The 144,179-nt window shown below is 43.9% G+C and overlaps 2 protein-coding genes across 2 annotated transcripts in view; both read right to left on the minus strand.

Moving 5' to 3' along the window:
• Adamts17 (ADAM metallopeptidase with thrombospondin type 1 motif 17) overlaps positions 1 to 33,865 on the minus strand; it is a 300,342-nt gene extending 266,477 nt beyond the window's left edge. The window contains exons 1-3 of the mRNA XM_057756616.1: positions 33,650 to 33,865; positions 32,921 to 33,291; positions 21,188 to 21,353 (exon numbers count right to left, since the gene is read on the minus strand). Of these exons, the coding sequence (XP_057612599.1) occupies positions 21,188 to 21,353; positions 32,921 to 33,291; positions 33,650 to 33,725 (613 nt within the window). The 5' untranslated portion in view covers positions 33,726 to 33,865. The remainder of the gene's footprint in view (positions 1 to 21,187; positions 21,354 to 32,920; positions 33,292 to 33,649) is intronic.
• An 18,034-nt stretch (positions 33,866 to 51,899) lies between these two features.
• Cers3 (ceramide synthase 3) lies at positions 51,900 to 114,166 on the minus strand. Its single transcript, XM_057756495.1, has 10 exons — positions 113,994 to 114,166; positions 107,636 to 107,750; positions 102,369 to 102,487; positions 100,122 to 100,179; positions 98,531 to 98,581; positions 97,041 to 97,133; positions 95,822 to 95,950; positions 92,589 to 92,695; positions 78,869 to 79,022; positions 51,900 to 52,393 (listed from the first exon to the last, which is right to left on the minus strand). Exons 1-10 carry the CDS (start codon positions 114,164 to 114,166, stop codon positions 52,235 to 52,237), a joined length of 1,158 nt encoding a protein of 385 aa, XP_057612478.1. The 3' UTR covers positions 51,900 to 52,234.
• Positions 114,167 to 144,179: the final 30,013 nt, after the last annotated feature.

Raw genomic sequence — 144,179 nt, forward strand, 5'->3', positions numbered from 1 at the left:
AGACCAGAACGACTTCCTAAATTATCAAGTGACAAGGGACCTTTGTGCACTGACCTGCCAAAGCTTGAAGGACACTGCTAGGAAAGCATCATAGAGCAAAGAAGCTTCCAGAAGCAATGCAGTGCTTAGGCAGCTCAGCTTTTACAGAAGAAGGAAAGTTACAAGGAAATCACAGCCACAGAGAGCACTACGTTGAGATGGTTCCAGAAGGGATGGTACCAAACCTTCACAGGCCAGACAGCCTGCATGATTCATAAACTGTTCCAGAGCACAGAAGAAAAGGCAACATTTTTATAGAGCCAGTGTCAGATTCATGTCCAAACTGAGAATGACACACAGACAAGCATATAGGCAGACACACACACACACACACTCACATACATACACACATACAGAGACAAACACACACACAGTCATAAAGACCATCACATATAAATTATGGATGCCAAAGTTTTAGGTAAAACTTTAGCAAGCAGAATGCACCATCAACTGAAGGAAATAATCAACCAAAACCAAGTGGGATCTTCTTTTCCAGGAATTTAAGGTTGTATAATATTAGGAAACCATTGACATAACATACCATATTAATACATCTAAGAAGGAAAATCATATGCATGTCTACAAAGGCTATAAAAGCCATGGGAAAATTCAATAGCCATGTCTAATTTTAACAATTACACGCTCACTGGCCAAGTCTGAGGTAGTGTGAGCATCACAGTAAATACATATAAATGAGTGTTCATCGACTAAATGGAGTCAATAAGCCCACACAGATATAAATACCTAAGTCAGGGAGAAGAGGAAGAAGCCCCCCCCCCCTTCCAGGAGGACGACAGCTGAAAGGGTGGAAGATATGAGGGGCATCAGGGTCAGCCTTTCAAGTGTTTCATGGTAACAGTGCGAAGAAGAGAGACAGAGTCAGGGAGGAAACGCTGATGCAGAGCAGGCTAGCTATATGATCTCTAAATTCCCCCAAGCTCCTTGCTAATTGCATATGGAAAGACAATCACGATCTTAACTTGACCTGTGTTAACCTCAAAACACAAACTTTACCCAGTTCTAAATGTGGCCAGACTGCTTATGTCTACAGTGAGATTCACCCAGGAGAACACAGAATCTTCTCTGTTATTCTTTCCAAAACAATTGTGATGAAACACCAGACAAAAGTAAACCTACAGACATCCTTGTGCTGGCTAGTCTTATGTCAGTTTGACACAGGCTAGGGTTATCTGAAAGAAGGGAACCTCGGTTGAGAAAATGCCTCCATTAAGATCAGGTAGGCAAGCCTGCGGAGTATTTTCTTAGTTAGTGATTGAAATGGGTGGGCCCAGCCCATTGTGGGTGACGCTGTGCCTGAGCTGGTGGTCACTGGTTCAATAAGACCACCATGGGTTCAATAAGAAAGCAGGCTGAGCAAGCCATGAGGAACAAGCCAGTAAGCAACATCCTTCCATGGCTTCTACATCAGCTTCTGCCCTGTTTGAGTTCCTGTTCTGACTGTCTTCGGTGATGAACAGTGATATGGAAGTGTAAGTCAAACAAACCCTTTCCTTACCAACTTGGTTTTGTTCATGGTGTTTCATCACAGCATTAGTAACCCTAACTAAGACAGTCCTATGAAACAGCAAGTCCATATTAGCATTTTTGAGGGAGATTATACACACACACACACGCACACGTGTGTGCGTGTGTGTGTGTGTGTGTTTTCCATATCTTCATGAAGATCAAATAAATACTAAGGAGCTGACCCACACTGAAGGGGACTGGGGAGACACGACAAGCAAATGCAGTGTGGGCTTCTAAGCTGCACAGTGGGACTGGCAAGCTGGCATGGTGATTAAAAGTTTCAGGCCTGAAGGCCTGATGACTTGTGTGAAACCTGCGGACTGCACTAACAAAAACTAACTCCTAAAAGCTACAGTAACGAATCTGCTAACAGAGGTGGAGCCTTTCTTGCAGTGCTGGCACCTTCCACCACTTCCCGAGACCCCTTATCCCATCCACTGATCCCCTCTGCGCCAGTCTCCATCTCAGGGTCAGCTTTAATGAACTCTGTCTTCCTCCCAGGAAGAAGCAACTATGTGTTTTTATTGTACTTTCTACTTCAATGAAGTACAACATCAAGTCTTGTAACATCCAGCAACTTTAGCCAAGTAAAAATGTTGAGGAAATCATCTCCTATGGCTGAGGTGCTTGCTGAGTAAGCATGACCACCTGAATTTGATACCCAGGACTCATGCTAAAAAGCCAGGCATGCTCATGTTTTATTGATACTCATAGGAGACCTGCCCTTTTCTGGACGGAGATGCAAGAGGAGGAGATTGGGTTGTAGAAGGGAGGAATGGGGGAGAGGGACTGGGAGGATGCAGGGTAAGCTGGCTGGGATGTAAATAAAAAAAATGTCAGACATAGTAGTGTGATCCCCAAGGCTCACTGGCCAACCAGCCTAGCCAAATCAGTGAGCCCCAAGTGCCAATGATAGACACTCCTTTTAAAAAAAAATCAAGGTAGATAGTCTCTGAGCAACAACACTTAGGGTCAACTTCTAACCTCCACAGACACATGTACACACATGTACATAGACACACACATACACATAGTATTTCCCATCTTCTATAGGTAAGGAAAATAGCAAGGAATAAAAGCAATCAGCCGACTTGACTCATGCTTCTTTATGCTGGAAGGGAGAGTCAGAGCACCCAAGGCTAGCCTAGCATTGCGTCCATTTCCAGGCTGTGCAGGCAGGTGGCAGGCAGCAAGCGGCAGGCGGCAGGGCGGTATCTACTTTACAATGGCCACCAGACTCTGAATCCAGTCATAAAGTCTTGGGGTTGGGTAATATCCAATAATAATCATTTTATACACGGATAAAATTAGGCTTTAATTTTACTCTTCCCAATGAGTTAGGAATAAGCATCTCCATCCACCCAAATACCACAAGAGAATAGAAGATTTCTTCGGTCATTCATCTGAAAGAGAGATTTACAATGAGATAGAGTGAACTATATGGACAGATGCTTCACGTAAACCAAACAGCAGGATCAGACTGTCTCAATGTTTGTGCGAATTAGGCTCAGGGGACAACAGCCCACGCACGACTGATGACCAAGCCCCTCGTCATATAAAACGTGCCACCTGACGCCCGAGTAGACATCCTTCTACAGCACCTTCTATCCCCAAGCAGGGCGCATTGTGGAGGCGCAATGGGATGCTGATATGGATTCCCAGTCGCGAGCCAGGACTATAGCATCCCACGGTTACCTATCTGCTCACTTCAGCTCCAGATCCCTCCAGATGGGCCACAGAACATCATAACAGCCCGTCATTGCAGATGATAAAGATGCTCAGGAGCCCTTTCACAGTGTCCTTGGAACCCAGACAGTGTGTTCTTCAGCACTGACCAGAAAGCTGGAAGGACTAAAGATCTTGAAACGAAGGGACTTCCAAGCCCTAGAGACGTCTACACAGCATGGAGGAGAAAGCCTCATTTACGCCTAAGATGAGCCATGATGCACAAAATCTGACTTTCAAATGAGCTCATATGACCTAATACCAAGGAGCTGCAATGCGATGAGAAGCAAGCTATTTATGAATTATTGCTTGACAATGGCAAAGATAAAAAAATATTTTTAAAGTTGTTTTAAATTTTAATTCCTTTTATGGCCTGAATATCTCTGTACCCCAACTCATTCAAGCAAAGTATTAGGAGGTAGGATAATGAGTGAAGGAGCCCTTACAAGAGAGATAAGTGCTCTGATAAGAAGGCTCCAGTGACTTCTCTTGTCCTGTCCCCAGTGTGAGGACATGGCCGCAGGGCCCCATCTCTGAGAAGATCCACCACCAGTCAGTCACAAGGCCCCATCTCCAAAACGGCCCATCACCCCGTCATTGAATCTGCCAGTGCCTTGATCTTTGACTTTCCAGACTTAAGAATTCCAAGAAATAAATGTCATTTCTATTGTTTATAAACCACGTAGATTATTGCATTTTTATAGCATTTAGAAAGGGCTAAAACAATACCAAATACCAAATGCAAAGCAAAGAAGGGGGGAATTTTCATATTCAAGCAATGTACACACCTGGGACAAGAAGTGAATGACGTGTGGTCTAAACAGTCCAGCAGCAGAAAGGCCTCAATAATGCCCAGACAGCGAGAAGCCACTGTTATCTTGTCCAATGGCGAGGACCAGATAAGAGGTTTGAAGGTGTTTATGTTATAAACAAAAGCTACTTGATGATCTGATACTCTTAGAAAATCAGTGTGTGTGTGCACGTGTGTGCACATGTGTGTAGTGTGCACGTGCGTGTGAGTGTGCATACATGTGTGCGTATGCATGTGATGTAAAAGTAACAACAAGTGGAAGGGAAAGGAGGAACAAAGTAAAACTGGTTAAACCAATGAAGGGGGCACGGGATGTGCCAGCACCTACAAGCAGGGGAACAGCATAGTATAAACAATAGAAAACAAAACACAAGGTGGCATAAAAAAATCCAATTGTATCACTAACACCACAAATACAAAAATAATTCCCCTGCCACTGAAGAAAATGAGTCCTAAGTTGGAATTTGTTCTCAATTCAGATATTTCTTTTTTTTTTTTTTTTTTTGGTTTTTTTCAAGACAGGGTTTCTCTGTGGTTTTGGAGCCTGTCCTGGAACTAGCTCTTGTAGACTAGGCTGGTCTCGAACTCACAAAGATCCGCCTGCCTCTGCTTCCTGAGTGGTGGGATTAAAGGCGTGCGCCACTGCCCAGCCAGATATTTCTTTAGGGTGTTGTTGAGACAGGCTCTCAGCTACTCTTTCGGGGAGCTGGGGCTGCACCAGAGCTCCTACCCCAGGTGAGCGCTCTCCCAACTGCACCACCTCCACAAGGAGATGCCTATTTCTCTTTGTTTTTCTCTTTTTAATTTTTTAAGGGTTTATTTATTTTATATGTGTGAGTGTTTTATCTGAATGTATGTCTGTGCACCACAGGTGTCCCTGGTGCCCACTGAGGTCATTAGAGGGCATCTGCCCTTCCGGAACTGCTGTGAGCCACCATGTGGGTGCTGTAATCTGACCTGGTCCCTCTGCAAGAGCAAAAAGTGTTCTTCACTGCTAAGCCATCTCCCCAGAATTGAGATATATATTACTTTTAAGAAACATGCAAAACTTCCTAACAGAGAAAGATTAAAAATAAAACAAAAGAAAGAGAAATAGCAAGCAATCATAAAATAAAATAAAAGTCAACAACATTAGATGCAAACACCAATAGAAAGTCAAAAGCCTCCAGCACTCGGGAGGCAGAGGCAGGCGGATCTCTGTGAGTTCGAGGCCAGCCTGGTCTACAAAAGGAGTTCCAGGACAGGCTCCAAAGCTACAGAGAAACACTGTCTCGAAAAACCAAAAAAAAAAAAAAAAAAAAAAAAAAGAAAGTCAAAAGCCTAACCTGGGATAAAATGGATTGTTAATGTGATAATGAAAGAATTGTTTTTTTTTTATCTCCAATTAATTGGTCAGGAATATAGCTTCAAAATTGGTGTGTATGAATAATACTATGTTGCAATGAATATTGTAAAAGTTGGTAAGATTAAAAGTGTAATTAATTGATCACAGTATATTGTGAGATTTTATATGTATCTCTAAAACAAATAAGCCACGCAGGCTTAAAAGAATGCAAACATGAATGATTCCACCATCATAACTTGAACTAATGAATGCTGTTTACAAAAGTGAGGAAATATACATTTTAACTTTTAATTTACACACACACACACACACGACAACCCACATTTATTAAAACCAAAATGCCAAGGCTGAAAAAATGGCTCAGATGGTAAAGATACAAGCTACCAAGCCTGAAAACCTGAGTTTGAACCGCAAGACCCACATGATGGAAGGAAAGAATCAATTCCCTTAGTTTGTTCTCTGACCTCTACACACATCATAGCACATGTACCTATACAAATGTTTTTTAAGCCTAATTTCTAAACTAAAATTCAAATCTCAACTATGGCCAAAGAACCCATGTTATATGAAATGTAGTATGGCCAAGAAGACCATAAAAAACCCAAACCTCCAGAAGACAATTGCAAACTTGAACAATATGTAAAGGCAAACCAAAGTAGAAAGTCTCAGAAAATGGGAACCTTAGAAAGACTCTGGGCAGTCAACACAGGAAAAGGAAGAACAGCAAAGGAAACAGAGAGAACTACTCCATGCTGAGTAGCCTGCAGTCCTGGAAACCTACAAGGCCAAAGGACAGAACGAGGGCAACAAACTGGCTGCTATTCATGGGGAAGACTGTAGGTAAATTCTGCCCAGTCTCCCTGTTGTCCCTACGCAGAACAGATTGTAGCAAAGCGTGGAAAGCCTAAAGGAAATGTGGATGAGAAGTCATGTTATTGGTCTATTATTTCACAGACCAATCAAAACTATAACTAGAAGGTCATGGAATAAATGTGATAGAAATGCGAAGAGGGTAATCAATTTAAGAAAGAAAGAGGGTGGGGTCAGTAGAGAGAAGGGGATTGGGTGGAGTTAACAATACTAAAGATGAACTGAGAGGTGGTGGCACACACTTTTAATCCCAGCACACAAAGGCAGGTGGATCTTTGTGAGTTCAAGACCAGCCTGGTCTACAGAATGAGTTCCAGGACTGGCTCCATAGCTACTAGAAAACCCTGTCTCGAAAAACAAAACAAAACAAACAAACAAAACAAAAACAAAACTAAAGATGTACTAAAAAGCCTATAGAAACCCACTAGTTAGTAAGCTAATTTCAAAATACAATTTTTAAGAAGGAATTTGAATGAAGGCACTCTTCATGGATACACAGTCTACTCCCAGAAGATATGGGTTATTAAATAAAAATTGAGATGCCAGGCATGATATGCCTCCCTATAAGTTACTGGTCAAAGAAAGTCCAGAGACCTTTGAAACAATACAGGCCATTGCTATTGCTCTTGGTCACCCACTGTAACTACCTGGTAAGATCCTACTGCTGAAAACACCACAAACGTTGGCTGTAGGACATAGAGAAATCAACCTCAAATCAGTCAGGAAACTTCCTCCCTGCTAGCCATCTCTCACAGTGCCAGAAGGTTCTATTCTGTGCAGGCTGCTGGAGAGGAAAGACATCAATGGTGTTACCCAGTGCTGGACCCTACATGCTACAATACTGACCTACCAAGTAAGACGTACCCATAGATACACCAGTGGCATGATTATTATGGGGTAACCAACTGCTTTCTGACTAGATCTGAGGCCTGCTCCATTGAAGGGAATTCATGCCTGATAACTGTAACCTGGACAGAAAAATATGTCTACAAAGATCAGAGGCCCTAGAGTGGAACCTACTATCATTATTTTGCTAAATGGTCGTTATAACAAATTGCCTTCAAATTACGTTTATATTCACAGACCCTGACTGATCTCAGGTAGAGAAGCTTCTTTCTGTAGTCAATGCAAATTTGAGTCGCTACACCGGCTTATGATTGATCAAAATACTGAGAATAAGTGACTCAGCACTAAATGGGACATCTTTATCACACTGTCACCAAGGCTCGGGGAGCATTGCGAAAAAGCAAGCAGAGAAAACATTAAGAGGCAAGGACTGGGGAGGGGTTCTTTCCTTTGGATATGACGTGGTGATTAAACTCATGAACTCAAAGGGCCTGTGGTTATCTATACCAGATCAAGCTGGCCAAACTTGTAACACAGGCTGGGGAGAAAGTCATGAGGCCCCGCCCCTTACTGAGGCACTACTGTTGGGAGCAGATGACTACTGGCAAAGGGAGACTCGTTCTTCTTTGGTAGCGGCAGGACTGTGGCAACTGGTGGATTATCCATGCTTCATTGGATAGCCCCACACCCATGTCCACATGGGCAGTACTTATTGGACTTAGTTGGTGCTGCACAGGACAAATGGAGAGATGGCTTGGCAATTAAAAGCACTGGCTGCTCTCCCAGGGGACCTTAGTTTAATTCCTAGCACCCACACGGCAGGGTCCATAACTCCAACGACTGTCTGTAACTCCGATTTCAAGAGATCTGATACTCTCTGCTGGCCCTTACAGGCACCAGGCATGTATGTGGTGCACAGACACACATGTAAGCAAAACACCCATGCACATAAAATACATTTTAAGTGGTGTTTAAGAAGGACTGTGGTTTGAGCCAAACTGTCATCATCCTCATGAATTCAGCTGTGCCTGCTGGCAAGCGATCATCACAACCAGGCTTTTCACTGCTGACTTTCTGTCATAGAAAGGGGCAGGGAGGGTCACTGGTACCTCCCTGAAGTATCCAGACACTTCTCCCAGCCAGATATATGTGATTCTGCTCTAATTGCATGTGGCCTGCAGGAGGCTGGGAAGGACTAGGCAGGGGGCTCCATCTATGAAGCTATAGGAAGGCCATTATCATACTGGTTGAAGAGCTTCCAGTAGCCCACTCTTCTGCTTACAACCCCCGCCCCAGCTCTGTAAGTAACCCTGATAAACACATTGATTCCCAAGGATGAAGTGAAATGAAATCAAACTTTGGTTCAAAATTGAGACTTTATAAGGCCAGGGTTGGGGTAGACATCACCTAGACACCCCTTTTACTAGAGAAAATTCTCTTGACAGTTGGTTATTTTAAAAACAAAGAAGGGGGGACATGAAGTTGGGGAGCGAGCATGTGCTGGGGAGAAACAGGGGGAGTCAGGAGAGGGAAGTGGGGTGGGTATGAACATATTTTATTGTATACATGTGTCACAATTACAAAGAATAAATTTTTAAAAATTGTTTAAAGAACTAACCGAGGTTTGAGCTGCCACCCAAGATACAAATGTTGTAATTTGACTCTAGTAAAACTGTTTCTAGTAAGACATTCTCCAGAGGAACAGAACTCGATGTCTCCACAATACCGTGTTTACAACATCCAGAGCACAATCCAAAATCAGTTGACATGCCAAGAATCAGGAGCATGTGACCTACTTTCAAGAGAAAAGACAAAGGAGACAAAACCAAATGTCCCAGATGTTAAAGTAGCTCATAGGAACATTAAAGTAACAATTATCACCATGCTCAAGGATTGGAAGGAAAATATGCTCATGACGGGTGAAAAGATTTTTAAAACCTCAGCAGAGACATTGGGACTATGAAAAATAACCCAATGAAATGATCACACGAGCATACTCTCCAGTCACTATGTGCAGAATTATAAATCATCTTCAAAAGTGGCCAAGACTGTATGGGTCATAAACTGGAAGGGTTATAAAAATGCCCTCTGGTCATTTGAGCTACTGTGTGATGATGCCAGTAGTTCAAGCTCAAAAGATCCATCCTAAATGCACAACCACTATATTGCACTGTTTCTCTAAGGAGTAAATAAATAAAAAAGAAACAAACCCTACAGAAACTGGGGAACATTTATCCCTGAACACTAAAAACAGTGCACATCAAAAGCTGTCTTCAACCAAAAATGTGTTGAACCGGAAAGGCATAGTCCTGAATATGTGAATTAAAATGACTCACGTATGAATCCTAGCATCCAGGAAAGAGATAGAGGCAGGGATCATAAATTCAAAGCCAGCCAGGGATACAGAGAAAGTTCCAGGTTGGCCTAGGCTGTATAATAAGACATATCCCAGGAGGGAAAACAAAGAGATTTAAAAATATAAAAATTTAGTGAGTAGGTATTCTACTCAAGAAAGGAGAGAGAAAGCAACAGGATTATAAAAATATTTTTAAAAAGAAAGAGGAGTAGTAAGAGGAGGAGGAGGAGAAGAGGAAGAGGAAGAGGAAGAGGAAGAGGAAGAAGAAGAAGAAGAAGAAGAAGAAGAAGAAGAAGAAGAAGAAGAAGAAGAAGAAGCTCACTCAAAAGGACTAGATGGCAGGAAATAATCAAATTGAGAGCTGAAATCAACAAAATAGAAACAAAGGAAACAATATAAAGAATCAATGAGACAAAAAGTTGGTTCTTCCAGAAAAATCAACAAAATAGACAAACCTTTATCTAAACTAACCAAAAGATAGAGAGAGAATATCCAAATTAACAAAATCAGAAACAAAAAGGGGACATAACAGACATGGAGGAAATCCAGAGAATCATTAGCTCATACTTTGAAAACTTGTACTCCACAAAATTGGAAAACTTAAGCCATCTGATGATAGCACATGCTTTTAATCCCAGCAGTCAGGAGGCAGAGACAGGTGGATCTCTGTGACTTTGAGGCCAGTCTGGTCTACAAAAGCTAGTTCCAGGACAGGCTCCAAAGCTACAGAGAAACCCTATCAAAAAAAAAAAAAAAAAAAAAAGAAAAAAAAAAGAAAGAAAACAAACAAAATAGAAAATTTTCTGGATAAATATCACTTAACAAAATTAAATCAAGACCAGATAAACAAATTAAACAAACCTATATCTGATGAAGAAATAGAAACAGTCATCAAAAAAATCTCTCTCAACAACAACAAAAAAAAAAAACAGCCAGGACCAGATGGTTTCAGTTCAGAATTCTACAAGATTTTCAGAGAATACCAATACTCCTTAAATTGTTCCACACAATAGAAACAGAAGGAACATTGCCAAACTCTTTTTTTTTTCTTTTTTTGGTTTTTCGAGACAGGGTTTCTCTGTGGCTTTGGAGCCTGTCCTGGAACTAGCTCTGTAGACCAGGCTGGTCTCGAACTCACAGAGATCTGCCTGCCTCTGCCTCCCGAGTGCTGAGATTAATGGTGTGCTCCACCATTGCCTGGCTGCCAAACTCTTTTTATGAAGCTACAATTACCCTGATACCCAAAGCACACTAAGACATTACTAAGGAAAGGAATTACAGGCCAATCTCACACATGAACATTGATACAAAAATACTCAATAAAATAGTGGCAAATCAGATCCAAGAATACATCAGAAAAATCATTCAACATAATCAAGTTGGCTTCATCCCAGAGATGTATGGGATGGTTCAACATGCGAAAATCTGTCAATGAAATTCACCATATGAACAAACTGAAAAAAAAAAAAAACACATGATCATCTCATTAGATGCCAAAAAAAAAAAAAAGCCTTTGAAAAAACACAAAGGTCTTCATGATAAAGGTCTTGGAGAGAGCAGGGACACAAGGAACATAACTAAACATAATAAAGGCAATAGACAGCAAGCCAACAGCCAATCAGACTAAATGGAGAGAAACTCACAGAGATCCCACTGAAATCAGGAACAAGACAAGGTTGTCCACTCTCTTCATATCTATTCAATACAGTTCTTAAGGTCCTAGCTAGAGCAATAAGACAACAAAAGAAAATCAATGGGCTAAAGAATGGAAAAGATGAAGTCAACCTCCCACTATTTGCTGATGATATGATAGTTTATATAAGGGACCCCAAAAATTCATAAACACCTTCAGTAATGTAGCAGCATACAAGATTAACTCAAAAAAATCAGCAGCCCTCTTTTACACAGATGATAAAGGGGCTGAGAAAGAAATCAGAGAAGCATCACCCTTCACAATAGCTACAAGTAGCATAAAATATCTTGGAGTAACTTTAACCAAACAAGTGGAAGACCTATATGACAAGAACTTTAAATCTTTGAAGAAAGAAATTGAAGAAGACACCAGAAAGTGGAAAGACCTCACATGCTCTTGGGTAGGAAGAATTAATATAGTAAAAATGGCAATCTTACCAAAAGCAATCTACAGATTTGATGCAATACTCATCAAAATCCCAGAAAAATTCTTCACAGACCTTGAAAGAATGGTACTCAACTTCATATGGAAAAGAAAAAACAAACAAACAAACAAAAAACAACCCAGGATAGCCAAAACAATCCTGTTCAATAAAGGAACTTCTGGAGGCATCACAATCCCTGACTTCAAACTCTATTACAGAGCTACAGTACTGAAAACAGCCTGGTATTGGCACAAAAACAGACAGGAGGACCAATGGAACCGAATCAAAGACCACCTGATTTTTGACAAAGAAGCAATAAATTTAATGGAAAAAAGAAAGCATATTCAACAAATGGTGCTGACATAACTGGATATCAACCTGTAGAAGAATGAAAATAGATCCATATCTATCACCACGCACAAAACTCAAGTCCAAATGGATCATAGACCTCAACATAAAGCCAACCACACTGAACCTCATAGAAGAAAGAGGGAAGTATACTTGAATACATTGGCACAGGAGAGCACTTCCTAAATATCACCCCAGTAGCACAGACACTGAGAGAAACAAACAATAAATGAAACCCCCGGAAACTGAAAAGCTTCTGTAAAGCAAAGGACACAGTCAACAAGGCAAAACGACAGCCTACAGAATGGGAAAAGATCTTCACTAACCCCATAACAGATAGAGGGCTGATCTCTAAAAAACTCAAGAAATTGGTCATCAAAAGAACACATAATCCAAAAAATAAATAAATAAATAAATAAAAAAAAAGTGGTGTACAGACCTAAACAGAGAACTCTCAACAGAGGAACCTAAAATGAATGAAAGACACTTAAGAAAATGCTCAACATCCTTAGTCATCAGAGAAATGCAAATCAAAACAACTCTGAGAGTCCATCTTACACCTGTAAGAATGGCCAAGATCAAAAACATTGATGACTACTTGTGTTGGAGAGGATGTGGGGTAAAGGGAACACTTCTCCATTGCTGGTGGGAGTGCAAACTGGTACAGACCCTTTGGATATCAATATGGCGATTTCTCAGAAAATTAGAAAACAACCTTCCTCAAGACCCAGCAATACCACTTTTGGGTATATACTCAAATGATGCTCAATTTGTACCACAAGGGCATGTGCTCAACTATGTTCATAGCAGCATTGCTTGCCATAGCCAGAACCTGGAAACAACCTAAGTTTCCCTCAACCAAAGAATGGATAAGGAAAATGTGGTACATTTACACAATGGAGTACTATCCAGCAGAAAAAATAATGACATCTTGAAATTTGCAGGCAAATGGATGGATCTAGAAAACATATTGAGTGAGCAACCCAGACCCAGAAAGACAAATATCATTATGTACTCACTCATGAGAGGTTTTTAAACATAAAGCTAGGAAAAACCAGACTACCAATCTAATCCCAGAGAAGCTAGACAACAATGAGGACCCTAAGAGAGACATATGTGGATCTAATTTACATGTGAAGTAGAAAAGAAAAGATCTCCCGAGTAAATTGAGATCATGGGGACCATGGGAGAAGGTAGAAGGTGAGGGGAGAGGAAAGGAGGGGAGTAGAGAAAAATATATAGCTGTGCAAAAACAATAAAAAAGAATGGAGGGAGGGAGGGAGGGAGGGAGGGAGGGAGGGAGGGAGGGAGGGAGGGAGGGAGGGAGAGAAAGATGGCTCAGTAGTGAGAACAATTATAAACACCAAAGTTGGGATGCTGCACCCACATGACATGTCAAACATCCTGCACACTCCAACAACCCCAAGTCCAGGGGTGAGGGAGACACAGGGCTTGCTGGCTTCCAGTCTGTCCAGGGCTTGCAAGCTCTAGACTCAGAGAAAGAGACCCTGCCTCTAAAGAATAGGTGGAAAGTGAAAGGGAAAGGCACCTTACGCGTTCCTATGGCCTCTACACACAAACACACACATACTTGCACACAGCCATACATATTCATGTATGTATACTAACATAGTCACGTACATTCATGCATAAATCTTTAATAATATAAACAAATCAAATAAGTATAAAGGGGGACAGTGGTGGTGCACACCTTTAATCCCAGCACTCAGAAGGCAGAGGCAGGCGGATCTCAGTGAGTTCGAGGCCAGCTTGGTCTACAAAGCAAGTTTCAGGACAGCTAGGACTGTTACACAGAGAAACCCTGTCTCGGAAAACCAACCAACCCACCAAACAAACAATAAATAAATAAAAATAGATAGAGCTAGGCATGATGTATGTGCCTATGGTGCCAACTACTCTGGAAACTGAGACAGGAGGATCATTTGAGCCCAGGAATGACATATTAGCTGGGGTAAAACACTGAGACTTCATTTGAATATAGAATAAATTGACAACAAATAGAAAATCAAATAATATATATAAGTATAATTTATAAATTAAAGAAGTAGAAAACAAAAAGCAGTTGGGAAGAAAAAGCTAACTCCCTGAAGAGTCTGGTAGGCAAACTTCTACAGTGACATGAATGGACTTGATTTGCATTCTTCAGCATAGATAAGGCTGGAAACCATCCCTGCAAATGGTAAGTGTAAGCCGAACAGTAGGAAACCATTTATGCAGACTCTAAAATAGGAAAGCCACAACAGGCAGCTTACCCCTCTATTCAGAGAGCAGGTTATGAAGCAATCACACCAGCATCAGCATGGTAATTTCTAGAGAATGCTTCAGAGGAAAGTATGAGGGCAGGAACGCTCATTTCTCTCTGAAACAACTACAGCCAGCTGTTAACGTGGCTTAAATCAGGGCATGGGGAGAGGGTCTTTCTATGTTTCTGCTGTGTGGTGTCTCTGCCTGATACTCTGTTACTAAAAATGTTACTAAAAATATTACTCTTTATTTTGTTAGTTTCCTCCCACCCTGCCCAAGGCTACGGAGAGGAAAACAGTAAGTTTGAGATCTGCAAAGGAACTTTCCAATCTTGACAACCAAAACCTTGGATTTTATTTGTTTTGTTTTGTGGATTTACTTATGAGGTGGATGACAGGGCCAAGGAGGGCCATGAGAACCTCTGGATCCCAGCTCAAATGCTCTGTGTGGGCCCTTCCTGTCTACTGAATCTAGGACTAGGACACTGGAGTGATGGTGTCTCAATGAAGAATGAGCATATGGATAATTTAACCATGGTAGACGTAATAATAGCCAATTGTTTACAGCGGCTAAGTAGTAAACAGTACACACTGATTCAGCCTTCCCAAGAAGACCTTGTACAGCTGTAGATGAGGGAAAGTAAGGTTGCCGTTCCAATCTTGCCTGAGACCTCCAAGCTCCTCTACTGTTTCCAAAGGAAACATGGAGGAAGCGAGCCAACCATGGTATGTATACTTACATGTCTTCTTTCTCGGCCAGGCATCGTGAGAGTGCCCTTAGTCACATCTCTCAGTAGTGACAGGGGTAGAGCCATCCTCACTTGCACTGTTGGCCAACAACGACTGGGAGAAGGCAAGACAGCTCTCATCATTTCTGTATAGAATGGTTAAGCTACATGCCGTGGTAAGTTCCATGTTCTAGATGAGAAGACAGAGGCTGGAGGGCCCGAATTGTTTCCTGTCCCCAACTCCTCAGGTCCCCAGAAAGTAGCTGCATTAGTAGATGACATTTTTCTGAAAGTAACTAAAATATGAAGTCATCAAAGTGGGTCCCGGAGAAGACACACAGAGGGAAGACGGGCATCTGTGAAGCGAGGAGAAGGCCTGGGAGAGAGGACCTCTCGCAGACTCAGAAAGACCAACCTGGCCAACCACTAGCCTCGGACTTCCAGCCCCCACAAGTGTGAAGAGGTTTGAGCCCCACTCAAGGACTGGCATTTTGTTACGGAAGCCCCAGCAGACTGAGGCAGATGTACAGCAATAAGTCTTACTAAAGGGGACTGGAATTGAAACTCTAACACAAGCCTTCCGTGTGTTTCTTGTGGCATAATAATTATTTAATATTAGCATCTCCTCTTAGTGTTCATAGAAAAACATTCTATAAATTATATATAAATAGGTATTAAAGTATTGAGTTGGAGAAACTCAAAGTAACAGTTTGATTCCATTTTTGTCATTTGTATATGGAATATATGCATATTTGCATGTATGTTGATATAGGTGGAGAGGTGTATATGCATGTGTATGCATGTGAGTGTGGAAGCCGGGAGTTGACATATGGTTTCTTCCTCAATCACTCTCCACCACATATAGTGAGGCAGGGTTTCTCACTCGAACCCCAAGATCACCAATACAGCTAGTCTCACATGCCACTATGCCTATCTGGCATTCATACGGGTACTGGGGACCTGGCCTCCAGCCCTCATGCTGGCATGGCAAAGCTTTTCTGTGGAGCTACCTTCCCTGCATCCACCCGTTTCTTCAAGTTTCTTATCGCAGATAAAATACAAAACATAAAAGGCCACTGTTCCCAACAATAAACACTGGGCACAATCATAAAAAATAATATATTATTGTCTATTATCATTTGTTGTTATTATTATTATTAATTATTAAGCTCTAACCAATGAGCTAACATCTCAAAGTCTAGAGCAGTGATTCTCAACCTTCCTAATGGTTGCGACCCTTTAATACAGTTCCCCATGGTGTGGTGACCCCCAACCATAAAATTATTTCATCGAGATACTTCCGAACTGTAATTTTACTACTGCTATGTATTATAATATAAATATCTGATATGCAAGATATCTGACATGAGACTCCTGTGACGAGGAAGTTTGACACCCCCAGGCTGGGAACCAAGGAAGCTACCACATCATCAACCGTGGGGTCAGCCCCAGGTGAGCATGCGTAAGCCTACATAGCACCACATTTAAGCCTAGAGCCTGGTAGCCTGCAGGAAGCCAGGGCAGGGGGAGCAGAAGGAACGTGCCACAGAGTCACCAGGGGACTGGGAACTGCACGCTTCCGGAAGCAGATATGATCCTGACTCCGCACATTAGAAAGCAGTAACCTGACAGTCACCCAAACCAGCCAACCTCATATCCCAGTTCAGTAGACCTTTCCCTCGTGGAGCTGCCTCTGTCAGTTGAGAGGTGAAAGCTGGGGACTAAGAGATTATATAAAAATAAGATAGATAGGGCTGGGCGGTGGTGGCGCACGCCTTTAATCCCAGCACTCGGGAGGCAGAGACAGGTGGATCTCTGAGTTCGAGACCAGCCTGGTCTACAAGAGCTAGTTCCAGGACAGGCTCCAAAGCTACAGAGAAACCCTGTCTCGAAAAACCAAAAATAAATAAATGAATAAATAAAAATAAGATAGGTCACACCTAACCTGAAGTCCAACCTCCTGCTTCCCCCATCAACCCTGTGAGGCCAGTGACTGCTTTCGTTTCTACTAATGAATCTTAGTTGAGATGAAGCCCAAGTCCTGGCCAGCTATGTATATAACATATACATATACATGATTAGACATGCAAATTTTATATCAATTAGCATATACAATTTCTAAAAAGCCACGGTACCTTTTAGACATTCATCAAAGATGACTTGATAGTACTATATATGCACCAGAAGACACTAGAAAACAACTAATAATTATGCAAAGCAGTTATAACGGAATTTTGTAAACATACCTCAGTGATCTGGGGCAGACTTATATTCTAATGAGCTCATCATCACTCAAAACCGTGATGAATTCCTGTTTTTAAAGTGACTCTTTGCAAACTTATCTTCTCTTTTACTGCTACCATATGCATGTGACACCAACCACAGTAAAGAAGTCAAATTGGTACTTGATGCCTTGAAGACAGCTGTGGAAGATTCTAGATTGACCATGGAGAAATTAAAACAAACATAAAAAAGACAGAGTTTTGAGGTCAAAATGACCACTTAATATTCAAGAAGCATTTCAACATATCTGAAGTGCCATTTTAGCTGTAAAAAAAAGAAAGAAAGAAAGAAAGAAAGAAAGAAAGAAAGAAAGAAAGAAAGAAAGGGGGCCTTCATGATTGTACCCAAAACAAAGAAGTCTGTAGACCCCATATTTCCTTGCCCTGTTGCAAACTAGAGTTTTATTTTGTGGATCAGATTATGGAGTTTAAAAAAGATATTCCTGGGAGGGAAAAGGATGAGCTTGTCCCTTCACCAGGAGCCCACGAAGTTTCCCAGAAATGGAAGCTCAGTAGCATCTCTGGTTCTTCCTCCCCCTGGGGGCCTTGACTGTGCTGGGCTATTCAGACACAATCTACTAGACAGTTACTGAAGTTCCTCTTTCAGATAGGTTCAGAGACTCAGGGAAGACCTGTTAGATTCCTCCTCACCTGAAGGAGCCACTCTGGGGTCAAGTCTAGGGACCAAATAACAAAGGGTCAATAACACGGCTCAGTTAACGTATAGTCACTTTATTCAGCTACCCTGGGATTAATCTGATAACCCTTTATAGAAAACTTCAAGAATGCACTTTGTTAGTGTGTCCCAGAGTCCTACAGCCCAGGGTTAGAAAGTTAATCCAAATGAGAAAAGTCTTAATAGGTAAGTCCAGTAAAAGTCCCAACATCTTTCTCAACATGGTAGAAGCATGGACTGAGGATGTCATGCAAAACAAAAAGACCAAATCAAGGTACATGTCTGTCTTCAGTGTCACGCCCTATCTCCAGAGGCGTGTATTCTATCTGAGCTACACACCCTTGCTCCCGCCACTTGGAGGAAGCTGCTATAAGATTTGGGAGAAAGAGAGGAAAACTTGTTTTTGAGGCAAATTCAGAGATTTCTCTGCAGCCTGCATAGCTGCTCATAGTTCCTACCACATCCACCCCACCCTGACCACTCATTTTATTTCTTCCATTAATGGCTAAGCAGGCCAAAGCGTGTTCCAAAACCAGCTGCCAGCACAAAAATGCAAACAAAAGCACCATTTGCTATTTGCTCAGCAATTCTAGTTGTCACTCCCTCAAAGAGGATGGAAGCAGGTCATCAGATAAACATCCCATTAGCTCACTGGCAGACATGTCAGGCTGCGGGTCACAGACTGGCAGCTGATGGGGTGCTGGCTTGAGTGAGGAGAAAAAACCCATCTGCCCTGCACGTACTGTGTGGCTCTATGTGAGGATTCTTATCTGAGAAAATTCCCTCTCAATGACTCACAGATGCTTCCCTCCTGCTGAGTATTCCCTGGAGGAGTGTCTAACCTGCACGCCACATGCTTCCCCGGATAACGATGGATATCCTCAATACACTTACAGATTAACAACCACATATCCCAACATCAAAGAGTTGAACACCTCTGCCAATGGGTGGTGTTCACCACCAGGCAAATGTTAGTACCACCTGATGTGGGATTCCTCTCTGTGTGCTGTGATTACTATTAATGAATAAAGAAACTGCTTTGGACCTATAGCAAGGCAGGACTTAGTTAGGCAGGGAAAACTAAGCTGAATGCTGGGAGAAAGAAGGTGGAGTCAGGAAGAAGCCATAGAGCCCCACTGGCTGGATGAAACTTTACCCTGTAAGTCACAGACATGTCATGATACACAGATTAATAGAAATGGGTTAAATTAAGATGTAAGAGTTAGCCAATAAGAAGTGAGAGCTAATGGGCCAAGCAGTGATTTAAATAATATAGTTTCTGTGTGATTATTTCGTGGCTGAGCAGTCGGGAAACAAACAAGCAGCCTTCCTCCTCCTACAACCACCTGGGATTGTCATGGTGAGATGTCCAGGTTATGCTCCAGACAAGCTATATCAGATAGACATGAGTAGCTGGCCAAGCTCGCCAGCTGAAGCCAACATGTCGACAGGTCTGAGAAGGAACATAGTAAAGCCACAGCCTCTGAACCTGTACATGCAGATCAGCTGCAGACAGCACACAAACAGCTGCTCACTATAAAGCAGGCAATGGGGAAAAAATGATCTGATGAAACCAACCTACAAAGTTCATACCCATGAGTCAAAAGGCCCTGAATACCATTAAGGGTATTTTAGTGACTGTTTATTTTATGCTGAGGTCTGTGTTCTCCATTTTTGTTAAGGGAGTGGACAGCAATTAAGAAAAACTCTGTAATTGGGGCAGCATTCGTTTTCCTTTGACTTACTCATCATGGTCACTGCTAACCAGCTTTACCACAGGCAGACAGCATAAGAAGGGCAACAGCAAGCTTCGGGCAATGGCTGAGCTGTTCCAAAGTCACTAGAACACCAAACTCAGTCATATCACATCTGCATAGAAAGACAAACCCAGAGCTATAGAAGCGGGTCCCAGCCCAGGAAGAAATGCCACCTGGACAATACAGGTTATCCAACTGTGCCAGGGAGCATTTCCAAGTAGACTAATAGTGGCACAGCACCGTGAAATAGTCTTAAATACCTGATAACCCACGGCTAAGTAAATGACACTAGGGTAAAGGGTGTATCTGTGTGTTCTCAATGTGCATTCCGGTGCATGAAGACTGGAGGTCTACAGCAGGCAACTTCCTGTTACTCCCTTATTTTCTGAGACCTTCTCTCGCCGAACCTGGCACTCACCAATTCAGCAAGGCTAACTGGTCAGCCATATCTGGGAATCCAGTTGTCCCTGCCCCCATTATAGACATGCACCTCCAATACCCTGTTCGTTATGTGGGTTATTGGTCTTCATGATTGTGTCTCATGTACTTTACCAACTGAGCCATCTCCCCAGTTCCCTAAATAGCCCTTTTTAAGCAGTGGTTTTCACACACGATCATGTATCTGAATCCCCAGTGACTAGACCAGGCTAGGACACTGTAGACACCGCAGGTCTGACATGACGCTGGATGATATATATACTGAAAAGTTCCAGGAACTGCAGATGTTGCTGGCCCAGGGTTTCATAGGTTGCCCAGGCAACTCTCACTACAGCATCAGAGGCTGAGGACCAACGTATGAAAATGCAGGTAAGCTTGGAGTTAGGGGCTCACCAGGGAAAGCTGTATCACAGCTATGCTGCTAACCTGGTGCTTGGTAATAAGGTGTTCTGGTTTCTACTTGTTCCTAATGCTTAAAACTAAGGCTCTGAAGCTGGTCATTAAGGTACACACCTTTAGTCCCCTCACTTGAGAGACAGAGGCAGATGGATCACTGAGTTCAGGGACAGCCTGGTCTACAAACCAGGACAGTCAGGGATACATTGAGAAACCCTATCTTGGAAAAACAAAACAGAAAACTAAGGCTCTGTTTCAATGAGATCCTGGATTCCTTTCAGATATAAAACTTCTCAAAGGGCTTCTGAAATGTCAACACTAATATACACAGGAAGAAGGTGGCTTTGGGGACAATAGAGCAGCTTTCAAAATATCCTCATATGCCAACAACAATTTCTATTAATAATAGTTGATAAATACAGCTGTGGTCCTATAAGATTCTAACAGCTGGTGACATTGTAGTCATCTCAATCTAAATGCATCACTCCATGATGTTAAAGTAGTAAGGACATCGACTAATAAAGTCCTTCTCTGAACTATATCCCTGCCATCATGTGGCATGTGACGGTCCAATGAAAGCACGTTCTCACTTCAGCGCACGTGAGCCCACAGGGTGTCAGCTACGTGTGTGCCATTCCGATCCCTCCACTGCCTAGACTCACCTGTCACGACTTTGCAGGGCTGCCTGGGTTCCTCGACTTTGGTAGACGGGTTGGGGGCAGAGGACCATTTGCGCCTGATCAGGTGCTCCCTTCCACTGAATGGGCCTCCCGAGTTGTTGAGGGGCTGGATGAACAGCTGCTCCTGCTCGAGCTGGATGAGGCCAACCTTCCCGGAAAGGAGAGAACAAGACATTGGTCATCCTCATGCTCGTGACCCAGCAGTAAATTGACAGCACTCTGGTTTGCCATGTCTAAGTTAGTGCTTTCCTTCCGTTTGTCGCAGAGGCCCACGGTGAGTCACCACCTGACTTACAAATCTCCCACTGAGTGGTTGTATTTGGAGGTTTGGACGGGCAAGTGTCTTAGTTAAGATTTCTGTGACTGGGATAAAAACGGCAGGACCAAAAACAACTTGTGGGGGAAAGGGCTGATTTCACCTTGTAGATCACGGCATCATCAAGGGAAGTCAGGGCAGGAACTGATGGGGAGATTACGATGGAGGGGGTGATGCTTACTAGTTTGCTCAAACTGTTCTCTATAGAACTCAGGACCACCAGCCCAGGGTGGCACTACCCACAATGGTCTGGGCCCTTCCACATCATTCAGTAATTAAGAAAATGTCTTACAGGTGCAATTGCCTACAGGTCAATCTGATGAGGCCATTTTCTCCATTGAGAGGCCTCTTACCAAATGGCTCTAACCTGTGTCAACTTCACACGAAACCAGCACAGTGGGGTTAAAACTGCTGTGGGATACAGATATGTGTCCTTGTATTTATTTTCCAATATTTCAGAGAAGGTGGACTAGTTTCCTATCATTTGCTTATATGTAGTGTGTATGTACGTGTATGCACACACGCATATACACATGTACGCAAAGACATAGAAGCGCATCATAGCGTGCATGAGGAGATTAGGGGATAACTTTGGGTAGTCAGTTATTTCCTTCTACTTTGTTGGTCTCAGGGATCAAACATCTTTACCCACTAAACCATCTTGCAGGCCCTCTGTCATTTGATCTCTCTCTCTCCCCCTCTCTCTCTGTCTTTGTCTCTCTCTCTCTACACACACACACACACACACACACACACACACACACACAGGGTTGTACCTGCCATGGACTATGACATGCTAGAAAAGTACTCTACAATCAAGCTACATTTGAAGCCCTAAAACCACCCACTTAAAGTCCTTTTGAGGTGCTGGAGAGATGCCTCACCTCAGCAAAAGGGTTATGAGCACTTATTGCTCTTGCAAGGACTGGGTTCATCTCCCAGCACCTACATGATGGCTCACAACTGTCTGCTAACTCCAGTTCTAGGGACTCTAACTCCTTCTTCTGGCCTCCTTGGGCACTGCACACAGGTGGTGCACAGACAAACATGCAAGCAGAACACTCATACATATTAAACGGATCTCGATAAAGCCCATTTGAACTAGCTGTGGTGGCACACGATTCCAGCTCGAGAGAGGGTGGCACAAGGATCAAGAGTTTGAGGCTAGCCTGGGGATAAGTGAGAACCTATCTCCAAAGTGCAATGGGGGGTAGTGTGGTGACCAACTGTGGAGGCACCCTTCAAAACGTGGGGCCAGAACACTATATTCCTAATGGGAAAATGTATCTTGTCCTTCCTTGAGGACATTTAGAACTAAACACCAAGACAAAAAAGAACCAGTTCCATGGGTAGCATTAATGACAGGGAGTGGAGACTCGCAAATTCCCACCCCAAACTTGCAACATTTTAGAGAAGCCGAGAGACTATATCACAGATTTGGCTTTTTATTCTGATTATAATGTTCATATTAGAAGTAGTATCGGAGTGTGTAGTGAGAGCTCAGGTCTTCCTGTATCTGTAAGACCAGGCCACCAGGCTAAGAAGAGTGATTTATGTAATCTCATACTCGAGAGAAAGGCTTGATTTCAGATAGCCGAAAGAACTTGAACGTAAAACTGAATGTGATAAATTTCTAAGACAGTACTAAATATTTAACGGTGAGAAAAACCACATTTGTGAATGAGCCTAAATACAATTCAAAATCCTTTTAACAGTGAGTACAAACACATGTTGTCCAGTAAGATTTATAAATCAAATGAAAAACTTAAAAAGTAGAACTTTTAATTTGTCACTTCTTCTCTCTCCTTTTGAGACAGGGTCTCCCTATGTAGCCCTGGCTGGACTAGAATTCACAGAAATCACCTACCTCAGTCTCCAGCTTAATTTATCATTCTAATAGAGTAAATATTAATTGGGGGTGGGGCTATGGAGAGGACTGTCCTGGGAGATAATGCCAATGGTACTGAAACAGCTTGTGTCTCCTGCCTGTGATACCTGCTGTGTGCCCTCCTATGCACAGTCAGTAAAACAAGATGAACTTCTCACAAGGAGCTGAAGCTGCCAGAGTTGAAAGGACCCACTCTAAACACTGATGCTGAGAAGCAGCATCCCTTCTCCTGAGCCACACAGATCACGACTGCCTTGGCCAGCACAGATTCAGATGAGGCAGACCCTCCTTAGCGACACTTGCACAGGCACGTGTACACACATGCACACACACACACACTCACACACATAATCACTTTATATATATACTATATATATATACACACACATAATCACTTTATATATATATACATACACACTCACACACATAATCACTTTATATATATTATATATATAAATATATATACACACATAATCACTATATATATACACACACATAATCACTTTATATATAAATATACACACACACACACACATATTCATTCATTCTTATTCATCTTCCTTCCTTCTACATCTAAAGCCATGGCAGGGATAAGGAGATGCCTCAGTTAGTAAAGAGCTTGCCACACAATCATGAAAGTCAGGCATGGTGGCACATGCTTATAACCCCAACACTGGGGAAGAGGCAGAGACAGAAGGGTCCCTAGGCTTGCTAGCCAGTCAGTCTAACCTACTTGGTACGTTTCAGGCCAGAGAGAGATCATGGCTCATAAAAAAGCATGTGTATAGCATCTAAGGAAAAATGCCCAGAGTAGACTTCTGGTCCCCAAAGCATGCATGCATATCTCATACAAGGAAACAACTACAACATACTGAACCAGGGATTCAAAACTGTATGCAGCAGAATCCCCTGGAGATCTGGAGTTGGTTCAACAGTGTGCCCTTCTAACGAGTCCCTCAATAGTACCAGATGCTGCTGGTCTGGTGGGCAGTTTGAAAATACTGTCCTCTGCACAGCGCTGCAACTTCTTTTTATCTCAAGCCCGGGACCCTCTTCCTCAAGCCAAATGAGATAGTTAAGTTCTGCAGTGCTTGGAGAGCAAATCAGATTAACTCCTCAGATCACCTACAACCCAGAGTCCTTCCCATTGTGCAGTGTGAGACCGTACCTCCAGCTCTTAGAAAATCTCAACGTTCCCATTTCATTAGAACCTTTGCCAAGAACAACTCACTGATTTTACTGCCTAAATGAAACTGTCTCCAAGTAGCACTGCACAGCCCACAGGGGAGACAGAGTCAACCTCTCTCTCTCTCACACCCTTCTCCGCCCCCCAGGCAAAAACTTGAGTTTTCTCACTCAAAAAGCGCGGAGAGTGTGAAGTAGAGAGGGGCTGTGGTGGGCAGCACAGAAAGAGGCTCAAGTACAGAACACTCCTCCCGTAGCAATTGGCCGTCAATTCTAATGACAGGCTGGGTTCTTCTGGCGCACTCTGACTGTGGGAGGCCAAAGCCAGCTCCAGTCCCCAATGCTTTCAAAGCCACTTGTCCGCCGTCCCATGCAGTGTGTGGAAATCAGGCAGCAGGCGGCTTGCAAGGTTTTAGAGCCGGAGATGTCACGCTGGTGGGAAAGCCTTCACACACATACTCAGTTTTTAATTTGGGGAAAGGCTTTTCTTGGGGCATCTTTTCTTTGGGGGGTCCCAATGCAGCTTTCCTTCCACTGTAATTAGAGGGCAGTGGCTGGATGAGCAAAGGGGAGATCAGCTGTTCCGTACCTGGCAGCTCCTGGTCCCCGAGGGACCTGACAGTCGAGTAGATAAGAGAAACAGCTCCGTGAAGTTTCCAGCCTGTGGGCTAGTCATAGAAAGGCCCACTGCTTCCCCCTCCCTGGGCCTTAGTCTCATCATCTGGGGGCTCCTTGTGTGTCTCTAACACTTGCCTGATTGGCATAGGCCCAGGGATAAGCTGCTCTGTTGTCCCATAAATGTAGACAATTTGTGTCAAAAGAGTTGATATGCTACTTATGTCCCCAACCCACAGTCTTACCCATAAGCACGCACAAGCTCTCCTTAGCCTTCCGTGTCTTCCATTCTTTTCCCTAAGCCCCCTTCCTAGCAGTCCAATGTCTGCCCTCATGTTATCAGACATTTTACCCAACCTAACAGTCGGTTCCATGGAGGCAGGATCCAGAATTATTCTTCCTGATTTTTCTCAAGTCTGCCACATCACAGTTCATAGAGAATTTGAAAGGACTGTCCCAGACGTCACTAAATTAGATAGCCCACAGTGCCCTTGACTAGGGATTGTCATTCCCAGCTACAAGATCCATGGTATCCCATAAGGAGCCCTGACATCCAGGCCCTGCTCCAGAAGGGACAGATAGAACGCAAGCACAGATACTCATTTTGCATCTCATCAGGAAACCCAGTGGACAGTCACAGACAGGAACCACCACGGTAACTTTCAACAGCACGTGGAAGTCCAGACTACCTGGTGCCTTGACTTTGATGTCCAGCAGCACCTGGATTTACAACCTGAGCCATCCAAGATAAGTGGGCTGTAACACTGCACTGCGACCCCAAGATCTATGTAGGGATTCCTCTGGCCTATTCCAAGTCTCCAGCCGTCATGGTGGGCAGACCGACACACTGAAATGCTCGCTGAGGCCTCTGTGTTCCGGGGATCACAATGCTCCAACGCAGGAGGCCGCCAACAGCCTCTGCGGGGGGGGGGGGGGGGGGGACACGGGGACACGCCAACAAGAGACATACTGGCACATGACTTCACTTTAAACAACATCCCCCAGTGAAATGCTCTTAATAAAGAAATCTTATATTTGGCTAGACTAGGAATCCCACATAAAAGAATTATTGGTCAATAAAATGTAGCAGGTAGAACCTGCTCTGGAAGGTTAACTTTCAACACTCATTTTGTTCTGGGTCCTCGCTCTGGGCCACTTCTGCCCTCCCGAGAGAGGGCATTATTTACCTTAGAACCTCCCCCAAACAGGACAAACTTCCCTGCCTTGGAAAATGTGTGAGAGGCTTTTCTCAATTTCTAACAGGATGAGGGCCGCAGCTCAGCATGACCACGAGGTACAGTTACAATAAAGACAGTCAGGGAGCAGGCGCCTGGGGTGGTGCGTGAACCCAGGTGACAGTTGACAGCACCCTCCTCCCAAGGTCATGCTGGAATGTCAGTGCCTAGGAAGCCCCCAGCCCTTCTTTAGAAAGCTGCAACTCCTGGGCTGACCAGAGTGGGCCTGGGTCTCCTCTGCACTGAGCTGGGTGGCACGGGAAGTTTGAGGGTGGAGTCAATGGACGGCCAGTGTGCTTCCTGTATGGGAAAGGCAGTGTCTATGGAGCGGCTCTCCTGGGGCGTCAAGCCTGCCTCTGCACCGGCCTCTGATGCTCTAGTGAGCTTAGACTCTGGCAGACCCAGACCTCTTCTGCACCCCAACCAACACCCTGCATGTGAGGAAGTTTTTCAACCCCTTCCTGCATATACAAACAAGAGGGCCTTTTCAATCCCTCGTTGTATGCATAGACATGGGATCCTTCCCAACCCCCCTCCTTGCACACACAGGCATGAGAGCCTTTCCAAACCCCTCCTTAAACATGCAGACATGGGGGCCTTCCCAACCTCTTCCCCACATACACAGACATGGGGCCTTCTTAACCCCCTCTTGCACACACAGACATGGGGGTCTTCCCAACCCCCTCACTGCTCTTGCAGACACAAGGGCCTTTCTAACCTGTTCCCTCCGTCTTGCTGCCACATCTAAAAAGGGTTAACTCCTGAATGCAGGCACCTGCTTCTTCTCAACATTAGTTCTTCAGAATGTGAGGCCCCTTGCTGGTCTCTCCATTTCTGCTCACTGCAGTCGGACAGCTGCAAAGGAGTGCCAGCTGCCAGCTGCGTGAAGTCTCCTTTGTGTGGCTGTCATCCTTCCCATGGTCATCTTCCCCATCAAAGGCCTGGAGCTGTCATCCCAAGGGGCCCCCACTCTGGTCCTCCCCAACATGCTTTCACCAGGACTCCCCAGACAGCTGTTAGAAAGTCTTCTGTTACTTCGACCTCTGAGTGTAAACCTAGGCCAATGGCGGCGGCAGCAACAGCACCCACAAATGGCCTGTGGGGAGGGTTCAGCAGTCAGTTTAACCATCCCTGCAGGCGTCTCTGCTCAGCTCAGGGAAGATTCACAAGCCACGGATTGGCATCGGGTGTGCCATCATGTCGTACCACACATGTGCATTCAGTTCATCTCCCACCATCCCCTAAATAACCAACCCCAAGCACAAATAACCACCGCAACCAACTCACGGGTCCCTCATCTTGGGAGGATCTGACCTTGGTAGCTTGGCCATCACTCTTCTAGAATTCTGTCTAGAATATGACATCCATTCCCTTCAGCTCCAACCCTCTTTTGACTGAGGCTCCACCCTGCCTGGTCCCAGGATTCATCTTCCAGAATCTGCTCTTGCTTCCCTGGCTCAGCTTCCCCAAAGGCTGGAGCATGTCTTCCTTCCACGCACATGGGGGTCATTTTCTCAGACAGGGCTAGGTTGTATTTATCCCTGAGGCTTGATAGGGGCCTACCCAAGCATTCTGCACATGGCAGGTATGGAATGGTGATCTATCCAACTCTGCTGACTGGTTGAGTTATAACTGGAAATGACCTGTAGGGCTAGAGGAGAAACCTGGTTTAAGCCTTAATAAGCCAGGCTCTCACTGAAAGATTTCATGGATTCTATCTTTTCTTTTTTCACAGATTCTGTCTTATTCTATTCCATCAACAGCAGGCCAATGCTGTTGATGGTTTGGATGGTTTCAGGTGAGGAAAGCTTCAAAGAGTTTAGGACTTGCTCAAGGTCTCAGTCTCAGGCAGTTTCTTTACCTAAATGACAAAAACAGGACCACGCATTTGCGTACCTGAGCAGGAAAGTGTACCTCTGCCCCCTGAGAAAGGCCAACCAGTGACTGTAATTGTCACAGATACAGATCCAAAGGTTGCAGGAACATTTCCTGTCACACAGAGCCAAGGTCAGGCCATTGCTGCCATTCAGCACTCGCACTCGGGGAACGTGCTTCAGGAATGCAGTCAGGCTAGGAGATATTGCTTAGTGAGGATGGCTTAGGAGGAAGATGATCTTGCAAGCATGAAGACCTGAATTTGATCCTCAGAAGGTGCTAAAGGGGAGGGCATGTAATCCCAGCATGCATGCATGCGCGCGCGTGCACACACACACACACACACACACACACACACACACCACCTCGAGGTTTTCTTCCTATAAAATAATGCCACTTGGTAGAATTTCAAAGAGAAATCTGAGCCCCCCTAGGTGACGTTCAGAAAGGAGCCAGAGTCTGGCGTCCTAACAGGTTCTGGGAAGCTCTGAAAAGCTGTGTGGGGGTGAAGCTCCTGAGAGGGACAACAGAAGTAAAATAGCTTGGAGGGCAGAGAGGAGAGGACAAAGCAGAAGAAGTCACTCTGAGACTGTGTGAATGTCCTCCCAGGAGGAGGCCAGAGGCCTCGGAACTTTCTATTTAGACTCTCTTTAATTCTTCCACCTTCAGTCCCAAACTCCGCAGCAGTCTTCGGTCCGTCTTCCTGTATCCCTGCCTCTTGCATCCACACAGTTAGGTCTACGGAGACCTAAGAATGTGCTCTGTACTTCTCAGTGTATTTATGCTCTACATGACCAGCGGCATCATGTCTTCAGCGGCATCCGTACGTGTCAATATCACAACTTATAATGCAGTTTGGTCTATTGGATCCCTTTCGAGAAGTCACACACTCTAAAAGTTTTGCCCAAACTAAATCCTCCGTGGCTGTACTTGACAAAGAGACTTTGAGTTAGAAAACCGGGCAATTTAGCAATGGACCAACCACAGACAGCTGGATAATGCTATCTTGTAAAGTACAAGGCCAGCATCCCAAGTTTGTCTCCTGATTCCAAGGCCCCGTGACTGCCAGCTGCCCTCCTTAGAAAAGCAGGCACTGCAGGCCAGCCTCTTGTAACCTCAGCTGCTGCTGGAGCACTCCCTGACTGGGGAGCACTCAGTTCCCATGGGCTCCCATCTGCACACACTTCTCCTGGAGACTAAAGTACGCACTCTCTACAGGCTGCAGGAGAAGTCTCCAATAGAGGATTGTTTGTAAAAGACCACACACGCGCGCGCACACACACACGCACACCCATGATGGGTCACAAAAACGGCGCCGTGTTTGCCAGCCAGAGCAAAGGTGGTCACCGAGATAACTCGAAGTCTAGCCTGCATGGCAGAGACACCAGGCTGTACAGTATAAGAAGAGGTTTGCCAGGGGCACTCTTCTTGGTCCTTCTAGGGTAGCTTGGGAAATGGACCTGGCCACTTAGTATTCCACAGTCAGAATGTTCTGGTGTCCTTTCTGGCCCCGCAGCCCCCCTACAGTATACCCTTGCAGACCTCAGCCAAGACTGAGTGGTCAGATTCTGACTGTGGAGCTCTGAGAGGAAATGCAGCCACTGCTCAGGCCATCGACTCAGTGGCAGCCTTCAGACCTCCCCTGAGACCTCTGCCTTCCTAAAACGGTCCTTTCGCCCACTCATGTTAGTCAAGCCACCAAGAGCCTTTGCTGAGATGGGCATTCTTTCTCTTCCTGAAGTGCCCCTCCCCCCACCCTTATTGTCCTGCCTACTTCTGATGTGCAGTTTAGAATTCTGCTTGCCCCACCACATCACCTGGTGCTAATCACAGGAGGCTTGGGTAAATTCATTAGGGAGAGATAGATACCTTTTCCACCAGCCAAAAGCTCATTGCTTTCCAATTCCATGGTTACAGGAATCCTTCCAAAACTACGCTACATCTAAAGACTCCCTGAAATGTAAATAAAATGAGGCAGCAGAAACAGAAAACAATTAATCCTTGGGCCAGGGGTCTTTGAAGATCCAAAAAGTGCAGCTGCCATAGCTCTTCCTGATAAGACAAAGAAGGGGAAACACCACAGGCCCAGGCCTCTGTCCGCTGCCAAGGGGTGCGGCCGGAGAGGGGCGGGGGAGGGGGCGACTATACACTGTGCCCCACAGGCAGTTTAGCAGTGCTCTATCCGGGTGACATAGCACCTTTTAAACAGACCCCCAACATATCTCTGAGCACAAGCCGCATAAACGCCATGGAGACAGACAGAGCTCACACTACGCCTGCTGCTGTGCAAACACAGCCGTTTGTAGACATTAGCTGGGGCAACATGAATTAATGACCAAAATGCTACCCAGCATCCCCAGCCACACTTAGATACCTCCCTTAGCTGCTGTCCCTCGAAAGGGGCGGTCCTGAGAAGGCATGACTGAGACTAACTGGAAATTTATTCGCTTTCTGCTCCTCGCTGGGAAAAGTCAGCAACCCCGACTCAACAGGATTCTTTCAATACAAGAAGGCTTTTGAAATAGCCCATTTGCCCACAACTACCAAGAGCTATCGTTGGACGATGCTCCCTGCCCATGCCTTGTAGCTAAGACTATCCCGGCAAACACACACGTAACTGCACACTTAAGAAAGCTTCTACCGTGCTCTAAGGACCGACACGACTTTTATCATCCACCTAGGTGGACCACCAAGCCAAAGATGGGGTGCAGGGCAATCTCAGGTAGCTTAAGGTCAAAGACTTCCTTCTTTTTGTGTTCCAGGACCACCTTGACTAGCTCCCAGCTGTGCCTCTTTCGTCTATCTTTCAGCCTCTGCCTACGTGGAACTCGGGGAGAGTGTCCAATGTGCAGCTTGCACGAACAGGATGGATAAGGCAGACTAAACAACAGCAGCATCTCCTCAAACTGGAACTGAAAAATCTAAGGACTTAGAAGTCCACCCGCATCTGGCTAGGGGTGAACTCCGTCTTGGCTGGGTTCCTTTCTCTAAGGCACAGCGCCCTCACATGGTGCCGAAGGGCAGCGCAGTCTTCCTGAAAAGCTGGCTCAGATGCCATCTGTGAGGAGGCTCTGCAATCATTCTGTGAGGACTCTCAATCAATGTTCTCCAGATTTCCAGCCTGGGCTCCTTCACAGATAGCTCCTCGCTGGAAACTTTACACCAAGAAGTATAAACTCTGACCTCTCCAGAAACTCAGGAAACCGCAGCAAATGGGATTCAGATGTTTCCATGTACAGTACAGGGATGTGACCTAGCTTTGAAACACTTTGGCAAAAACAGGAAAAATGATGTGGGCCTTTGAGTCCCTCCCAGAACATGATACAGCTCTGACCTGAGTCCTACAGCGATCTGAGCTTTTCCCACTCCTACTTAAGCCTCCGTGCCCACAGCCCACACTCTTTGACCCCGTTCCACGTTAACACCTACCAGGCCCCACCACAATCTGTGCCTTTGCCTTCTTTTTATCAAGGCTGCCAATTTTGCCAAGTTAAACAAAAAGTAAACCATACCCTAAAGTGGGAACTCAGAAAATTCCTGAAAATTAGGCTGCTCCCAGGAAATTACATCTACAGGTCCCTCAGCCCCAGCCGGGTGCTAAGAAAGCAGAACCCTCTGAGAGATTAATTTTGGAGTCACAGATTTTCTAGCCTTGCTCCTGGCTGTGTAGGTGAAGGCTGGAGAATTGTAGGGGTGAGACAAGGTAAGCGAAGGGACAACCTCTTTGGCCCAGGGAGGGCTGCCAAAAAACAAAAACAAAACAAACCAATATCAGAAACCTCTATCTCAGAGGCACCGCAACAAACTCCAGAGAAACAAGTACATCTCTGAGTGACGCCAGGCTCTTCGGGGCCAGCCCATCTGCCAGCCACGTGCCTTCCTTGGGGGCACCATGGAGAAGCAGAGATGAATTTGGCTTGACACCAACGTAGCCAAGTGTTCAAGTGTGCGTACAAACAGGGAAAAGCACCTTAAACCCCCTTTGCCTCGCAGTGTACTTGCCACGGGTGTCACAAACCCAGCAAGGTAAGATCTTGGAAAAGAGGAAGCTTGAGAACAGGGCTTAAGCCTGGGCCAGGTGAGCACCCCACAGTTCTCACTGAGGGTAGATTCAGACAACCGCCTGCTATGGGGTAAGGAAATAAGGGCACGCTCTCGGGTTTTACCTTCCAGCTAACAGAAGTAAAGTTAACCAGGGCCTGGCTGGGGCGCCCTCCTGGCGTAAAAAGACTCAATAGAAAGGTGTATTGCTGCTCCATCCCCAGACAGATGAAATAGACACCAAAGTGTTTTCCCATAACATGTGCATAACACCCACACATGTGCAGATGCTGGGCGAGCGGGACCCGACAGTTTCATACGTGTTCTCTTAGGAAAGCTACAGCTAATTTCCCAGTGCAACCCCACCTCGGCCAGGTTCATCACGTAACAGAAGCCGGGACAGGCCTCCCCTTGTGTCCCCTCTGCTCAGACGGCACAGTCTGGAAGGCCAAGTAAGGGAAACTGGGAGGAAGGTCTTCTCCCGCCCAGCCCTCCGCGGGACCACCCCAGGCGACGCAACAGACTGGGCAGAGCAGACCCATAGGGGGCGCGGGCAGTACCAGGCCGCCGGAGGCGCCGCAGGCGCTGAGGGAGACGAGGGAGCCCGGGTGGCCTAGGACTCGTCCGGAGTAGTAGCACAGCTCGGCAGGGGGTCCGCTGCTCCCCGCGGCACCCGCCTCCTCCACCTCGAAGCCCGGGGACAGGAAGCGCAGGTCGCGGCGCAGCTGCAGGTACAGGTCGCGCCCAAAGGCCGGCAGGTGCAGCAGCAGGGCGCGCTCTCCTGGTCCGGCGCGAGGGCCACCTAGAGATGCTCGCTGTCGCCGCCACTGCCGGAGCCCCGCTACTCCCGGTAGCAGCTGCAGGTGCACGTCGTCGGGGCGCAGTCGCCTCGGGAGCACCACCTCCACGTCGGCCGCCGCGTCGCCGACAGCTGCGGGGAGAGAGGACATGCGTCAGCATCCGCCTGGCCACCAGACCTCCTGCCGGTGGCGGCTCTGGCGCTGGCTCTCAGGGTTCCATAGACATCGTGCAGCTGTGACCCCGCACTCCTTTCCCTCCCCGAGCCGGGCCTCTGAGAGCCGGCGGCGAAGCCACCCGATCACCCCAGGGGACGGCGCGCCAACAGCTTGCTGAGGGGATACCGGAGCCCAGTCGCCCCCCCCCCCGCGCCGCGGCCTTCGCCCTCCTCCTCTGGTGATGCTGTCAGCAGTCCACCCATGCACCCGGGCGCCAGGATGCTTCGGGAGGGCACGGAGAAGGTGGCCGGCCGCGAGAGCTAGCGACGCTACCTGTGCCCGGGTCCAGCCCCCACACCAGCAGCAGCAAGGACAGGACGAGAGGGGGCAGCAGGGCGCCGTCACACATGGTACTCGGGACCAACAGCCCCCAAGACCGTAGTGGCAGAGCAGGGGCGCGCGAGGCGGCGACGCCAGCCGGAGTGAAGCCCTGCAGCCTTTGGAAAAAGTAATTAGCGCTGCGGACAAACCCAACATGGTAAATACCAAGCCCCACCTTCTCCTTGGAAAGTAGGAGGTGATTGGGCTTTTGCTTTCCTCTGCCCCGCCTTCCCTGCCCTTATTGGTTAGAGCCGGTCGAAACCAACGTGCGTAGTTAGGTTGTAAGCACTTTCTTACACGTGGTTTCTAGGCAGTAGGTGGGACGTGACACCAGGTGGCAGGCGCGAGCCGACTCCCGGATGCAGAATCTTGGAGAAGCTGGGAGGACACCAGCCTAGTCTTCAGTTTGTCTTCTATTGGGAGATCACCTCTGAGGGGGCTATCCAGTTTCGAAGGAAGGAGGGCGAGAGGAACGGAGGGAAATCAAATTCTTTATGTATTTAAGTGACTCCAACTTCAGATTTGTTTGGACTGGAAAGGCCCAGAAGAGTTTCTGGCACACCTGCATTCGTACCTGATGGCTGTATTTCCACACACCCTGCACACTTACTTCGGTCTTTATGTTCACAGAAGCCAGAGAGGTGAGCGCATGATTATACTCCCTTGAAGACTGGGAAACTGAGGGAAAGAGAAGTTCAGTTTTTAAGTTCCCCAGCAAGTTTCTGGCTTGGCGAGAGCCATGGCTTGAATTTGTGACCTTGACTTCAGATCAGGTGTGACTCTCAGCTAACAGCAAGAGCAAGCAGAGGGTGGTAGGAAGGTATATTAGCCGAGATTTGCATATCAGGACACTGGAGAACTAAGTGGCAAAGCCTCATCTTGAGCCCCATCTTTCAGGAACAGAACGAGTGCGTATTTCCGGGATAAGTCTCTTAGCTGCTCCTACGAGTTAATCCACTGACTTCCTTAAGACTGTCTTACAGGTAACACACAGACTGAGCCCCAAGGGTGGTCACTGCAGTCACAGTTGCCCCTCGCTAACTTACCCCTTTTTTTGGTTTGTTTTGTTTTCTCAGATCGAAAATGTGACAGACCCCTATGGACCGCTTTGTTTGGGGTGTCAGCATCTAGGCCTCAGCACAGGGTCATCTCCACTACCAGAAAGCATCCAGAGGGGAGCTGAACACTGTGGTCTTCCCTGAGTGTGGTCATCCGTAGTCCCCACAAAGGCTTGTCCCAGAAAGTGGTGCAGATCTTATCGGTGTCCCAGCGGCTGCCACTCACTGCTTGGCACCTATAGTTGATTCCAGCATGGGCCTGGTTCTGTTGGTGGCTATGAGTAGGGCTTTACCTCACTCTGAGTTTTGAGAACTTGGGTACCAGAGCCACAGCTTCAATCATTACAGGGAAAATAGGAAGAAAAAGAGAAGCTTATCCTATTTGAACTCGAACACACAGCAGCTAGCTGTAGCGATAGTCCAGGGACACGCTTTTCTCCTCAGAGATCTTATGTTTCTCCTCTGAGAATCAAGGATCTAAGCTAGGTTGCCTCCCTTTGGGGTGTAAACTTCTAATAACTTGGACAATTCTTGGAAATAGAAACAATGGCCTTGGAGATGCCTTGTGTATCATAGGCACTTGGTTACATTTACTGAATACATGAATAAAAGAAAAAATGATTGATCAAATGGGATGTTCCAAAGACTCCTCCTGTAAGCCTCCAGACATTAGCACAACTGTCACCATGGTGGAAGTACCATTCAGGCTGTAAAACTCAGCACGTAGACAGCACCACCTGCCAAAACTAAAACAAAGGCCTAGTCCATCCAACTCCATAGTTCTGGGAAAGTCGCTAAATGTACTACCCTTGCTTTTTGGCTTCTGTAGTTCTGCTTCTGACTGTTCTTGTTAACTGAAGTCTGTCAATCCAGGACATGTATTTTGTGCTTTAAGAATACATCCTGAGGAAGGCTCAAGTCCGTGCTGGGATCCTGAACACCCAGTATAGTTGCCTTCTGGCTAATAAAGACTTCCTGTTGGCTGAAACCCGTGTCCAGGCAGTTTTCTGTGGTGAATACCCCACCACACTCCACCTGTCAAATGTGCTAAGCAAGCACCAAACCCATGCCCCTCTTGGTTCATTGTCATTCTTTCTTGTCCAGATTGGTTTCAATTTGGCAAGTTCATGTGGGGTGGATTAAAAACAGCAACAATGATTAAGGGCCAGATGATAAAAAGTTCTTACTAGTGAGAAAGAGAAGGCACATGGAAGGCCTCCGTTATTTAAATAACCCTGTCTTGCTAGTGTGTTTGTGTGTGTATGTGTGTGTGTGTGTGTGTGCCCAGCACCCCAGGCTTTGCTGATGCATAGAGAGTACTAATTAACAGTCACAGGATGAGCAACAGTTGAGTGTGTGTCTCCTTTCTCACAGATGTTGCTCAGAGTGGTCTTCCAAAATCAAGGATGCTTTGAAAGACAAAACTGAGCAGGGAAGCGTCATCAGATCTCTGTAACTAGAATTTATTGGTCAAGTATGCTTTGTTGCCACTGTCAGAGCTCCGCTGAGCTCAAGCCCAGAGCACCTGTGGATTTCACGGTATCTGTTGCACGTTCTAAAACCAACCGCTACCATGGACAATAGTATGGTATAGTATTGTGGAAATGGAGAGATTGGAATGGATCCATTCATGGTGGGAGAGTATACACTGCAGTTTCTTTGGAAGAGACAGTGTCTCAAAAATTAAATATATAGCCCAGACAGCTAAAAGACAGCCACAGGCCCACCTGAGTTCTCACGGGCTTGGACTGATCGAAAACATCCACGGGCCTGCCCAGAGCCACAAGGCACCAGGCAAGTCGATGCTATTATGATAAGCAAATGTGTAGTGGAGAAATGGGAAAGAGAAGCAGAACGGTCCGTGTGCTGTGGAAAGAGGCAGATCTGAAGAAGCGAAGGCAGTGAGGAACAGACTGATAACCGTGGCCTCCTTGCTCCCCGGGGCCATAGTGACATCCAGGCCTGGGCTGCTACTGAGGGCCATATCTGTAGTCCTACTTCAGTCAGGCTCTGTGTTGACATTCATGGCCAATGTTCCCACCAAAGGCCACATGGATGCCTGGGGTCTGGGTCTGGACCATCACTTGAGAGGCCATGCTAGTTTCCAAGGGCCTTGCTGTCACCAGGGCTATGCCAAACTGACTGGCCTGCCCTGTGCTTCCACCTGGGGCCATGATCATGTCCTTGCCTGAGCTGCTGCCAAGAGCCATGTCTAGATCCTATGGCTCCATAGCAGCCGAGGTCTGTGTTGATGTCCACGACTTCATGACTACTGAAGATGGAGCAGATGCCTGGGGCCTAGACACCCACCTGAGTCCATGCTAGTGTCCAAGAGCCACACTGTTGCTGAGGCCATGCAGATTCTAGTGACCTGCACTGCCACCTGGAGCCATGGTGACATCTGGGCCTATGCTGCTGCCAAGGGCCATGTCTGAGTCCATGGTCCTGCTGCAGCTGGGGTCTGTGCTGATCTCTTTTGCCCAAGATAAGACAGCGGACCATAGGAACCATGCATGTTGAAATCCCAGTGCTATGCTGAGCTGACACTGCCCTATGCTGGCCCTGGGAGAGCTGATCCTGCCCCTTTCTGGCCACTGCAACAGAAGAGCTGGTCCAGTCCCTCATGGAAGAGATGGCCACACACTCAGGAGAGATGGCTCAACCCCTCACCACAAGGCATGGGAGAGCCAGCCTGATGGTGTGGGTGTTGAAGAGCTGGCTCTGCCCCTCCCTTGAGAGGAGTGGCCCCAGCAGACCAGACTGACTAAATCAGTTACCACCCAGACCCACCACATCCAGGACTTTGAGTTGGCCCACCTCAACATCTACCCCACCCATGACCTGCCAGGGTATGTGAAGGAACTGGCCCTGCAGAACCATGGCCATGGCAGAATACATGATGGTGTACCAGAAATACATGATGGTGTACCAGAAGCCAGAGGCCTTGAACCTGACCAACAACTCAATACAATAAACAAGCAAATGCACGTGCATTGCAAGACAGCAGCTCCCAATGCCACAAAGACAAATGAAGAGGTGTTGGGAGGTGAGGAAGATGGAGGAGCAAAATGGTTTCTTTGCTTATTTTGTTTAGTTTTTCATTAACAGTTTTTTTTTTTATTTTTCTTTGGGGGGATGTTGCCGGGGTGATGGATAGATATGGGGGGACTGGGAAATGAGCAGGGTTGGGTTGCATGTTGTGAAATTCCCTAAGAATCAATAAACAATTATATTTTAAAAAAATATGAAGTTATCGTATGATTCAGTGTATAGATATCCAGAGGCTGGAGAAAGGGAGGTTTTACTTAATAGGCTTAGAGTGTCTTCGTAGGATGATGATAACGTCTGGGAATAATAATGGTGTTGGTTATGCAACACAGCTAATGCATTTTATGCTACTGAATGGTACACTTAAGATGCTAAAATGGTGACTTCTTTGTTACAAAGATTTTGTCACAATAAAACACACAATGAAATACAACCCAGTTCTTTAAAAAAAAAAAAACTTCAAGTAAGACTCAAATAGACATCTTACCAAAAAAGACAAACGCATGGAAAATAAGATTTATAAAGATGTTCAAAGTTGTTCATTTTGGGTCATGTGCAAATTCAAGATCACAATGAAGTGACTATATACCTATTAAAAATGGTTAAAAGCAAACACCATAGTAACCGATTAGGTAGGGAATCAGTGGACTCCGAATTTACGTGCACGACTGGTAAGACTATGAAATAGTGCAACGGCTTTAGAAACATTAAGTCAAGCGCACACGTTCACAATTATTTCACAGCTCCAGAAGAACTCATATAGCCACACAAAGAATTGTGGGTGAATGACGGCATGCCAATTTTATTGTCATAATTCCAAACTGGAAACATCCCAAGTATCTCTCAACGAAGCAAATGCATGAACAAAGCGTAGAAAGACCATACCCAATGGGTCACTATGGTTTGTGACAAAGAGAAATGAATGGTTGATACCTGCCACAATATAAGTGAATTTCAAAACGATTAAGTAGAAAAAGCTACACTAAATTATATATGTAGTATATAATTTTATTTCCATAAAATTCTAAAAAATTACAAACTAATATGGTAATGATGGTACATAGAGAAAGAATCCTGAAGGAACAGAAGAAAATTTAGGGGTGGTAAGTATGCTCATTGAAAATCATGACGATAGTTAGGGGTGCTTATATACCCTGAAATATGTACAGTTTTATATCCCAGTAAACCAAATTTAAAGACAATGTTGAGCTTAAAAGTGCAAATGATGGGATACAAATCTGACCTAATGTTTTTACGTAATTAAAGTTCAAAGCAATAGTTAAAGACGGCAGGTAGGTGAAGTGGTAGGTGTCAGATACGTAGCAGATTGGGGTCCTCTCTTATAGAGTGGAAGATGGGGGTTAAGAACAAAGGAAAGTCTTGGTATGGCTCTGTGGGTGTAACTGGCAGAGGAGCATGAAACCAGATCTGTCCAGCTAAAATCCTGGGTGACAGGGTGCCAGAGGCAAGGCCAGGGGAGGGGGTAAGGAAGGAGGAGGGGCACAGGGAGAGAAGACAAATGGATTTTGAAGTCCGTGCTGGCAGTTGTCCTCCGGAGGGCTTGGCTATGACCCAGACAAGTCTGGGGCTATCTAAGGGTGAGCTTCCCTGGTTATCAAATTCCCCTTCCTTGGAGGCTCTAAAAGGAAGCTTGCCAAGAACAAAAGGGAGGACGCCTGCCACTGTCTCTCTTTTCCCTTGGGCCTGACTCCAGGGTCCCCTTCACCTTTGTGTTTCTCCCAAGGACCCTCTCAGACCTGCTGCAAAGCCCGGAAACCTGGGTGAGAACTGGACCAAGTGTGGGCCCTGGACAAGCCTCAGGTGCTTTTTGGGTCTTTTGCTAGACCACAGATGGGTCCTACAGGCAAGACTGGAAGCTAGGCTCCCTCCTTGAAGCCACTTAATTCCCTTGTGACCTGAATCAGGTGTGCAGTTTTCCGCGCGTGCAGTGTCCCAGGTGTGCAGAGTTCTTATCACTTTCCCTACGGCCTGAGCTGCGGGATAGGTGTCCCAAACACTGCCAGGGTCCATTCACAGGGACCAACTGAGGTCGCTGAGCCCTTTTTAGAAACACCCACACCGCTCAGGCACACCCATCTGAACCACAACGGTTTTCCTTTGTAGGGCTAATGGTTGAATTGTCAGGGTCTTCTAGTGGGGAAGGGGGACTGGACAGGACTTGAACTTGGCAACTGCTGGTGCCCTTGCAGAGGCATCCCCAGGTCTCTAATCCCTTTACATATGGAAATAATAATAATTGGCAAAAAACAATTCCAAGGCAAGGGTCAAAGTGCAGTGCGTGGGCAACCAAGCACTTCCCAGAGGTTTTCACGTGGACAAAGTCATGGGTACGTTACAGCTGTGGACAGAAAGAAGCTACGACAACAAAGGACACAGAAGGGACTGGGAGAGCTAAGAGGTCTCCACTTACGCCCTGTCACCTCTCCAGTGCTCCCTGACTGAATTTTTCCCCTTGTTCACTCTCTCTTGAATCTGATCCTCTGTTTCTCCCCACCCCCTACACACACCCCTTGATTCCCAGGCTATTCATGCATGCAGGAGGTAGCCAGCAGCCCACTGCAGAACAGAAATAGAGCCTCTCCCTCTGCAGGGGAGAGGCAGGAGCATTCCCGGGCTTGCTGGCCAGCCAGTCCAGCGAATCAGTGAGCTCAAGTCTCAGGGATAGATCCTGGTTTCAAAAATAAGGTGAGGAACAAGTGAGAAAGAAGCTATCCAATGCCTCCACATACATGTGTGTATACACAAACACACACGTGTACCACACTTGATAACAACTAAGAAGCTATCCAATGCCTCCACATACATGTGCATATGCACAAATACACATGTGTACCATACTTGATGACAACTGAGAAAGAAGCTATCCCACACCTCTACATACATGTGTGTATACACACACACGTGTACCACACTTGGTAACAACTGAGAGAGAAGTTATCCAATGCTTCCACATACATGTGCGCATACACAAACACACACTTGTACCACATTTGATAAGAATAATAGTAAAAACATAAATATCCATGCACCTTTCCCAGGCTAAGACATGGCGCAGTGCCTGTTCTATGCTTCCTCACATCTGCACCTCTTTCTCCACCAAAAGACACCTTCCCTGGACTTGGGCATCAATGCCCTCTATTTTCCTTCTACTTATTTATTCTCATCAATATATTGAGTTCTGAAAAGGTTTTTAAACTTTTTCTTGTATGTCAATAGACTTAAGGTTTTTTTTTTGTTTTGTTTTGTTTTTTTGATTTTTTGAGACAGGGTTTCTCTGTAGCTTTTGGTTCCTGTCCTGGAACTAGCTCTTGTAGACCAGGCTGGCCTCGAACTCACAGAGATCTGCCTGCCTCTGCCTCCCGAGTGCTGGGATTAAAGGCGTGTGCCATCACCGCCCGGCTAGACTTAAGTTTTTGAACAGTTCAAACAGTTCAAATTAGAGTAAAATGGAGAAAAAAGTAGGTTCTCACATACATTTTCACACACACACACACACACACACACACACACACACACACACACACACCTTCCCCCATACAAAAATACTTCTGTTTGTTACAATACACGAGCATAAACCAGCAAGCCATTGCTCTCCAGTGGGTGGGTTCATCCTTGGAGTGGGGCATTCTATTTACCGCTGGGGGCAAATACAGCGCCATGTCACGGCTGTTGCAGCTCCATGCCAAGAAGTCTCACTGCCCTCAACAGCTTTCTGCCCTGCAGCACACACTGCATCCGGGCACCCACTGACCTTCTCATTCCCGCCACAGTTTTCTTTTTCCAGAACGTTCTACAATTGGAACCAGAGAGATTATAACCTTTTCAGACGGACTTCTTTTTACTAGCTAATACATGTTTTAAGCCTCTTAAGGTCGTTTTGGCTTGAGAGTGTATGGCTTCGTAGCGCTGAAGGACACCTCTGATCCAGGAGTACCTCTGCTTTTGTATTCATTCGCCTATTGAAGGCTATCTGGGTTGCTTCCAAGTTTTGGCAGTTAGGAAGAAGGCTGCTCTAAATAGCCGCGTGCTCCTTTTTATGTGGATGTAAGCTTCCACTTCTTGGAGTGCTCTCAGGGGTACCACTGCTGGATCACATGATGAGAGTATGTTTCATTTCGTAGGAAGCCGCCAAACTGTCTTCCAAAGCAGCCATAATGTTTTGTGGTCCCACCAGCAGTGAACAAGTTTGAGCATATTTCCTATGTTTTACTGAAGCTTTATTATTTTGCCCTTTATATTTTGGTCTATAATCCATTTCCAATTAATTTTTCTCTGGCAAGAGTATTGGTTGAGGTTCATTTTTCTCCCATATAGTTACCCAGTTCCTGAAACCTTAAAAGTAAGGAATACTAAAAAGAAAGAAGAAAGGCTGGTGGGGGGGGGGGGGAGCGTCAGGAATAAGGAAAACTTTTTTGTCTCCACCTGATAGGCTTGTCTCCTTCAAATTTGTAATTGATTCTTCTGGATCTTTATATTGATTCCCTGATCTGACAGAACTCTATCGTTGGGAGCCCCCAAGTTTTAGGCTTGGTTTTCTCCATTCACAGTTTTAGGAATTGAACTCAAGTCTTCAAGTGCTTTTGTATGATGAGCTTTTATTTATTTATTTTTTTTTTTTTGGTTTTTCGAGACAGGGTTTCTCTGTGGCTTTGGAGCCTGTCCTGGAACTAGCTCTGTAGACCAGGCTGGTCTCTAACTCACAGAGATCCGCCTGCCTCTGCCTCCCGAGTGCTGGGATTAAAGGCGTGTGCCACCATCGCCCGGCTATGATGAGCTTTTAAAACCATGACTTTGTAGCTTACCTTGCATGATAAGCAGGGTAGACCAGATGGTCTTTGGGACAGTCACAACTTAACCTTAAGTTAAGGTCTATGGGTTTTTTTCCCTTACTGATGTCCTCTCATCGTTTTCAGTGTGTGTGTGTGTGTGTGTGTGTGTGTGTGTGTTTTCACACACATGAATGCAGACAGACATGTGCATGCATGTAGAAATCAGAGAATAACCTCCACTGTTAGTCCTTGCTTCTGCTTTGTTTGGGACAGGATCTCGTTATTCTTTTGCTGCATTCTCCAAGTTAGCTGGCCCTGGAACTTCAGGAGATTCACTAGCCTTTAGCCCACATCTTCTCAACAAAGCCCATGGAATAGCTAGGAGCAGGAAAATGCAACTGGCTGTTTACTAGATGCATGAAAATGACAACATGATCCCTCCAAAGTATGGCTGAGGAAAAGATTTTCTTGGAGATATGAGGAAAAGAATAGCCAGGGGCATCTGGAAGGATCCAGACTTAACATGGCCAACAGACTAGACCAGGCAATGAGAGGAGAGCCTGGAAAAGCAAGAGAGAATGCGAAGAGAGTGGGGCAAGAGAGGGGACTGAGGACTAGGAGGACAAAGAAGACAAAACCAGGAACCAAGAGAACTCGTGGACAAAACAGCTGGGTATTAAAGGAATCAGAAACAGAGGGAAGGGAAGGGAAGGAAAGGGAAGGGAAGGGAAGGGAAGGGGAGGGGAGGGGAGGGAAGGGGAGGGAAGGGGAGGGGAGGGAAGGGAAGGGAAGAGGCTGGAGAGGTTTAGGGTAGGGGACAGGAGACTCTATAACAGGTACTTGCAATTCTGAGAGAATCTGGAGACCAGATCAGGACTGTCTTCAGAATGTTTGTTTACCATATTCTTCAAAAAGTTTTCATCAGTAGACATCAAGTGGAAAATGGGCAAAAATGTGAATGTATGACATGAATAATCACAAAAAATTAACATATAAACAATGTCACATGGCTACTACACAAGAAGTCTCTCAGGGTACCCACCTGCCCTTCTGTATTTGGTTGTTTGCCTATTTGCTGTACTGGGGATTGAAGTCATCTTGATATGCACATGGAAATGGATTTCTTTCTCCTGATTCTTGGATGTTCAGAGTAAAGATGCTGACAGCCTGTGTCTGCTGAGGACTCATTTCTTGGTTCACAGATGGAAACATTTTTACTGTGCTCTCTGGTGGCAGAAAAGGTGAGGGTTCTCCTGTGGCCACATTTGTAAGGCTGCTAGTCCTCCTGACAAGGACACGCCTTCACTAGACAGTCTGGCTTCCTTGGTGAAGTTTCTAAAACCTACTTTTCTTCGTCTGTGTTTGAGTGATCACAAGCCATGGAGTTCTCTCTCCTCAGGGAAGCTTCCAAGCCCTGTCCCCTAGTTTGGGGACCCATTATACAAAGACTACCTACATATTAGTGCTGTAAGACCTGTCCCCAAATCACTTACATTTTAGAATGCTGGAGATTGAACTCAGGCCTTGTGTGTACTAGGACAGCATTCTTCAACTGACCTACACCTCAGACCTTCCAATTACTTGGATTCTATGAAAACTTCTAACCTTCTTGTACTTAGTATACTTGGGTAGAGGATATACATTTTCTTTCTTACCCTCTGGCACTCACATAAGAAGCAATTCCTCACATTAAACTTCTTGCATCTGAAAATCCAGTGTGATTCCCATCTCCCTGTCTGGACTCTAACAAACCGCTAAATTCAGTGTAATTCTAATGTCTCTTATCAATGACATTCAGTGGGCACAGAGAAGGTGTGTGTTTTGTTTGGTACTTTAATCCCATGGGCTGATACACAGTGAGCCTCGGTAACTATTTTTAATCCATCAATGAAAGCAGCATGCTTTTGGAGATCATCCCTTGGTATAGCCTTAAATCTAAGCTTTGTCATTTTCAAGTTAAGTCACATAGGTATCATTGGAAAGACTCTTTGGAAATAAAGGCAATATTTTCTGGTCACATTTTTAGCACTGTTGCCCAATGTATAACCTCCACTGTGTAGCTCACACTAGCCTCAAACTCATAATCGTCCTCCCTCAGATTCCTGGTGCCAGGATTATTTGTGTGTACTATCATGCCCAACTTTCTGAACTCTTTTACATCCAAGGTTTCTCAAATTATATTATCTCATCTACCCCTGCAACATACCCCAAAAGTCAAATAAGGAACTGGCTCAAAGAGATGACCTGGTTGACCAAGACCCTATATCCAGTTTGATGTAGGATGCCCCTCTGTATGCTGTGAATATGTTTTACTTCCATTGGTTAGTAAAGAGGCTGATTTGGCCAATAGCCAGGCAGAATAGAGCCAGGTAGGAAAACCAAGCAAAGACACAGAGAAAAAGAAGGCAGAGTCACAGAGACTCCAGAAGCCATCAGAGGAGTAAGATGTCAGAGCATTACCGGTAAGCCATGGGGCTCGTGGCAATACACAGATGAATAGAAATGGAAATTTAAATATGTGGAACTAATTTAAATATGTAAAAAGCCTGAGCCATCAACTAAACAGTTTGTAATTAATATTAAGCCTCAGAGTGGTTATTCGGGAATTGGTGGGTGGGATAGAAACCTCCAGTTACACCAGTTTGTAGCTCAACTTCAGAAACCCCATTCTGAGCATTTCCTGCAGTCCCTTGTGAGCTTCCTTCACCCCAGTCACAGACCGGTATGATTTATCATCTGGGTGAAATTGTATGCTTCACACTCTACACATAATTTGGAATGCATCAAAAAATAAATATACTGAGGCTTTAGCATGTCAACAAGTGCTAACAAGTTCCTGGAAACAAGTTCCTGGCCATACTCTTAGTCATGAACCTAGCCCTTCTCGTGGTTTGCCTTACTGACCACCTTGCATGCCTACTTGGTTGTCATGACTGCTTGGTCATGATTGTCCACTGTGTTCTGACCATACTCTAGCTTCCCGACTTCTGTTTCTGAAGGCCGATTCCACTGGGTTCGGGCTAAGGGCCCTGCTCATGAGCACCTGGGTTACAAAACCCAGGTCCCTTGCTGGTTCAGTGTCCTTGAATATGGAGTACCAAGCTAGGGCTTCTAATCTAGTTTAGATCCTAGGACAGCACTGTGAGCACTTCTGAATGTTCTTCCTTTGCCCCCACAGCACAAAGAGAAAGCTTAAGCACAAACCTAGGCAGTGATGCACGGCTGCTCTGTGTAAATGCTACAGAGCCAATGCTGGCTTCATAGCGCTTGGCTGCTCTGTTCCAGCCCAAACGGGCGGATGCAGAAGCTGCCTGTGCCACGCAGAGTCATGTCAATCACGAGGTCCCTTTACTAAAATGTCACTGGGAAAGACTGGCCACAGAAGCTGACACCTGCCAATGATCCCACATGAAGAAGGAAGATCAGGAAGACCCAACTGGAACCAGCTTAGGGGATCTTTTTCTATCCCTTGCAGTGGGAATAGGACGTTTGAGGTATGCCCAGCCTGAAGCCATGTTGGTCAAAGACCTCATGGCTTTTGTGCCAAATCCCACAGCAATTGTTCTGCACTAATGACAAAATCTGTGGATTGTGCCCTGTGTCTGCTATCCCTTCCCACACCCCTACTTCCCACCCCCATCCCCAATTCCTCTTCCTTAACAGGAGCTCCAGAACCACCTGGTGGAAGGTTTTACTAGGAACTTGCTGGAGGCTTTTAGCAACAGGCAACAAGCTTCTCTCTGATTGGATCTGAGGTCCACTCTACAGGAGTAAACACCCCATAAAAAACACCAATGCTTGTGGGGGTTCATGAGCCCTGGGGGTAGCCTACTGTTCTTTAGCTAGACTGACATGGTATTAGACTACCTTCCAAGCAAACTTGCATTATACTCATAGACAAAGACTACTCAGATTGAGAGAGCTGGGCTGGGCTGGGCTATCTGCCTGTTCAGAGTTCCAGGACTGAGCAGAGGCAGTGACCCAGAGAAGCCAGTAGCTGAGGCTCTTGGTGGGAAATGGCTGTCACTGAAGAGACAGAAAGCCAAGCAATTTGCACAGAGAGCAGGTGGGAGAGCCCATTCAAACTCCAGCCCCTTAGCAAAGACCACCAGTCCCGGAGCTGGCGATAAAAGTGAGGGGCAAAACCTTTATCGTGGGACAAGTATGGCTAACCAACATGGACATTTTGGGATAAACCATTCTAGCTAAGGCTTAGGAATTCTCATTTCAAACTGGTCCTTCTGGGCTGTGGCTATAGTTCAGCAACAGAGCAAGTGTTTGCACAGGAGGCCAGAGGTCCAAGGTTCAATCCCCCAGTAGGAAAACACCCAAACAAAATCCCTGTCTTGCCCCTCCCCCCAGTGAACTACCACAGTAGCTTGTCCTTGTCCTTGTTCAAAGAAAGCAAAGCTCAACAATCCACCTTATTGATGAGAAAAGTTATGAAAGTTATCAGATATTCAGTACTAAATCTTTGGTGGGAGATGCGGTAACAAATACTTTTCCTTAGAGCCTAGCCTCTCTTTACATCGTCTAAGGTATTGTGCAGGCTGGTTTTATGCCAACTTGACACACGCTAGAGTTATCTGAGAGGAGCAAACCTCTACTGAGAAAATGCCTCCATAAGATCGGCTGCAGGCAAGCCTGTAAGGCATTTTCTTAATAAGTAATTGGTGGGGAAGGACCCAGCCCATTGTGGGTGGTGCCATCTCTGTGCTGCTGGTCCTGGTTTCTGTAAGAAAGCAGACTGAGCAAGCCATAGGGAGCAAGCCAGAAAGCAGCACCCCTCCATGGCCTCTGCATCAGCTCCTGCCTCCAGGTTCCAGCCCTGTTTAAGCTCTGTCTCGCTTCCTTTAGTGATGAACTGTGATGTGGAAGGCTAAGGCAAATAAACCCTTTCTTCCCTGAGTTGCTTTAATCATGGAATTTCATCACAGCAACACTAATCCTACGACAGGTATCCTTTACAGAGACAATATGTTAATGATGTCCTGTGAATCTCATCCCCTGAAGTTTATAGTCTGGCTGGACGTAGTGCACATACCTTGTCATCTCAGCGCTCTGGAAGCCGAGACAAGGAAGATGAATTCAAGGCTAGCCTGGGCTATATAATGAGACCCCTTATCAAAAAGTCAAAGACTGGGATGTAGCTTACTGACAGAAAATTTGCCTAGCATGGGTAACAAATAGTTCAATCGCTAGTACTATATTTAAAAAAAAGTTTATAGTTTTGTATTTTACAATATGACAAGGCCTTAATTAGCTAAGCAACAGAGTTGTTCTATATTTTAAATTTAAGTCCAACATCCATCTTAAATTACTTTTGGTACAGCATGGTGTTTGGGGCAGGACTCACTTCTGTATGTCACTGCTCCTCACATACTGCTGAGATTATTTACAAACAACTGGATTATCCCCTCCCTTGTAAGACACCAGTTGATTAAAACGACATGCAAACCAGTTGGTCAAATTTGTATGGATGTGTTTTTGAGTTTGTTCGTTCTCTCACACACTCCCCCCAGCTAAGGGATGGATCCTAGATCCCTCACACAGGCTAAGCCAGGATTCTATCGCTAAGATAGATGCTGTGGTCTATTCCATTGGCCTGTATGTTCTCCCATACCCAACACTACAGTCTGAATTACCGCTGCTGTGAATTAAGTCTGATTACCGAGGAGGGTGGGATGTTTTCAGAATTGTTTTGGCTGTTCTAAGGGCCATACTTTCCCAAACCAGTTTTAGAATAAGCTTGTTGATATCGCTAAACAAAACTGTGTCTTCTATATTGTTTGGGTTATTTAGATGCGTGTTATTTAGGTTAAAACAATGTGAAGATTTTGCTGTTTATCTCTGCTATGGGTTCCCAGTTTAATTCCACAGCCATCACGGACTGTAGCCCACGACTTTAGGCTTTTGAAATGTTTGGGGATTTGGTTTATAGTTCATCACGTGGTCAATTCTGGTAAAGTTTTCGAGGTGCACTTGAAAATAATCTGTATTCTGCAGTTATGGAGTGGGCTATCCCATATGTGGCAGGTGACTTTTATTAATGTCATTGTTCAAATCTTCCATTCTTACTGGTTTCCCTCTGTCCTATCAGATACCGAGAGAGGTGCTCAAGCCAGCCAACTGTGGTTATGAATTTGTTTCATCCTCCTTTTAATTCTGGGACAATGTTCTTCGTATATATTTAGCATCTCCTGTCAGGTGGGCTTTAAATATTACCTCGGTGGATCCATCTCCCCTCCCTATTTACTGCTCTCCTTACCCCACTTTGATATTAGAATATTTATAGCAACTTTTAGGATGATAGTTTGCACATTGTCTCTTTCTCCTCTGTCTTTTAGCTCTTGGTGTGTGTGTGTGTGTGTGTGTGTGTGTGTGTGTGTGTGTGAGAGAGAGAGAGAGAGAGAGAGAGAGAGAGAGAGAGAGAGAGAGAGAGAGACTGATGGAACCTAGAACTTCATACAGGTAAGTGCCCTAACTCACTGAGCTTTACTTTAGACAGGATGTTTCTAATTTGGCCAGGCTGGCCTTGAACTCACTCTGTCCCCCAAGCAAACTAGCAAATTTGTGCTTGTCTTTTCCTGCCTTGGCATTCAAGAATCAGGGATTACAGGCCTTCATGAGCAGGCCTGGCTTTCAACATTTCTTTTTACCCAATATTTATACTGCATGTCTTCAAATCAATATATTGTTGAAATGTGATCAATGAAATGAAATAAGCAACAGGTAGTCTGAAAAATATAACCTGGAGCCCCAATTTTCTATCCAGTGCTTCCCGATACGCTCCTGTTGAAATCCCCGTCACAGCTGCCATCGTAGGTTTGCGTCACCTGCTGCTCTTTCTCCTTTCCTGCCTCACTAAGCACTCGGCACCACTGCCTTGCCCTGCTTCTGAGTACGAAACTGCTACCCGTAATAAACCAGCGGCGCTGCACTGCTCTCTGAGGATGAGGACTCTGCTCAAGTGGAGATTTGTTTCTCATCCCAGGAGTATCAGGAACTGCAGCAGGCAGGCAGCAAACTTTTAAGTGGCATTTTTAAAGCTTCATGGACAATTTTGATGGACAGCATATAATCATCCTACAGCTTTTGATGGCAGATATGGAAAATATGGCCATAAAAATTTCTTTAGGGTCTACCTATTATCTGTTTTCTTTCCCTTTTTGCACACATGCAATGTGAGTGTGTGTGTGTGTGTGTGTTATGTTCATGTGCAAGTAAGCATGGAAGGCACCATGTGTCCTGCTTGGCCACAGTATAGCTTAAGACAGGGTCTCTCGCTGAATCTGAAGCTACAATGGTGGACAGCAAAGTCCCAGCAATCCTCGTTTCTGTACCCCTCCTCCTATCCCCTCTCCCAGCATTGGGGTTACAGGTACACACAGCCATGACTAGCCTTTCTTTACATGGGTGCTGGGGATCTGAACCCACTTTGCTACCTCCCCAGTTTTCTTAACACTTGTGCTGTGTTACACATGACCCAGGGGCTATCCCTTTAGGCTCCAAATGGCTCTCTGTCTCAGCCAGCAAGTTCAGTCTTATAGGCACAACAATAAACATATGTCTTCATGTGTCTGAGATGCCTAGATTTAGACGTGCAAAAGGCCCCAAAAGCTGACCCTCTACCCTGTCAGGTTAGGGCTTTGCCAGCTGGAATCCCAAGGCCTGCAGGATAAATGTCTGCACAGGATCCCTTCTTTGAAGCCTGCCTCACAATTCCAGCAGGATCTTTCCAGAAAACGGGTGTGCTCCTTATAGATCTTTAGTTCTCTCTCTGAGGCCACACAATGTGTGCGGAAACTACTCAGTCATCACGCACTGGGGGTTCGTTTCCATTTTATTGTAAGTCACTGTGGTTTAGAAGTTTACAAAGTCACCTTGTATGGTTCCGAACCCTTGTTCACCACAGGAAAGGGGGTCACCACAGGAGCCCCCAAATACTGTTGTAGAGTGCACCTCTACCTCTTCTGAAGTATAGTGCTTTGACCTATTTGAGAGCTGAAATTAACATATCAGGTTTACCTTCCACGGTTAAACGCAGAAAAAGAAGTTTGAAGGTACATCAATAAACCATGTTTCACTGTAAGCAAGAAAAGGTTCTGCAGTGAAAGAAAACCAAAATAAATCTAGGAAAAATACTTTGTTAACTGGACACATAAAAAATTTTTTAGTGTGACCTTCCACCAAAGAAAGAACAATAAACCAACAGCTATGCCCTAAGGTGAGTAGAGACATTATACACACAAGATCACATCACAGATAGAACACACATGGTGGTGTGCTCAGAAAAACAAACACTAATTTGAGATTTGTTTTTCTGTTTCTCCTACAATCCTTTAACAAGACATTTTGATGGGAACAGAATTCGGAAGAGTTTCTGTCTGTCTGCTTGTTTTTGCTTAGCCTAAAGAGTTTAAAACACACCATTTTTTTACAATGAAAACTGAAACTCTCAGACCATTCAATGTGACAGGACTCTTGCTATGGAGGGTGCCTGGTGGCCTGCTGGCTGCTTCATTGTTCAACAGTCAGATTGTGGCTTCCTCTTTATACTCTTCCAAGAATTCCCTCAGAGTAAGAATCTCCCATGTCTGCCACCCTGGAACTGGCTTCCAGAGTGGTATGGCTCAGTGAGCAACCTCACTTGGGTCCCACTCTTCTCAGAGGCTTCAAAGGAACCATCACAGCCCATGGCATCGCTTCAGGCTGGAGGAAGGGCTTAGGGCCAGCAGCACAGGGCAGCTTCCCAGTAATGCTCCCTTCCCTTGGTCCAGGACCCTGCCAGGAGGGCTCTGGGGTCATCTAAGTACTCCTGGGGGCAACACAGTTATCAGTCCAAATGGAAACAGACTTCTGGGTGTTTGTATCTCTGCGTACCTTATACGCTAAGAGCCATTTTTAATGGGTTCTCTTCACACCAGCTTCAGCTAGGGTTATTTCTTTTGCCAAAGCTGGGATCATAGTGCACTAAGGGCCACCAACCGACACCTGCAGGAGACACAGGTACCCCACTTCTATGGTCTCCCTTGCTCCTTACTCCAGCCCTGTGAGGTAGTAGAGCAGATCCAGTAGAGGCCCAGTGGAGAGAGGAGGCCCTGGGGAGGGAAGCACCTAGGCCCCACGGTGGCCCGTGAGCCCCGGAAGCCTGTCCTCTCCTGCGGCTCTGCAGCTGCCCTCTTGCCACGTCAAACACACTTTTGGAAGACGAGGTGCTATGTAACCAAACACCCGGAGAAAGTGGGTTTCCTGGGCAATTGCCAAACCACCCTGAACAAGGGTGAGATGAGAAGGTGAGAGAGTTCAGACAAAACGAGTTCTTGAGAGGTCAACCCTGCCTCAGATTCTGTAAGGAGGGAACACCTGCCTGGAGAAATCTCTGCACTCCACGGCCAGCCTGAGCCCAGCTGCTCTGAAACCCACGGGAATTCCACTTTTGAACATTTTATCACAAGGCAGGATGACTGAGTTGGAGGCCAGCTTGGGCAACATAAGAAACTTCATCTAAAATGAAACAAAATAAAGTAAAATAAAATAAGAAGGGAAAACAGGTCACTGTGTGTCCACAGCAGTGGGCTGGAGAGCAGACTTCCAACGTCCTGGCGGCATACTATGCCATGGAGTTCCAGAGCTTCAAGCTAACGGGTGTGCTGACCATTGGGAATGAGATGGCTGTTGGTCCCAAGGCCATTCTTCAGATACTCCCTCCCTTTGCTGTTGGTGTCCTCCTCATTTTCCTCCTCCTCCTCCTCCTCCTCCTCTTCTTCTTCATTATCACTTCTCACATCCTGAATGCTCTAGGAAAGGAAAGAATGGGTCATGAGTGACAGCCTTCTGGAATGACGCATACAGGTCTAGGTTCGAAAACTGCTTCCATCAAAGAGCCCTGCTACCCACAGGACCAGCCTTCACAGAGGCACGCCAGAGCGCGAGTCAGAGACAGACGGTAAAGACTGAAAAACGTGGGGCTGGAAAGCAGGCCCAGCAGTTTAGAACACTGTGACTCTTGCAGAGGACCAGGGTTCCATTCCCAGTGCCTACATGTTGGCTCACAGTCATCTGTAGCTCACTTCCAGGGGATCCGATGCCTTCTTCTGGCCTCCATGGGCACCTGACACACATACACGGTACACATAAGTATGAACCTATATGAAGGCAGAGTATTTGTAACAAAATCAATCTAAAACTGTTTTAAAAATAAAAATTTGATTATGGCGACCTGAGTTTGATGCCCAGGCCCCACATGGTAAAAGGAGAGAACTGACTCCATGTTTTCCTGGATCACACATGCCCACCATGGTACACATCCACACATCAGTGTAATTTTAAAACATCCATTTTGTTAATAATATATGAATTTTTTCTTTAGAAAGCAATCATTAAACAAAAGCCTCATCTTGGGTATGGTCTCTTTCCCTTTGAGTTATTGGTCAAGAGGTCCCAGATCTGAAAAGTACAAACTATCGCCATTGTACTTAGTTGTCCACAGAATTTGTGGGTAAGACCCCATTGTTGAAGACAATATACACTACAGTCACAGGATTGGGAAAACCCCGTCTGGTTCTGATCTGGAGGCTTCCTCCTGGAAGGTCAGCTTTCATAGTGTTGCAAGATGCTAGGCAGGATACCAGGGAAAAAGACAGCAAAAGACTTGCCTGAACTACAAGAACAGTTTCTCTGGCAAGATGCTAGGTGCTCATCAGTGCACTAGTGACCTGAGTGTCTTGTTGGGGGAGGGGGCAACAACTATCTGATTGGATTTAAAGGTGCTTAACAGGAAGAAACTCAAGCTTGCTACTGTAAACTTGGCAAAAGATGCATGGCTAAGGGGAGAACCCACTACTATCATCTTGCCAAGTTGATAGAGTAGCCCCCTGCCTTCTAAATATTTATTCTTAAACCCAAAGATTAGCCCAGCTCACATACCTTTCCAGATAGGCTTCTTTTTGCAGTGGATGGAGGTTAACTCAGAAACCCACAAATGATCAAAGCACAGGGGATAAGTGCCTGTGGAAAGCTCACACACGAACAGGACATCTATATCACATGTCCTCTCTGCAGGGCTCAGGGACTATCATAGAACTGACTGTGGAATGCTCACACGAACAGGACATCTATATCACATGTCCTCTCTGCAGGGCTCAGGGACTGTCATTGAACTTACTGTGGAATGCTCACACGCAAACAGGACATCTATATCACATGTCCTCTCTGCAGGGCTCAGGGACTATCATAGAACTGACTGTGGAATGCTCACACGCAAACAGGACATCTACATTACAGGTCCTCTCTGCAGGGCTCAGGGACTGTCATAGAAGAGGGTATAGAAAGGCTCTCAGAGCCTCCGGTGAGAGACAAGGGTCTTCTGGACCTGACGGGCATCGCACTCACGAGCTCTAAGTAGCTGTGGCTGCTTGCATAAGACCTGCACATGATCTGCCTAGACAATATTCCAGCACGGATGGGTGATGGGGCTCACAAAGATCCACACTTAGTTGAGAAGCAGTAGGTGGCTGCCAAGGAAGAAAAAGTCAGTTTTCCTTAGGGGCAAGGTCCTTAATAATTTACCCATGCTACAGTGGACAGTCCTACATCCATGTGTATACAGGCAATACTAATAGACGCAGTGGGTTTGGATGGATGGGTAGATAGGTATAGGTGGAGGGGAGGGAGAGAAAAGGAGGGGGTAGAGAGAGAGAGGACATGACACTAGGAGGGAGAGAAAGGGCAAGGAGCTAAAAGGAGTTGAAAGGGGGAATGAGGGGTAGACTTGATTAAAATATATTAATAATATTTGAAGAAAAATGAAGATAAAAATAAAAGGAAACAATGTTTTTTCTAAGTAAAGCTTTAGTCACTGGGCATTTAGTTGTCATGAAGGCACAAGTATCTGTCAGACATGTTTTGTCACGTGCACACTTCATATGTCAGTGTACGAAGTTGGTGGAAATGTCTTTCATTGCTATGCTTTTATGGTGGATGCAGCATTGTGCTATTGTTTGAAATTATGTTTTGCGGTGGATTACAACACTTAGGCTAATAAAGGCTTATGAGTCTGGTAGAATCGAGAATCACTGACTCTGTAAGTCAGAGACCAGACAGGACTCCTGTGGATTTACTGATAGGCGCTGCGAGATTAATGTGCAGGTTCTTGTGTGCGATACAAGATCCAATAATAAAGACTGAAAAGTCTGCTGTTCAAATATTAATGATTTTACATGTGACATCTTTAGTATAACTAACAGTATTGCCTTTCAAAGGGCTTTCGAAGGAGCAGACTGGACTGAGCAGTACATATGAACAGTAAAATTCCCCATCACAATCATTGTACATAGGAACCATAACCTTGATTTAATAGACAGGATTAATGTTGGTGAGTATAGGGGAGAGCTGGGGCAAGGAAGTGACTTTAACAAAGCCACCACACAGCTTGGAGCCAGACAGGGCACAAACACGATACTCTACAGTCCCCTGCTGGACAAGCTGGGTGGTGTAAGTATTGGGACAGAAAGTGGACCCAGGAGGCCTGTGCCCCAGCTCTGAGGGAGTCAGCCTTTCCTCCCCGCCTGGGCACTGGCTGTCTCCTCACCCCTCCTCACACCCATTCTGACCTTGCCCTTGGTACCATCAGGGTTGGCTTTTAGGCAAAAAATTAAAAATGTGAAAACATTCCCTAATAAATGATTTTTATTAGGTTAGACAACCACTGTCATGTTCATTATATTTCAATGAAAATGGTTGTTCATCCCAGTATGGTGGAGCATGCCTTTAATTCTAACACTCAGGAGGCAGAGGCAGGTGGATCTCCGTGAGTTCAAGGCCAGCCTAATCTACAGTGCAAGTTCCAGGATAGCCAAGGTTATGTAATGAGACACTGTCTCAAGCAAACAAACAAACCACTGAAGAGAAGCATTCAAGGTTTCAGAGATGGCTCAGTGGTTAAAGCACTTGCCAAGTAACCCTCATGATCTCAGTTCGGATGCTCCAAAGCCTGCTCAAAGCCCGAAGCTAACTAGTCTGCTACCTCCATGTTCCTATGGCAAGATCGGAGTCCCCCGAATCTTGTGGGCCAGCCAGCCTGGCTTATGCAGCGGACCTTGTCTCAAACAAGGTGGAAGGTGAGGGTGGACACCTGAGGTTGTTCTCTGACTTCCACATATATGCTGTGGTGCGCACGCTTACACACACACACACACACGCAACACAACATACACTAGCACATATACACGCATGCACATACACACACACACACGTGTTCAAGATTTAGGGGTAGATTTTGTAGCTTATTAATGATTTATTTACAAGGTCCCACCTGCTAATACACTGGCTAAGGGATGCTAGAGAAATAGAACTCTTCTAATGAGCTGGAGTTAGAAAAGCTAAGATAAGGCCCACGGTCTATATTCTAGGAACTAAGTCACAACTGCGAAGCCTTCAGGCAACTAAAATACCTAATAGAAACACAAATCCGACAGGAGTGTACCCGTATGGTAAAGATCAGTGTTCTAGACGCTACCTATGTGCTTTGAGAGTCAATGCTTGCCATGCATCCTTGGAATCAACCAGCTCCATTGGTTTCACCATGCTTCTCACTTGTTGCCTTTCAACTCACATGCCGGCTTCTATGTTTGGCTACTAGAACTTGTCTCATGCAGATTGGTGGCCTTGGACCGTCTACAAATCACTAAATGCCCAAGAAAGGGTAGCATATACAGAAGAGTGGAGGGTGGATCTGTGCGTCGGCAGCCACGCGGCTGTGGGGACTCTGCACGGAGCCTATGCTCACCAAAGCCTACAGGCATGTGCTCCTCCTCTGCCACCCCCACCCCAAGGCCTTGGCAATCCCCACTAAAGACGTTCTATTGCTATTCTGTTGATATTCTGACCATTGGGGATCACTTGCTCCTAGAATTAGCGAAAATCATTCTAGCATTAAGTTGGCCTTTCTCCAAAAATGGTCTGGGTTCTTTATAATAAACCATTATCCTCATTCCACAATTTTAAGATGGATGAAAATCAATTCCACCAGGTCTTTTAACTAGTTCCCTGCCAACAAGCCCTCTGTCCTCAGAAAAGGCCCAGGAGAAGTGTGTGGTGAGGAAGGAGCCGCTGGCTTCATGAACTGAGCTCTGTGGTCCTCACATTACCAACTAGGACCAGTTTCTGGCAGATGTATTAACTGGGCACACGCCGTGTGGGCAGAGAGGGCTTGCATTCAAAGGACAGACCAAACATGAAATAATAGTCATTATGAAGAAAACCCAAGGACAAGGTGGGAGCATCCCATACGGTAGCAGAAAGAGAAAAATCTGAATTTGACCTTCTTGCTTAAGTTCTATCCGAAACAACATTGTTCCTTACAGAAGCAGGGGCATAAAGATGAATGCACTCAAGACTAGCTCATTCTGAGACCTGAGAGTCAAGTTCCAGTCTTGGGCATGTAAATGTCCAATTTCCCCCAACAACTCGTTGAAGAGACTGCCCTTTCCCTACTGAGTGGTCTCCAGGACTCGCTAGCAGAGTTGTGTGCCCAGAGTGTGGGGGGTTTCTGTGCCCTCTGACACCACGGATGTGTGCCTCTGCTGCACGTGGTCTCATGTCTGCCTTCCCAGGTGTATGTCTGGGGTAAATCTGGAAATATGGAGTAACATCTCCAGTTTTGCTCTTTTCAAGGTACTTAGCTGCAGCATTTTGACGGACATGGCCTCAAGAATGACCTGGTCAAAGTTCCTTATCTGCAGAAGGGGAAAAAACCCAGGCAGCTTTTTTTGTGCTGGACCTTGTAAACAAAATGCTTTCTCTTCAGGTTCAGGGGCAGAGACAAAAGTTTCTTTTATACAGCTCCAACTCACTGATGTAAAGTAGGAGGCTTTTATTTTCTTAAATTATGAACAAAACCAAATGAAGTTATAATCAAAATTTCATTTAGCTGTAATTTAATTATTGAACTATTAAATTATAATCTGTTATTTGATTATTTCTAATTCCTGAAGCAATTCTTTCATTTTACAAAGACTTAGAGACTTTTGCCAATGAGCTTCAAAGATTAGTTTTAGGGCTTGACAGACCCTGAATGGTGTCTTCATTTTCTAAAGTTGATAAAAACTAGAGATTTCAGGCCCTTCCTGGTGACATAGCACAGTGACAGCACAGCCCTGAGCATACTGGGGAGCAGCATCTGGTTTTCCCTTCCTTCCTTCCCTCCCTCCCTCCGTCCCTCCCTCCCTCCGTCCCTCCCTCCGTCCCTCCTTCCCTCCCTCCTTCCTTTCCTTATTTCTTTTCTTTCTTTCTTCCTTCCTTTCTTTTCTCCTCTCTCTCTCTCTCTCTCTCTCTCTCTCTTCAAACTACACAAACAAAAAGCACAGGGTCTCTGCACAGCCTTTAGAGGATCTAAAACAGATGACAACACCAGCCTCTGGGGATCATCAGCTAGTGATGGGGATAGAATGACTTCACTAAATAAATACACTTTGCTCTGGAGATTAATGCTTAGAATTACAGTACTTTCTAAACGGCAATACTGTGCCTACTCAAAGTTTCTCACCCCTACCCTACCTGAGCAGAGACAAGCAGGAACATTTTCAACAGAAAGAACAAATCTCCTGGGATTTAAGGCAGGAGAGTATCTTGGCACAACAGGATGAAACCCAGAAGCTTTGTTTTAAAATGTAAATGGTGCAGTTAGTTCAAATATTAGTTTTCACAATTTCCAAAACAAATCCATAGAATCCACATATGCTATTGAGAATGGGAGACTCAGTCCTGACAGGAAAGCAAAGGGTGTGAGTAGGCAGACTGAAGAGGGCACAGCACCAAAGACTGACAAACTGCACAAGGCGCTTGCTCATGGAGGAATGCAGCCATACAAGGTGAAGCCTCTGTCATCAAACTGGCAATCATGGGAAAGTATGGTTAAAAAACAAAAAAACAAAGCAAGTTGAAGAGGATGAAAGGAAGAAGGAAGGAGAAATCTCCTACATGGGTCTTGAAGCATCCATTGGTAGCATCCAGGAAATATGCCTGGCAAAGCCAGTTGAGGAGTCCACAATCACACCCACAAAGAAGCTTGCCAATTTGAGTAGTGAGGAGGCGTGCGAAGGACAGGTGCAGGGTCTGTATACTAGAGAACTTGTGGAAAATTTAAAAACACAATGTCTGTGCTTATATACAAACACGGTCACCACACAAACCCACGGGTGGAAACACACTGCCCTCAAGAGTGCATACCTCTTCAGGGGGGGGGGGGACAGGAAGAGTCGGAACACACTGGAATGAACTAACCTATCTGTCTTTGCTATTTTCTCCTGAATAGTTTCATTGCGTCCGTAGCAGGCATTCAGTTATCTATTCAGTGAGTAAGTGAAGAAACGAATCTATAACCCAGCAAAACTTAAGCACCATTTCAGTGTAGATGAATTAGAAATTCATATCCAAAACAGGGACCTGTCCTCTGGGCTTCAAATTCAAATATTCAAGCTAGCCAGTTTCTCAGCTGTCCAACAACCTCATCAAGTTCTTTGTTCTTCAGTCAGCTGCACTCAGATGGGTGCTTTGATCCAGGCCCTGCAATCATCAGCTTTCCAGAAATGGTCTCAGACACTTCCAACCTCTATCAAATCTCTATGGCCAGGTCTCAGCTCCAGAACTGGCCTGTGGCCTTTCGATGGAGTAGTACAGCAGTCAGCTGAGCTGAGGCCTGGCTGAATGTGTTTTGGTCCCTCAACACCTACGGATCTGCAGACCTTGGCAGTCGGACAGACACTTGGACACTTCCTGCTGGACACTGTCACTTCCCTATCTCTGAGGAGCAAGGATGCTATTGTTGGCAAGGTTTCCGAATAAGGAAAATTCCAAAATATCGTGCCCGGCCATCATTTGAAGCTGATCTATACCGGAAATTCCCAACCCAGGAGCCAAGGAAGGGGTAAAGGCGATACTGAATCATTAGTCCCCTGGGCACCTAAAGTTGTTGTGCTCATTTCTTTCTGCTTTGGGTGAGTGTGTCCCACCTCAGTTTACTCCAGTGTGCCAGATGCGTGTAATTTTCAGGACCATGGGTGAAGGCTGGAGCTACAGTCTTGGGCTCTGACTATGGGCCGAATGGAGCTGTTTCAGTAAAAAGAAACCTTGACCCATTTTCTTCTATGAGGAATCTCTCATAAATGTACCAGCTAGCCTTGGAGACAAGAAGCTGTGTGGCAAGCAGCTGGATCCTGAACTCCCTGCAGCCAGCAAGGGGCATGCATGGAGGGGCAAGTGAGAGTGGCTAGCACCAGCGTGCCTGGCTCTGCATAAGACCCAACAAGGTGACCTGGCATTTAAGTGGCAGCAGCAGTGAACAGTGGGGCAAAGAGCATTTCAGGCAGAAGAAACAGCTTGTATGCAAAGACGATCCAGGCCATGGTTTCAGATTCACTTCAAAGTTCAACAGGAAGTCATCGGGAAGGAGTGTTCACTGTATCAGGGACTTGTCAGTGACAGGACAGAGGACGCACCTGTCTCCAGTGAACTACAAGCTCCAATGAGGGGACTGCTGTATTTAGAATAGCCATGTGTAGTTTTGAGTGGAATGGAGCCTTTCTTGGTTCTTGGTTGGCTAAACTTGGGGAGGAGGGGCTAGGGTCCTGAAAACTCAGTGGTCATCAAAGCCACAGGCCAGTACCTTCTAAGTTTGATGTCTTATTCCAAGAGGAATAAGGAAATTCAGATAAGAAAAACTAAAGCAAATGTAGATTTATTAAGAAAGAGGAAGAAAGAACTCCTAAGACTGAGAAGGTTCCAAGGGAGAGAGGTACTCCTGCGCTGCCTGTCAGGGTCTCTTATGTGCTGTATGGTGGCAATGGGGTGGGGAATGAAGTATCTCAGTTGGTGTTGATCATCTTGGTGGGTGTATTGTGGGCCAAGCCAGTAAGAAATGTGTATACCCTATGCAGGCTCAAGCAGAGCGTTGTTAATCCATTAAGGGAGTTCTGTATGGCGCACGGCCAGCTCAGGAGCCATCACGCGCTTGCTTACTGGCTTAAGGAAGCTGGCTCCTGCGCCACTAGCACTGTTTGCTGCAGAGTGGAAACTATTAGAGATTCAGGGTGGTCACAGGAGGAAGAAATGCTAGTGACCCGGAGTGTAGTGGTGTCACGTGAGATGTAGGAGGAGGGTTACATATGAAGAGCATTCTTTGGAGAACTCTGGGATTGAAAGGGACCTTGAAGGTATCCAGCCTAGTTTCTATCTGAAGCTTCTGTGTTCTTCAGGAAAACCCGAGCAAAAGATGTGCCTAGCCCTGCCCATGGGTCACCAGGCACCACCAGTACCTGCTTTGTTTCTCGTGTGTGTGTGTGTGTATGTGTTTAAATAACAGTACTGAAATATGTCTCCTTGCAGTTTCTACTCATGATTTCAAGTCCCACCCCTTTGGGTTAGCTGGGAAAAAAATTGTACACTTATTTCAAACATTTGTTATTTTTTAAATAGCTAAAGATGGTTAATTCCTCTCCCAGTTGTGATTTGGCCACAGAGCATCCTCAAGGGCTCCTAATGCAAAGAAAGCGGCCTCTGAGTACACTGCTGGCAAGAGGTCTTGCAACCTTTGAGGGTGTGGCTACAGAGGGTGGGGAGGTCCTCCCAGTGGCTGGTCTCAGACTTTCAGTTGTTAAACCATAAGCTAAAGAAAGTTCTTTCTTCCCCAAGAACCCAATCTTGGGCACTTGTTAAAGCAATGGAGAACACACTCACACCCTGTTCCTTCTTTTGCTCCTCACATGACACAGTAACCACCCTTGCATTGCACAACACATGGAACACAACCTCACCTCTCAGTTACTCCTAGACACTCAATCCTCTTCATCTCTACTAACTGATTAAAATCACATCGGAGTAGTCATCCTTCTGCCTTAATTTCTGGCATAATTTTTTAGTACATTTTGATTCAAGAATGTATAGGATTTATTAATTATACATGTTATGTCTATTAGTTAAGACCTGATCGGTATTTCTCAGAAATATCTTCCAGAAAACCAAACCAAATAAACTTACCATGAAAAAGCAGCAACAACAAAACAACCCACACATCTATGCAACAGATAGGATGCTCACCCCCAGCAAATGAGTCATCTCTGCTGCAGGGCTCCCTCACGCTCAGGGTTTGACATCTGCAGTCACGGCTTCAAGTAAGATCATAGCTGTGCTTTTGAAGCGCTGTAACTAAACTCGGGGCTTGGAAATCTGTGGCTCTGCAGTACTGTCAGGAGCCCGGGAGGCTGTAATGACTCATAGTGTCCCACTGTTTTGTGAATGACTCCATGTCTCAATCCGCACTTGGCAGTGAAACAAAGAAGACTATAATAAGCATTTTATGCTATTTTAAAAGCAAACTCAGCTTTCACTGTATGAAAAAAAAGAAACACATTCAGTCAAAGAGTTCAATTTTCCAAGCTACTAGCAAAATGCCTCCCTTTTTGTTATATTAATTCTCATTATCCAAGTTGACAAGGTCACAGGAAAACAGACTGTTGCATTTTTGCTTTTTATATTTCTCCATGCTGGCACTCCACTAAATTTAAATTGGGTTCTTTCAACCCAGGCCACAAATGGACATTTTCTTTTTGGTGATGTGGAATTTTCTAGACCAATGCTTCCCAAACTTGATGTGCACACAAATCATCTGTGGCTGTGGAGGCTCCATAGATGTTTGGCCAAGAGGCTCCCAGTGAGTCCTGGGGTGCTGTGCTCTTAAGTCTTTGTAGCAAGGTTGTTTGCTAAGCCACAAACCCTCTCTAGATGGTTTTTCTCCATTGAAAGAAAATGTTGAAGCCAAGAGTCACCTGGACCCTTTTGAATTTCTATGAATTCAAATTATCTTGATTTCCTTAGTCCCTATACTTCTTATTAACTGCATAATCCACAAAAGCAATTCAAAATCTGTAAGTATGCTTCACTTTATATAATAAATGGTTCTAAAAATAATTTAATAAGTTAGTCAGAGTGGCTCACACCTGTAATCAGTAAGCTGAGGCAGGAGGATCATAGTTTTTATAGACAGTTTGGGCCACATAGGGAGTTCAGGGTTAGCCTTGGCTACAGAGTGAATTCAAGACTAGCTTGAGCTTGGGCTACAGGGTGAAACTGTCTCAAAAAGGAACAACAAAATCATCAGTTTCTAGAACGAATCCCACTCTTCACTAACTAGGAAAACTTGCTCTTTTACCATTCTGCTTTTCTGCACTCCGGCTGCATTCCGAGATTTTGTTGCTGCTGTTGCTATTAAGCAGAAATCCCTTCTGGAACAAGAAAGTAAGGATTTTGTCCAAAGGTCCATGCTTGGGAACTGCTGAAGGTGAGTCACAGCGGTACATACAGCTCCAATTTTAGGAAGGAGACCCAGGAAATGGAAGGACATCCAAGGACATCCACGGGCATCTCTTTGTGATGGAGGAGATACTATTCTCACTACTCAACCTAGGGGACTTTGCCTAGGATGTAAATTAGCCACTCCCTTGAAGGAGGAGACCGTCAAGGATCCCAGGGTCTGGGTCCTACCTCATAGGTCTTGTTGATTTAATTAGCCTGGTTTGGGGCCTGGCTGTAAGCATTCTTTGGTCAAAGTCTAACAGTCTTTCCTAGTGCATTGTAGTCCACAGGGCCAGTTCATCTGAAATTCTAGAATCCTCACGGTATGTGCAGCATACCTGATTCTACATTGTTCTTAAACAGGAATACATAAAAACCATGAACACCACATATCAGGGGCTGGGGCTGTAGCTCAGTGGTAGAGCATCTGTCCAGTATGCATGAAGCCCTGAGTTCTGTTTTCACTTCTTCAAGGAGAAAAAGTAAGGACTGACTGATTGATGACAGAGCTGGTAAGATGTTAAGAACTTCCCACAGCTGCCCGGAAGTCCTTGAGAGGCCCTCACAGATGACTGCTTGGGCCTCTGTCACACACGCTATGCTTTCCTTGGTTTTGAACACAAGATTTAAATAACAACTTGATCAAGCAAAGCAGAGCTTAGCCAGAAGTCATTCGTTAGCTTCCAAGTGGCCAACACCACACAACTCACAGAAAGGTAATGTGGCTGGAACACAGAAGCCCAGTATGCACGGACAGCATATGTCCAGATGTGTGCATCATCGGCAGCAGAGCAACAGAAAACACAAGTCTGGTTGTGTATTAGATCTTAAAAGGGAGCACAACTCCAGGCTCTGTATAAAACACAGAATCATCAGGGTGGGGCACGGGGACAACTCCAAAGTAGACCTTAGGAGCATGGCAAACACCATTTGCCTGCAGAAACAGCACTGGGATTGATGTAGGGCACCATGGTGATCTCTGAGGGTCTGCCATGTGCTTCTATGTGGTGAAGCCTTACACATCTGGGACACTGTCAGTACGGAAATACTGCTTTCAAGGCAGGGAGTAAGACATCTGTCACTAGAAACGACTCAGGCACAGAGGTTGATTTATTTGATGCCTTCTGGTACTGAAGAACAATGGTGGGACTCTCATTCCAGCTGCTCCCGCCTCTCCCCCAGAGCTCTGCTATAACAACAGCACAATCACCATTGCCATTTTCTGGAGTCAGAGAACATGGCTGAGAAGAAGAAAATTGCTTCACCAATCCCAGTATGTTCCCACAGCCCTCAGTGGGAGAAGGAAACTAGAAAGACGTGGAGACAAGCAGAATGGAAGTGCAGGCCAGGAAAAGCACAAGGAGAGTCAACCCCAAAGAGAAAGGGAAGCTGTCAATTCCAGGCTGGGGCTGCACTGCCCCACAGGCTACCTCAAACCGCAAGACGGTGATAACAGCGGCCATAGGGAAGCTTAAGGGAGAGAACTTGGTACAGCTAAGATATTATCAAAATTAATTTTGCCTCTTATTATTTTCTTACATCTTTAATCTTTTGCATGTATGTATATGTATATAAATGGTATGTGCGCATATATGTATAAGTATTCATGTGAGCATAGCCACACATATGGGTGCACATGTATGTGAAGACCTGAAGTTGATCTCCATGTGCCTTCCCTTTCCCTTTCCATTTTATTATTGATATAGGACCTCAAAATTAAGTCCAGAGCTTGTGGACTGTCTATCCTAGCTAGCCAGCTTGAATGGGAGGACCCCTGTGTATGTCTCCTGAGAGCTGGGATTACAGGCAGTCTCCATGTAGGCTGTCTGGCTTTTATGTGGGTTTTGGGATTCCAAAGTCTGGTCTTCACACTTGTTGGCCAAAGGGCTGTATGTACTAAACCGTTTTCTCCTTCTTATTACTTTTAAGCATTGTTATAATAAAATGTATGTGTAGCGTGGAATCTATGTTTATTGGACAGCATTGCCCTAAAGGGAAAAATCAGAAACAAAGAAAGAGCCACCCAACCATCGTACTTCACTGGAAACAGACACGCAGCCTCTGAATTATACAGCCATGTGTTTCTTAGAAGACAGCACTGTGACTTCTGATTCTGGCTGTCACAGGAGAGCGGTGATACACTGCCTTGCCTAGTTTTTTTTTTTTTTTCTAGTTTAAGCAACTAGAAAAGCTAAACAGGCACATTGAACAATTGGTTTTAGATTCAGCCCAGAAAACAGCTCACACTGAATCTTGGGAAAGGGAAATGAAGGAGAGTTCTACAGCTTCTTGCCTTCTTAGGTCCACTTTCCAAAGTGAAGCACAGCAAAGCCCCCACAGCCAAGCGGTATGGTTGCAATGTTACGGAAATATCTCTTACAGTCAAAGAGACTGGAACGTTTGTTGGACCTCACAGCTGAGTTAATAATATACCTTGAGGTCATATGAGACGTAAGGCTGCCATCCCACTGTGTCTCGGTCTATCTGTTTAACCTCCCTTTAAGGGAACAGTGTAACAACCAAACGTATGTGCCTTGAATTTCCCATGCAATCAACTCTTACAACTTAAGCTAATGTATAGCTGTAATAGCATAATATTACATAATGTGTACTCTTCCATGACCTGGCTCAATGTGTATGAGTGTTTTCCCTGCATGCATGTCTGTGCGCCATGTGCACGTGCCTGATGCAGGAGGAGGTCGGAGGGCATCAGATCCTCTGCAACTGGAATTATATAAAGTGTAGACTGGCACTTGTCGGAAACAGCAGATAGGCAGAAAGCAGCATTATAAAATAAAATGACTATCCACCATAAAGACTGGCAGCAGCTTTTGAATATTGATTGATAGTGACCAGGTAAGTTGAAGTCAATGACTTAATGCCTTGTAAAACTCTGTTAAAATTTTCTGTAAAGTATTTTATTCCTTCCCTATGTAATGCTTCAATAACAAAGGGAACACCCTTTGTTAGGGACAGACAGACAGACAGACAGTCACACAGTTCTCAAGGCTCTCAAGTATTCAAGTAGTCACAGATTCAGACTCATAGACAGACAGAAGACACAGGGGGAGCAAAGCAGGGAATAAATTCAAATTTGCCTACTCTTAATTAAATGACACCAAGGGGGAAATGCGTGGACTTCTGTCCTTAATGCATTCTTGGTGACATCACATTATTGGTGATGTGCATTTATTATTAATGCATTCACGCCCACTGCACAGAGGGCCGGTGAGCTGAGGAAGCCAAGCTGGAGTTCACTAAAGGCAGGAAGCAGAATTTTGTAAGGCTAATAGTGTGGCGAGGAGAGGCGGGAGCCGTGTGGGGAGAGAGCATGCCATCCAGAGCGCAGCGAGGTCTTTTTGGTCTTGTCTGTGCAGATGATGAGGAAACTCCTGGAGGCCAGGCAAGGTCTGGGCAGGCGGGACTTGGCAAAGCCAGCTGTGGAGGACTGTGATGTGATGTGCTGTCCTCTTCCTAGCTACAGGGAGAACTCCTGGGACATGAGCATCTAGGGGAATATTAAGGATTCAGCAGCCACAGACCACAGGTGGTTCTGGGCTCATCTTCCCAGCATCTATGTCTTCAAAAGATCACAGCTATTGTTAGCAATCAAGCTGCTTTCAAAAACAAAATTCAGCTCCATTTAAAGGAAGACAAAAAAAATCTAGCATCTAACAATTAAAAATTCAAAATGGTTAGTTTTGAACTAAAAATCACAAAATTTACAAACTTGGAAATATGGTGCATGCCCAGAAAGAAATTCAGTTAGCACAAACAGACCCAGAAATATGGAACCTGAAGGAAAGTTAAACTACTCTCAAAATTGTTCAAATAGTTATTGTAAGAGCTGGAGAGATAGCTCTCAGCAGTTAACAGCACATATTGTTCTTTCAGAGGACCTGGGTTCAATTCTCAGCACCACACAGTAGCTCACACTATATATAATTCTAGCTTTGGCGGATCTAATGCCATCTGAACTCCTCCTGACCCATGGGCCACAGATATACATGCAGGCAAAACATTCACGCACAGGAGAAAAATACATGTCATATATATTCATATATATATATGTACACACACATATGTTCTATTCAAGAAGGCAGAGGAAAATCAAATTAAAGAGAGTAATACAGTGGATATTATTTTAAAGCCTAAAATGAAATTTAGAGTGATAAAAACAAATATATGAAATAAAACCTTGCATTAGATAAGATTAATAACAGCTTAAATGCTCTAAAAGAAAGGACCAGAAGTATTAAAAACACAGTCATAGAAATTATTGGTAATGAAGCCCAGAGAGGGGAAAACCCTAAATGAACAGAGTGGCAGTGACCTGTGGCACACGTAGGTTGTAAATAAAGTCACAGGAGCAGAAGTGACAGGAGGAAGGACCATAGAAAAACTTGAGGGCTGGGATGTAGCTGCTGGAACCCTGCCCAGAAACTAGGCTCAGGGTCTGGTCCTCAGCACTGCAAGAAAACTATTTCTGAAACATGAATTTGATTTAAAAAAAATTATGAAGGTAACTGGAGGGTGGTGGCCCACACCTTTACCCCCAGCACTCAGGAGGCAGGCAGATCTTTGTGAGTTTGAGGCCAGCCTGGTCTACAGAGTGAGTTCCAGGATAGCCAGGGCTACACAGAAAAACCCTGTCTTGAAGAACTAAAAACTAAAAAAAAAAAAGAAAGAAAGAAAAAAAAAGAAGGCATAGAATAACCCAAGCTATATACTGTAGTGAAAAGAGGCCGTGGGCTGCTGATAAACAGCACTCTTATCAGAATACTATGAAGAAAGAGAGAGGTGGGGAACTCAGCATTCTAAATTCATCAAAGCAAACATGTTCAAACAAAGGAAGAAAGTAATTAATTTTATGTCAACAGAAGCTGCGAGAACCACTGATCAGAAGACCTGTACTTAAAACAAACAAGAACTTTCGTGCACAGAAAAGACTGTAAAAGAGCCCTCTGGTTCTTGGGGTTCCTCCTGGTATAGAGAAATGAAATTTTCTTGGCACTGGAACCCAGTTTGAGCAGGGAAAGCACAAGTCACATAGTGGTGCTGCCCAGAAGCCTTTTAGGAGCAAGGTTCTATTATGCCCCCTGTGGTGGCTGGTTCATGATGTGTTATCCTGGACTGCAGAACGCCATCTTGTCCAGAGTTATGTGCAGAAGGTAGCACATAGCCAGTGACATTCTAATGCTGGGCTTGCCTCAAAGGGGACACCTCTGAGTGGCTACTTAGTAGGTGCTTTCTGAAGAGTTGGCTGAGGCCTTTGTTGTAGGGCCCAGTCCAGTGTTCTTTGCTCTCTCACAGATGTGCAAGTACAGAATACCCCAAATGCTCATTTACACACACACACACACACACACACACGCATACACACAGGCACATACACACTCAACTGACGTTGTGTAAGTAAGAAAACTGCCTACAGCCTCCTGAACAGTTACACAGTTATCTTCCCCTCATCCTTCTCTTGACAGACGGGCCTTCTCAAAAGCCTGGAGTTCCTTCATATCCTCAGTCCATCTTCTCCTCACATTAGTGGCCAAGTGTGTCTGTTTGTTTCAGGTGTATTAGAGACAACCATGCAAGCATTACCTGGCACTTACTGGATAGTACCAGTTCTGACATTGGTGAATGTTTCTCTGTGGAAGCTGGGCCCTGGTGCAGGATGGCTCAGACACAGCTATGACAGAGGGTAGCCAATCCCATGGCTCTGAACATATAACTGTGTTTCCAGGTTCACATCAGCAAAGATGTGCATACTGGTTGTTGGGAACAACAGCAAGCCCACAGGCTGTGGAGTTACAGCCCGGAGTTGTTTTGCTTGGGATCTCCTGATCCCGTGTGTGGTAAGAAACCCCACTGCAAGAACACAGCCCCTCAGAGAGCCCAGAGCACCGCAGATGGCATTCCTGCTGTGCCCAGAACAGAGCACAGGTCAAGCCTTCTGCCTCATAAGTCACAGGACCAGAGCCCGCATGACAAAGCAAAGCTAAGCTCTTCGCGACTATTTCGTTTGCCTTCTCGACATTCTCATGAAGAACATTTCCTTTGTGCTACTCGAAGCTCTCTCTGAGATTTACTCAGTAGGGCTGAGGAAGTGGACACAAGATGCGGCAATGCTGACCAGCATGGAGTCTCCCTCACACCGGATTTACCAATCTCTTTGGCCCAAGAGTCCCTTAGGAAAACATTCACATCCTGGTGTGGATGTGTAGATTTATTAACAAGCCATGAATTATGTCTGGTCCCTTGTCTAAAGCTCAGATTCTACAGGAGACATCTGTGTGGAGACTGACTCTATCTCTGTCTCTGTCTGTCCGTCTGTCTCTTTCTGTGTGTATGTAATATGTGTGTGTGAGAGAGAAAGAGAATTTCTCTGCTAAGAAAACGGTGACCATCTGCTACTTTCAGAATTAAAAGAAGTTCATTGCACTTTTTGTGAAATGATTTTTAAATCATGGGTCCACGCAATGTCAGAAAGTCTCTGCCTGCTTTTTGCCTAGATCTTCTCCACCCTCATTGTCCTTTCCAGCTGAAGCAAGATGTGACCCATGGTCTAGGAGCTATGAGAGACACTATTTGGGGGACAGGAGGGAGAGCCTAGATGTGAACAGCACAACCATCTGTGGAATGTTTGCTTTGATAGTTTTATTTCTGGCAACTGCTTAGCTGGCTTCCTATTGGGCAAATGATCTCACTAGTCTAGTGTTTCTAAAGGACTTCCAACATTAGATGGCTCAGCAGGTAAAGGTAACCTGCCACCAAACCCGGGGACGTGAGTTCAATCCCTGGAACCCATGTGGTGGGAGGAGAGAACAGACTCCTGAAATTTGCCCTCTGACCTCCACAAATGTATAAATGCACACATGAAATAAATAGATGCAATAAAAATTTTTTAAAAAAGAACTGACAACACTGGCATTTTGAAACCCAAAATAGCATTAGGCAGGAAGCTGAAGAGTGGGCAAATGGAGCTAATGCATAGTAAAGCAAGCACAGCAAACCATCTGTGGCTTGCTAATCTGCAGGCAATTTGGGGGATGGAGGGCTTGGAGATTCTACATGGACACCCAGAAGCTGAAGGCTCCTTGGGGAGCCCATCCCCAGCCAGCTCTGGCATCCAGCTGCTTTCCATACTGCTATCCCAAGAAGCAGACTGTGCTGAACAGGCTAACAGCTGTTCTACTACCTCTGTCCCCAAAGCTCCTGGTTTTCTTGAAATATAATCTTTCCTCCATCCGAGGCTGGCTTATTTGGGATTAAGAGCTTCAGAGACATGTGGGTGTTATCAGCGACAGAGACATGCTGATGTGCCTGCATGTGGACATCACAGCACTGTTCCACCAGAAAGAGAAATCACAGAAACAAGTGTGTGTATGTGTGTGTGTGTGGGATTTCTAGATAAGCAAATTTACATACCAAACTGCAAAACTATACTGAACAAGTAAGTATGAGAGAATGCTGGGATGGTGTTATCCTGAAGCAGGCCACTGTCTCAGCTCCAATCCTGACATGCGTGCATGACCACAGTGTCTCTGTTTCTTTGTTATCTTTTTCCATTAGCCCTGGTTCCATCTCAATTAGAGATGGGTGGTTGGGTCCTTCCTCTGTAACTTAACTCAGTGACCTGTTGTATGTGTTCCTCTACTAAATAAGCCAAGGGCAAAATAACAGAAACGCCAAAGGTTGAGTATTGGAAAACTGGGAAGCTGGTTGTAGTGGTGCATGCCTTTAATCCTAGCAGCTGGGAGGCAGAGACAGGTGGATCTCTGTGAGTTTAAGACCAGCCTGGTTTACAGAGTGAGTTCTAGGACAGGCCCCAAAGCTATAGAGAAACCCTGTCTCAAAAAACCAGAGTCCTAGGAAGAGGTGGTTCCTCCATGGGCATAGCCCCTCAGGCTCATACATTTCTTTCCTTTATTTGCATACATCTAGCAAGGCATTTGTCTCTCCGACTTTGGTTTCCTTAAGCAATTCTACCGTTTAAGGCTTATAACATGGCTGTTAAGCTGGAAAAAAAAATCATGAATGGGATGGACAGCCCTCCCTGAGGAGTTGGAGTTTGTTCATCAATTGTTTTGTAAAGCAATGACAAGAAAGACAATTAAGTCAAAGAGCTGAGCTCACCTGGAGAGGCAGGAGAGCTCACCCTTGTAACCAGACTCCAGTTCCTCAGGCTTCACAAGGTCATTCTCACTGCTGTGACCTTGGGCTGCTGTGTAACTTCTTCACCCTGCCTTTCTCTCTTCCACCACAACAGGAAGACCACAGCGGCTTTACTAAGTGCCAGGGAGACGCAGAGAGCCAACCTATGTGAAGGTGAGTGGTGCGCTCATGATGGACAGTAAAGCCTGCAGAAGAGCGAGGTGTCAGAGTGGGCCACTTAAGCTCCCTCCCAGCTCTAAAATCCTATGGGGATTCTATTTTGTTGTGGAAATAAATATAGAATCTAAAAGGATTTTTAATTTGAAATTTTTTAAGCCAAGCAACTGAGTGCAGCTATTTATGAATTCACTGTTGTTTCATGAATAACTGTAGAAACAGCTGGTCTGCACATACATTCAGGAACATGGAAACAGAAATTGAGAGTGGTTTTGGTTATTTTGTTTCAATCATTAGTCTCTATGCTACTTTTAGGAAGCTTTGTTCAACAAAGGGCACTTTTATATCTGTTACTACCCACTAAAGCCTTGGAGACCAGGAGGCCTCTTGGATGTTATGGATTTTATACTTCTTCTGTAACTTGATGACACTGAGAGAACATGTCAGAAGGGATCATCTGGAATGTGAGTCATGAAAGTCACCTGGCAGAAGACCATTTAGGAAACTGTCACTGGAGCCTTGGTTGGAAGCCAAGGGTCCTGACATCTGACATCAGCTGTTGCACAGCCTGTAGAAGCCAAATGAGAGGCCTGCCTGGGCGCCAGCTGTCAGCCGACTTGCCTCACGGCTCTCTGTGTGTCAGTAGGGAGGACATTGCTGAAGGAGCAGCGCCAGTGGTGATGGCAGCAAGGCCATAGCGTGCTCCTGGTGACACCAACATGGTGTGAACAGCTACTCTGTCACCAGCTTACCAATGAGGACACTGAGGCAATAGGACCGTGATCACATGGTCAGGAAATGGGAGACTTGGAACGGACTCTGAAGAGCCTGTGTTCTCGGCCACTTGATTACTTTAAACAGAAGGGATTTAGAATAAAAATAACTAAGAAAGCATTTCTTAGGCTTTTAATAAGTTTAAAAGTAAATTAAAGGATGTGTGAATTACATTCTATTTTTAATAGCTTGTGTTTATGGGGTTGTACATTCACACATGTGCGTGTGTACGCATGTATGCCTGTGCACATGTGAGTTCCCGCATGTGGTCTCCAGAAGACACTTTTGGATGTTATTCCACAGGAGCTGGCTGCCTGCTTTCTGACACAGGATCCAGTTCAGCTCGCCGGGATGACCAGTGACTCTAGGGAATCTTCCTATTGCCATTTCCTCAGTACCAATTACAGGTGTGTGCTGACATTTTAATATGGAATCGGGGTTGAACTCAGAGCCTTACCCTTGTACAGCAAAATGCTGCCAACTGAGTCACCTCCTTGGCCCTGTGCGCCTTTTAATCTCATATTTTGAGGACTTGGTATTTTTATGTGCTTGTTATTTTTGACTCCATGCAAGTATTTTCCCTTACTTTTCTATTACCAATTTCCTACCCTTAATTCAAATGAAAAAGAAGACACGAGGTGACATTTTACACCATGAGGGATTTCATCTCTGGCCTTGGCTTTGTCCTGACATCACTGTGCAAATCCCATGTAGGCCTCAGTTTCCTCATGGTAACTAGCTTGGTCCACTATTCATCAACTCAGGGCGGAGCTTACAGAGTGTCACTCTAGAAACTTACCAGTCAGACAGTGTTAGTTTCAGGAGCTTGGGCCAGGTTGCCAAGGGGATAGCATCCCCAACCTGGCTATGATGGCTGTGTTCTCTGGCTCCTCCTGATTGTCCTGGCTGTTCACCACCACAAGATGTCACAGAGACAAGCTTGAGTTGGCCAGGACCCATGGTAACATTTAGAGAGAAGAAACGAGAGCTTAAGGATGATCAAATCCATGTTACACAAGTGTGCCTGCCATGTTGTGTTCAACTTCCTCTAAAAGCACTCTCATGTTTTCATGGAGAACGACAAGATGAATATGTCAGCCTGTCATGTTTCCTCATGCGATGTGTGTGGGTTGGTAGCTTATCAGAAAACTGCCCATTTTAGCCAGGCAGTGGTGGCACACATTGTTGGGACTAATGAGTCCTGGCCTTCAGCTGCTCTTCCCTCCTAGAACCTTCTAATTAAAGTTACTAGAAGCTGTGCCTAGCTTAGAGGATCAGAGGCTGGGATTTTCACCTGTTGGCCATTGACTGCAGTGTATTTAAGCCTCCATGGTGCTATTAAAGAGGGGATTTGGTATCAGTGATTGAAGGTCTGTGTGCCAGTCTGTCTCTGCGTCTGTATTCTCAATCTCCAGCCCCTTGCCCGAAGCTCGCGAACTGAGGTCTAGTGCATAGAGCTTTAATCCTAGCACTTGGGAGGCAGAGACAGGTGGATCTCAGTGAACTGAAGACCAGTTCAAGGTCTACAAAGTGAGTTCTAGGACAGCCAGGATTGTTACATAGAGAAGAGAGAGAGAGAGAGAGAGAGAGAGAGAGAGAGAGAGAGAGAGAGAGAGAGAGAGAGAAAGAAAAGGAGGGAGGGAGGGAGGGAGGGAGGGAGGGAGGGAGGGAGGGACTGCCCATTTTATAGGAATCAAGTTTTAATGTCAAGTCTTGTTCTCAAGCAGTGAGATGTCTGCTAAGCATGGTTTATGTATATCAGAATCCAATATTTTGTAACTAAGTTATAACAATATTCCTTTTTATTCATTCATGTGTATATGTTCATGTGTGCGAGGGTACATGTGTATGGAGACAGGTGAGTGCATGTGTGGAGGTAGATAGCAAACTTCGGCATCATCCTTAGGATACCATCCCTCTCCTCTGACACCACATCTCTCACTGACCTAAAATGTGGCAGTTGGGCTAAACTAGCTTGTCAGCAAACCAAAGGGACCCTCCTGTCTCTGCCTCTCAGGTACTGGGATCGTAAGATGTGTCATGAGGCCTGACTTCTTCATCCGGGTTCCAGTATTGAATTCAGGTCCTCCTGTTTGCAAGGCAAGCACTTTATTGACTGATACTATGTCCTCAGCCCTGTAGTGGTATTCTTAACTTTAAAATAGTAAAGAACAAAAGCACATAGTGGACATCCCTCATCTGCTATGTACATGCAAGGACTCTGGTTAACTGGAAAAGGTGACCATTACAAAGCATACTGGGTTTCCCTTCTTTTCAGCCTGCTATACAAATACGAGGTCTAAAATGGGCAAATCACACTACCTGTTGTGTATACTTTCCTCTGAGTTTGAAACACTCCATCCTGCAGGGAAGCTCCTTAAACAAGAAGGTACACAACTCAAAATATCTTCATAAGTCCCTGAAACTGACCAGATTCACTAGGCCCCATGCAGCCAGAGTAAGCAATACAAGTCGAGAGTCACTCTCAGTCCCAGCTAAGCCAAACTGTAAAGAAGACTCTCTGAGGCCAGAGCAGCTGCCTGAAAGAAAGCAGCCAGGATGCCTGCAAGAGGTGTAGGAAAACTGAGGCACCTGAAAAGGACCCTCCCCAACTGCCGAGTTCCCTGCAGGCTGTGCAGTGTGCTCCAGGCTTAGTTTTTGTGGGCTGTCACCCAGCTGGGGTGGGCTTTGGTGACGTAGCTGTCTGAATTATTTCTGCTCCTGGAAGTAACCTCTCTCTCATATTCCTGTGAGTAATCCTAATAAAATGCACTGGTTCACCCAGATGGACTTTGGAGGCAGCTGACTTGGTCTGTTGTGGGCTCCCTGTCTAGGGTGAATAGAGACGTGTACTGCATCTCCCCAGGAGAAGGACTGCCACACAGCACCACCTCAAAGTGTACTTAGTTTCTCCGAAGTCACCTTCCTCTCCATATTCAACATCACTTTCTGAGAGTGCCACATGTAAGGAAGTTGAAGGGACAAATTCTTAATCTCCATTGTAAGACTTAGAAGACATTTGTGGAGGTCTATAAACTTCTGACTTCCATTTTTAACGTATTCAAGAATCAATCAGCTTAGTAACAACAGAGTTTGCATGAAACACTAACTGCCTTTGAAATGGTTGGCAGTTGGTTTCCTTGCTCCTCTAGGACTTCCAGCTCCTTCTCTCCCCTTGCAATGCAACGCTGCCTTCCATGCCTCTTTAAAAGGAGGCTTTATGGCTTTGGAGGAGCTTGCTGGTTTCACAGCCAGTTTCGCCACTGCAGCAGAAAAGAGACTGCATGTGCAGTAAGCCAGCTGAAGTCATGCGCAGCAAGAATTAGGGCTGCAGGGCCACACTGCCCTCAAATTGCATTTGGAAACAGCTTTTCCCAGTATGGCATGGGAAACCAGGGATTCTTGCTCACAGTCTGCCAGGCTGCTACATTTCTAATCCGGCCTGGCATGACCCATTAGACTTCAGAATTGTGAAGGGCACAGGGAAACCAAACAAGGGTTTCCACTGGCCTCCAAGTGTGCCCACCCTGGCTTCCTGCTAAACCTGGAATATTGTCAGCCATCAATTAATGTGAGGCCTGTTTCTTTACAAGAACGGGAGGTCTAGGAAGGCTCAGCCAGATGGGACAACAGGTTTAGTTGAAGGCCCCCTTTTATAGCAACTACTGTGAACATCATTTAACTGTCCAGCTTGGATCCTCATTTCTGCTCTTCAACCTTGCCTATCAGGCAGAGGTACCATTTTCATAGGAAAATGCTTGGAATTCCTATGAGCTAGAAACACTGATCTACAACATTCAGTAAAAGTTCATTTCTTGGCACTCCAGCTTTAGTGGGAAAGTTAGTTTTCAAGAAGCCTGCAAGGGTAACATGTTGACCTTTGATCCTGGCACACAAGGGCAGAGGCAGGAGGATCTCTGTAAGCCTGAAGTCAACCTGCTCTACATAATGAATTGTAAGCCATCCTAAAACATTAATCCAGATGTGGTCCAGGTTCAGAGGCTATAGATGGATCAGAGCTCAGGCGCCAGTGAGTGCAATGAGCACGTCATTTGTCCACTCTTCAGCGGCCTTTCAGATAAATTTACTAAAGCAGAAAACGAATAAACCAGATGTGATAGAAATGAATTTATCCACCCAGAATGCAGCACTTGTTACACATAATTCTTCATTAGCGAGAAGAGGCTGCCATACACAGCTGGTGGCATCCTGGAGGGGACCAGCTCCAGCTAACATCCTGAAAGATGCTTAGCAAGGCTCCTTCAGTCACAGAGAGTCAGGACTGACTTTCTTACTAGTGTTCAATTTCCAACTCAAATCCCAGCACTCACTAGTTTGCTGTGGTCCTGAGTCAGTGGCTTTTGCCTGGGCCCACTGTGTAGCACCCTCCATTTCATACACTGTAACTGTAGCACACTGCATTTCATACACTGTAACTGTAGCACACTGCATTTCATACACTGTAACTGTAGCACACTGCATTTCATACACTGAAACTGTAGCATACTGCATTTCATACACTGTAACTGTAGCACACTGCATTTCATACACTTTAACTGTAGCACACTGCATTTCATACACTGTAACTGTAGCACACTGCATTTCATACACTGTAATTGTTGCTAAGGAGTGGATTACTTCCCTAAGTCAGTGATTGAGCCTTGTGCATTTCTCAAGTCCTGCCCTCACTGTTTCTGATATAAGTACAGATAAAATGCAAAATAAATGTAAACTGCCAAAAATCAAAAAAAGTATTAGGAATTTGTATTCTAGCCATGTATTACATAACCACCTTTTGGTCATTTCTAATCACACATACCCTGCTAGTCCTGTAAGATCACAATGAAGCTGACAAGAGCCTACTGTCAGCCAATGGGGGCAGTAGGCGCCCTGACACTCAACACAATATGTTATTTGCATATGTGGGGTGATGCTGGTGTGAGCAACCCTACTGTACTGCTGTGTGTATAAAATTATAGCAGAGACAATTGTGCATGATATGTAGAACTTGATGATGAGTGAATGCTACTTGTTTATGTATTTGCTTTATCGCTTTCATCATTATAATACAGTGAAACCCTTTACATATTTATACAGAAGCATACTGTAAAGGCATAGTTGTATTACTTTAATCCAGTCTCATACATTTCAATTTTTAGCATCTCTTATCATTTTTATCTTCTGTTTCAATTAACTTCGTGATGTGGTGTTCATCTTGACCCTAAGAGCTGTAGGTTATACCATATAGCCTAAGTATGTAGTAGCCAATACCAAGTAGGTCTGTGTGAGTTCACACAATGACTTAATCATCTAGCAATGCATCTGTGAATATGATCTGTAGTTAAGCAATGTGGGGCTGTATCTAGCAAAGCTGTTTTCAAAAAACTACAGCCAAATGATGGGCAATATTCCAAAAGTAGAAGCAACTTCATGGAAAAAAGCGTTACATGCAAACTGAATGTTCAGCGGAGAAATATAAGGCTCTGACATATTTATTACTCACCCATCTCAACAAGCTTATCTGTGGTGAGGAGATGACTCATAGCATGAGAACTCGAGTTCAGATCCCAGCACCCATGTAAAAGCTGCACATGTGTAATCTCAGCACTGAGGAGGCAGAGTCCGGAGCTTATTGACCTAACAGTGTAGCCAAGTCAGTGAGCTCCTGGTCAGTGAAAGACCATGTCTCAAAAGAAAAAAGTTGAGGTGGAGAATGATTAAGGAAGCTGATTGTGATTGATGTGCAGCTGTATACACTAATATACATACGTGCAGCTGTGTACACATATATATGCATGTGCAGCTGCATACACACACATACACATGTGCAGCTGCATACACACACATACACATGTGCAGCTGTGTACACACATATGCATACACATGTGCAACTGCATACACACACATACACACACATACACATGTGCAGCTGCACACAAACATACACGTGTGCAGCTGTGTACACACACATACACATGTGCAGCTGCACACACACATACACATGTGCAGCTGCATACACACACATACACATGTACAGCTGCACATACACACACATACACATGTGTAGCTACATACACACACATACACATGTGCAACTGTATACACAAAACAAATAAATACTGACTCAAGGGATTCTAGAAGTAGTAGTCATACTTTGAATTAAAAAACCCAACTATTGGGGCTGGAGAGATGGCTCAGATAAGAGCACTGGCTGCTCTTCCAGAGGTCCAGAGTTCAATTCCCAGCACCCACACGGTGTTCACAACCATCTGTAACGGGATCTGATGCCTTCCTGTGGCCTGCACATAAACATGCAGACAGAGCATGCCTACATAAATAGCTTAAAATTCCAACTATCATACCCTCTAATAAAGTTCGTTCTTCCTCTTCTGTGCTAGAGATGTCTGAAGCACACTCGCCAAGCTGCACCTCGAACCCCCAAAGCAAAGACCCACTCACGAAAAATCTGACTATATTGTAGAGAGCATCTTTAGCATAAAACTCAGACAACAGTTCACTGGTGGAGCACCACCCCAGCATGTGCAGGCCCTGGGTTTGATCCCCAGCACTTCAAAAAATCAAGAAAACAAAATAATTATGGTTAAAAATGTGCTCATAGTTTTATACTCACTGACATTCACTGTGCAGCGATATAGCCTTGCTGAAGAACATAACAAGATAAGGGCCTAGATTCTATTCCCAGTCAATCAATGGAGCAAACAAAATGACAGATGAACACAGTGCTCCGCCATCTGGACCTCACCTCTGCTGTGGCCGTTGAGACCACACTTTAGGAATGGCTCAGATTGGCGAGGACTTACCTTCATGAATATGCATCGATTGAGCATCTTCATTATGAAGTAGCCCCAGTAGAGGTGAAGGCCCTGCAGGATCATGAGCTGGAGGTTGAGGAAGATGTATGAGAAGAAGGGTTCGAGGTAGTGCAGAGGTAGAATCAGGGTGCAGTACAAAATCCTGTGGAAAGACAGGTGGGGAATCTCACTTTAGCCAAAGCACTGGTGAATGTTCAATAAGAAAGAACATTTGTCCCTCCCCAAACATATACTGGTACTTAATTTCAAGTGGTATTTAGGAAAAAAGGGTCAATATTCCATTTATATCAAACTTAGCCAACAATCAAGAAGTACACCCTGTCCTAAGAGAAAAACAAAAACAAATGATGCTTCATGCCATTGCTTGCTTGAGAGTCCCAGGGCCTCAGCTGCCTCTTTGTAAACAGAAAAGTTTCTGTGAACCTTTTTTAACCTTCTAGGAAGAGAGAAGTTACGGACACAATTGAGACAACAGGTTTACATGTGGCACCTTATGACATGGTTTCATTGACTTGGTGTCAGCGGAGACTTGAGATGGCTGGGATGTAGGTCAGTGAGAGCAGGTACCTAGCATACACGAGGCCAAGATTTGATTCCCAGTACTCCTTCCCCAAACACTCATTTCATGATTGCTTCTGCTTCCTGAAGGGAACTGCCCACTGTACCTGCTGCATACACAGACTCCTGAACACTGCCCAGATGCAGGGCATCTCCAGTGGTTACTCTAGGTTTTGCAAAAGGCTAACTATTCTTTCAGCAATCCTCACACCACGGTGATGTTATAGCATTAGAAAGGTCAGGTATTAAACATATATTTACTTACAAAAATAATTTGAAACAAAAAAAGGACAAAAAATGTCCACAGTATCATACTCTTAATTGACACTGTAATTTAGTGCCTCATCTTCCATTTTTCCATAAATTATTTAATTTTAAAACTAACATACAGCCACTTTAGCTGGGGTTTGGCATAGAGTTCAGTGAGCTGTGGGCCATAGAACAGGCCCATGTGCCTAGGACGCAGTTCTATCCCTCTGCAGTCCCACATGCTCCACTCTTAGCACGGACACCCACCTTTACCCACGTAGCTCTTCTCCAGCCTCACTGAGCATCCTTCCCCAGTGTCTTCGTGAGACTGTTGTCTTTTACTTGCCCACTACTTTTATGATTCAACCAAGTCCTGTTGTGGGATAATCTTTTTGTACACTGTGAGTATATGTAACTGTTAGAAGTTTAACAAAAAGCTGAACAGTCAATAGCCAGGCAAGATTTCCGGGCAGAGAAGAAGCTAGGAAGAAGAAAGGCAGAGACGCCAAGAGAAGATAGCCAGATGTGGTATGAGTTGGACACACAAAATGGGAAAGAGGTAAAAGTCACGTGGTAACATAGACTAATAAAAAATATGGGTTAATTTAAGTTATAAGAGCTAGTTAGGAATAAGCCTAAGCTATAGGCCAAGCTTTCATAATTAATGTCTCTGTGTCATTATTGGGGAACTGATGATCCTGATAAAAAAAAAGAAGTACAACTACACAGTCCCCATGGGAATCAGTGGCATTCCTTTGTGCCACTCTGTGTCCCACTGTATGAACAGATCACACTCATCTGTTCAACCCACTTGGTAAACCACTGTATGAACATATCACACTCATCTGCTCACCCCACTTGGTAAACCACTGCATGAACAGATCACACTCATCTGCTCAGCTCACTTGGTGTCCCACTGTATGAACAGATCACACTCATCTGCTCACCTTCTGAGGAGCACTGGAGATGTTTTCCATGTTTGACCATTAGGAAAAGAATCATTACATACACTGACACACGCTCTTTGTGCAAACAGAAGCTATTGTTACCAGTTGCAGAAAAGTAAATGTGGTATTGGCATAGAAACAGAGAAGTCAACCAATGGAATCGAATAGAAGACCCTAGCTTTAACCCACAAACCTATGAACACCTGATTTTTGATAAAGGAGCTAAAAGTATACAATGGAAAAAAGAGAGCATCTTTAACAAATGGTGCTGGCAAAACTGGATGTCAGCCTGTAGAAGAATGAAAATAGATCCATATCTATCACCATGCTCAAAACTCAAGTCCAAATGGATTAAAGACCTCAATATCAGTCTGAACACACTGAACCTGATAGAAGAGAAAGTGGGAAGTACTCTACAATAAATGCTTCTTTTTAAAAGAGTTGCCTTGGTCCTGGTGTCTCTTTACAGCAACAGAATAGTGACCAAGACACCATTTACATCATTTATTCCAAAATTATTTTATGCTGTTCAAAAAGCTCAGTGTATCTAGTCTTTTCCAAATGGAAGATCTTAGAAGTGTATGATCATAAAAGAGAAACATCTTTCAAAGTGTACTTTAAAGATGCAGAAATCCAAGGAGCGTATTGGAGAGTACCAAAATGTTACCACCATATTATCTAAAATCACACATTATAAGGCCATCAGAAATTTATGAATAGCTTATTTGGGCCTCCACCAGATACTGGTGGATTTAAGGTTTGCTAATTTAAAACTCAAGACAGTTTAAACAGGCCTTATCTTGCAGGTCTTTGAGGGTCCTCTATGTCAGCTCAGCAGCTGCTTCCTCTTATGTGAGTTACCAACTCAGGTTCCACTTGCTCCAAAACTCATTGTAGAATTTCCCCATGTTTTTATGCAGACATCTCTCGTTTGCTTTTTAACTTAAAAGGGTAACTTTATTGACCATTTAGGATTCAGAAAACATACAAAATGTGAAGAGGTCTAAAAAAGTCTCACAACTTATGGATTTTAGCATATGACCTTCCACCCACATGACTTTACACATCAGGGTTAATACTACGCCTGTACTTTGGGGCCCTTATTTTTCCTACTCCGTGTCACAGAGAAGTTTTCATGTCAATGAATGTAGCTATGCATTTGAAGCAAGCAAACTTGTGTGCTCTACCCAGGGCTAGTGATGGCACGGGTAGTGAAGGAGACCTGCAGCTGTCACTTCACTGGACCATACAGTCCCTCACCACAGTCTAAAATTTGTCCTTACACCCACAGATGAGTAGAGTTCTTAACCCTTATCAAGGAAACTTGCTCTTTGCAACAGATGGTGATCATTATTGAAAACCACAACCAATCAAAATGCAGAGTCACAGCCCCAGTGGACACACCTACAGGACAACTCCCTTAGCAATCCAGGGGGTGGGAGGTGTAAGAGCTAGAGGACAGGGGTTGCTGTGAGAGTGTGTCTTCTAGTACTGACAGGAGCTACACCCGTAAAGTCTCACTGACAGGACGGACTAAACGAGCTGAACAAGGACAGCACCAACAGACGCACTAATGTGGGCCAAGGAAGACCACAAGGCCTCAAGCCTACAAAAAGAACCACAAACAACTGAAAATGCTGACAGCTGGAGACACAGTCTTCCCAGGAGAGCACACCAACTGGTTATCCAATACCAATGGTCAGCGCTGAAAATATATGCACATACAACATTCTACTGACTGAGCAGGTTGTATTTATGTATTGACAAATATAAATATACATATATAACATATAGTACATATATATAACAATAATTAATGAAAAAGATATCATAAATTTGAAAGAGAACATGAGAGAGTTTGGAGTGAAGAAAGGGACGAGGGAAATGAAGTAACTATATTATAATCTCAAAAAATAAAAGTAGTAATAAAAACAAAAAAGGAAAAGATACTGAACACTTCAGGCCACTGGTCCTCCGGTCTCTGTTACAACTACTTAATCCTGCCATTGTAAGAGAAGAGCAACGGCCTGGCACCTTGCATGTAAATTAATGACTGTGGCTGGCTAAGTGGCTATAAAACTTACTAACAAACCAGACTGTGAGCTAGAGTTCACCCTAAGCCATAGTTTACCATCATCTGCCACATGCCCTTCTGTGGAACAACTGCACAAATCCATTTCACAAACACACTGCAACTTAATCCCCAATAAGACAGCTAAGTTCTTCCCAAATCTTCATTATTATTAAAGAACATGGTGGGAATTACTTGAGATACATGTTGTTGAGATTGTTTGATTCCCCTTTTAGATCCTTTTAGCTAAGATCTGGGACCTGAGTCAAACACTACACTCATTGCATGTGTAATATATCCCTCAGCTGCTTTCCTGTAAGACCACACAGCTTCATTCTTGGGCCCAGTGTGTGACAGTACCACTCCCTCAGGTCCTGAGCAATGTCATGTTTTGTCAGTCTCATGGAAAAGACCATGGCCTGTTTATATTGACATTTTATTTTAGAAGAAGCCACTATGTTTACATGTTATATTTTTATTTGTTCTTTTGTGAATTGTTTTGTATATGACACCAATTTTCCTTTAAGAAATATATTAGCCTATATTCATAGTATAAAATGATGAACTTAAATACAGTGACTCTCCCTCCACATGGGCATGAAATTATTTACTGATTGTGAGCAACTTAAAGTAGCTACACCTTTTTTCCCTCCAGTGCTGAGGATTGGACCCAGGGCCCAGCGCATGTGAGGCAAGACTACCACAGAATAACCCCTAGCCCACATCACAGCATCTTTATATTTCTGTGTCTGATCACCTCTCTGGAACAGGATCAGACGCTATTCTGGTTATCCCTGAATTTATAACATTTCTCCTGGTCTCCAGACTGACTTCAGCCTGCTTTGCGATCACAGTTGCCGCATGGGTGTGTCTTACCAGCAGGCAGATTCCCAAAGCCATAGCCATAACCTGTGATCATCTGTGGTCTTTCTTCTCCAGGTCCTTGCCCCTTACCCAGTCCTCGATCAGAAATCTGTCAGTGTCAAAGCTGACAAAGGAAGATACTAAAAAAATGTTCTTTCCACACTTCACCAGATAATGTGAACTAGCAAACATAAGTTGCTCATCATAATTCACATAAGGAGAGAGTAGAGAGTGGGGACGGGAGAGACTTCCCTGTGGAAGTGAAGGCAGAAGATGGGATTCTGGTGGCGCATCCTTCACTGCACAAACAGAAACCCCCAGGGCAGGTAGCATGATGGGAAATTCAGGGGGCTGACGAGCCTCAGGCGCAGTTTCCTCCATGGTAAAAGCTCTGCAGCTTACTCTTCCTTTAGGGGAGAGAGGGGCAGAGGTGGGTGGAGATATTCGGGTAGCCTTTCACATCTGGGTAAGTCTAGGGTGTGGCCTTCCTTTTAAGAGCCACAGGAAAAGATGCTTTGAGATAGGGATTGGAACACTTGGCACAGTTCCGCAGAGCTGGATCATGGCATGATGCCATTTGTCCTGGTTCCTTAGTCACAGGGTGGAACTTGCCGCACCCCTGTGACCTGGGTGCTCGGGGAACCCCACAGTCCGCCTGGCAAACTTGCAGAGCTCCTTTCAAATAAGAAGCTGCCTTGAGTATGCTCTCGGAGAGCTGAGCAGTGGGCGGAGAGGTGGGGCCTAAGGCAGGGCTCTGGAGCCTGTGAGATGCTGGTCAGAGGTCACAGATTTCAGGGAGCATCTCCACCCCGCTGGGCCCCAGTTACTCTGTGAAATGAAAACTCCTTGCCCCCCTCATCTTGGAGTGACAGCACTGACCTTGATGCCTTGAGAAGGGCTCAGCACACAGTAAGCTCTCAAAACATGGCAATTAAAGTCAATTTCCTCACTGCCCTTCTGACTTCAACTGCTCCCTGAGCCTTCCTCTCCTAAACAAGAGGCCCAACAATTAAAGCAGCACCATCTCTGAGCTGCAGAACTGGCTAGACTCTGGAGGGAGGCACCTGAGAGTGGAGATCAGGCCAGGAGGAGGGCGGAGTGGGATGTGCCTTCTGCACATCCTCTGTAGGAGGACAGAGGACATGGAGGGGAAGGCATTGTGAGCCTGGCCTTCCTTGGTCTGTCGTTCTTCAGGACCTCACAAAAGGATGGTTCAGTGTCACTTTGTGCTGCTTCTCTGCTCAGAGAATATGAAGGAAGACCATCACAGTGTTGGTCCTCCATGACAGTCTCCTGACATGTGCGCAGACATGTATGATGCTGTTTGCCCACTCGCCATGTTTTCTGTTCCTGCTCTATAGCACCCCGGTGGAGTGTTTCTTTAAATGGGGGCGGGTGCCAAAGGACTGTCAGGCTCCTGAGTTCCTAGACACAGAGTACTTTACGCTTCCCAAACTGAAAAGCTGCTGCTGTGGATCTGACTGCCAGGCTCTGCCGTTTCTCTGGATTTGGTTCTGCCTCTTCTCCTCACTCTTTTAGCCAATAGAGTCGACACAGTTTGAACATGTAACAATCGTGGTATAAGAGTAGCTGGTTTTGCCAACACCACCCATAAGTTATTTCTATTTTCCAAATTTCAGATTGTAGGTGTCAGGTGTTTTGTTGCTGTTTTTCTCGTTAATAGGGAGTAAGAATTCTGTGTTCTGATAAGGCCAGTGGCTGGATCTGGAGACACAGCCATGCTCGGCATGTTTGGCATGTCTTGGGTTTTTGGGTAATGATGCAGATGAAGACAACGTGATAGACACTCAGTGAAGACAAACTCTTCACCATCCGGTTCAGTGACTGTAATGGAAAGGTATGTACTGGGCAGTGGGTGACAGCTCAGTGGGAGAGAGCTTGCCTGGATCCAGCTCGCCGCCATTCAACCCCAGTTCTGCCTGGAAAGAGCAGATTTCTGCTCTGTATTCCAAAGGCCCTACTTCAGCTGTTTCTGGTTGTAGTTCTTTTAAGTGTGTGTGTGTGTGTGTGTGTGTGTGTGTGTTGTAATACACATGTGCATGTTTTCATGTATGTGGAGTTTGAGGTTGGTGCTAGGTGTCTTTCTCAATCACTCTTCTCTCTACTTAGGGAGGCAGGGTATCTCACCAGACCCAGCTTGCTATGGGAGCCTCTGCCCCTCCTCTTGAGATTATGGGCAGTCCCACATGCCTGCCTGGTTTTTCTGGTCTTACTGTGTTCAGGTGCTGGATGTTCCAAACTGCTCATCACACTTACAGGACTACTTTGAACATTCCCCCAGCTCCTGGTGTTTGCTCCCTCATCACATACCGTCAGGATGGGGTCTAAGTGCTGCAACGATCACATAAGAAACAAAGCTGGTAAAAAACAACAACAACAACAACAAAAACTATTCTGGATAAATGTCTTCTGTACATAACACATGGCCTGGCTACATGCTGCGGTAGGGGAGCAATAAAAAATAATATAGGGCTATTAAATTGAAATATAGAAAGTGGGTTGACATATTTTTTGCAATTAATAACTATGTTGTGATTCTGTAAAAGAGTGTCCTAAGAAATGCATGCTGAAGGGTTTAGGGCAAAAAGATTATGATATTTAGAACTTTCAAATGCTTCCAGTGTGTGTGTGTGTGTGTGTGTGTGTGTGTGTGTGTAAGGGGGGGGTAGAAGAAATAAGAAAATAAATGGGGAAAACTGCTCACTGGTAAGGGGCAAATACAGGTTGCACTGCTACATACTCCAAGAGATTTCCGAAGGACTCGGACTAATCGTGAATAGGCCCTGGTCACTGTCCTCAAGAAAGCAGCAATAGAAGACAACAGGGAGCACAGCTGGTCAGGAGCCCCTCCCAGGGCCCTGCTGCAGAGGCCAGCAAGCACAGCTAACCAAAACTCACACCCCCTCCACAGGCGCAACACTCTAAGATCTGGTCCCAGAGTGGCATTTACAGTGGTGGCTCCAGAAGAGCCTTGCTTCTACCATACACGTCCCTCGGCTCTGTGGCAGCACCAGGCCATGAAGCTGACGTCAGCGCCACAGTAGCCTTGCTTTGCCTTTGGAAGAGCCAGGCCCCAGCCTTCTGATGAAAGGATCCATGTGGCCTCGTCCTTATTTGTCACTGATAAGAACACCAACTAGGAACACTTCCATGATTTTAACTGGTCTTGTTTTTTGTTTTTTAAATCTTCTTTCTCCACTAACCATTTCAAGCTGTTACATGGTCCCAGCACCCATAACATTTCCTTTCATGCATGGGTTTCAAACCTGGGGTATCATTTTCCTCCAAACTAGTGATAGCTGGATCATTAAAAGTTGAGATCTGAAATCCAGTGACCAGTAGTTGGTGAGGAAGAAAGGTGGCCAAGTGCACAGCAACTTATGGGAATAAGGAGATAGCATCATTATTGGTGGCTCAAAATGGGTTACTTATCTTTCTTTTAAGGACATATGAGAGACATAGACCACTACTAGCAGTGTGTAAAACTATGAATAAAGTATGTATGTGTTTGGTGGGGGGAGCTACAAAGACCTCTGCTACTATTGGCCATCTCTCCCACTTCCGGCACTCTGCCACACCTAGAATGGCAAATTGAAGGAAAGGAACAGCAGCCATGTTGCCACAGCAAACAGGCTGGAAGAACAGTCAGCATTTGTGCATCAGAGTGGCCTTTCTTACAGATCAGCCAGTCTAGAGGACACTGAGACCAGCTCCTGTGACTTAAAAAGGAGTCTGTCAGCGGCCAGGGAACATAGATAACATATCCATTAATTCCAATAAAGTTGGGAGGGAGATGATACAGGGAAAGGGTATCCTGAGAGGACTTGGAGGAAGGTTTGAGGGGAAGAAATGATCCATGGTACACAGGTATTAAATCTCTAGAGAATAAACATAATTTTAAATGTCATTATGTGTACACAATGGTTGGAAATACAATGTGAAAAAAAAAAAACACTAGTCTGTGACTTAAACAGTTTTGGTAAAAACACAAACAAATGGAGTTTCCAGGCAATGAAATAAAAGCAATTCTGCCAACGCTAATTTGGATTTCTGACTAATGAAACAGTATTTGGGAACCAACGAGAAGTCTGATTAAGTCCTAAATGAGGCGAGTCTAATTATTAGCCTCAAAAATGTTTGAAAACGATTTTCAGAAAAGTTGGCATCCATGGTTGCCAGTGCACTGCCATTCCTCCGCATCTGGACAGCCCCTCCTGCCCTTCACGCTGCATTCTCTTTGCTGACTGGCATAGCTGTTGGGCTCTCTTCTCCAAGGCCAGCTGGAAAGGCTCCTGAACTAGAGAACCAGAAGGGCTCTCAGCAACTGACTCATTTTCTCATTTTGGGGGGTGAAGGCTATAGCAGGCTGCTTCTTTCTGCTGCCTCAGCTCTGTCTCTAGTCTGCGCTGCCACGCCTCAGCCTCCCGCAGCACTCTGGTGAGACTCTAAGGAGAAAGACTCACTTGCGTCACACTCTTTACCGTCTCCTCTAGCAGGTTAACATCTCAAGATGGGGATTGCTGATTCCCCTTCCTTCACTGAGAATGAGCCACACTGGATCCTCAGACACAGCAGCAGGGATGGAGGTGAGCATAGAGTTGCAGAAAGGCAAGGGGAGTCACGTGAGGGGAAAGCAAACCTGCTTTGGGGAGACGATGGAAAAACCAGAGAGAAGGAAAGACAGATGGTAATTAATAGGCTTCTGGCCGTCTACTCAAGCTTCCAGGTGAAGTGTAGGCGGCACAGCTCTGGCTTTCTCCTACCCTGCGGTACCACAGAATATGCTTCAGAAGACAAAGGGCCTGGACACAGATGCTCCCCACAGCACCCCTAACACATGGCCAAGTCTTGAGGCAGATTATGAGTCACCTTCCAGTGGCATCTATTATATGCACAATGCCCCATCTGTGGTGGATTCCCAAACAAGCTGTGACTGGGGAAGACTTTCTGGAGATGTGAATCCACAGAGTTTGGGACAGGCAGATGGGACAACAGAAATGAAAATGTCTCCTTTGGCACTACCGTGGTGATAGCAAAGCAAAGTCTACGGGGACTAAACTCGAGCCGGGCACTGTAGCTGGAAGCTGCACCTTTTCTGAGTAAAACTGCTCTTCGTTACAACCACTGAATTTTTCTCAAAGACCCCTGTGAAGAGCTGTTCTCCAAAGCTCCAGGGGCTGGTGCAGTTGGTCTCAACTTCTGAACAATGGGAGTCGATGTCACCAGCAGAGCCTTACAGTCCAGTCTGTCAGAACTGGTTTACTGCTGTCTAACGCCCTGAAGATGGTGAAGATAGTTTTTGCTGCCCTCTGCGACCAGTGGGTGAATCCAGTATCAAGATCAATAGGTCAAATGCTAGTAACTGATCAATCTAGAAATTTAGAAATGCCAGCAGGAGCAGGAACTCTCAAATCTAGAACTTTCAAAGTTACCATGCACTTAGCGTTTTGCTTGTTTATTAGATACCATGACCTACAGTATCTATGATGGCATCAAAAGCCAGGCCTTGCACCCTACTAGAAAAGCTTCTCGGACAGAGTTCTGTGAACCAAGGGCTTCCATGGAGTAAATACTGCTGCCCAGGCTTTAGAAACAATATTACCAAGAAACAGTATGGTTTTCGTTCTTCAAATAGTGTTCCAACCTTGGGGTGTGGCTTCAATGCACATTACATGTCAAGAAGTGACAGGATGTGACCTCGGACGTCACACTTCAAATGAGGAGGCCAATGGCAAGTGAAGGGGCCAACTGTAGGCGTTCAGACAAGAGCCCAGCTCAGGACCCAGACAATGACTGTGTCACCAAGTAGCTGGTCTTTCACGGATTTTTCAGCTGTATTCACTGATAACTGCCTGGCTTCCTTCTGTAACCACATGAGAGACTCTAAGGAGAAATGTCCTAAGGCCAGTCACTCATGAGAACCAGGAGAGACAATGATGATGTTCTTTATAGTTACATAAAATTCAATTATGTATGTGTCCTACGTTTTTACTATCCATTCATTAGCTGATGGACATCTGGGATGGTTACATTGCTTGGCTGTTGTGAACAGAGCTGTAATGAACAATGACATGCCAAGTGTTTCTGTAGTAGGATAGTAGACCCAATTCTAATTTGTTTTGTTTTGTTTTAGGCACCTCCATAGTGGCTGCACTGAATTGTGCCCCCAGCAACGGTGTAAAAGGGTTCCCTTTTGTGCCCCCAGCAACGGTGTAAAAGGGTCCCCTTTCCCCACATCTAGCACTGGTTGTCATTTGCATTCTTGATGATGGCTATTTTAATGGGATCAAATGAAATCTTAAAGTGGTTTTAATCTGAATTTTCCTAGTGGTTAAGGGTATTGAGCAGTTTCAAGCATTTCCAAGCCATTTGCAGTTCTTTTGAAAGCCATCTGTAGTTACTCAGCCCAGTTTGTCATTGGGTTGTTCGTCTTATTTGAGTTTCGTATGCTTCTTGTGGAATATTTCAGGAGTCCAAGTACTAGACAGGGAACAGTGAGGGGGAGGTTGTCTTAAATAGGAGATACAGGGTGGAGTGGGTTAGATGAGGGCACAGAAGGGGAATACTGGGAGTAGAGAGCTTTGAGCAGGAAGAGGGATGAGAGGTGGGGTGATGCGGGCATGGCAAGTATGAGAGTAAAACAGGTGTGAAAAAACCACTTGTGAATGACTTTCTGGCAACCTAGCTAGAAAACTTTATAAAAATTCTGAAGACAGATGCCTTGCAAAGACTAGACAACTCAGGTCTAGAATCAATGGGTCATTGAACAAAAAGCTCCAGTAGGAGTCATTGGTCAGCGAGGTTCAAAATTCCCCCAAACACTCCAGGTTCTAGTCGTTGCTCCTGGTCACTCTTGAGAACTAGTTGGTAAGATCCTACTTCTAGAGACAGCACATACCTTAGCTGCAAGATGTCGAGGAATCAAGCTGAAATTGGGCTGGAAGATTCTTCCATACTGAATGGATCTCATGGTGCCAGATGCCACTATGAAGGTTGATGTGGGGGTAAAGACATTGGTTGCCTAGTCCAACTCTGAACTCTATGAACTATAATTCCAACCTTCTAGGTAAGATGGACCCAGGGGTGTAATGGTAATGTGACTATTACATGGATAACCAACTGTTCTCTGATTGGATTTGGGGCTTGCTCTAAAGATGGAATCCATACCAATAATGTTACCATGGTCCAAAACCCATGGATGAAGAGGTCTTAGATCCTAGGCCGGGGGTATGGGAAACTTAACATGGCTGCTTAGCTGAGTTGACGCAACATCAAACCATCTCCTAAGTATATGCATGTTTATATCCAGAGACAAAGGTTGTTCTCAGCCTTAAACAGAGAATCTGCTCCTTGCAGGGAAGAGAAATAAAGGCAAAGACCTATAACTCTACAAAATAATAAAAGACAGGTGAAGGCTCAAGCATAGGCATGACATCTATACTACCCCTTAAGTCTCAGGGACCACTATGGAAGAGAGGGTGGAGAGAAAGTAAGATCTGGATGTGGACAGAGAGGCTGAAAATAGCATCCTCACAGTGGCTATGCCTACTGGCACTGGGTCCACAGAAGTCAAGTCTTCCTTGTAGTCAGCTATGGAGGGGGAAAGGGCCCCTGGGGCCCAACCACACACTGCAGATTAATTGGCAACTGGCAGATTCTGTGAAGGGGCATATGGCATCAACTGTGTACCCAACAGTGAGCCCACCAAGTTCAGGGAATTGGTTGTAAACTCAGGTCCATACACACAGCCCTGATTAAACTCTGGGAGACACCAGCTAAAAGAAACAAATAAAGAGGTGAAAGAAGTTGATCTAGAGGAGCAGGGGAGAGGTGGAAAGGTACAGAAGGGGAGGATGGATGGAGCTCACTATGCACCGAAATGCATAGTACACAAGCATAAAGTGAAAGAGCAGAATCTACTAACAACGAAAACAAAAAGTCTACCAAACAAGCAGTGTAAGTGGCATTTATCTTGGATTTAATTCTGGATTAAACTCTCAATTTTGAAATTCTCATGAATAATTTTAATAAAATAGGCATTGATTACTAAGTCTTTGCTAGGTAGCAGAGTTTTCGAAAACTCTGTTGTGTGTAGTATCTCAGGTAAGCCTCTGGTTAACTCTTCTATTTTACAGATGAGAAAATGAAGGCACAGAGAGACGCTCTAACCTGCCCCAAACCACACAGGTAGCTAAGTGTAGCACAGGATTTGATTCCGACCCGATTCCCATCCTTGAAATCAGCCACTGCACTGGACCTCTGCTTTCCAGGAAATACTAATTCAAGACCTCTAGTCTATAGAATGCAGCTGCCTTCCTTGGCAAAGACAGGTCCAATGACCACTCTGGCCATACCTCCCTGGATACCGGTCAGGGTTGCTGACCATCTACCTAAGGAAGAGGCATGGAACTGGAGTCTCCAGTTGTTTCTCCATTCTCCTATTGAGAGGAGTGAACAGCTTCCAGGCTAGCTCTAAACTAAGGTTATTTCTAGGCTTTTTGTTCCAGGCCCTCTACTCTTCCCCATGTTTAGACTTGTGCCAGTCAACACGTGGGGAATTACGACTGTTGAGAATGGACTGCCATGGGAGATAGCACACCAGTGAGCATCTCAAGTCACACCATGGCACTCAGACGGCAGCTCCGACTGCTACAGCACAGAGCATCCCTTTCTCCTAGAGGTCCAGGGTCCAGCCATTGGCTTTCACTGAGTGACCAGAAAAGCTGCTGACCACAAAGAAAAACCCACATTCCTGAGGCAGGATGGAGAGTGATGGCTGGTGCCCACCCTCTGACACTCCCTCTGTGACAGTTCCATGTTTTAGATAACTTTTATAAAAACATAAGCTGTAACATTTTGTTTTTATAGTAAAGCTATAAAAATGATGCCATCACATTGTCTATCCAGCTGAGTTCAGCAGAAATCACTGGAAAGAATGGAAAGAGGAGGAGACAGAGCTGTGACATCACAAGATAGGACACGGCACCTGTCTACTCACCAGAATGGGAAGATGATGAATCGGCTGATGAAGAAGACAATGGAGAAGATGAGGAAAAGGGCATTGCAGGTCTGCTTCCATCCAGCATAGGAGAACATCTTAGCAGACTGAAAATGAAACTGTCATCAGTTAAAATGCCCGTGGAATGAATTTTAAAAATCATTGAATGCAGACATGTTTGGAAGCAACCTGAGGAAGGTCTGGGTTGTGGATAGGGACATAGATTCAATGAGATTAGCCATAAAGATAACCCTTAAGGGTAGAGGAAAGCCCTGTACCCCAGTGTTTGAAAATCTCTATAATAGAATGCCTTAAAAAGATATACAAGGGCCACACCTTTCTAAACACTAGAAGTCAGCACAATGACTCCTTGTGTGCATTTTATATCTCCCTGTCTTTGAGAGGGGAGCTGGAGAAAGCCTGAACAGGAGCACAATGTGAGCTTGGCTAGAACGCTGCAGCTAACAGAGCAATAAGGATGCTCTGTTATGCTCTCCCATGAAACTCAAGGATGACGATGAAGAGGAAGATGAGGTACAGGTAGAAGTTCCTGGTGTACAGGCCACCCATTTAGGGAGTATGGTAGTTTGGATGGGAGATGGCCCCCATGGGCGCATGTATTTGAAAGCTTGACCATCAGTTAGGGGCATTATTTGGGGATGTTACAGAGCCTTTAGGAGATCTAGCCTTGCTGAAGGCTCTCTCTGTGTGTGTGTCTCTGTCTCTGTCTGTCTCTGTCTGTCTCTGTCTCTGCCTCTCTCTCTCATGTTTTCGTGTGTTGAGATGTAATCTCAGTTTCCTGCACCTGCTGCTATGTCTTCTCAATCATATGGATATGTAACCATCTAGAACCACATACCATGAGCTCCTTAAATGGCTCTTGGTCATGGTATTTTATCATGCCAACAGAGACATCACTAACACAAAGGAGCATGACTTAGACTTGGAAGGTTCAGAAATTACATCCTGAACCAGTGTCCTAAAGAGTGGGGGTTGGGTAAGAGGCAAAGCTCAGAGTCTTGGAATGACTAGAATGGAGGGCTTAGCTATATTCAAGGTCAGAAGCCAGACCAAGGTGGGAATTTGGATATGTGCATGGGTATCAGAATCTCTGTGTGCCAACTCTGGATGGCAAAATGGTACTGTTGGACAGAAATACCTTCAACACCTTCTGGACTGTGTAATGAAGTACCAGATGGTAGCCCCATATCAATGCTAAGTATCAATTAGGATACATAAAAATGTTGGGTTCTGGGTCTGAATTTGGACATGGAGAATAACAGAGGACCAGCAAGAGGCCAAGAGAAGGCAACAAACAGGGCAGGTATAAGAAAAAACTGTAGGTGTTGAGGCTACCTATCTTGCAGCTTCCAACTCAGGGAGAGTCTACTCAAGCAAAAGTGGTGCCAGGTCTGGGTTCAGTTAGAGCTCGAGTGAGAAAGCAAACGTGACATCTATTCAGAGAAACCACTGGTCATACGTCCTTGGGAGAACACCAGAAAGAGGCGCCTGTCACCAGCACACAGGGCTGTCTCTACCCCCAGCTATTGCTGGAAGGCACTAGCTTTGTGTCTGAGCCTTGTGTAGATCACGACTTGTGGATCGAGAATGATTCATGACTAGTAACAACGTGAGGCCGCGCTGATATTTTAACCATGAAAGGACCTCTAAGTCTGAAATGCCATTTTTTTTTCTGTATTTTACCCAAGGACTTGGAAAATTTTCAAACAGTAATGAGCTAAACCTTATAATATACCATAAGGGACTGACATGGCTTCTCATGTTACAGCTGGGGCTAGGAAACAAAACAATAAGTAATTTGCCCATGTCTCTTAGGGAATTATGCTATGTGTATGAGAAGTAGAGGGAAGGCTGGGAAAACTAAGCATCCAGACCCAGCTTTAACATCTCGCTTTCCCTTAAAAACACAATGGAAGTGTTTTAATGCTGGACACACACCAACGCTGAGCAAATGAGTGTTCAGAAGCAAGACGTGCATGCGTAATTCTTAACTCAGACCTAATGTAGCCTTCCTTCTACCCAAGGCCACTGGGATGAGATCAGAGAAAGGGGTGCTTGTGGCAGAGGTGGCTGTGTTCAGAAAGCAGCATGACACAACCTGGACCAGTCTGCTCCGCTGAGCTGCCTCAAGACATGTGACAGCCTACCCAGCACCCTGGCTAAAAATACTTCACAGATGCCAGTTGCTTTGACACGACTTCAACTGACTTCTGGTTACTTCTTAAATAGGGTTGGACCAACTACCTTCTAGTCCACGGGCTAAAGCTAGTCAGGCATTAAGAATGGTTTTCATATTTTTAAATGTGCATAAAAACAGAGAAAAAAGAAAGAATATATGACATAAATCACACAAAGCACACAAAAAAAGATTTTCTCTCTAGTCCTTTATCAAAAGCTGGCAGACTCCAATCTGGAAGGATGAAATTCTATTAAATTTAATTTCTTCCATATCAACCCATATTCAATTATTCACACTCCAAGGAGCAACCCCGAGTGTAAAGTAGTTTAGCATTGCTTTTCTCGGACTCGTTATAAACGAGCACACTAACATGAGTCAGCCACTGTCCTGGGAAAGGCTGCTGTAGCTAAAGCAGGGGATCATTCGAGCACAGCCCCACACCAAGAGGAGTTGATGTGAACAGTGAGGTAGAGGAACAGCCCTGCTATGCCTTTGTTCCTCATAGTTTGTATGATGTAGAAATAGGAAGGATTTTGTCTCAATGTTCCTCACTTTAAAACACTCTAAGCCCACTTTATCCTTTACAAGAGGAATGCTGTTTTCCAAACATCAGTTGGTATTCCCTAAAGCAAGAGGGACTGGAGGCATTCAAGAGGCAGCCAGCCACTGGCTCAAGTAGCAGAGGGAGCTGTCCAACTCTGAGGATCCAGAAAGCAAAAATTTCCAAGTTTTGCCTCTATAAACCTTGACCTGGTTTCTCATGTGAGTATCTCATATCACTCCCCGAGTGGGCAGAGGCATGCAGCTGCCAGGAGCACAGCCCCGCAGACCAGCCTCTCACTCAGACAGCACAGACTACAAAACAGACACCAGGAGGCTTCATCACAAAGGGTCTGGGAGCCTGTACCTTTTTAGAATTTGGGGTATTTTCAGGACAGAGGGCCCTGCCAAATCACAGATAATTCTTTCTGTGAGCACTTAGTGAAAAGCAGGCCATGGCACTGCTATTATTTTCTAAATGGCAGCCATTTACCTCCAGCCAAATGTCAGACACATCGTGCACAAGCATCACGAGGGTCCCACTGCGGATGTAATTAGCACACCAGGAGAAGCTCATCAGACTAATGGCAGCCAGGTGGTGGATGACATGAGCAAGGAAATCCTACATAATGAGAGAAAATGGAAGCCATTAAGCAAAAGTGGTTATTTCCCAGTGACTGGAAGAGAGAATAATAATGGTACCAGTAACTTACATCTGCGTGTTTGACATTTAGCGTGATAGACATATGTGTATATATGTATGCACGCATATGTGTATATATGTATGCATGTATGTGTGTATATATGTATGCATGCACTGAACATTTGTCATTTGACTATAACTTCTGATACTCTCTCCATGGCTCCATACACTATATTCTCACTATATCCTTAGATTCCGTGAGGTTTTCTTTTTCTTGAAGATAGTCTGTGGGCCACAATGTACCCACTAGAAATGGCTACACCAGCCTTCAACTCAAAGAGCATTTAATCAAGGCAGCGCCATTTAACCTAATATTTAGCAGATCTTAACTTCATTTATTAAACAAACATTTCTGCATGCTAGAACTTGACACTGGGTTAGTATATGAAGACCTGAGGCACAATAGTCTTTTTGATTCACTTTGCTGAGAAAATCTTGTGGCTGCATTGAGGGTCTCACATGAAAACTGGCCTAGTGATGCAGTAAGCTAGACAGCCCTGAAATGTATCACTTCGTGACATGAAGAATACCTGTGACTCAGTTTCCCTGCAAATAAAGCAAAGCTTTGTGTGCTTAAAAAAAGATTTTTCATATGGATGGCTAAGGAATTAAGGGGTAGGCAGTCATTCCAAGTTCTTTAAAAACATTAGGAAAGGATTGTATAAAGTGGTTTGCCATCAAAAAGATGCGGTGTGGAGGTAAAGTCCTCACATAACAAGGTTTTCCTGTGTGTGAGGGGACGCTGCCCTCCCAGGCAAAGAAAACAGAAAGGAGAACTATCTTCTTATTGATCAGGAATACAGCTCCAAACATAAAGTTTTTTTTCTATAGGCATTTATCAGGACATAAAAGCATGAGAATAATTTGAATTGGTCATGCACTATCGAAAGCAAGAATAGTCAATGAGTTGAGCTAACTATACACAAAATACATTTTACAAGTAGAATAAGAGGCAAAGGAATGAAAAAGAAGAAATGAAGAAAAGAAGTTTTGTGAACACATCACTTACCTTTCTCTTGATATCAGAGCCGAGGCTAAACAGCAGTGACCAATAAAAACTCATCTCCAAAATGTAGTACCAGTACTGGGACGGCAGCAGAGGCTGAGGAGAAGGGGGGCATTCAGTCCTCTAAATGCGACCTCACAAGCACCATGTTTTCATTTTCTGAGACCCATTTATATTCCACAAAATGGCAGGAAGCTGCAATGACTTCAATTCCCCAGAGGAATCACTGATAAAATGTCAATTTTAATTCTTGAAAGACTAGAGAAGCATTCTAAACCAAATTAAGTGTTTTGACTAAAAAGTTTTAAAAATTCTATATTTTTAGCTTAATGTGAGCAATATTAGATACGCAATTGTTTAAGGACTCTAAAATTGTCTTCTGAATAAAAGCAACTAAATTTCTACTGCTAAAATTGTTCTTACCACTGTTATAGTAGGGAATAACTTGAGACTCTGAGGCAAATTGAGACTTGAGGTGTGCTATTCAGTGTGATGGATGATTATCAAGTGCACCCATTGAATGTGGCCTTTTAATATCTGCGGCCTTACATGGTCTCCTCCCACAATGACTGTGGCTTTAACCTGGTACTTGGCCAACAGGACAGTAGCCAATGTAACACAAACAGAGCCTTCATGAGCACTGTATAAGAAAGCTGAGCTATCATACCAAAGAGACCACAAAAAGACCATTCAAGTGCCAGCTGATAAAATCATGAGTATGACCACCAACTGACTTGGAACGTATGAATGATCTTAGCTGAGACCACACGGAACAGATCTGCTTCCCTTAGCCTAGGCCCAATTGCCAACCCAAATCATGAGTCACCAATGGCTGGCACTTTATAGCACTAGGCTTGAGGATAGTTGTTATGCATCAGAGATAACAGTGCTCTTGAGAAGAGCAGATGAGCTAGCATTGATAGGACGAGGTTTTGACCTGTGTAATGAAGAAGACTTCTTTCTGAGGCTTTCCTGTCCCCTTTTCTGGTGTCTCATTTCATTATTTTTATTATATGCTTTATGTGTATGGATGTTTTGTCTGCATGTATGTACAGACCACATGTGTGTCTGGAAGAGGACACTGGATCCCCTAGAACTGGAGATGCGGATAGCTGAATGTGACCATGTGGGTGATAAGGCTTAAACCTTGTCTTCTTGGAAGAACGGCCAGTGCTCTGAACCACTGAGCCCTCTTTCCAGCTCACTGTCTGATTCTTGTTTGTTCATTTGTTTATGCTGAGGCTAACATGCTAAAAAAGACAAATTTTAACCTGTTACTTTGGAAATGGAGTCAGAGGATTACAAATTCAAGGACAACCTGGGTATGTGCTGAGTGTAAGGCCAGCCTGAGCTCCCTAATAAGAGTCGGACACAAAAACAAAACCAGCCAACCAACAGACAACAAACAAAGACACAAAACACCCCACACTGAGATCTGGGGCAGATTAATGTGGTGCCGAAGTCAGGGAGAGGCCATGCTAGGGAGTACATACCTGCTTGGGATAGTCACGCCAAACCTCCCAGAGGTCATATGCCCAAGGTTTCTAAAAAAAAGAGGATCCCAAAGAGGAGACACAGCTGTCAAACACTTGTTTCAGCAGGAAATACAGCTCCTTGTGGTGTTGTTTCCTGTCATGTACACTCACTCGTGTGTTTCCTCTTGCACAGACTCACCTGGATTTACTGTTGTAATTCACTTGTATTTATTGTTGCACAGACTCTCTTGTGTTTTCTTTGCACACTCTCTTGTGTTTCCTGTTGCACAGACTCACTTGTGTTTACTGTTGTACAGACTCTCTTGTGTTTCCTGTTGCACAGACTCACTACTGTATATTATTGCAAGACTCTCTTGTGTTTATGGTTGCACAGACCCACGTGTGTGTTTCCTGTTGCACACTCGAGGTATTCCCTATTGTACTGCCTCTTGTGAAGATCCCGTTTCTTCTGTTGCATCTCTCCCCCTGTGGGCATTGGTTCACTTTCCTACACAATACTGTGAATCTCACTACTTACAGTGAATCTGGGGTCAATAACAGGACTGTCTTGATGAAGGAACTCTTTTGAACAAACAAATATGATAGCAAAATAATTTCTGGATCAGTTACTATATCTGTAGTTTGAGTCAGACAGTAGCAAATGCCTATAATCTCAGCACTTGGGATGCTGAGAGGGGAGATTACAAGTTTATAGCTGTCATGGGCTATGTAGTAAGTGATAGCCCAGCCTCAGATTCATATTGAGAACCTGTCTCAAAAAAGAGACAAAATAAGCAAGCATATAATAAACAAACAAACAAACAAACAAATAAATAAATAAATGAAAAGGCAAAAATACCTTGAGCAGCTATAGCAATAAAGCATCAGGAGGCCTAGTCTGGGCCCTGCTCATGCTCGGCAAGGGTCCTGCCACTAAGCCTGAGAAACATCTTGACTCTATAGAGACATTTCTTAAACTGCTGAACTCTGGAGTGTTAAGTCCTAAAGAACTGTGGATGAAGTTCCAGGGTGAAAGGCAATTTACTCTGAGTCATCTGTATGGCTGACCCACTGATTAGAACTTCAGTAATTGTTAAAAGTTGGAATGTTGTGGCTCAGAACCTAATTTTGATTTATCTTGAGGCATAGTTGGCCCCATTAATGGCCATTTATTAGCCACCTCAATTTGTGACCTACCGTCTTTATGGCTATTAGGCAAATTATTTGTAATATACAAACAGACCACTAGCTTCTACCAACCAAAGGTTAAGAGCATTGCCTTATGGTACCCAGATGTACAGCTGTGGATACCCCGCTTTGCTCTAACCTGTTTGTCTGGAGTTCCCATCAATGTATTTGAAAGGTGTTTTCATTATCATTTGCCTTGTTCTGTTACTATAAAACTTCAGGAAACCATCCACACTGAAGCATGGCATTTAGGGTCACCTGTATCTGTGTTCCTGGTCACGGTCACTTTTACTTGGCTCCAGAACAAACTCTCCCTCTCTCTCATCCTTTTTGAGGTTAGAGCTTTGCATTGATAGAATTCATAGGCAAAAATATTTTTAAATGAAAGGTGAATTCCAAAGATATGAAAATGACAACTTACATCATAAAGAAATACAACTCCAGCCACAGTTATCATTAAGTAAAATGTAAACCGCCAGCTGTCAAAAGAAAGAAAAGGCTTCACTCATCTGCAACAGTGATTGACATGTGAGGGGAAGGGACTCTCGTATGACAGGCTTGGAAGAACATATATCCTAGGGTGTAAGTTCACCCTGGCTGTCAGTTCATCCTAAACCCACATGGAAGAACCCTAACAGTGGAAAGAACAATGCTGTGCACATCATAATACCTGATCTCAAATTATTCTCCAGGGCCGCAGCTGTAAAAGCACAGTGAGACTCTCTCAAGACCAGACATATGAGAGTGTCACACATAAAGACAACTACTCTCTGGCAAAGACGTCAAAACTACTCATTGGAAAAAAGATAGCCCCATAGTAAATGATACTGAGGAAACAGGATAGCCACATTTAGGGCTTAATATGATTTATATTTCTCAACCTATACAAAAGTCAACACAAAATTATCAACCATATTGATGCGAAACCCAAAACTTTAAGACTCTTAGAGGAAAATGTATGTAAAAAAAAAATTTCAAGATATAAACATAGGCAAGGACTTTCTTGAGTGGACTTGGATAGCTCAGGCCACTAACAGAAATGAGAATTGATAAATGAGACAATGTGAAATTAAAGAGTTTCTGTACATAGGGGAGAGACAGCTGAAGGAATGCCAGCTACACACCAGACAGGCAACATAAATAATTATAAAATAAACATAATGAAAGAAAGAAAGATAGAAAAAAAAGGAAAGGAAAGGAATCCCCCACACACACACACAAATCAGGTCTCAAATCCAGAAAGCTACTGGTCATCCTCTGACTCATGGGAGGGAATTCACTCCCGGCTCTATAAATCTAATCAGAGGCCTAAGGCTGGAGGAGGGGCACAGGCCCTGGGGAGAAATCCACTGCTGCTTTACCGAAAGGACGGGTTATAAAATGCCCTCCAAATATTTATGTCTACATCCATAGTTTAGTGCTGTTCTCAGGATTGGCAAGAAAACTTCCTTTTTGCAGTGGCCAGCAGTTCATACCAGTCACTAAGTGATTGCTGCACGTTCTCAGCCCTAGCTGGGACATCTCTATCAACCCCTGCCACAAGGCTCAATGGACACTGCTGCAGAAGAGGCTGAAAGATGGTAAGACCCAGAGGTCAGGGAGGAGTGCTGGGAAATACTGTCTTCTTGCTTAGACACAGCCGCTGTACACATTAACTCATAGCAGCACAGCGACAATGCACAAGATCGAGCTGGCCAACATTACCCCATGGATAGAGGAGAGGCTCGTGAGCCCCACCTCCAGCAGAAAAACCTGTTTACAGATGACAGCTTCTGGAGAAGCATCATTTATTTTCAGAGGTATGGCCACTGGTAGGTTACCCAAGCTCGGGTGTGCCCACACACCTGTGGGCAGTGCTTATTGCACTCAGAGGCTCGGTGCAATAAAGACGGGGACATGAAGGTGGGAAGATGGGAGGGAGATTGTTGGGAGAGGTTGGACATGAAGGTAGGAAGATGGGAGGGAGATGGTTAGGAGAGGTTGGACATGAAGGTGGGAAGATGGCAGGAGATGTGTTAGGAGAGGTTAGGAGAGGGGAGGAAGAGTTGATGGTGAGTATGATCAAATACTTTATATATATATGTATGAAATTCTGAGTGACATGCACTAGGATGGATTCTCACACCCCTGCTCCTACACATTAAGAGAGCACACATGGGAGAAAGTCTTGAGACTTTCTAACCTCAGTCCTAGAAAGGAGAAACACCAGTTAAGTCATGTTCATGGCTCAGGCCAAGCACATAATGTCTGTATAGGCACTGGGTCCACCTTACAGTGTGGGGGTCTCGTCCTCCTAGAAGAGGAGAGGGGAAACAAGGACAGTTAAGAGAACATCTTTCTCTACATTTAAAAAGAACTTTCTGAATAACAAATGTTTCTTTTAAATGTTATTTAACAGTGTACACTGTTTACAATGGAATTCAAACCTTGGGGTTTCTCAGCAGCCATTCACTGTACATTTTGCACTAACTTTGGGTGTTGGACTTCTTGTAAGATTGCACGTGTTTCAGTTATTTAATGAAACCATTCAAATAAACCAAACTTGCTTTTGTTGGAAAGTGAAGAATGCAATTGGACCCTTCCTTCCCTTCAATGCCAGTGTGCTCTCGTCCATGCTCACAACACCCTTGGTTATGATGGCATCACACAAGCTGTCTATCCTCCTTACCAAGATTCCTGGAATTTCTTCATCCTGCAAGGCCTGTCTTGATTCCGTCGACTCCTAAACCATCTCTCAACCTGGCGCTCTGTCAAGTTACACTTTTTTGCCAGTCCATAAACATCATTCTGAAAAAAGATGAAAAGAATAAACAAACGATAGACAGAGGGTCAGCAAGGCATTTCAGCAGGGAAGGGCAGGACACGGAGGAAGAAGGAAAGCCTCCACGGGCACACTCCTCCTGGTACATGAGTGCACGCACTAGCGTGCATGAATACACACACACACAACTGTAAAAACTAAGGCAAAGAACCATCAGATGTCAAGCAGTTGAGGGACAGTGAGACTAAATGGCAAAAGCTTGTAGACTAGAGCAGACAGGCACAAGACGATGAGCCAGGGAATTTATTTCTATCGCTTATGAAACCACATTCATGTACACAGATCCCCAAGCCAAGCCAAGCAGACAGAAAACAGAAAATAAGAGGATTCTAGCTTGCTGAGTACTAAGATCAACCAGCTATACGTTAGTAACAATCCATATGTTTGACCTGTATATATGAGCTTGCTAAGATTCATTAGGGCCTCCTAGGTACCAGGTAGAGTAGTAGAGTTTAAAATGTTAATCATCAAATATGATTTCCTACAGAGACACAGAAGCTTGCCTAAGAGTTTCTAGGACTTGTGCAAGATGTGAAAATAGCCATGTGCAAACAAGACCTGGGCTTGTGGGCTTCCTGCTACCTCACTCGGTCCTTTTGTTAGTCACGGAAGATGAGCCAAGAAAACCCCAGCAGGTGTCGGGCTTCTGCTTTCACAATCAACCTGATACACAGCCTATTTCAAAATAATCCAAACTATTTCCAGCCATTTAAAATAATGATTATAAAGTATAATAATGATGATTGCTTCTCCTCTGGGAAGCAGAAGTTTAACAGGCTATGACTTAAAATAGGAAAAGCAAAGATGATAAATTACTGCCCAAAGGTGACAAATTCCAGGGTCTGCTAGAGTCAGAAAGGAAACAGGAATGGCCAAGAGGGCCAGGTCCATTTTGCAGTGAGATTTTAACAGGTATGTTCTGTCCATTAGACCCACGATAACTAATGCTCTCTGCTTTCACAAGGAACATGCTCTATACCAAGTTTTTGAAATGGCCCTGATCTCTTGAGCATTCATTTTCTAATATAAGAAAATTTCCTCTTAATTCTGTTATAAAAATGAAACAAAAAATCAAATTGCCTAAAGCTGTCAGCTTCCAGCCCAAGACACAGCTGCAGCTGATGGACAGGAAAAAACATGGCCCAGCAGATCCCACCCCAAAGGACCAGCTAAGACCAAGCTGTATTTCCAGAGAGGAAATACAGTCCTAGAATTTCGATGTGAAACTACCTTTTATATTATTAATCAGAGCTTTACATTTGCAGAGCTGACTGCAAATGAGAACTCGGGGGGGGGGGTGGTGTCAAACAAAACCTGCTTGTGGGCCAGACAGCTGCTCACCCAGCAGGTCAGGACCAGGCAGATGGCCTCTGCTATATTTATCTTGTAAGGACCACAAAGTCATCTAGAGACCAGGACTACAGCGCACAGTCGCCAGAAGCCACAAGCTGAACACCGGCAGAAGAGTGAACAGTTTTAGATCTCTACTGAGTGGCAGGCCCTTCACTAACCTGAAGAAAAGGAAAGAGACAACAGAGAACAGAACACACCAATATTACTGTTTCCCCACAAAGTAGCCCCTTTCACACCCTTTTATAGGTCAGGGATTCTGTTACTGTTGGTTGTTTTGTTTTGTTTCTTTGAGAAGACTGAACAGACAGCTGTTCACTGATATCTACCTCTACCGGCATAATAATGAGTGAGCAGGGGGGAGGCATCCCGTTTGTCCATGTGCCCATGCTGCCCTTCCAGGCTGGGCTTCTGCTTTCCACAGCAAAAGTCTCACACCCCAGGTCAGACGAGATGGCAGGATGACACTCCAACACAGGAGGCGCCAGGTTCATACTCTCTGCATGGAGGAAAAGGGTATTCCAGGGATCCAGGCAACAGAAGGTGGTGGTGAAGACAGGAAGCTGAAAACCAAAGACCTGACCCCGCTGCCCCTACTCAGGGAGCCTTGAGCACTTCCCTCTGCCCTGTGAAAAGTGGCGTTATATAAAAGCATCTGTCACCTCCCTCACAGGAGAGGCTTGGGATCATAGCCCAGCACTGCCAACGCTGGAAACCTTTATATCCACAACAGAAAAATGACCGCGGGCTGAAAACCATGTACTAAGTAAAAAAATACATACTTCCTTACTTCTAAAATAACTTAAAAGCTTATTGATTCCCCAAAACAGATTGTAATTCAAATGCTGATGTTTTGTCCATCTTCTGTCACCGGCCTATTCTGAGCAGCCAGCACACTATATTTCATATTCTTACAAGGGAAGCGCACTGGGTCTCACTTTATCACTTAAATATTTTATTCAACCACTCACCCCAAAACACTCAAAGAACCACTACTTAGTGGTAAACCAAGTACAATTTTAGGTGTTAGAGATTCAGCAGTGAGCAAAGCAATCAAGTCATTGTCTTCTTTCTGGAACTTTCTCAGGTCTTACACCAATCACACCAGCTTGGTACATGCATCTAGAAGATAGCACCCTTATGTGGCTGGAAAGTGGAGGCGCCTAGCGGAAAGCCCACCTTGACAATATTGGCCTTCTATACTTAGATCTTTTTTGAGAGAGGAGCCTTGCACACAAAAGCTTCAAGATACGTTCTATTAACACACAAAGCTAGCACCTAAAATGCAGATAAGAGTTCAAGTTGCTACAGGATGGAAGCAAGCACAATCAAGAAGGAAGGGTTAGTCTCTGGAGATAGTCTCTGTTGAGAAGGCATCTTTTAAAATAGTCCATAGAACTCTGTGTGACAGACACAAAAGTGACGGCATAAACTTCCCATTCTTATCTTTGACCTTTACTTCTGTGGGCCAAGCATCATACAAGAAGGTGAATCAAGGAGCCCAAGACGGATGCTGTACACACTGCACATAACTCACTGCGGCTTCAGGGCTGCCTGTGTCTCAAGAAAGCTATGAATGGGCCCTACATATTCGTAGATGACAATGTCACACCACAGGCTAGACACCCTTGGTCACTCTGAAATGCTGCTGTTTTTATTGGTACAATATACAGCTGGAGAAGAAGCCTCGGGTTTAGGTGTCCCCTACAGGAGTGACTGCTCTGTCATCTGGGATTAGCCGATGATTGTGTGGTTACACTCATATCTTGACTACATAAAACCATTTTTAGTTTATTCAGAAACTTGCTTTCAACTTCATCTAGAAATGAAGAAAAAGCTATCAGTACGGTGCCAACCAAAGCCCAGGACAGCCTCGTGACAGTTTGTTTCCACATCTGCACCACTAGCCAGGCACAACTTTGCTTCCCTGAGTCATAGTTTATCTTCCTAAGTTCTGGAACCTTTAGGAACGGGTGTTTTTCTTGCTATCAGGATCTGCTACACAAATCCATGTCTTTTTGTGAGCCAGGAGCACTGAGAATCAGGAACCTTTCCCATCATCTCCATGGTTTAGTAGATGAAGCTCAGCAATACTGTGGGGTGATGTATGACGTCTTTTCTTGAACTTGATCGACATGCCTGGGTTTTATCCATGCTGAGCAGGACCTCCCATGCTGTGGACAGATGACGAAGTCTCTGGGAGTTGAAAGAGCACTGGGGGAGTATGGGCTGTACAGGCTGGGCTCCTCCTGTTCCTGGTACGGCTGCTTACTAGCTGCAGGGTAGCTGCTTCCTTTTGCTGGACCTTCTCTTCCTCAGCTCGGCCATGAACATCACCTTCTCTAGTTCTCCTCCAACTTTCTTTAACGGTCACACAGCCGTTTTCTTTCCACAGCGAGCAATCTTTCGCAATTATTTTAGACATCTTACTCTTCAGAGGGGTCAAGATGACTTGGCAGGTAAAAGAGCTTGCCAGGTGATTATAATGACCTCAGTTTAATATGCCTGCAGCCCAAGGTGGGAGGACAGAACTGACTCCAAAAGTTGTCCTCTGACCTTCACATGCACATGGCACAAGTGTGCACGCACACATACCCTTTCAAGTCCCAGTTTTTCACATATCACCAGTGGAAACCAAAGGATTTAAATGGGTGACCAAGGTTACTTAGGGCACATGAAGACAGAAAACAGGCAGCTGTAGGTTGTCAGACTGTCTTTGTTGATAAAAGCAGCCACATACTACACTCTAGGCTTCATGTTGAACATTAGCACACCTCCCTGTGCAAGGACTCCCCCAGAGCAATGACATCCCTAGCTGATAAGCACAACTTGATTCATCAAATGAAGTTTAAATGGCTCAAAACTCCCCCCAAAAGGTTGATAGCACACAGTCTTGATCTTTAAAATGGTAGGTGGGGGTTGTCTTTATACTCAGCGTACTGTCGCTTTGGAGGAAAGCCTGTTTTGCCTGCCATTTATCTATGCAATATAATAAAACTGGGTGCCTGGCCATGACTTTATAACTAAGAAATAAATTGTTCTGCGACACATAAACTGCACCACACAATGATACTTTGTATTGTGAAATAATCGTGATGCTCTTGAAAATTCTACTTCTGGAGAGAAATCAGGGCATCTGCATGTTTCTGGGTATGTTGAGGCCTTGGATAAAACAGGAGCAAGTGTGAAAAGTGACTCATGGAGACTTCAGGATGTATTTTGATATAGCTACAATCATCAAAAGTATCAGGTGTGGCTTTTTCTATGAAAATGTTTAAAATCTAACATTAAAATGAGATTGTGAGGTTGGGATATAAAATTAATTAATTAATTAATTAAAATGAAATTGTGATATTATGACTTATTTATTTATTCGTGATTTTAAGACAGGATCTCACTGTGTATCTCGGGCTGTCCCTGGAGTCACTACACAGCCCATGCCAGGGCCAAACTCATGGTGATGCTTCTGCCTCAGGCTCTGCAGTCCTGATTACAAGTGTAAGCCGCAGCACCTAGCTTAAATTGCTATTTTTATATAAACCATGGTGTTGACTGCTAAAGTGTGATACTACAGCTGAAAGCAAAACTTTAACTATTAATGTCTAATTTTATAATACATATTTAGATTTTCTAACATTTGAGGTGTTACAGAAACCATCAACAGCAATGAATCAATGAATCAAATCCTCTGATGGTTAAGTCAAGATGATTAGCCCATTAAGAAAGCAAGTCCTTAAGTCTACAAGCAAAGAATTTTTACTTACATGTGATGGTTGACTTGTGGAATGCTTGAAAAAATTCTCTAAGATGGCATTTGGCTTAATTTTATGCACTGCCTTTCGAATGCCAAACGCATTTGCTAGAGGTGTGGCAACGAACCTACAAAATATGAGAAGAAGGTTTGAGATGTAAGAAGCCCACGGCCCCCCCAGAGAACCCAGGCTGTTCCTTTAGGTGTCCAAGGAAAGTTCAGGCATTTGCTTGCACTGTTCTAGTATGGACATGGAATGTACCCAATGGTCCCCACTGAAAAGTTGAGTCCATAGTGTGTGCTATTAGAAGCTGTGTGTAAACCATCAAGAGACAGGCCTAGTAGGAAGGCCTGAAGTCAAAGGTCTTCCAAGGGGATCGTAGAACCTCAGACTCTCCATTTGCTTTCTTCCTCCGGAGGTAAGCAGTCCACTCCACCACAGTTCCTGCTATGCTATAATATCTCACCAGAGCTGAAGCACTAAGGTCACCCAACTTCAATTGTTCAATTGGAACACACGTTTGCTTTATAAATTAATTGCTTTGGGTATTTTGTTATAGCAATGGAAATCTGACTAATACACATTGTCCATGGAGGGAGCTATGTACAGTCAATCTCTGCTCATCAAATGTTCCAAGGAGAAAGCTGGGCATGGTGCTTATGACTAGAACCTAGCACTTGGGAGGGTGAAGGAGAAAGATAACAGTGAGTCTGAGGCCAGCCTGTGCTACACAATGAGTTATGGTGTAGCTTAAGCTACAGAGTTTCAAAAGACAAACCATAAAATGATAATAAAGCATGCCACATCTAAGTTCAAAGAGAGAAAATTTTCAGACCTATGCACAAAAAAAAACTTTAAGAACACACAATGCAATACACAGTTCAAAAGTCATTTCATTGTGAATCTGAATACATACATTGCAAGACTGAGGACTAGTACGAACTATTGTATTCAGAACTTCACTTTAAGACCACCATGGACTAAATTTAGTGTTCACTGCTTTCTAATAAATTGAAATTTTGCTTTCCAAAGAAGCTGTACCTTTTCACATTCCTGTTAATAGCATGTCATGTTTCCAGTTACCCCCAAGTCCCCCAGGAGCTTGGTTTTATTGGCTGCAGAAATCATACTGGGTGCATAGCTGCTTCTATTCATTTACAATAGAATTGTTATTACTCCTAACTTCTGCTCCAATTTGAGTTTCATCTTATTTTTCTAATTTCTTAAGGTGGAAATGAATTAATCCTTCATTTTTAAATAGAAGGTCTTGAAGCTGAAAACTCCTTCCAGATCTACTACTTCCACATTCCAGAAAGTTCTAGTACAGTATGCTCTTTTTCATTCAGGTAAAAATATGTCTAGTTTACCTTGTGATCCCTTCTTAGACTGGTTATTAAGAAGTGTGTTGTAGCTTGGCTTGCCAAGGACAAGATTAACAGAACCTTCTGGATATTTAACAGATTATCCAATTAAGTATAAATATAAAACTAAGTGTACATGGCTAATTGAAGGCTAGTAAGAATGGTTAATCCAAATGCAGTGTTAATATTAAGATTCAATCATTTTGCTACTGAATGCAGCTAGGATCACATGTACATTTATGATGGAGATTCAACATATGGGCTTTTAGTAACTGTGCTTAGATTGCAAGCCTTAAAAAATTTGCCTAAAGGGCTGGAGAGATGGCTCAGACATTAAAGGCTAGGCTCACAACCAAAAAAATTTGCCTGAAGCAACCTCCACAGGAGCAGCTACAAGAGAGTGACCACTGAAGGAGCAGGCCTGACCGAGAGGCTTCTGTAGGACCATGTGTGCACACATGAGGCAGGGACCTCCGAGGGACCTCTGCAGGAACAGGCCTAAGCCAGTGACCTCCACCAGAGCAGGCTTGAGCCACCAACCTCTGCCAGAGCAGGCCCGAGGCAGCTACTTTGGATATCAGTATGGCAATTTCTCAGAAAATTAGGAAACAACCTTCCTCAAGACCCAATAATACCACTTTTGAGTATATATCCAAAGGATGCTCAATTGTACCACAAGGACATGTGCTCAACTATGTTCATAGCAGCATTGTTTGTCATAGCCAGAACCTGGAAACAACCTAAATGTCCCTTGACTGAAGAATGGATATGGAAAATGTGATACATTTACACAATGGAGTACTACACAGCAGAAAAAAATAATGACATCTTGAAATTTGCAGGCAAATGGATGGATCTAGAAAACATCATATTGAGTGTGAGGTAACTCTGACCCAGAAAGACAAATATCATATATACTCACTCATAAGTGACTTTTAAACAAAAGCAAAGAAATACCAGCCTACAAATCACAATCCCAGAGAACCTAGACAGCAATGAGGACATTAAGAGAGACATACAATCTAATCTGCATGGAAAGTAGAAAAAGACAAGATCTCCTAAGTAAATTGGGAGAATAGGGACCATGGGAGAGGGCAGAAGGGGAGGGGAGAGGGAGAGAGGGGAGTGGAGAAAAATATATAGCTCAATAAAAACAATTTAAAAAGAAGTATGTTGTCATTTTCACTTATTCACTAATTTCCCCATGTCTTTCTGTTATTAGTTTCTAGCTTCCCTCCCTATGTATAGTTGCCACCCCATCATATTCACAGAAATTTGTTTGGGGCCTGGTACATAGTATGTCATGGGAGTGCCCTCTGTGCACAAGAGAAGAGCGTGGACCTGCTGTTGTTGGAGGGAGTGTTCTAGAGATGCTTGCTAAGTCTGATGGTCTATAATTAAACCTATTTTCTTTCCAATCTCCTGCCTAGTTATTCTAGCTATTATTGGAAGAAAGCCCTCAACTATTGGGTTGGGATAAGGTAGAGAACCTGCTAGCATGCACGAGGCCCTAGGTTCAACGACAGCACTGACAAACAAAAACGCAGCCCCACCACCGAAAAGCTATTACTGTAGTGTTGTCTATGTCTCCCTTTTATAACATCAGTTCTGCTTCATGTGCTAGGACTCTACTGGTATATACACCCTTGTTTATAATTATTATATCTTCTTAAAACATCCTTTGTACTAACACTTTGAGGATTGATGCAGTTAAGTTTGTCTTAGAATGTAGCCGCTCGAGCTCTCTCTGAGCCACTGCCTTAGTGGATAGATAGCACTCTGTCCCTGTCCTTTCAACCTACGAGCATGTGTGATTCTTGTGTGCTCCATATAGACAGAGCATGTTTTTCTGTCTTTTCTTCCAAGCATACTTTTAAATTAGAGCATGTAATTTATTTACATTTTATTACTGAGTAGAAAGGATTTTCTACTTGCCATGTGGCTACTTGTTTTGTGTGTGTGTGTCATTTTCTGTTTTATTAATTTATTACTCTCCTCTTTCATGTGAGATGTTTTCTAGTATGCCATTTAAATCCCCTTATCTCTTACTATTTTTAAAATTATTTTCTCAGTGATTATTTTGGGATTATAATATACATCTGAATTTATAACATTTTGGTTCAAATTGATAGCAGATTACTTTCAGTGGGATACAAAAATTCCATTCTTTTTTCCTTTGTCTTATCACATAAATCATATCCTTATATACTATGTTCTAATCAACAGATTTATTATTATTTTATGCAAATAAACAAAGAGTATAAAAATAATTTTACAAGTGAAAATACAATCATATTAACTTGGTAGATTTTTAAGGCCCGTAAGCAGTATAACTTATCAAAACCTTTACAATCTTATTTTTCACTTCAGTCGTACCTATTTTAAATGTTGCAACCTCTCAGTTTTTTGTCTTTGATTTATAATTTCTATTATTTTATTACTATGGTGATTTGGTGAGATATTGTGCTCCTGTTTTTGTTTTGTTCTCAAGCATGGTTGTCTCTAATTCTTTGAAAATTTTTCAAACAGCAAATTCTAAATTCTTAGCCCAGTAAGTGCAACACCTGGGCTTCCCCAAAGACACTGTCTTCTGTGTATGTACCATGATTTCCCAAGTTTCGCATGACTGCTCAGATTTTATGGTGTGTTAGGTGGGTGACTCTTGGCCTCATGTCGCCTACCCATCACAGTTTGCTTTGTCCAGTTGGCCTATTTGTGTGTTGAGTCACTTCAAAACCCTAAACTATATGTCCTGTCCTGTGTTGTGTGTGGGTGCTGAATCTCTAGCATGTGTGGTTGCTCCCCAGCTAGTGAATGAACAAAGGCTTCCTTCAACACCCAGGGCCAGCAAGTCTCTTGGGCTGCTGCAGCTCTGCCTATGTAGCGGGCGGCAGCATCCACTCACAGCCAGACAGCAGGAGTCTGCCTTAGTGTGCACTGTTTCCTTATGGGGGCATTGAAGTCATGTGGGGGTAAGAGCTTAGGGACTTCTGGAGTCTTGCCTGGACCCAAACATCAACTGGACCTTCAATATTTCCAAAAACATGTCAGAGATTTTCAAGGACTCCCACCCTTCCAGACATCTCAAGTCTCTGCTTTTCATTTTGAATTTTTTGCTTAGTCTAATTTTTGAGCGAATTATTATTTCCTCAAGCAGTTAATTACCTTTAATTGTTTCTGATAACCATATTCTGAGGAAAAAACCCTTAAAAATACCTGAAGTAAACTCTGAGGAAGGCCTAATACAACAGCAGCATTACAGCTTGTACTTACTAGACAGCCAGGTGATGACAGTTCTCTACAATAATGTTTTGAAAGACTTCCAACTCTCCTTTCAGTGGAAGACAAACTGCAAGGGTTCACTCTACATGTACTGTGCATGTGAGCTTTTGTTTGTTTGTTTTGGTTTTGAGTGTCACTATGTATCCCTGTCTCGTTTGGAACTAGCTATGTAGACCCGGCTGGCCTTAAACTTACAGAGATCCTCCTACCTCTGCCCCCACCCCTCCAGTACTGTGATTAAAGTAGTGAACTTTGACACCTGCCTGAGCTCGTAGCTGTTCTCTGACAGAGAAAGGGCAGCTAAAATTCCATAGATCTCACTGTTCTTGCCAGGACTCGACTGTTTTTCTTAGACGACACTCCCTGTGTTGTCATGAATCTTTGTAAAATCGTCAAAGTGTTGACTCTGAATATTTTTGCTAATCTTTTGGCTGGTTTTATGCAGAAAAGAATTTCAGCCAGTGAACAGTCCCGGGCAGCTATGGTCATTTTTTAATCTGGATGTCCACGGGAAAATTTCATTTTCCTTATGCATTATTTGGAAAATCGAACTATGTCTGTAGAAAGTAGAAGTAACTGTTAGGAAGAAGGACAGGAGCTGGAGAGAGGGCTCAGTAGTTAAAAGTGCTTGCTGCTTGAGCCAAATTCAATTCCCAGCACCTACATAGTGCAGGTCACAGGTACCCATAATTCCAGCCTTAGCAGGGGATCCAATGCCCTCTTCTGGACTGTGCAGGCACAAAGATACATGTGCTGTAAACATGTACACATACATAAAAATAAGTATCTTTAAGGGAAGGATATTTTTCCAATGCACTCAGCTACAGTTCAGTGGCAGGCCAGGGTCTCTTTTCAGTAGCAACAGTGTATTTTTAACCAAGTGAAGCTACTGTTCACACAGAAAGTTTTCGGCAAGTCCACAAGCTAGAACCGGTCAAATAAACTCTCAAGACAAGGACCCTGAAAATGGTTATAAACACATGGTCTGTTTCCCATGTGATCTTGGGCTACTTGATCTGTACCAGGCTGGCATCACTTTCTCCAGCTCTTGCCATTCAAACAGTAATGTGCTCATAGCAGAGTCCACCACAGAAACTACCCATGAACATTTGCTTCCTGTTGTCAGAACACTAGTACAGTTTTAATACGAGGCTGGAAGAACTATCTACAAAATTAAGCCACGAAAAAAAGTTTACTATTTTCTGAGAAACCAAATTAGTGTTGTATTATGATTTCCTTATGCTTGGGAAGAAAGGGCAGCTACACCACTTAAAATTAAGCTATGCTATGCAGAGGCATTTGGTCTGCTCCTTAATGAGACACTTCGGGTATTTTCCAGGCATTCTAGAATAATGGCTCATCTTCAAGAAGAAGATTTGTCTAGCACTGTCCCTTTGGGAATTTGTCATTAGTAGCGCTAATTGTATAAATCCATACAATTCGCGGTTAAATTTCTATATACACCTGTACTATGCACTCATCATGGCCGTCTACCCGACTGACCCTGTCTCAGCCATGTTTTATTTTTACTGTAAAACACTCAATGGTATTCACACCTCTAATTCTGCAGCTTGCAAATAATATTCATGTGCATTTTATTGCACAGGTTGCACCCAAATCTGCAGCCTCTGAACAAGAGACTCAATATGGATCAGATCTTGGACTTGATAAAGTTAGCAAAGAAAGGGGAGAGGGTTGGGAAGGGGAGAAACATAAGTGCCACTTACTTTTCAAAGAAGTATCTGACGATCATCAAGAGAAGGGCATATGGAATCGTCATGTACAAATGGGAAGCTTTAACAAAGACGAGCCCGTCATGATCTTCAAGATCTGACCACTTTATTGTCGGAGGAAGCCAGAATTTCTCCAGCCAGAACCAGTTTTTAAACTTCTGAAACATTCTAGACAAATGAAGAAAAGAGCGCATTAGACTCATCAGATCAGCACTTAGAATTGTGATAATGTTGAGAGCTGTCCTTGAAAACACCTAAAGCGGGATTCCGAAAATAACAAAGGGAGTATACTAACTCCCATGGTCCTCTGCTGCATCTAACAAGAAAATCTCATCCTGTGCTCCCAGAAGTGCTTGGACTACAGAGTGGGGGACTGAAGCTAAACACCCTCTCCTTCATAGTTCAGGAAGCACACAAGCGGGCAGTGCAGATATTTATTTTCCTCTAATATCATTCATGATGTAGAAATGATTCAATAGGCGCTACAACTTCAAGGTATTGAAAGTCAATGCCCTGAAAGCTTCAATGTGTGTATAAAATTTGACTAGCACCCTCAAAACATTCCCTGGGAAACAAGGGACAGGAGTTCAAAGGAGATCATAGCCGTAATCTTTCTATTTTTATTTTTATTTTGATGGTAGTAGGGATTGAACTGAGGACTTTATTTATGTTAGGCAAAGAGTGTACAGTGAGATTCGTCTGCAGACTTCAGTCATGCTAGGCAAGGATTCTACAGTGCGATTCATCCTTAGTCCCCTTTTCATTTTGAAGCTAATTCTTACTAAGTTGCATAGATCAGCCTTGTTTTCATTTTGTTGCTCAAGCAGGCCTTGAACCTGTGATCCTCCTGCTTCAGCTTCCTAACAGCTAAGATTACGAATCCTTGCCACTGGGCATGGCTCTGTGTTAATAATTATATCTATGGAGACTTAGTCATGGCTCCACATTAATAATTATATCTATGGGAACTCCATTATCCGTGAAGCACTGCGCTAGGTTCTGGGTGCACAGCAGTTAATAGATAAGACTTGATCTTAAGAGCCAAACAGCATTGTAGGTAAGGCAAGTCTGACTAAAACAAGTAACTTTAACACATAATTTTTTAGGTACCCATAAGAATTATCCAATTCCCACCCACCCACTGTGACAGTGGAACTGATTTTTTGGGAGCCCACCAAGGCCAGCTGGACTGGGACTGAATAAGCATGGGTTGAAACTGGCCTCTCTGAACATGGCGGACAATGAAGGCTGATGAGAAGCCAAGGACAATGGCACTAGGTTTCGATCCTAATACATGAACTGGCTTTGTGGGAGCTTAGCCTGTTTGGATGATCACCTTCCTGGACCTAGATAGAAGTGGGAGGACCTTGGTCTTCCCGCAGGGCAGGGAATTTGTACTGCGCTTCAGTATCGAGAGGGAGGGGGAATGGAGTGGGGGGAGGAGAAGAGGAGTGGGGATAGGGAAAGGGGAGTGGGGGGAGGGGGCAATATCTGGGAGGAGGGGGAGGGAAATGGGAAACGGGGACAGGTGGAAATTTTAATTAAAAAACAATAAAAATAATTTAAAAAATGTGTTTTCTAAAATTAACTTTATCTAAATGCATAAAATTATCTTTTTAAAACATTTGTTTTTATAAAAGATAAAATGAATTAAATCAATGACTTTAACATAAAATTAGAGATGTTTTGAACTCGTCATAGCTTCTTTACATATCTGCAGAGTTCTATTCTTTTGAACACTGAGATTAGTTTTCACTTTTTTACATTTTACTCTTGTAGAATAAATATTCTAGTGAAATTTAAAAAAAATTATCCAATTCCAAGGTGTTATTTTTGTTTTATCTTACTTTTTAAATTATATTATTATACCTTAGAAGCCTGTTCTTTTTTAATGAGAGACAGTAAGGGAGTGGATCCAGAGGGGAGGGGAGGCGGAGAGTACCTGGGAGGTGTAGAGGGAGGGGAAACCATAATGAGCACATATTATTTGACTCTATTTAATTTTCAATCAAAGGAAAAGAAAAACAGAGGAAAGAAACCTAACTAGAAAAGAAAGAAAAAACAACAAGGTTCTGAGAGGCAAAAACAGACACTGGGCCCAGCAAGAGTAAGTCCTAGAAAGATGACTGAGCAGGAAGATGAGTGAAATGGAGAAGGGAGAAGAGCAAGAGAGGGAGCTGACAACAGCAAGCAGCGCTGAAAAGCAACTTGGATTCTGTCGCTTCCCTTTGCTGTCCTAACAATCAACCCAGAGACATTTGTGACCACAGAGTGCAAGCAAGCATCCCTCTCCAGCAAGCAAGCATCCCTCTCCAGCAGCAAGCATCCCTCTCCAGCAGCAAGCATCCCTCTCCAGCAGCAAGCATCCCTCTCCAGCAGCAAGCATCCCTCTCCAGCAGCAAGCATCCCTCTCCAGCAGCAAGCAGGCGGCTTTGCAGCACTGAACACCTGCTGGGCGACCTCTCACCAAACTCAAGTCTGAAATTACTGTGGGCTCAACCCCAAATCTGCTGTCTCCCTCCCAGGTCAGATGTCAGCCTCAAGCCCCAGGTTATTTGACTTGTGCTTTTTGACAACTAGCTACACATCTAAGGGCACATAAAACCCACCAGACTCAGGAAAAATGAACTTACATTGGTTTATTATCAATGATGCAGAGAAGACATGTATTGGACAAAGCATGTATGAGGGGCACTAAGCATTTATGCTCTCCATGTGGAGATACCTGAAGCCCTTGGAAACCTGCCCTCTGTTCTTACTGAAACTTCACTGTGTAAGCATGATTAAGTCATTTTTGGCCACTGGAGAAGAATTTAACCCAAGCCCCTTGGCCCTTCTCAGAAGTTGAAAGGTATGACTGATGACCAAACCCTTTAATCCTGCCTTGGTCTTTCTTGGGCCCTGCCTAGTGCATTAACTATCTGTCAACTCATTAGCATATAAGAGCATATTGCCATTTTAGAGATTTCAACAATTTCCTGTTTGCCAAGAAATGTGTACTTCATGATATCACCAGCATGTTTTAACTTCACCATTGAGGCTATGGCCATTTTGATCCTAGCATTTTGAAACTGAGACTGTTTTGATTTTTTTTCTATAAATATTTAGCTAGGAACACAGGTCACACTGTCCTTAGATTTCACAACCTTATGCCCAGTGTTGAGAGGGACACCAACCCAATCAGAACCACACCTGCACAGCCACGCCCTTGGAGAAAAGTGACTTTGTTTATGGATTATCATTCCACTATACTTTCTAACTGGAGCTGACAAATCATGCAAATACAGTTGAATATTTCCACCAATACCTATGCATTCTCTGTTGGGGTTGGGGGCTGAAAAGAAGGAAGGGATGAGGGAGTGATGCTTGAATTCAGGGAGATTACAACCCAGTCAGAGTTGATGAGGTCTGAACCAGGGAAGGGTGATGACAATTGATAAAGCAGCTGGGGGTGGACAGTGGTGACCGAATGCCAACAACCTATTTGGTAAAGTAACTAAAGAGTCAAGCTTGGTTGTAAAGACACACATATCTTTAAAGAAGTTGCCTTGGCAGCTTTATGGCATTATTAGCTGTGATAATAAGAAAAATACCAGGGCTGGGAGCAAATAGCAATGCTGTAAGTTAGGTTTTTTTCCAATACTGTTTAATAATCACTACATAAAATGAGTTGTTCGCTCCTATAACACAACTCAAAAAAAAAAAAAAGTAACAGATTTTTCATCTTGGGAGAAGCAGCTTATAAATTACACAGGAACAAATCCTTGCAGTGACTTCAAGGCTATCGAAAACAATAGTAACTCTAATGCCCAGTAATGCAAAATAATGATAGTCAATGAAAGAGACAACGTAACAGAAGTCAGAAAGGATGCAGAAGACAGACCCTGAAAAATGCAACTCGAACTTAGAAATGAAGCTAAACCAATCCATACTATGCACTCTTTTCTTGGGTGCTGCTACCAAACATCAGTGACTGCAGAATCAGGGTCACAGAGCCCTTTGTTCATATCAAAGACAAGAAGGACTCAAAACTCTCTAAATGTAGGACCCAGAGTTATACAACTCTCAGAATAAAATGTTGGCATGAATCTTGATGAGCTTGCCAGGCCTTTGGAGATGGCACCCAAAGCATAAGCAACAAGAGAAAAAGTAGATCAAAATAGATCACACTTAAAGTCTTCTGTGCATCAATAGATACCACCAAGAACACGAGTAAAGAACCTACAGAACAGGGAGTGTCTGAAAAAATGTGCCTAATAAGGGTGTCTTAGCCAGGGTTTCCATTGCTACGACAAAACACCATGACTAAAGATCAAGTTGGGGAGGACAGGGTTTACTCGGCTCACACTTCAGCATTGCTGTTCATCACTGAAAGGAGTCAGGACAGGAACTCAAACAGGGCAGTATCCTGGAGGCAGGAGCTGATGCAGAGGCCATGGCAGAATGCTGCTTTCTGGCTTGCTACCTCTGGCTTATTCACCCTAACGACTTATAAAACCCAGGGCCAGCAGTCCAGGGATGAGACCACCCACCATGGGTTGGGCCCTTCCCCATTGATCACTAATTGAGAAAATGCCTTACAGCTGGATCTCAGGGAGGCATTTCCTCAACTGAGGCTCCTTCCTCTGATGACTCCAGCTTGTGTCAAGTTGACACACAGAACCACCCAGTACCAAGGGATTAACATTTCAAATACACAAAAATCCCTTACAACCCACTAATAACAAGACAAATAGCCCATCTTTATAAAGTATCTGAATAAACATTTTACCTGAGACATGCATGTAACCAATAAGCACAAGAAGAAAAGTTCTACGTTATTGGCCATGAAAGAAAACTCAAATAGTCACTTTACAGCACTGGGTGTGATAATGAAGCCTGATAAACACTGGTAGGCCATAGAGAAACTGGAGCCCCCAGCACTGCTCCTGCGTGTGCTCCAAGGGGGTGCTGATAGGATAGACAGTCTTTAGAACGTCAGAGAACGCATGGGACCTGCAGTCACTTCCAGATAGGGGAGTCTACTCTGATCCTCCAAGTCATTGAGCCATTTCAGGCTTTTAGCTGGAAAGAAATCATATTCTCCTGGCTCTTAAAGATACAACTTGCACTAGCTGCAAACAAAACTCTGGCAGCCTTCAGAGTAACAGAGTCACCTCTCTCTGAACCTAGTACACTTGGCAGTTCACTTTGAGGTAAGACAGTACTCATTCCCCACAGAGAACATGAAAACTCATTACCATATGCGCCAGCAATACTGTCAAAATGGGAGTCGGTGGGGACACCTCTATTTATTAGCATGAGGATGTAAGCGGGCATCCTCCATCTGAGGCCTTCCTTGGGATGTCTAGGCCTGCAGAAGCCAGTGCTAGCCTTAACTGCTATCCTGCATAAGCTACTGCAGTCCTGAAAATGCAGTTGCTGTTTCTCAATCCCATGCCATGGCCTGCCTCTTTTCCTAGTTCCTCTGTCATCCAAATCTGGCTCCTTCAGGAATGTGAGTCATCTCCAATAATGCCTTTTGTGTAAGACACCAACAAGCAGGTAAATCCTCCTGTCTGTGGCCAAGATCCCAGAACCAGCTGGCAGCATCTCCCACACCCTCCTTTAGTAGAGTGGGAAGCTCCAATCTGGCTGTGAGTCTTACATTTGGTGTCTGCAGTAGAGATTTGCTCAACACTCTACACAGACAAGCAAGAGCAAGCAAGAACCCCTGCATAACTGAGGGTGACAGGCCAGCTAGCGTTTGCCCAGTTTATGGTCCCATCATACTGACAGGAGGATCCTGACAGCCCTTACCCATTTCTTCTTCCACTTTGCTCCTGCTTTGTCTCTAATCTGATAGTGGTTATCATGACCACTATGTAAGGTCTGAGTCTCTTGTTTCTGTATTTTGTTCAGCATAAGAGGTTGCTGGATCCCGACACGGCATTTCATAAAGATCTTTGATAACAACTTGACTACTGCCTGCACATGGAGAAGAAAGAAAACTGCACTGGATAACTGCTACAATAGTTCACCCATTGATACCTGAGAGGAAAGGACAGCGGCAAACTACTGAAGTGGAAAGCCATCTGTGCTAAACCTTCCTATGCTACTGCTCTAAAAACAAAGGCAGGGCTGGCAAGGTGGCTCAGCCATAAAGGCTCGTGCCACACAAGCATGGTGACCTGAGCTAAATCCCTGAAACCTGTTCAAAAATGGAGAGAGGGGCCAGGACCTCTGAGGGTCTGGGCATGAGTCTGGGACCTCCAAGGCAGGAACCAGAAACCTCTGCAGGACGGACATGAGTCTAGGACTTCTGAGGGAGTAGGCCTGAGCCAGGACCTCTGCAGGCCCAGATTTCAATCTGGGATCTCCGAGGGAGTAGGCAGGAACCAGAAACCTTCAATCACCATAGAAGGACAAAACAAGATATTCCATGACAAAACCAGATTTAACCAATACTTAGTCACAAACCCAGCCCTACACAAAGTACTAGAAGGAAAACTCCAACCCAAGGAAGTTAGTTACATCAACAAAAACAGACAATTGATGCTCTCACAACAGCAAATCCCAAAGAAGGAAAAAAAAAAAAAAAAAAAAAAAACCAAATTAACCTCACCAACAATGAAAACTAAATTAACGGGAGATAGCAATCACTGGTCATTAATATCCCTTAATATAAGTGGACTCACCTATAAAAAGACACAGGCTAACAGATTGGATACAAAAACAGAATTCATCCTTCTTCTGCATACAAGAAACCCACCTCAACCTCAAAGACAGACATCACCTTAGAGTGAACAGTTGGGAAATTTTTTTCCAATCAAATGGACCTAAGAAACAAGCTGGTATAGCTATCCTAATACCTAACAAAATAAACTTCAAACTAAAATCAATCAAAAGAGACAAAGAAGGACATCTCATATTAGTCACAGGAAAAAACCATCAAAAGAAACTATCAATACTGAACATCTATGCCCCAATACAAGGGCACCCTCATATGTAAAAGAAACATTTCTAAAGCTTAAATCATAAACTAAACCCCACACACTAATAGTGGGGAGACTTCAACACTCCCTCTCACCACTGGACAGGTCAGTCAGACAAAAAAATAAACAGAGGAATAAGGGAACTAACAGATGTTATGACTCAAATGGACTTAACAGACATCTATAGAAATATTAAATCGAAACATGAAAGAATATACCTTCTTCTTAGCACCTCATGGAACTTTCAAAAAATTGACCACATACTCGGCAACAAAACAAACTTCAACAGATACAAAAAAAATTGGAATAACCCCATGTATGTTATCAGATCACCATGGCTTAAAACTAGAATTCAACAGCAACACTAATTTCAGAAAGCCTACAAACATGTGGAACTTAAACAATGCTTACCTGAGTCATCAATGGGTCAAAAATGAAATAAAGGGAGAAAATAAAGACTTCCTAAAATTCAATGAAAATGACTACACAACATACCCAAATTTATAAAAGCAGTGTTAAGAGGAAAGTTCATAGCACTAAATGCCTACATAAAGAAGCTGGAAAAATCCCACACTAGTGAATTAACAGAACATTTGAAAACCTTAGAACAAAAAGAAGCAAACTCACCCAAGAGAACTAGATGGCAGGAAACAATCAAATTGGGAGCTAAAATCAACAAAATAGGAACAAAGAAAACAATACAAAGAATCAATGAGACAAAGAGTTGGTTCTTCGAGAAAAGTCAACAAAATAGACAAACTTTTATCCAAACTAACCAAAAGGCAGAGAGAGAATATCCAGATTAACAAAATCAGAAATGAAAAAGGGGACATAACAACAGACATGGAGGAAATACAATCATCAGGTCATATTCCAAAAACCTGTACTCCACAAAATTGGAAAACTTAAAGGAAATGGACAACTTTCTGGATAAATATCACTTACCAAAATTAAATCAAGGCCAGATAAGCAAATTAAACAGACCTACAACTGCTGAAGAAATAGAAAGAGTCATCAAAAGTCTCCCAAACAAAAAAATACCAGAACCAGATGGTTTCAGCTCAGAATTCTACAAGATTTTCAAAGAAGTAAGACCAATACTCCTCAAATTGTTCCACACAATAGAAACAGAAGGAACATTGCCAAACTCTTTTTAAGAGGCTACAATTACCTGAATACTCAAACCACAAACCACATAAAGACATTACTAAGAAAGAGAATTACAGGCCAATCTCATTCATGAACATTGATGGAAAAATACTAAATAAAATACTGGCAACTGGAATCTAAGAACACATCAGAATCACCATCCACCATGGATCAAGTTGGCTTCATCCCAGAGATTCAGGGATGGTTCAACATATAAAAATCTGTCAATGAAATCCACCATATGAACAAACTGAAAAAAAACCCACATGATCATCTCATTAGATGCTGAAAAAGCCTTCAACAAAATACAACATCTCTTTATGATAAAGGTCTTGGAGAGAGCAGGGATACAAGGAACATACCTAAACATAATAAAGGCAATATATAGAACTAAGACCAATACTCCTCAAATTGTTCCACACAATAGAAACAGAAGGAACATTGCCAAACTCCAACAGCCAACATCAAACTAAATGGAGAGAAACTCACAGTGATCCCACTGAAATCAGGAACAAGACAAGGTTGTTCGCTCTCTCCATATCTATTCAATATAGTTCTTGAGGTTCTAACTAGAGCAATAAGACAACAAAAGGAGATCAAGGGGATACAAATTGGAAAAGAAGAAGTCAAACTCTTAGTATTTGCTGATGATATGATAGTTTACATAGTTTAAGTGACCCCAAAATTTCTACCAAGACTCTAAAATTTAGAAGTCAAACTCTTAGTATTTGCTGATGATATGATAGTTTACATAGTTTAAGTGACCCCAAAATTTCTACCAAGACTCTAAAATTTATAAACACCTTCAGTAATGTAGCAGCATACAAGATTAATTTTAAAAAGTAGCCCTCTTTTAAACAGATAATAAATGGGCTGAGAAAGAAATCAGAGAAACAACACCCTTGACAATAGCCACAAGTAGCATAAGATATCTTGGAGTAACTCTAACCAAACAAATGACAAGAACTTTAAGTCTTTAAAGAAAAAAATTGAAGAATACACCAGAAAAATGGAAAGATCTCCTATGTTCTTGGGTAGATAGAATTAACATAGTAAAAATGGCAATCATACCAAAAGCAATCTACAGATTCAATGCAATGTTCATCAAAATTCCAGCAGAATTCTTCACAGACTTCAAAAGAATGGTATTTAACTTCATTTGGAAAAGCAAATGACCCAGGATAGCCAAAACAATCCTGTACAATAAAGGAACTTCTGGAGGCATCACAATCCCTGACTTCAACCTCTACTACAGAGCTACAGTACTGAAAACGGCCTGGTATTGGCATAAAAACAGACAGGAGGACCAATGGAACCAAATCAAAGACCTGGATATTAATCCACACACTTTCAAACACCTGATTTTTGATAAGAAGAAAAAATATAATGGAAAAAAGAAAGCATATTTAACAAGTAGTGCTGGCATAACTGAATATCAACATGTAGAAGAATGAAAATAGATCCATATCTATCACCATGCACAAAACTCAAGTCCAAATGGAACAAAGACCTCAACATAAAGCCAGCCAAACTGAACCTCATAGATGAGAAAGTGGGAAGTATACTTGAATGCATTGGCAAAGGAGAATACTTCCTAAATATAACCCCAATAGCACATACACTGAGAGAAACAATTACTAAATGGGACCTCCTGAAACAGAAAAGCTTCTGTAAAGCAAAGGACATGGTCAACAAGACAAAACAACAGCCTACAGAATGGGAAAAGATCTTCACCAACCCCACATCAGACAAGGTCTGATCTCCAAAATATACAAAGAACTCATGAAAAAATCAAAAGAACAAATAATTCAATAAAAAATAGAGTAGAGACCTAAACAGAGAATTCTCAACAAAGGAATCTAAAAAGGCTGAAAAACACTTAAGGAAATGCTCAACATCTTTAGTCATCAGAGAAATGCAAATCAAAACAACTCTGAGATTCCATTTTACACCTATAAGAATGGCCAAGATCAAAAACACTGATGACAGCTTATGCTGGAGAGGTTGTGGGGTAAAGGGAACACTTCTGCATTGGTGGTGGGAGTGCAAGCTGGTACAGCCCCTTTGGATGTCAGTGTGGTGATTTCTTAGAAAATTAGGAAACAACCTTCCTCAAGACCCAGCAATACCACTTTTGGGTATATATACAAAGGATGCTCAATCATCATAAAGACATGAGCTCAACTATGTTCATAGCAGCATTGTTTGTCATACAACCTAAATGTCCCTTGACTGAAGAATGGATAAGGAAAATTGGTACATTTACACAATGAAGTACTACACAGCAGGAAAAAAATAATGACATCTTGAATTTTGCAGGAAAATGGATGGAGCTAGAAAACATATTGAGTGAAGTAACCCAGACCCAGAAAGACAAATATCATATGTACTCACTCATAAGTTGTTTTTAGACATAAACTAAAGAAAACCAGCCTACAAATCACAATCCCAGAGAACGTAGACAACAATGAGGACTCTAAGAGAGACACACGTGGATCTACTGTACATGGGAAGTAGAAAAAGACAAGATCTCCCGAGTAAATTGGGAGCATGGGGACCCTGGGAGAGGGTTCAAGGGGAGGGGAGAGGCAGGGAGGGGAGCAGAGAAAAATGTAGAGTTCAATAAAATCAATAAAAAATGTGGAGAGAGAAAATCAACTCTCTGAAGTTATCCTCTCACTTCCACACACGTGCTGTGTCAAGTGTACACACACATTCATACAGCATACATACCTATCTCACTTCCACACACGTGCTGTGTCAAGTGTACACACACATTCATACAGCATACATACCTATCTCACTTCCACACACGTGCTGTGTCAAGTGTACACACACATTCATACAGCATACATACCTATCTCACTTCCACACACGTGCTGTGTCAAGTGTACACACACATTCATACAGCATACATACCTACACAATACAGTTAGAGTAAATAAAAACGAGAGAGAGAGAGAGAGAGAGAGAGAGAGAGAGAGAGAGAGAGAGAGAGGAATGGAATGAGGGAGGGAGGGAGGCAAAGAGGGAGAGAGAGAAACCTTTAAAAAATCACAATGGTTATCCTGTTACTTAGGGCTCCTGACGGTGATCCATTGACTTTTTAGTGGTTCTGAGATGCCTACTGACTCCCACACTAAGATCTTATACTCTTCCAGCTTAACTCTAGACTTTCTGGAAGTTTATAAAAAGCAAAAACTGTTAAAACAGGATCCTGTCATACTCTAAGATTTTCAGACTGGTGGCAAGACTGTGGCTGGAGCTCTGGAGTTCAAGGTCAGCATGGGCAACACAGACAGACCTTGCTTCAAGATACAAAGCCAAATGAATAAACCCAATCGACAGTTCTTCAGCATGTCTGTCTGTAAGTCTCCCAGAAGCAGGTACATGTATTTACTACTTGGTTACTCCAAGTTCCTCTTCACCTGGGCATCCAGTGAGGTTATAGCTGGACAGGTTCTCCAGGAGAGAATGTCTGCTGACCGGTAAGGACACATCTACAGTCTACACAGAGCTGTCCCATTCCAATACTCTAGAACTGTGAGCTACTGACTGAAGCTAGAGAGCATTTTAGAGCAAGAGGAGTACTTGACTATACAACCAAAATGACATTTAATTATCTACAAGCAACTTCAGTCTTATAACCACAAACTAATACTTATAATTTGGGTCTAGGGTCAGGTAAACGTGTTTGTCTACATCACTGATGTGGGTTTTCTTTGGAACTAATGCTACAAACTCAGCCCTACGAAGTGGTTATGCCTTTAAGATAAAGCACAGAGGAAATCATTAGCAGCTCTTTTGCTTCCTGTGAACCATCCTGGAGGAGCTACTGTAGAGTCTAACTCTCAAAGCACTGGAAGTCATGGCTGCTGCGAGCAAAACAAGTAAGAACATGCACATGACACAAGCACTCAACCCTAAAGGACACTGACTGTGATAGTTAATGTGCATGTGGGACACACACAACACAGATTACACACACACACACACACAACACTGCATACACACAACACACACAACACGGCATACACACAACATGGCATATATACATGCACACATACAATACCAACAAAAAACACAACTGTAACTGCTTTAGCTTATAGCTATTAAAAAACATAGGAGAAAATATAAAACAGAAGGAGGGAAGACCTCTCAAACTTCCTATAGAGAAGCAAATAATTTACGCAAAGGGAAAAACAATTTAAAGCAATTTCCTTAGAACACATTGGCAATTATACCTATTTAAAGCCTCAAGGAATTTCAGTACAATACAAAGCCAAATTGCAGAATATATCTGCCAAAATGTGGTATCACCTAAAGATGTCCTTGATGGGTATTGGGATGTCCCCAATTAGGCATTCATTTCATCTTAGTCCCAAACTTTCATTCCCGGCCCAGATTACCTGGGGCATGTAGCTGCAAGTCGGGTAATAAACTGAAGTTGTTCCCATAAATTCCAAAACTTAATGTCCCATGAGCCAGCTACCACTTTCTATCAGGGACATTCTATGAATCATTATTTATCATGTGATTTTTTTTCCCAGAAAATCTCACAAGCCACTGAACCTTGTGTTCAACTAACCTCAGTTAGTACCTGGAGTCTGTGTGGAGTCAAGTTCTTTCTAGGAGAGAGCAATTCTCTAGAGGTCTTTTCTTCAAGCTGTGTCAAATGACCTCATAAAATACCTGGCAACGACTCTGTTTCTTAGAAAGGCTCTGGGCAGAATTCCCATCTGCTGCTGTGTGAAGAAGGATTCCACCTGGGCAAGGTTCCCTAGAGTCCTATAGTGCACAATGCCGTTAGCCTATCTGGAGCCCCACTTCTCCCTGCTGAGTCTCCTGAAGCTAACTAAGATGCTTGTAGGTTTTTCTTGGATGATGAGAGCTTTGTTACTTCTCTGGTCACCTTGTGCCTGCCCTGATGTGGGATTCACCTCTGTATGCTGTGAATACTATTGGTGAATAAAGAAACTGCCTTGGCCTGTTGATAGAGCAGAACTTGGGTAGGCAGGGAAAACTAAACTGAATTCTGGGAGAAAGGAGGCAGAGTGGAGGAGAAACCATCTAGCCCTGGTAAGCCACAGCCACATGCCGATACACAGGTTAATAGAAATTTGTTAAATTAATATGTGAGAGCTAGCAGATAAGAAGTTAGAGCTAATGGTCCAAGCAGTAATTTAAGTAACACAGTTTCTGTGTGATTATTTCCAGGCTGAACAGCCAGGAACCAACAAGCGGCCCCTTCCTACTACACTGCCCTCCATACTCTGGGATCCTGTGACAGAGGGTGGGTCTGGTCTCCCATCCTTGGGTAAAAGAACAGGTCTTTGTAGCTTTAGAACACACGCATTCCTTCTACCTAGAATGTTCTTCCCATGTGCGTTTCTTCCACTCCTCCTGTCTATCACCTCTCTCTTATGTTTCAAGAAGGCCTCCATCCAAAATTTACACGACCCCTCTGCCCTGCTGGCCCAAAGCTAGATAAAGGATGCCTATGAGATGCTGTGATTGTTCTCTGCTTCCCCCAACCCACAGCCCTTATCAAATTTGTAACTGCCTATTTGTACACTGATTGGAGTTTGAATCTAACTGCCTTCCTACGTCCCAAGAAGGTACCTTCTAGTGGCCCACAGTAGCACCTAGAACTTTAAACACAGCTAGCAAATGACCATCACTTATCAGGGAAAGTAGAATAACAGAGTGGCCAATCTTGGGGACTTCAGAACCAGTGGGAACACAGCCTGGTTTTGACAGTACACTAGCCAAGCGCCTCTGGACAATGACCTGCTCTCAGTCTGCCATCTATGAAATGGGAGTAGAACTGCGCCTCTCTGTAGGGCTGTGAGAACCAGTCAACGGCAAACACGTGTGAACCTGTTTACAGGTCTGGGAAATTATAAACTTGTAGTCAGTTAGTGTAATGGCTGGCTTTATGTCAACTTGACACAAGCTGGAGTCATCAGAGAGAAGGAGCTGCAGTTGAGGAAATGTCTCCATGAGACCCAGCTGTAAGGCACTTTCTCAATTAGATATTGAAGGGGGCAGCTCAGCCCATGATGGGTGGTGCCATCCCTGGGTTGGTGGTCCTCGGTTCTATGAGAAAGCAGGCTGAGCAAGCCAGAGAAGCAAGCCAGTAAGAAGCTCCTCTCCACAGCCTCTGCATCAGTTCCTGCTTCCAGGTTCCTGCCTTGTTTGAGTTGCTGTCCTGACTCTTTCTTTCAGTGATGAACAGCAATGTGGAAGTATAAGCCAAATGAACCCTCTCCTCCCAGCTTGCTTTTTGGTCGTGGTGTGTCATTGCAGCAATAGAAGCCCTGCCTAAAACAGTTATTAAATGCCATGAAGTTACCCTGGGAACAAGAGGAACTAAGTGAGCTTCCACATCCTAAAGTGTATGACTGGTATCTGTTAAATTAGAGATTATTTAGAATAACATTTATGCTACTTCTCATACAGTAACACTCTTTTATTTGTTAGTGGTGAGACATAAATTATACCACCTTTTTGGAAATTAAATAATTTTAAACCTCTAAAATGTTGAAGCCTTGCCTAGGAATATACATAAGAATCGATCTTACATAAAATATTAAAAATAAGACATAAAAATTATCTTATTTTTCCCCTACTGTTGTTCAAATCAATGACCTTCTGCATACTAAGAAGTCTTACTTATATGGCTAAAGTCCCCACCCAGCTCCAAAATTTTTCTTTAAAAAAAACTATTAAAACTATATATCTAAATAACTTCAGTGTTATTAATATTAGGCTTTTTGTTGTTGTTGTTTTGTTTTGTTTTTGTTTGTTTTTGGTTTTGTTTTGTTTTGTTTTGTCATGATAAGGTATGTCTCCGTTGCTTTGGAGCCTATCCTGGAACTAGCTTTGTAGACCATGCTGGCCTCGAACTCACAGAGATCCATCTGTCTCTGCCTCCCAAGTGCTGGGATTAAAGGCCTGCACCACTACCACCCAGCATAATATTAGGCCTTTTTAAAGAAAAATATTTAGTTGGCAAGATGGCTCAGATGATAAAAGTGCTTTCTGTGTAAGTCTAATGATTTTCCTGAAACTCAGGGTATCAGGAGAATCAACACCTGAAATTCAGAGTTTGACCTCCACATGAGTGCTATAGTGGAATGTGTGTTCCCACACAAATCCTGGCACTACACACACACACACACACACACACACACACACACAGACTCTGGCACCACAAACACACACACACAGACCCTAGCATCACACACACATACACAGACCCTGGCAACACACACAGACCCTAGCATCACAAACAAACACACAACACAATGTTTTTTTAAACAAATTTGAAAATTAATTACATTTACATGTCTGTGTGCATGCGTGTACACACATGTCCACTCGTGCCACTGTGCATGTGTGGAGCCCAGAGGATATTCTTCAATCAAGAGTCTCTCTTTCCATCGTGGGAATTCTGGGGATCAAACTCAGGTCTTCAGGTTTATATGGTGAGTCTCTTTACCCAGTGAAATAATGCAAAAATGTCTCCATTTGTTGCTGTTGGCTTAATATTTGAATTATTTCTCATTGGTTTATTGAAGGGTTCAAATGAAAGTCTTGTTTTATTGCTTCATCTGAGGAACCCGGCAGCTGGGACTTTCGTAGGCATCCAGTTCCCTGACTCATGCAGCCACTAAGAGGATCCGTCTCACATGAATATTTTTACAAGATGCCAACTTTTAAAGTAAATGTTTCACTTACAGAAGTGAAAGGTTGACTTGAATAAGCCATGTTGGTTTCCTATGTAAAAAGGTATCACATTCCTTTTATACACTTAGAGTTAATGACTGCTGGAATCTTGTGTTCTAATGAGATCAGAACAAGAGAAAATGTAAAGTATGCTTCCTTCCTACCTGGACAACACTCTCCTGGGATCTATCTACCTACAAACCAACGACTGAAGTCATAATAAGGACCTGAAGTTCAAGAGCTGTTTTCCCAAACAGTCCTCCTGCGGGTCTTCCTCCTATCTGCTTGGACACTCTGGCTCATTCCTGCCCTGTCATTAACTGGCCAGATGCCAGCACAGTCCACTCAGGACTGAGGGAGATAAGTGAGCCATATAGACTGAAGACAGGAATAGAAATCTGCAGAAAACAGTCACTAAGGAACCAGATGTGGGCAAAGCCAAGTACCAGAGCAGAGCAGGCTCAGGAGGACGTAAATACCACAGTTCAAAGACAAGAGAAGCAGAGTGACTCTGAGCAAGTCCCACTGGGCTGGCAGTTCTCCTTTTGGGGCAGAGTTTCATTAATAGCTCTTCTTGTCTTCTGCCTGCTAACTCCAGGATCCTAAACTGTAGATTAGCACCTGGGCAGCCGGATGGTGGTGTTAGGGCATTAGCACATCCCAGTCTAAAGAACAGCATCTTGTCAGCATTTTCTTTCCCACACCTCGTCCCTCTCTAGCAGGCCCTCCCTTGCCCTGTGAGTCATATCTACTTTGTAGATCATCCTGTTATTAGGCTCTGGCACAGAGAGTGGGTCAGGCAACGCAAGGGACCAGGAACCTGCTGCCTGTGACTCACACGGGGCCAAAGGTGAGTCACCCGTCTCTGCCTCCTTTCTCCAACCTGAGAGACTCCAGATCTACTTAATGTCTTGTCCTCAGAGATCCCAGTATGCGCTCGAGGGTGTTTCCCTTCTGTTAGGTGAGAAGGAACTCAGGCAGTAAGACTACCATATAAAAGGCAAGTTGGTAACATGAAAAGTAGCAAACAAGCCAACAATAATAAAATTGTTTGACACACTACCTCAAACAACTCACTGTCTTTCTTTCATAGAACCTACAAATTAAAGAGATTTAAACTCTAAATGTGAATTCCCCCACCCCAGGGGAAATACAGTTTTAGGGCCAGGCCTGTTATTGAATAACTGAGTAAACCTGAGCCGCCCCATTTCTCTGAACTCTCATTTGCTCACCTGCTAAATAGGGTTAATTCTACTAGTGCAAAGACCTAGTGTAGGACCATGGGGGATTACCTATGCACACAGGCCTGGACACACTAAAGTGCAGGATGAATGTGACCTATACTGGCAGCCGACTGCTCTAACCTACTGAATATGAGAGAGAATCCGCTGTAAGTTTAGTTAAATACTAAGATCAGACACTAAGTTTAGCAAGATTCTCAAGCAGAATGATGGGACATCCCAATTCTCCATATATCTCAGGCTGGGAATGGGTGACTGATTTTACATTCTTCTTACAGTAAGGGAAGCCTACATAATGGGTACCAGCTGTGTTAAGCAAAAACTCTGGGCTCAAGTCCTAGAGAGACTGCATATCACAGTGTAATGAAGTCTCGATCCTTCTAATCAGTGGACTTATTGAGGAGGGGTGCTCAGACCTCTCACCCAGCAAACTGGAGTAGACTTGTCAGGAACCAAGGCCCAATAGCATCTTAGAAACATGAACACGAAAACCTGATGGCCACTTTTACCTCTTCCTAGCTCTACAACCTAACACAAGCGACATTTCCTGAGTTTTGAATTACTCATCCATAAGATGAATGCAATTGTGTCTATTTTGTAAGATGTGGGTCAGGACTACAGACAAGGCCACCTGCCTAAATCACTTAGTGTAATGCCTGCCATGTAAGCATCCTATCTCGGGGTAGCACCTGGTTGATGTACTAAGTGCCCAGTAAACTGTAGGGGTCAGTATTGTGGTCACTCCCACCCTTCCTCAACAATGGCACTCACTATGACCTGTCCAATGGCACAAAGGCCAGCCATCATCACTGGTCTGGGGAGTAACCAGGCCTGAGTTTAAGTCAAACACGTCAGGTGTTGCTGGGGACAGCTTTTGAATGACTTTCAAGTCACATGCTGTCAATGACAAGAAGACATTTCACATCATGGGAACTGTCTTGGGCAGTGTCACCAAACACATCCCTTTATAAAAGAGACAAGGACCCAGAGGCAGATGTAGGGGCACACCTTGATCAAGCAGGAATAGCAGCATCTGCTGGCAGACCTCTTCCTGTGTAGGAAGCTGAGTCATTTTTAGGGACTGGATCACTGAGGCACTCTGATGAAATAAGACCCAGTTTTAATATTTTAAAATATGGGCTTATGCAATGCTTGAAGGCAGGGTTTCCTGCTCTACAGGCTGCTGTCCTGCCTGCTGTCCCTGCAGAGTGAGGGGCCCCCTGGGAAGGAACAAGATGGCAGACTCTAGTTAGCTCTGACTGAGGATGATGTGGGAGGTGTGGACCCAAGAGGGAAGGCAGGAAAAAGAGAAGGGAGTGGAGGGGGCAGATACACGGTTTCAACTGTTTTCTTCTTGGTCTGCTAAATCATAATAAAGTTAGAAAATGAAAAACATGATTTTCTTCTGACCCCAATCTCTGGCATTGGGCCAAGGGACTGGGCTTCTGCTGGGACAGGGGAGGACCTGCCATTCACTTCTCTCCCTTGGCCATGCGGCTGCTGCCTCCAGCCGTGGCCCCGGCCATTAGTATTTCTTTGCCAAGTGAAAATACGAAGGGCATGCTTAGAAAGAGTTCCTCCCTCCACACCCAGTTTTAATGCAAGAATTCACTTAAGGAAGAGAAAATGCTCAGATTTTAAGAAGGTACAGGCAAAGAGGGACAGGATATAAATGTTAGGGTGCTCTAAATAGTCTGGCGTATAGTTGAGGTGTTTCCTGGCTCAGTACTCTTGGGAAAGGTCAGATCTATGGCTTTAAGTTTAAAAAGACTTTGCATACAAAAGTGTAAGGAAAAAAAAAGCCTGGGTATTCTCTTTGAAAACAACCTATTACTTAAGAAATAAACGTTTCTCTGGGTTGCCAGAATTTCTAAGTACACACTTATTTTTAAAAAAGGAATCCTTCAATTTTATTAACATACATTTATATAATTTCTGTTTCATCTCTCTGCGGTCTGCCGATTAATGAAAATCAGCTGGCACAAATGGGGATAATGCTGGGCTAACAAAGAGAATTCCCAGTTCAGCACATCCTGAACTTTAACCAAGGCCCCTTCCCCGGGGAGCAGGCAACACAGCACTGTGATGTTCTCATTACCACGCCATCAATACTGATTGGAGTCTAGAGGTCCCCATGTTTTCTTTTCAAAATTTATTTTTGGACTGAAGGTATAGAGCTTATAGATAGCACATGTGCTTAGCATGTGTAAGGGCCTCATCCCCAGAATTCAAAAGAATTTACTAAAATAAAAGTGCTTCTTTAAACAAACACTTAGGACTTGAAGATTAGCCCAATGCGAAAGAACACTCACACTCAGAGAGAACTGCAAGTCCATCCCCAGCACTGCCAGCAGGCAGCTCACAACCACCTGCAAGAATCCAGTGCTCTTTTCTGGCCTTGATGGCCTTGTGTGTGTACACATGTACACACACACACACACACACACCATTAAAAATAAAGTAAGGCCGACCAGTGGTGGCGTACACCTTTAATCCCAGCAACTGGAAGGCAGAAGTAGGCAAATCTCAGTGAGTTGGAGGCCAGCCTGGTCTAGAAAGCGAGTTCCAGGACAGCCAAGACTGTTATACAGAGAAACTCTGTCTCGAAAAACCAAAATATAATAGATGAATAAATAAATAAAATCACACACTGACTGAGTGTCCTTGAATTTCTTTTTCTGCCCAAATAAAGAGTTGGCAGGAGAGCAACGACAAATGACTACTGTCAGTTTTGCAAAGAAAGGACCTGTGTGAAACCCTTCTAGGGCTGGTCTCCCTCCCGGAAGTCCCATCATCTCATATTCCCAGGCCGAGGGACAGCCCTAAGAAAATGGCTGGGGAAGAGAAGAACAGAGTGTGCACACACTGTATATCAAGCCGGAAACAGTAGCTGGGGAAAAGCACAGGGCTGGCCTAAAGGCTTTAAGCTGACATTGGTGCTCTGGCCCTGAGCTCTCAGTAGTTTTTATGGTGGGCCTGCATAGAGGGCCCCCAAATTGGTCTGCAACTCCAGAAGTTTCAGGAACTTGGGATCAAAAATCAGTGCTATGCTCCAAACCCTCAGACTCTCTGATAAGCCAGCTAAACTACCACTTCCCAGAGAAAGTTCCGCCAGGTCATCAAGAGTCCACTGCTCGCTCTGTGGCTTCCTGGTGCCTCCCAGGTCTTCTCCAGCATCCACCTCCTCACCACTGACTCTCACTTCCACCAGAAAGCAGGCAAGGAGACAAGAGGCTCAGGAGGCAGTGTATTAGGTGCAGGCCCCTTCTGTCTGAGTTCTTTACTGCCTCTATTAAGGGTTAGTTATCACTGAACAGTGGGAGGGAAGACCTCGCTCATGTAAACCTGGACAGCAGGCAGAGGAGAAAGTACAAGACATGATTCAGCTCTCCAGTACTATCCAAGCCAATTTTGCAGCTGAGAATCTGGAATAACAAACTGCCTTTCCACAGACTGCTAGATGATCATTACATGATGAGGAGGGTACAGCACATAGCAGATACTGGTTCCCCACAGTGTTCATGCATTACATCCTCCAGTAATAATTATTCCTACAATTTGAAAGAGAAAATAAAGCTTAGAGCATAGAAGGGACATGCTCACGGCACAGATAAAATTTAGAAATCTGAGCAAATTTCATATTTAGGCACAAACGGTCAAAATATGACCTCTTTGTACATTACCCAATTTTGCCTTTCATTAAAACAAATATTTGCATAGCTTTACACTGCACAAAAGACTGTTTTGTTTTTCTTTGCATGGCTTGTTTGTTTTGCTTTGTATTATTATTATTACTATTATTTGGTGACAGCAAATATGTAGGCAGCACTAGCCAGAAACTCACAGTCCTCCTGGTTTAGCCTCAGCAGTGCTGGGATTATAGGCAGGCATCATCATACCCAGCTCAGAAGATCAGTTTTCATTACCACATTGTATAATTTTTGAAGAAAGTGGTTTTGAATGATCTTCTTGACAGATTAAAAACTGAAAGTCAGAAGCCCCCTGAGCACAAAACACCCTTTCTGCCACAAGTTCAAGAAGTTCTAATGGAGTATTGCCATTAGTGTGGTGGGTGGGGCGGGGGAGAGCTCAGAGCAGTCAAATGTCTACCTGACATCTCCCCTTTGAAAAAGACCACAAACCTCCAGAACCTCAGAGACAATTTCGGTTAGTTGCCTGGCACAAATATCCTCCTCCCCAGGATCTGAAAAGTAATGCTAATATAATCAACTTTTGAGTCCACACATGTAACTCCCAAGAGTATCTCCAAATAGATACAAAAGAGGCAAAATAAAAATGTGAATGATTATCGTTACCTTGAGGGTATATGATAACATTCTACCAAAGTATGTGAGCAGTGTGTGTATGTGTTATACATACGTATGTGTGCATGCTTTAGATGTCCTGTTTAAATTCATACCCATAGAAACAGAAAGAGAAAAATGTGATATGTTATGTTATACAAAGATATACATAAGTTGCCTCCTAGCTTTAAATTTTTAAGTCAGAATTCCAAACTGATGGTAGAACTTGATGTGAGCCGACATTTCAAGCTCAGGGATTTTCACGGAAACCCAGAACTGCAGGAAACAGCCATCTGAATGACAGCCCTAAATAGGGCGGGCACGCTTTCCTAAGCTGACCCACTGCTGACTCAGGAATCCTTACATTGCAGAATTTCTCCCTGTGGACGGAGTCCTCAAAGCCAGAACTTGAGTAACAGGGTCTTGTACGCTCAGGTATAACAGTGAGAGATTGGGCACAGCAGCGGGCTTTCAAAAGACTGGTTCTCAGTCTCAGCTCCACGTGTGAATTGCTGGCAGACATTTTAGAACTATGCTCTTCCCTAATCTAGACCAATGAGGTCAGGGTTTCTGACTGTATAGTCCCAGCATCAGCAACATAACTGCTGGAAAGCATTCAGAGACGGTAGTGTTGCCAGCATCCTGTCATTCCCTTCTGTGCCCCTGGCTCACACTACCCAATCCCCCTCCTCATCTATCCCAACTCTCAGCATCACCGTGATGCTGACTGTGCTGAACACATTAACAATAAAATCCTACTGAATTCATATCTCAGCTGTGAGGATTGAGATATATCCGTGCAATCACATGCAACAGTTGGCCTATTTCACTGGTGTTTACTATCTCACTATGTGACTTTATTAAAAAATGGTTTCCCACACCTATTATTGGTGCAAATTTGGACTGCTCTGAGTTTGGGGCTAAAACAATTAATGCCAGTATCTATAAATATTCTTGGATGTTTCTTTAGGTACACATATGTAGACATGCCCACAGGACATTATGCTCTAGAAGCAGAAATGCCAGGGCATAAATCATTTATATATTAAGGTCCCACAGATATGTCAAAACAAAAACTTTATCCACAAGTGTTACTTATACTGCCCCTGGAGTGTCCCAGAGTTCTGCCAGAACTCCATGGGACTTTCAGACGCAGCCTTTCTGGTGGGTGTACTGAAGTATAGGATGATGGTCTTCACTTTCAGTCCCAACGACAACACTGAGAATGCTTCCAGTTTTCAGGCATGTGGCTGCCTGTCTGTGGTGTATGTTTAAATCTCTTGCTTACTTTCCTGTTGTGTTGACCTTTCAGAACGGACTTGTTTAAGGGGTATGTCAGCATGAGCATGTATGAACGAAGCCATCATAATGCAGTCTGCTACTGTGTGTGGAACTGGAAACAGTCAAATGTTTTGAGTTGTCTGCTTATCTAGGACCTGAGCCTATTGCTGTATGTAAGATATGCGTCTCCTTTCCCTCTGCGGCTTGGTGTTTCCTCTCAGTGGTATGCTTCAAGGGTCTGAACTTATTCATCCTAACATAGTCCAATCTATAGGGTTTTTTCATCAGGCCATTTTGCATCCTATTTAACAAGCCATGGCCATGCCAAGGTCATAAACATACTCTCCTTTTGTCATCCAGAGCAATGCTGTTCAACAGATGATAAAAATGGAGGACACATATAGTTTTAAATTTTCTAGTACCTATCTTTTCAAAGTAAAAATAAACAAATTTATTTTAACATTTTATATACCCCAATACTTCAAAAGTATTATAATTTTATGAGCAATCAGTATAAAAATTATCAAAGAGCTACTTTGTGTTTTCATCCATTTACTGTTATATATTTTTATTCCTGGGATGGGTAAGTATGATGTGTGTGGACGACAGAGAACAACACTCAGGAATTGGTTCTCTTCTTCCACCACAGATTCCAGGGATCAAACTCTGGTCATTGGCCTGTTCAGAAACTGTTTTATCACTAAGCCATCTTGCCAGACCCATGTTCTTTCTCTACAGGAACTTTATAAAATCTGTGTTGTGCTTTTTACATTTAAGCAATATCTTCGTTATTGGGCCAATCACACTGCTAGACCCACATAGGAATAGAGGTTATTCTGTTTGGTCTGCTATATCTAGATCAATACATAGATCTGCATACATTTTAGCACAACAATCTTTCTTTCCACATGGAGATCCAAACAGCTCCTAATTTCCCGTGGTGCTGAGGTCATGGATCACAAACACCAGTATCCAGAGATGACCCTCTAACACGCAGTCCACTCTAGTACTGTGCTGTACCTCTCCTCTAACCCCCAGCAGATGTCTCCTTCCTATCTAGTGTTAAGAACCATTTCTATGCTGAGCAACTTTATAAAGTGGAAAGGAAGGAGAAAGTTAAGATCACTATGTATCAAGTGCCCTTTATGATACAATTTCAGGAAGGGGGGGGCAGTGGGTTGGTCAGTAATTGAAGTACTGCCTGCCTGAAAAGTATTTCTTACTGTCAATAATGTTTAAAAACATTTGAAAGTGACAGCAACAGTGTGTCTTATGAAACAAATGTTTGCCTGTTATTTTTCAGTCATCATTTCGGGGAGCTACTCTGTTTTGTTCCCACACAGTTCACAGACAAGAATTCCCCTTCCAGCAGACAGTTCTTGGAAACCATCCAGGTAAAGGCAGTTGGAGTTAATGGAACGGGAGGAGCTCATTAGGGGACCCTATAACTTTGACCCAAAGTAGAACATGGCCAGGGTCCTGTAACGTGCACAGCATCACAGATGAGCATAATTTAAGTTTTCCTCACATCAGCATATTTTATGTTTTTATAGTTTTATCCCCAGGTCAAACAAGAAAATAAACTTTGAAGAAAAGAAATTGAAGCCAATTTAGATATCAAACTTGAGCGATCTTCATTATTAAAAAAAAAAAGAACTGTTCTGAGAATTTTTGCTTGAATCTTGAAATGATTAGTTTACTGCTAGCCTGTGTCAGGCTCAATATAATCAACAAGTATTTATTGACTGTCTGAGAAAATAAGCCTGACAAAAGAATCAAAATAAGACAAATTGGCCTTGTTCCAGCAGACAAATACGCCACGGAGAAATAAATGGTTTATTACAAAAGCATTCCTCATAAAGTACTTCATTTTAGAATATAGATACAGTAAATACTGTCTCAAGCCCTTTAGTAAAATAAAACAGTATAATAGATAATTACTATTTCAAATAACCTTGTAGCAGCCGTGCTTGTAGGTTTTATATTCTTCTCATCAATAAGAAATATGCATATCTTTGGGGTTCCTTTTCTAATTGTATATATACACACAGGTTGGGCTTGTATATACCAATATTGTGCAGAAAAATTTGAGGATTTTGGTTAAAAAAAACTTAGCTGGCAGTAGTGGTATTTGTTTGTTTGTTTGTATACTGCAATTTAAGAAGTCAACAGGCTGAAGCAGGAGGATTACAATAAATAACAGGCACGGGCTACATAGTGAGGTCAAGGCCAACCTTAGATACAAGGTGAATCCACCTCAGGAAGCCTGTATGTGTGTGTGTGCGCACCTGTGTGTAGTGTGTGTGTGTGTGTGTGTATGTGTGTGTGTGTGTACACGTGTGTGTGTGTAATTCAGAAGTACAGGTAAAGTTCAGAGGCAAAGCCATGCTTAGCATGTACCAGGCCTGGGGTTTGACTCCACCTTGAAAAAAGTGGAAAAGGACAAAAAGAATGAATAAATTCGGGGACCAGTCCAAGGGAAGCTTCCCTCTCAGCTGGCACATCTGTTACTCACAGCAGTGCAGTCCTCTCTTTCCACAGACCTCCAGCAGGAATGCCAATGAAAAGAAGGCGAATGGCTGTGAGAACAAAACTGCACCACTCAGCTTTACGTTCTGAGGAGCACGTAGGCCCAGACAAAAACATTTTTATTTTTTACGCTTAGGAAAGGTAAAATCTTTTGAAGGTCCCCCAAGGCACGCTCTCTTCTCCCCACAGCTGTCTTATATTCGTCATCAGTCTTTCTCGTGCTCCCAGATGTCATAGAAAACTCTGGAGAGTACGCACTCGCTGGTGAGTCAGCCATCAGCAGAAAGCCCCGGTTCTGTATGAGGTCAAAGAATCTTTTGTGTTTTGTTTTGTTTCTTGAGACAAGGTTTCTGTGTAGCTTTGGAGCCTGTCTTAGAACTCACTCTGTAGACCAGGGTGGTCTCCAACTCACAGAGATCTGCCTGTCTCTGCCTCCTGAGTGCTGGGATTAAAGACATGTGCCACCACAGCCCGGCAGAGGTCAGAGTCTTAACTTCTCCACTCCATCACTAGCTGGGGATTATAAGCACTATTTACTTACTTAAAGTAAGTTTTAGCTTAGTTTAATATGCCACAGTTTAAAAATGTTCAGCTATAAGGACATAGCTTAAGTTGACAAGTTTAGTAAGGCGGCAAAATAAGTGATGGCTGCCCTGAGCTTAGGGAACAAAGCCTCCCTGTCACACGGACCCTTGCTCATGTGGTCAAATGTCTGTGAGCCTGTCTAGAGCAGCACAAAGCTCTAGACTTCCCTAGACGACTGAAGTAGGTGAACCGCGAGGGCCGTGTGGTACGTAACACTATGGAGGCTTTAAGGAGAAGGGAGAAAAGCAAAGTTGGGACACTGAGAGCATTTCCCCATCTTCCTCCCTTTGTCTTTTTGGCATGATACCTGCTGCAGCTCCTCAGGAGTTAAAGTTAAGAACAGACTGCCGAAAGTACAATTCTTCAAAACATATCATACTTACTTACTCATGTGTGTGTGTGTGTGCGCGCGCGCGCGCGCATGTGTGTGTTACACACTCTCAAATACATCACAGTGCATCTCTGGGGGGTCACAGGACAAAATGCAGGGTTTGCCCACTCCTGAGTGCTGATGGTCTCGAAGCTAGAGCACACGGAAAACATTCACCAATAATGACAAAATGGGAAACAAAATGGGTACTGTTTATCAAGAGCCACAGTTGCCACGGAGAAGACACGTAACATCTGCCTTTCTATTCATCGTAACACCCAACCTTACATGATAGACATTAAAATAGTATGCTTACAGATGAGGAAATCAAAGTTTGAAGAATTTTACTGGCCTGGCTAGGTCATAGTTAGCAGGAAACAGTGACTCACACTCAAATCTTTCTTGTCTACATTCTGTCGAGCACACCACGCCTTCACCCCAACCTATAACAAAATAGGGTTGATGTTTAAGCTTTTTAAAATAAGCTACCAAGTTTGAATGTTTTCTTATAAGACTCCAATATTTCAAATAATTGACAAATGGGATTTCCCAGAATTGAAAGAGCTTCTTCACAGCAAGAAAACTATAAGCAGAATGAACAGGCAGTCTGAAGAATGTGAGAAACCTTTGCAAGCTATATTTCTGGCAGGGCTAATGTCTAGAAAATATAAAGAACTGCAGAAGTCAAATACCACAAAAATGTACCACTCGATAAGTGGGCTATGGAATTAAGCATACAGTTCTTATAAGAAGAAATACAAATTGCCAAAACATATTTCCTAAAAGTAATCTTAATCCTTATTGATCGGGGAAATGAAAATTAAAACTATTCTGAGATTCCCTCTTACCAAACCAGAATGGTTATCAGTGGGAAAACAAGGGACAGCAAACACTGTGAGTATGTGGGAAAGCGCCAGGCTTACTGACTGTTGCTAGGAGTGCAAAGCAGAGTGCAGGGTCTCAAAAGGCTAAACTCAGAATTACCATATGACCCAGCTTCTGGGCATGCACTAAAGGGTGCTATGTCCAGCCACAGAGACGCTTGTGCATCCTTGTTCATTATTGCTCTATCCACAGTAGCCAGGAAATGGAACCAGTTGAGGTCCATCAATATATGAATGGATAATAAAAACTGATTCATGCAGACAACGGGATTTTATTCAGCGGTAAAGAGAAGTAAAATTAAAAAATTCACAGGAGGAACTAGTAAGATGGCTCCACGGTTAAGAGCACAGACTGCTCTTGCGCAGGGCCCAAGTATATTTCCCAGCACCCATGTCAGGTGGATCACAACCACCTAGGCAATCCAGCACCCCCTTCTGGGCTCTGTGGGCTCCTACAGCTACATGAACATACCTTCATACAGATGTATGCATATGAATATAGTATAAATAGAATACCTCACTAAAGAATGCACAATGGATAAAAACAGATATTACATTAAGTAAGGTGACCCAGACTCAAAAAGACAAATACTGCATGTTCCTTCAGATGTACAACCTAGCTTCATTTTTTATTTACACAGAGGTAATTTTGTGCGTCTGGGTGTGGACGGGGGGTCAGAAAATTAAAAGAGCTGCATGAGAGAGGAGACAGACTAACCGTGGGAGAAGGACACGAGAACATACGTGATATGAAGGGGAAAGTGGAATTACTGAGAGCAGAAAGGGACAGTTCAGGAGAGAGGGAGATGGCAGAAGGGAGCCAACCCAAATTAAATACTCATAAAACACCAGAAGAAAAACTTTTACTTCTCATGCTAGTTTAATTTTTTTTAATGATTCCAAGTTGGAATGTTTAAATGTTATCATGGACTTTGGAAATTCCAATGTTAAGGACACAGGAAGGCTAATGGAATAAAGAATGAAAATCCTTGAATTTTGGTATGTAAAAAGGCACAAAAGCTTTGCTTTCCTCACTGAGTGATGCCATTCTAAAACACACTAAAGCTAAACTTTTCTCATGTGGAAGGTGCATATATTATAAAGTCCACCTCCTTGAATTAAATGAGAAAATACATATACATATAGCAAGGACTGAATAACAAATAGAGATTGTAGCCAATGCAACTAACCAATGTTTAGAATTTATTTATTTATTAACAGTAAATATAGACATTACCAAGAATCAGCTTCAAAATTGTGTTACTCAATTTGGTTGCTATTTTGGAAATATTTAAATAGTTATTACCCATCTGTGTCTACTATCTCCTTGAAGTATTTTTCTTTTGGCCAGCAATCCTATGAATAAAGTTACAATTGAAATTCCCTTTGGAGTATAAAAACAAAAGGTTTCTAGGAAGACAAAATGTAAGAAAGTTCAAAGTTTGAACTCTCGGGCATGGTAGAGAAAGCACACACAAGGCTGGGATGTAGCTCAGCGGAACCCTGCTTACATAAGGGCTTGGGTTCCTTCCCCAGCAAGACAGACAGATAGACAGAGCACACAAAGAGAAAGGGCCTGAGGTAGAGAAAGGGGACATTGAGCATCAATGGTTAAAGAATAAATTAATATTCATCACCTACACAGTCCCAAAGGTTTCACTCCCTAAAGCTGTGTAAAGATTTTCCAGAAATGATAATTTTTTACAAGAACTTCTGTACTAAGATTTTGTTCAATTTAGAAAAGACAAAGTTTTGCTTTGTTATGTTGCATGAGGCTAACTGCTTTAGTCTCAGCTAAATCTTTGGAGCCTGACAAGGAGTATTACATCCCTAAAGACAGGTCTAACTTAGAAAAGTTTGTCACTGCGATGAGCAAGTCATGCCTGCTCTAAGCTGAAGGCACTGTGACATGGTTTGAAACGGATTTGACAGGCCACCCAGTCGGCACAGTGGCCACACTGTTCATGTCATCTTGAGTCAGGTTTTCCTAAAACCCAGCTGTGTGTGAGTTCAGTGCCTAAGCCACTCTCCCCATCCCTTTAAGGGATCAGCTGCCACTCGGCCGACAGCAAAGTGAGAGAGCCAGGAGCATGGTCTGGACTCCAAGTTCTCTCTCCATTGCTAAGCACTGCTGAAGTCAGTCTTCAAGTGGGAGGCTCCAAACCCCTTCCCAAGTCTCTCCCAGAACATCACGGCAAAGCCAGGCATTTTCATTCTTTCTCTCTCTCCCCTCCCTACCCTACAACCACACACACACACACACACACAGAGTCAAGAGAACTCTGTATGGAAGTTCCCCAATACCATCACAGAGCTGACACCTACCTTCCCAAAGCGTCAAGCTGCAGAAAATGTTCCTCGCCTATGAGAAGCAACCAGAAAGGCTTCCCGTTCCAGCCAGCTCTGTTCTCATCAGAGAGCAACACACCTCATCTGTACGTAAGCCCTGAAATTCTTGCAGAGACCCACCCTCGAAAGTTGCAAGTCAAGATTTCTGACTGAGGGCACTTAGTCACGTGAGGCGAAGTGACTGAATGGCACCGTCAGGTTCTTCCAGATGGGATATCGCTTCCTGTTCACCAACGGGAGAAGCAAAACCCGGAGCCTGATCAGACACGGACTTACAAATGCACCCATTGCCTCATCGCCTCTGCCTCTGGTGTACAGAGACATTAGTCAACCGCGGAAAAGGTGGTTTCGCTGTTTGCACTGACGGAAAGGAGCTTAGGCTGCGGGCCACGGAGGAACCTGAAACACTGCCGACAGGTTGCACTCTGCTAGGAGCTGGTTTGACAACTATAGAACACTCCAGTAGCTGCAAATCCTAGCAGAGCTTTCAGACAACTAAACCATCACCACTAACACTACTACTGACCGCCAGACTCTTCCACGGAGGAGTGCCAGACACAGAATATGGTTTCTCTCTCATATTCCAGTGATGGGAGCAAAATCTATTTAAAGAAAAAAATACAGCAACCAAAATAAGTAAATAGAAAGGAAAGAAGGAGGGAAGGATGAAGGGAGGGGAGGAAGGAGGGAAGGAAGGAAAGAAGGAAGGAAAGAAATAAGAAAGAAAACAGTCTAGCAATGCTTTCTTTTTAAGCAGTCAGATGTAATTCGCCTTGTTTTTGT

This window comes from Chionomys nivalis, chromosome 23, assembly GCF_950005125.1.
Source record: "Chionomys nivalis chromosome 23, mChiNiv1.1, whole genome shotgun sequence".
Classification (NCBI taxonomy): domain Eukaryota; kingdom Metazoa; phylum Chordata; class Mammalia; order Rodentia; family Cricetidae; genus Chionomys; species Chionomys nivalis.

Coding starts and splice junctions, on each gene's coding strand:
- Cers3 (XM_057756495.1), bottom strand. CDS start 114,166: ATGTTTCAGAAGTTTAAAAACTGGTTCTGGCTGGAGAAATTCTGGCTT. Junction 107,751..113,993: donor GTCAGATACTTCTTTGAAAA/GTAAGTGGCACT, acceptor CATATTTTGTAG/GTTCGTTGCCACACCTCTAG. Junction 100,180..102,368: donor AAGAAATTCCAGGAATCTTG/GTAAGGAGGATA, acceptor TTCTTTTGACAG/CTGGCGGTTTACATTTTACT.